We start from the raw sequence: 108,171 nt of genomic DNA, 5'->3' as shown, positions 1-108,171 counted from the left end.
TCCCTCACTCCACTCTAGCTGATGCCACACGGTCCTATCAGACAGAGTTAGCTTCCTGAAAGAAATCTGATTTAGGCTGGAGAAACTGTTGTGCACATGTGAAAAGTACAAAGTACAAAAGCTCATAGCAGTATTGTTTGTATTAGGAAAAAACTGGTTTAAAAAAAGTCAATAAGTATCCAACAGCGTCACACAGGAGAAATTGCAAAATATTCGAACAGGAGAATGCTATACAGCAGTGTAAATAAATAAACGCTGACACAGCGACAACCAACAAGGATGCATGTTAAAAACATTATGTTGTTGGGCTGTCTGGGTGGCTCAGTCAGTCAGTTAAACATCTGAGTTCAGTTCAGGTCATGATCTCGCAGATCGTGAGTTCAAGCCCCATGTCTGCCTCTGTGCTGACAGCTCAGAGCCTGGAGATTGCTTCAGGTTCTGTGTCTCCCTCTCTCTCTCTCTGCCCCTCCTCCCCCCTCTCAAGAAGTAAATATTAACAAAAAATATTTTTAAAAAAACATTATGTTGAGCAAGAAAAATCAAACACAAAGAAAAATTTAAGTATGACTCCATTTATAAAAAGTTCACAAACAGTTAAAATAAAATTTTATTTTCTGAGGATGTTTATAAAAGTCATGAAACAGTAAAGAAAAAGAAAGTGTTGAGGAAGAATCACAGACACAATGATTACTGTCTTTGGGGCTTGAACGGGATTATGACTGGGATAGAAAGAAGGGGGAGTGTTCACAAAGTTATATTTCTATACCAGGGTGAGGGGCACAGAAGTATTTGCTTTATAACTATGCTTTATACAGTATATTTGTTTTACTAGTTTTCTGACTGTGGCTTATGTTTTCTTAACTTATCAGGCAGAAAAAGAAAGAAATACAGTCACATTATTTTCTGGTTGAATATCCTCAATATTCCCATTGTCAAGAGGACAAGTTCTGTATTCCCAGCTATATGGAATCTCTTCCCAGTCCTGTTCCAGACACCTCTGTCCCCTCCATCCCTTGCACCCCAGTTTCCCACAGCGCTGCCCCCTACATTACCTGTACTGACTTATCACAGTGTTCCTCAGTTGTGTCTTTTCATTAGCTCTGCTTGCTACTTGGAATGCCGTTTCTCTGTTCTTCACCTGGCAAACAACTCTCCTCCTTTAATACTTCGTCCAATGTCATGTTTTCATTGAGGCTATCCTTAAGACCCCCAAGTGGAGCTAGTGGTTCTGTTTCCTTGCTCCACACTATTAAATAAATAAATAAGTCTGCAACAGTCCTTACGGTGCCTACTGCAGCAATCCTTTCCAGAATTCTGTCTCCCCTACTAATCTGGGAGCTCCCAGAGGGCCAGGGCCTCTTCGTATTCATCACTGTGTCACTGAGCAAAGTCAGTCATTGCCTGTCCAGCGCTCTTCTCACTCCTGAGGGAGCTCTCACCACATATTAGCTGCCTCTCTTACTTGGTTGTCTCCATTGATCATACAATTTTTGTGAGAATTGAAGTGAGATAGTGGAAAGAACCCAGCACAGTACTTAGGTCATTTTGGTTTTACAGTTAGATTTTATAAAAGATTTTTTTTAGCAGTGGTGACTCAGAAATGTGCTAGAGGGCGCTAGTTCACTGCCATAATAGGCTCTTAGGCTCTATGGGGTGTTAACGTTTGACTTGATCATCTAACAGAGAATCAAAGACAGTTTAGTAAACAAATTATCAGCTATCTTTATTCAGGGAAATAAATGAATACAGTTCAAAAATTTAAGTCTGCAACTTGCTTGAAATTATTTGGGGGAAGAACAATCCAACAGCTGGATTGATGGCATCATAAACTTGTTTTCATCCCTGTTTTGTTTATTCTCCCCAACCAAGGGATGGTCTGACTTACAGTTGGAAATGTCAAAGCAGGCAATGTTGGTTTTGGTGACGCCTTCACCTGCACCAAAGTGAAGAAATGCCAAGCAAGATGACTCCTTAACTGTGAAATGAAAGGATTGGGCTAGATCATCTGCAGAGTCCCTTTCAACTCTAACATTTTGTAATCCACAATTCTGGTTCTGGAAGGAAACAGGCATGATCTCCAGAAATTACAAACATTCAACCAAAAAGTGCCAAAATTCAATCAAAAGTGAAAAAACAAATAATTCTTTAAGTCTTCCAAAACAGGAAGATAAAACAAAACAAAACAAAAAACAGTTTCATTCTTTCCTTCCATTGAATGCTGGAGTTTAAAAAGCAATGTGAGTAACAAGTGATTGGCTGTCTCAAAGATGTATTGATTGTGAAGTATTTTCTAGCTTCTTTTATATCTCCACACCTGTTAATAATTATTTCAGACAAATATTTGTCTTTAAGAGAGGGAGATGAGGTAGACTTCTTTTATATAAAGTATTAGCCAGCCAATATAAGCCAGCATTATAGTTTTACAATGACTTCATTCATTTCAAACAACCTGAAAAACCCACAAACATTTATGAGTAAGAGCAAAATCCAGATAACAATATTAAGGGATGAATATGAAGAAATCAGTAAATAATTTGTTTTTATGTTTATGAAGCATTGCTACTTCATAAGAATCAAAGTGACTCACAGTTTGGGTGTTAAGATGAGACCAGAAACAAAAAGCAGAAGTCTGATTCTGCACTGATGATATATCTGATGCCCTGTGTAAGCTGTGCTGCAGAATCTTAAACTACGACAAATAGTTGTAATTTCTAGAATATGGGGTTGTCTTTTAGAGGACAAGCCAGGCTGGGATCCGAGAACGTAACGGGGTAAAAATACTGCTCTGGTGGGCAGCGAGGTGCAGGTTTAGAAGGGCATTCGTTACAGTGTTGCTGAAGCATGGGGAAAATCGAACTGTGGCAGAAGATGGGAAAGAGCCCAAGACTGAGCCAGAAGTCAAGAAGAGTAAGGCAGGAGCAAAGGAAAATGGAAAAAAGGCAGCAGGAGAGGGGGAGTGTATACGAGGACCCCCATCCCCACAGATGGGAAAACCTTGCCCAGTGGCAAATCGGACACGTTCAAGATCTGCACCTGGAATGTGGGTGGGCTTCAAGTCTGGATTAAGAAGAAAGGTTGAGACTGGGTAAAGGAAGAAGCCCCAGATATCCTTTGCCTCCACCAGACCAAATGTTCAGAGAACAAACTACCAGCTGAACTTCAAGAGCTGCCTGAGCTATCCCATCAGTACTGGTCAGCGGCGTGAGACAAGGAAGGTACGGTGGCGTGGTCCAGCCTGTCCAGTGCCCACTAAAAGTCTCCAAGGGCATCGGTGGAGGAGCATGATCAGGAAGGCTGAGTGACTGGCTGAATTGGACACCTCTGTGCTGGTAACAGCCTAGGTACCTAACCCAGGCAAGGTCTAATGCATCTGGAGTACGAGCCACGCAGGGGGGAAGCCTTTCACAACTTCCTGAAGGGCTTGGCTGCCCGTGAGCCCCTTGGGCTATGTGCGGCCTCACTGTGGCTCAGGAAGAAATGGACCTTTAAAACCCCAAGAGAAACAAAAAGAATGCTGGCTTCTCTCCACAAGAGCATCAAGACTTTGGGGGAATTGCTACAGGCCGTACCACTGACTGACAGTTGGGGGCACCTCTGGACCTACATGATGAATGCCTACCAAAATGTTGGTTGGCAATCTTGATTACATTTTTTGTTGTGTCACTGTTACCTTGCACTGTGTGACAGCACATTCTGTTCCACAATCCTGGGCTGTGACCAGTGTCCCATCACCCTATACCTAGCACTTTGACACCTTCCCTAAATTAAGCCTGGGAAGTAAGTTCCCCAAGCTAGCCTTAAAACTTAACACCCATCCCCAACTTCTTTAAAAACTGCTCTCTGAAGAGGGGTGCCTGCGTGGCTCAGTCGGTTAAGCACCGGGCTCTTGATTTCCACTCAGGTCATGATCTCCTAGTTTGTGAGTTTTAGCCCCATGTGGGGCTCTGTGCTGACAGTGGGGAGCCTGCTTGGGATTCTCTCTCGTGCACATGCTCTCTCTCTCTCTCTCTCTCTCTCTAAATAAACTTAAAAAAAAAAAAAAAAAAAAACCTGCTCTCTGGAGAAACCTGCACTGTATTTCCCTTCTAAAAATGTGAATCCTTCAACCAGGCTCTTAGAGATACTCAGGTTTCCTTTAAACCCAAAATTTCTCTCTATTTTGGTGGGTTTTTTCTCCTTCTCCTTCTCTTTTTCTCCTCCCCCTACTCCTCCTCCTTCTTCTTCTCCTCCTCCTCCTTCCCCTCCTCTCCCTTCTCCTTCTCCTCCTTCTCCTCCTCCTCCTCCTTCTTCTACTTCTCCTTCTTCTTCTTTTTGCATTAAACAAAAGCTACTGATGACTTCCTCTGAATTGTCCACTTGAAAATAAAGAGCCATAGTTTAAAAAAATAAGTAAATAAAATACGGGGGTGTCTTTTAGTCTTTTTTTTTTTAATGTTTATTTATTTTTGAGAGAGAGCAAGCAGTGGAGGGACAGAGAGAGGGGGAGACAGAGGATCCAAAATGGGCTCTGCGCTGACAGCAGAGAGCCCGGTGCGGGGGCTCAAACTCTAGAACCTGTGAGATCATGACCTGAGCTGAAGTCACTTAACCTACTGAGCCATCCAGGTGCCCCAAGTCTATCTTATTTTTTAAAGTCTACTTTGACAAAAAAAACAAAAACAAAAACAAAAACAAAAACAAAAAAAACCCTTTTGTTGCTGTTTTCAGTTTCACAAGATTAAAGGTAGAAACTGCAGTGACACTTTAGTAGTTTTCACATAATTATGCTCATAACTCAATTAATAGTTTAAATTGTTACAATGAGGCATTTTGAACATTTCAAGTATTAGAAGCAAATATTAAAATATTGTTTTACCTTTTTGATTTATTTTGAGAGAGAGAGACAGAGAGAGAGGGAGAGAGAGAGAGAGAGAGGGAGAGAATGAATCCCAAGCAGGCTCCTCACTGTCAGCACAGAGCCCCATATGGGGCCTGAACTCACGAACCGCACAAGATCATGACCTGAGCCAAAATCAAGAGTTGCCATTTAAATGATGAGCCACCCAGGTGCCCCAAAACATTGTTGTATTTTGAGGTTCATAAAATAGTCCATAATGATTTCTGTGCATCTCTAGTCCCATTTCTTAACTTTGCTGAGCCTAGCTTCCTAATTTATAAGATGGGGCTATAGCTTATATCTTCCTTACATCCTTACCGAAGTGGTGTGCAGATGTCTGCAAAATTCCTGCTCTACAGGTCTCAGTAAGATGGCTATTATTATCACTGCTCGCCCATATGCTTTAACATAGTAATGGTGTAAACATGGAGAGGACAGTGTTTTCATGAATTGTGGGCTCTTTATATCCTATTTAAAATTTTTTTTTTCAAATGATTATTTATTTGAGAGAGAGCGAGAGAGAGAGCAGAGGAGGGGCAGAGAGGGAGACACAGAATCCAAAGCGGGCTCCAGGCTCTGAGCTGTCAGCACAGAGCCCGACACGGGGCTCAAAACCACGAACCGTGAGATCATGACCTGAGCCGAAGGCGGACACTGAACCGACTGAGCCACCCAGGCGCCCCTCTTTATATCTTATTTTAAAAACAAGACTTATTTTACAGAATTATCAAATGCCCTTTCATTCCCTATTTCTTCCCCTGGCATCCAAATTATTTTTTTAAATAAAAAAATGACCTCTCCTAAGCAGTAAATTCACAAAGGTCCTCTCATCATCTATAAGACTTTTAAAACATCCACTAAGCAACACAGAAACTCTATTTAGAAGTAGAGAAAACATGCAGTAACTTATATGAGCTCCTCCGCTTGCCAGTTTTCTCCAGGAAGTCCGATGTTCTCCTAGGTGCCCTGGCGTGACTCTCCACGCGTGTAGGTGTGGCTGCAAAGCCAGCTGAATAATCAACCCTCCTGGCCACACTGCCTGCCCACATCCCCTGCACCCACACCACATTGTCCTGTGTTCTCTAGGAAGTCAGCTGTGCTGGCGTCGCCTTGCTTGCTGCATTGCACAATGTCGTGAACTCAAAAGGCATTCTCCTGGGCAATTCCTGAAGCTTAGCAACACTCTGTTGATTACTGGTGGTTTACAACATCCCACACAAATGGTGTGTTATTTTAAGTCATGCTTTGGCATCTGGGCTTTCTATCCCACTTGGGACCACCACATGTATTACAGCCATAGCGCAGCAGTTCACATCTGTCTTTCTCATGTGGCTTGTCCTGGAGATTGCATTTTAGAACCACCGCATAGCCCAGAGATTTCAACGCTGAAACAGCTCTAGGATCTAGCTGGAGCATCTCTCAGGGCCAAAGTTCACCGCGATGTGGGAGGTTAGTGACGTTAGCTCATTGTACCAGCTGGAGTTCTATATGTTAAGGTCTTCTGAGACTACATTCCATTCATGTATTCTGTCAGTCAGTTCGTCAGATATTGTTTGAATACCATGGATGTGCCAGGCACTGTGTAAGAATCATGTATATACAATGAGCAGGAGGGGCACCTGGGTGGCTCAGCTGGTTGAACATCTGCTTCTTGATTTCAGCTCAGGTCATGATCCCAGGGTCGTGGGATTGAGCCCTGTGTTGGGCTCCCTGCTCAGCATGGGGCCCACTTGAGATTCTTTCTCTCTCTCCTTCTCTCTCTCCCTCTGCCCCTCTCCCCTGCCCCTCCTCTCTCTCTCTCTTTCAAAATAAAAAATAAATAAAAATTAAAAAATAAAAAACACAATGAGCAGGAGACCTAATCGCTGCCCTCAAGGTTTGTAGTGTAGTGGGGAAGTCAGAGTAGTGATTTTTATGTTCTCTTTATGTCTTCTAAGTGTGAGGTACCCAAGGGCAATTTTCAGTAATAGTGATGTTTTCAGTTGTTATTTCAATTTATAGTTCAACTTTGATAAAAAGTTCTGTGAATTCATCTTTCAAAATAATCACATTTTCCTTCCTTCAGTCCTTTTTGTATAAGGAACAGAGCTTTAAATATATACAGTGCTCCAAGAATTCTCCTCAGAACTCGAATAAATGGCATGGATACGCTTTGTCACTAAAACAGATTCCTTAGAGAGTGGGGCGAGGGAACTAAGGAATCAAGATTATCTGCATAGGAAGGCAATAAATGAGAATTTCCTGTATTTTACCTGTGGTCTCTTACCCTGGACAAAATTAAAAAGTGGTAAACAACAAATGCTAAAAAGTGAAAAGGAGAAAAGACTGCTAGTATGTCCCCTTCACAGAGAAGGGTAATTCCAATATCCTGTTCTTACACTTTCTTTGAAAGGAAAAGAAGGTGCCTAAACCATTGGAAACTTTTTTTATTCAGAAAATAATTCCTAAATATATACTAAAATCACTTCTCCTTGTTTAATTTGGAAAGTGTGAGCTGACTGAAATGTTTTTAGAAGCTCTTGCCTTAAGAAAATCCACCTTGGGGCGCCTGGGTGGCTCAGTCGGTTAAGCAGCCGACTTTGGCTCAGGTCATGATCTCGCAGTCCGTGAGTTCGAGCCCCGCGTCGGGCTCTGTGATGACAGCTCAGAGCCTGGAGCCTGTTTCAGATTCTGTGTCTCCCTTTTTCTGACCCTCCCCCGTTCATGCTCTGTCTCTCTCTGTCTCAAAAATAAATAAACGTTAAAAAAAAAAATCCACCTTAAACCAAAGCTTCAAAAGCCCACCCCCAATCATTCGTGTTTCCTTTGGGGCTCACCATTAAAGTCACATGATCCTTCCATGACAAAGTTGCCCTATAACTTCCAGAGACAGCAGGAGGAGGAAGGGGCATCTCTAGTTTTCCCATTTAGAAGGTATTTCAACTGCCTACATTAATCAAAATGCCCATACAATTGGTACTATTTAAAAAATTAAGGGGAGAAATTAAAAAATTAAGGGGAGAGAAGGGGCATCTCCTCTACCCCACTGTCTAATGTTTTTAAATTTTTTTAATGTTTATTTATTTTTGAGAGAGAGAGAGAGAGAGAGCAAGCAGGGGAGGGGCAGAGAGAGGGAGACACCGAATCCAAAGCAGGCTCCAGGCTCTGAGCTGTCAGCACAGAGCCCGACGCGGGGCTCGAACTCACAAGCTGTGAGATCATGACCTGAGCCAAAGTTGGAAGCTTAACCGGCTGAGCCACCCAGGCACCCATCACTGTCTAATTTTTTAGTCTTGTTTTCCACTACCCTCCATCGTACACCCTCTACCCCAGCCACACCAATCTATGTGGAGTCACTGAAACAGGCAGGCTGAAAATAGAGGTGGCAGGAAGACTTGGACAATTTCCGAAGCTTATTAAGGGACAGTCAAGAGGATCGGAGCAGAGGTGTGCCAGGCAACTGTGCTCTTCTACAGTAAATGGGACGCAGAGACACATACATCCTGAGGGCCCCTGGATTTATCATCTTTTGACCTATCCTTCCACAAAATATATATCCCTTTGGTCACATGTATTGCCTGTGAGCTGGATCTTAAATATTCCCTCTCTAGACTTAAAGAGCGAATTATCTCCTACCTATGGAAGGACTGTGCAAAAAACTTCCTATCTCTTCCCTATTGGGTCCATCCCGTGTTGAAGCTAAAGCTGTCTTTCTAAAATGCAAATCTGTGAGGTGTCTGGGTGGCTCAGTCGGTTGAGTGTCCAACTTCAGCTCAGGTCATGATCTCACAGTCCATGGGTTCAAGCCCTGCATTGGGCTCTGTACTGACAGCTCAGAGCCTACAGCCTGCTTCTGATTCTGTCTCCTTCTTTCTCTGCCCCTCTCCTGCCCATGCTCTGTCTCTTTCTGTCTCTCAAAAAATAATAAATAAATGCTCAAAAAAATTAATGAAAATAAAATGCAAATCTGTCTATTTAAAAAGAAAATCTTTCAATGGTTCTCCATTGCTTGCAGTGATTTCCAACTAGAGGGAAAACTTCCACTAGAGTGAACGGATGGGAAATGGGGCATATGAGCACCACTTCAAGGATTTTTCAAAACCTCACACACACACACATGCATGGATGTGTGCTATCGTTACCTCCCTTCCTTCAAGTCCCCTTAGCCACCCTATCCACACATCCCACCTGGTGAAAATTACTGCCATGTTGGTTCAGTAATAGGCATTGTTTATATCCCTCAGTTATGCTGAAGCATAAGAAAGGTTGAGGAGCCCTCACTGCAGAATGAAGTCCAAATTCCTTAACATGCCATACAAAGTCCTCTTTACTTCTTTATTTTTTCAAAGTCCACTTTAATATTCTCCCGGCTTTCCATTCCAGTCTCATCTTCAACCACTCCCCATTTCATGCCCTATGAGCCAACCACATCAATCTGCGTCAATTCTTGAAGAAGTCTTGGTTTTTCATACATCTGTTTATGCTATTCCACTTACCAAGAATGCATTTCTCCCCTTACACAGCTAGGGATTTTCCATTTAACCTTCAAAAAGATATCAACAACTGAGGCGCCTGGGCAGCTTAGTCAGTTAAGCGTCTGACTCTTGATTTTGGCTCAGGTCGTGATCTCATGGTTCGTGGGATTAAGCCCCACGTCTGGCTCTGTGCTGACAGCATGGAGCCGGCTTGGGATTCTCTCTCTCTCCCTCTCTCTCTGACCCTCCCCCACTCTCTCTCTCTCTCTCAAAATAAATAAACTTAAAAAAAAAAAAAGGCACCAACAACTCTATCTACAGCCACAGCCTCTTCCTGGATTCTAGGACCATTTGGGTGTCTAGAAAATATACAAGCTCCTGGACTCACCTCTCCCTGGTTATTTCTCCTGCAGCTGGCCACATCTCCCACTGACTTCTCCCCCTCAAAATCCAAGGCTTTGCTACAATCCGTGAGGGAATGTATAATCAGATCTTGCTTCCCAATATTCTCCCCTTTCCCATTCTGCTCCAGCCACACTGGCCTCCTGTTCTTGAAACACATCAAACACATAGTGACCTCAGGGCCTTTGTAACTTCTGTTCCATCTGGAACACACTTCTCCTAGAAATCTTCCTTTCTTTCAAGTGTCTGCTCATATGTATCACACATGAAACCACTTTTTATAGAATAGTACCAGCTCACCATCACTTTACATCCCTTCCCATTATTCTCCATAATGCTTACCCTACTTGACATATTATATTTTTATTGTGGTTGTTACTTGCCTCTCCCACTCACCCACTCATATCAGAACATAAACTACCCAAGGACCAGGTTCTATTTTGTTGTTCTCTACCAAATTTCTAGCTCCTAAAACAGTACCTGGAACATAGTAGGTGCTCAGTAAAAGTGTGCTGTTGTCATTCTTATTTACCAACTCTCTTAAAAAGTGATATGGTGCTTCCAGTTAAACATACTGGGTTCAATATCAATTTATATCTGTTTCTTCCTGAGACTCCACTAAACTGACAGTAAAAGGATTTTAAAAATGAAAAGGAGAACGGGAGTGGGGACATCAATGGAGCCTACCCTGACCACCCTATTTAAAATTACACCCTTCCCTTCTCAGTCTCAATTACATCCTCCAGCACCTATCATCCTTTAATAGGCTATGTAATTCACTTATAAATTATGCTAATTTGTCAGACCCATCCCTAGAACGTAAGCAACAAGAAGGCAGAATCTTTGTTTCACTAATGTAATATTCTAAGTAATAGAACAGTGCCTTGCACTAAGTGGGTTCTCAAAAAAATAAATAAAAAATAAAAAATTATATATATATATATATATATATATATATATATATATATATATATTTGTAGAATGAATGAATGGAGAATGGAATAAGACTGTGGAAGCTGAGAGAAGATGGATGGATAGATGGTAATTAAAGAGGAGGCTGGAATCCAAGCAAGCAAGAGAATGGGGTTGTCAACAGAAATAAGCCAGTTTGCTCCGCAGCACTGCAAGGAGGCTCAGGAATTGGCAGGAGGCACCCCTGATCGGGGGTGGGGGGGTGGGGGGGAAATGCAGTTGGAAGTGGAAAATCCAACCACAGAGCAGGCAGAGGCACACTTGGACTCCAGCAGAAGATGAGGCTTTGCCTCTCCAGAGAGACTGAGAAGAGGGATTCTGAATTAAAGACACGACACAGCTGAGAGTGGAGATGCTGAGCTTAATCAGAGAATAAGTCAGACTTCTAGCTCCCTTCCTCCATGACCTTGAGAACACAGGCAGTTAGGTTTATTAAGCGCCTCCTTCCCCCAGCATCCCTCTGCTGAAGTAACCAGGGAGGAGAGTGGAGACTTTGCTGAAAATTGCTCTGTCGAGGAGAAAACTCAGTAACATTTGGGAAGTCATGGAGCTACGCCATCACAATTTTGAGGAAAAGTTATTTCCAACCTACAGTAGTTGTTGGCTAAGTGATTGATCAAAAGGAGAGAATAAAAATTTTTTTCAGATATGCAAAGGGGCAAGATATTTACCACTCACGTGTTCTTCCTCAGAAATCTCAGGGAGGAGGGGCAACTGGGTGGCTCAGTCAGTTAAGCATCAACTTCAGCTCAGGTCATGATCTTGTGGTCCTTGGGTTCGAGCCCCACACCAGGCTCTGTGCTGACAGCTCAGAGCCTGGACCCTGCTTCTGATTCTGTGTCTCCCTCTCTCTCTGTCCCATCCCCACTTATGCTCTGGCTTTTGCTCTATCTCTCAATTCTCAAAAATGAATGTTAAAAAAAGATATTAATGAAGAAAAAGGAAGCATGAAGTTCAAGCAGCAGAAGATCTACACAGAAAAAGGCACACAGAATCCTCAGAATGATGGAGAAAAGAGATCTGAGCACAACTAACATGTAAGGAGGGCTGGTCCCAAGAACACAAAGGGCTATCCGATTACATAGAGGTGACTGAACATTGAGGGAGGAGAGTCCCACTCCTATTGGAAAAACTGGGAGATGAAATGAAATTGCTTGACAACTAAGCAAATGGAAAAAAGAAATAGTCATTAACCTTGGGGAAACCAAAGTTCTACATGGAAAGAAGCAAGATAGTGCTCTACATGGCTAACCCGCAGGTCCTACTTATCATGGTGGTAAGTATGGAAATGCTGAATGGTGACTTAACCAAAAATTATGATAGCTCTGTTAGAAGGTTGGGGGTGAATGAAACAGGTGTGAAGAGAGAGGAGATGGACAAGGGAGCTAAATCCTCTTCTTCACTGGTAAGAAGTTTTAGACCTTATCATAAACAAGGACATAACGGACACAACAGCTAAGACAATCAGAAATTAGTTACTTCTGGAAAGCATGAACCTAGAGTGAAAAACGAGTGGGCAGGATGTGTTTAAAATTACATGCCTTTTGAGGCACCTGGATGGCTCAGCTGATTAAGAGTCTGCCTTTTTTTTTTTTTTTTAATTTTTAAAAAATGTTTATTTATTTAGGGAGAGAGAGAACACGTGTGGGGGAGGGGCAGAGACAGAAAGGAGAGATTCCCAAGCAGGCTCCTTACTGTCAGTGCAGAAGAGCCTGACACAGGGCTGGATCTCACGAACTGTAAGATCATGACTTGAGCTGAAATCAAGAGTCAGACGCTTAACCGATTGAGCCACCCAGGCTCCCCTAAGTGTCCAAGTCTTGATTTCAGCTCAGATCATGGTCTCATGATTCATGAGATCAAGCTCTGTGTTGGGCTCTACACTGACAGTTTGGAGCCTGCTTGGGATTCTTCCTCTCCATCTCTCCCTGCCCCTCCCCCTCTTGTGCTTTTCTGCACTCTCTCAAAATAAACATTTAAAAATAAATAAAAATGCAAGCCTCTTAGTACTATTTTACCTTTTTAATCATGTACGTTTATAACTTGGGGAAAAAATCTAAAACTGAAAAAGAAACCCCCAAAAACCTCTTTCCCCAAAAGAGAGGGAAACTATACAGCCCAGAAGAACAAGAAAGTCACAGTGCAACTTCGACCTTTGTTCTTCAAGTGGTGATGTGTCTGAACCTGTTAAAATAGAGGACCGAAAATTAACTATTTAGACTATGGAGTGGATTGCATGATTCCTTGCAGTCATTTCCTGAGAAATGTCAGCAGTTCATCTGTGTTACAGCATAAAGCAAATAGCTGAAACACTGCTGGGAAAGTATTTATCTTTGCCAGTAAGCTAAACAAGCTGCAGAAACTGACCTCTTCTCAATGTGATCCTAAAGACGGGAGAATCAAGCCAATGGACTTTGCCAACGGAAATGGAATGAGCGCAGGAATAAGCATGACAGGAAGTGAGAGAGAGGAAAGCCCCTTTGCTGAAGACTGTTTCCCCACCTGTAGAATTTAGAGGCACAATCAGATCATCTCAAGTCCCTTTTTTAGCACTAAAGTACAAGTGAGACCTTTGCATGCACCTCCCTAACCTCTTTCATTTCCTGAATTAACTAATTGTCTATGGCATAGATGACCATATGTCCTAGTGTTCCCAGAACAGTCTTGGTTTATATCTGTAGTTTGCTCTTCCTTTAACTCTCCAAAGTGCCTAGTTCAGATGATAAATTACATGGGCCTATTCCCCATCATCATATCCATTTTAATCTTGTTTATATTTCTAAGGAAAAACATGAATGTAGTTTTTAACTTACAAATACAACATTTCACAACTTGCTTTCTCTGAAAAATTTGGAGAAATCTCAAATTCCTTTGTGGGCAGTTTTGTAAACTATCAAGATTTTTTTTTTAACAGATTAAATCATAATGTAATTTTTTCTTTCAAAAAAGCATTCAGTGTGCATGATATTCTGTTAAAACTATCAAACTTAGGACATTTGCTACTTCTTTAAAATCATGACTAAATATTCGTGGAAGAATTAATTCAATATTCTAGGCAATACAATAAGTTTTAATCATTAAAACAGTTCCAGAACAAGGCCTGCCACCGACTTTATTAACAATTATAACAATGATCTCAAAAGAATGTTCTTAGTAGATACGTCTCATCCATCTTCATGGCTGTTTGTAAGCTAATCAGTTAACAACCAGGGAATATGCATGTCCCTTCCACTGCACAAAATGTGTATGCTATTAATTCCCAAACTTTTTTTAAGGTTAAGGCTAGAGTCCTGCCAATCCCCTGAAAAACAGCTTATATTATTCAGTGAACTTGAAATACTCCTTTCAGTGAGCAGCCCTGAAACAGATTCCATAATTGATTACTCTGTTACAAGGGAGATTTAACATTGCTTGGTTTTCTGGGACAAAGAGTTGCTTAGTTTTATTCAAATATGCACTATCCCTGATATAAAACATGTCTCACTATAAAGAGCTGTGATTTGTTTCAGCATTTTCTTTTTTACTTAACCACTTAAGACACTGCCTCTGGAAGTTTCTTTTAAGTGAAATATGAGGTCCAATTAGAAGGGGAAAAAAACCCAGTTAATGAATTTTGCTTCAAGGATGCATGATTACCATATTTTAAAAAATTGCTTAAAAAATGAGCTAATGTGTTAGACTGGGCCATGCTATGATGACTAATTCACTGTCTGCCCTAACCTAACGAAAACAAAAGGAGAGCTGAATCTGGCACTCACTTGTGCTTTTAATCGGTATTAGAAAGTATGCCTTGAGTTTTTGGATCTGAGATCAGGTTTGCTTGGTAGCCTCAAAGAGCAATTTTCCCTTTTTTTTTTCTTCCTAAATTTGCTTTTGATCATTTCAGACAATTCATCCTTTTGAATGAAAAACAGAAGAGAGGAATCTTGAATGAGGTTAAGTAAACGGAGAAACTGTCACATAAAGCAAGTTTAAATCCCAGTAACAGCATCCATGCAGGACAAACGGAAGCATTATTCTTTTGAAAACATTATTCTTTTAAACAGTGTGTAATGACATCCTCCCTAGAGACTTCTTCCATGAAAGAAGGAAAAATACTTCCTCAGAAGTCATTTTCTAGATTCCAAGTGTAATGAGTGAAGCACAGTTAAAAGTTAAAACCTGGGTTTACTTTACGTAAGAAGGTTCAAAATTGAACCGCAAAAAAGGTGATTCTAAGAGTTTCTCCATTTCCTTGTTTTCTGTTACTTACTGATATGTCCATGAACAAAAGGGACAAGTAAAAAGACTGCCATTACTATTTTAAACCTACAAATCAGTGCATGCGTTCTTACTGTAAACTTTGAGCTAAGCATATTTTCTGTTTTCAAGGAGGAAATCTGCAAGACTCAACTATGTGGAACGTCAGATAATTTACTCTTAACTTCCCTGGAAGTAGATAATTTTCTTACGCTGAAATATAAACTGTGGAATATGTTTCAAGTACTCTGTGCTCCTGTTACCACCTGAGAAATTAACTAAAATAACTATAGCAAGTTTATGTTTTTAAGTTTGGTATTTAAGTATCAGAAGTTGGCTTTTGTTCCAAATGTTTAAAATAGGATTAGACAACAAAAAAGGTACGTAGCAGAGAAAGTACTTCTTTCAATTCAAACACTACTTTATAAGTTTAAGTGATGCATGGTCCAAATAAACAGCTCTCTTCAAAGATTTCAAAACTGTTGCACACACATTTAATGTAATCCAACAATGAAGAAAGACACTATAGATAAATCATAATTATGATGTTTATTTAGCAAAATAAACTTAAAGTTTTCTATTAAAAAAACATAAGAATCATATCCAAACTTTAGCTTCCCCCATCTTCTTTGGTATTGAAATCAATGTTTGGTGTATAAAATATTTTATTCTGAAGTTGAGTCACTGGGTCTATAACAGTTTTCCATATAAGGAAAATAGAAAATTAAATTGCCTGTAACTGTCTTATTTATTGAACAACCAATGGATGCATTATGTGTGTGCAGAGACCAACATCAAGGAAACATTCATTCACTGATGTGTTTTCTACAGAAAAACATATTTCAATTTTTTAATAATCATCTGTCATCATTTTATTATGCTGTCCGAATAGTAATCCAATATGCAGATCCTGCTGTCACTTCACTGATGAACTACCCTCCAAGGAAGTGAACACTGCCATCCCAGGACTTAGCAATACTTATTTTTCAACATGATTCCACCATTAAAATTTTTCTGAATTTCTCATTATTGTGGGCTTCAGTCTTTGCCATAAAATAGTATCTGGAAACTGCTAAACATCATTAAATTAATATTAATAAAACCCAACTCTATCTAAATCTTTTTATCTCAAGAAAAAATATTACTTAAAATCAGACTTGTTGTTTCTTCTAAGGGTAGTATTATATGCATTGCTAAATTAGCCAAGCCAGTTACTTCCAGAAACACCATGGGACAACCAAGCTACTCTTCTTCCTCTGATAAACCTTTGCCTTTCCAATTCCGATTTCTCCATATCCCTGCTTTCTTGTATGAAAAAATCTTCCCCTTAATTTGTTAAAATGAATCTGAGATAAAAAGTCCAGTAACAAACTAGGGCAATTTTTATTTTATTTTTTTTTTTTGCATAGACTCTTGTCACCACACAACGATCTGACAACGCATGGCTTTAGCGCTAACACTGTGACTGGGAACAGGACGAGTACAACCACAGTAAAATACAGCTGTCTATGAGAAGGACTGCGTAAAGGCATCTTTGGCCATGCAGGCTCTGGGCCCTCTGGAAATAAGTCAGCTGCATTGCCAACATGACAAAGAAAATAGCGATGTTCAGGATCAGGAATAGTTTGGTGTACGAAGCGGAAGGGGCTCTGCTGCGAGTTGTCATCATCCGCGTCTGTCCAAACCGGCCTTTCATCAAGCCCCCGTTTTTGTGTTTCTCATACGTTACATCTGCAAAATCTAAAAGGTCTTTCATCTCTTCATCTTCATCTATGGGCAGTTCTTTCTGTGCTAGAATCTGAGCTTTCTGTCGAATCTTTTTTTCATTGACCTCAATCTGTGCAAAAATATCAGGGACCGCGTCCACAAATTTGTAGCGTTTGCCTGCCCTTCGGTTTTTCTTTGACTTGCTCTGCTGCTGCTGCTGCTGCGATATGGCAAAAATCCTATCAATGGCCTCCTCCGTCTGCCTCTTGTCTGAAAATCTCAGCAGGCGCTCAGCGGTCTTCCTAAAGCTAGCTGTGTTCCGGACTCGGGACAGGATCTGCTTCTCCAGCAGCTGGAACACTGGCTTAAAATGCTGCAGGTTCTGTTCCACAATAGCAGCGTAGTCCTTCACCTCGGGCACAGTGGTGCTCTTGCTGGCTGAACTCCGGTCGAACAGAATTTTCTGACGATCTGCAATGACCTGTGCAAAGGCAGACTGTCCCGTGGTCTCTCCTGTCCAAAGGTAAGTGGCGTAGGCATGCTGGCTGGTGGCTACGAACACATCCAGTTGCTGGGAGTCCCCGTGGATGCTGAAACTCTGAACATCTACAGACGGCCCTATAAAGAGGTAAGCGGTCCTGGTGATGGGACTCCGGAGGTGCATGGTGACATTCACGTAGTTTGTCCCGTTGTAGGGATAGCCCCGAGGGTATGTCACTGAAGCAAAGGTTGCTTTCTCACTGTAGCCGGTATCATCCATCCAGTACATTTTGTACAGACCATCCCGTTGCCTGATAAAAGCCCCGTGGACCCCATCTACCACTGTTTCCTCAAAGGGAACATCCACATTGTGGAAGAAGCTTGCAGCGGTCTCCAAGGGGCTGTCCTCTCCCAGGTGTATTTGGTCCACGAGGAGAAGGAGCTGTGGATGAAGGAGGATCAGATTCCTCTGCACGCTCCTCAGATTAAGCTGGGGGTTATAAGCTCCCACACCTTCCCCTCGGATGAAAACCACTCCATTTTTCTCCACTGCTGCAACCACTCTCCCCTGGCAGCTGGCGGCCAGGTCATGCTTGTATTTAGACCATTTTGATGAGCAGTCTTCCGTGACCTGACCCTCCCAGGGAGAAAAGCAGCTCTTTGACACAGCTGGGGAAAACATCAAAACATTGTTGAAGAAGGTGTACTTTGGCCCATAGAGAGCCTCAGTGATGAAAGGCACACCATTGGGAGCAAAAGTAAACGAGTTTTGATCAGGATGCTCGTGCCCGGCATTAAAATTTCTCCATCCTTTGATCCAATCTTTGTATTTGTTTCTGTGGACAATGTCATATATTGCACGGCCCCCCAGTTTTCCTGACTTGAAGGAAAGAAACGATCTATTGATTTCTGCAGGCAGGGCACTTCCGTAAGTCACAACACCCCAGTCTTCAAAATAATGCAACGTAGGGGTGCCAAAATCCGGAGGAGGAACAGATTTCAAGCTGGCATCATACCTGAAAGGATTCATTTTTAAACAATGAAATGGGTTTCTGGTGGAAGTTAAAATAACACATCAGGACTGTGATGCCACTTTGTGACGTGGCTCGAGGAAACAACACAACGCTCCCCAGAGGGCCGGCAGTGTATTCTGTATTCGGGACATTTCCGGAAACACCCGTGGATAAGCATGCACAGGGGAGCACCCTTGCTGAATGGGAGAGGAGTACTTCACACCGTGGGATCCTCGGGTTTGAGCCTGAAATGGCTGCTGCTGTTCATACTACAGGGACGTTCTTCACGTAACGATTTCAGAACTGCCATCCAAATGACCAGGGCTCACAGAATTAAGTTCCCATCTAAACGAGTCCAGGGGTGCCTATTCTAGAGAACCCCGTGTTAGGATCTAGACTCTAACAAGCCTCAAGTTGTTAGGAAGTACTGTTCTGTCATGGCTGATATTACTGAAAGTTTGGTAGAGTACTTTCACCCTCTAAAAAAATAGATTTAAATAGAATTGAATTTCACACACTAGATAAAATTTACTACCAATACCACACGTAAGAATGTAAGTGGATGACAGGCGCCTTGGTGGCGCAGCAGGTTAAGTATCTGACTCTGGATCTCAGCTCAGGTCATGATCTTGTGGTTCACGAGTTCGATCCCCACATCGGGCTCTGTGCTGATGGGGTGGAGCCTGCTTAGGATTCTGTCTTTCCTTCTCTCTGCCCCTCCTCCGCTTCTGTGTACTCTCTCTCAAAATAAATAAATAAACTTAAAAAAAAAAAAAACGAATGCAAGTGGATGAAATTCAAGAAACTATTAATACCAGGAGATTTATAATTGTGGCTACTAGTGCCTACCTGGACCCACAGGTTTTGTTTTAATCTGCAGATGATGTCATGCATTTTGGACAATAAATGGCCTCTCGTTTTTTTATTTATGACAATGCTTATTGTCAAATTTATACAATAATTAACATTAAACTTTCACAGTGATTAAGAACACAGGTTTGTGGCTCAGAGAGGTCCCCAAAGTAATCATAAACAAGACTGTTTGCTTTTGATGATTTGAGATAACATTTCTGACAGGTCTGGATGATTTACTGCTCGAGGGAAGAAAGGCAGGCCTAGATTATTAGCTCTTAGATACTTTTCTCTGAAATGAATCAATCACCAATGGTAGAGTTAAGGGTGTTTGGTTTTGGCCGTTTTGTCTCTTGTTCTAGAATCTCAGGCCATCAGGAATTGTGTCTCTTTTTAGGTCTAGTTAATAATGTTGACTTAATTATTGTGATTTAAAAAATCCAGATACAAGACAAACTGGTAATACTTCTCTGACTTTGGTCACTTTGCATATTCCTATAAATGGCAGAATTTGAACCAAGTGAGATTTAGCATTAATCTGACTCCTAGAGTCAGCTTTATAGGGCTCTCCTGGTCATATATTTAGGGTAAGTGAAATCACATCAAATTACTATTTTATCTGTGACAACAGTCTTTTAAAATGCTGGTTAAAGGATAACCAGTTTTAACTTTATTAATGTCTTTGTCGTCTCTTAATTTTTTAAATTAAAAAAAAAAATAATGAAGAGAAGTAGAGCAAACCACAGAAGCTTATCTTGGAGTTGAAAACACATTTCAATAGCTCGAAAAGACATCAAGGATTAATGATTAACCAGTTCCCTGTAATTTTTATTTTAACTTATTGGATGCCAACAATATACTTGGCAGAACTTTAAACAGGAGGCCCTGGCTTCTCTTTCTGGGCTTAAAAGATTAAGGCAAAAAAAATTACATGGTTCTTTTATTATCAAAGTGAAACTGTCAAATACTGTCAAACACTTTTAAATAGTTTTGAAAATTTAGTAACAGCTTTGCTATTAGAAGATTATAATGCTCCATTTACTAAAACAAAACATTTTACTACCTTTATTTATTTATTTCTTTGGTGTGATTGTCGGAGTAAATCCCAGTCTAAATTTTGTGCTTTTCTCTTTATATGATTTCAAAAATGATGGAAATCAAAACATGCACATCTATTAAATATGTGAGCCTAAGACATCTCCCAGTGTGAGAAAATCAAAAACCGCAAACAGTGATGAGATCTTACATGTAAGGAACTGTTTCTAAATGTTTCTAGCAGTGTCAAAGGCTGTGATATGAATTGAAGCTGCAAGGCGGGAGGGGGCATGGAGAAAGGGTTACAAAGTACTTTAGACAGTTGTTCTTTTTAATTGCAATAAACTAGCACCCTGTATCCCCAGGGCCCAATTCCCCCCTCCCGGCCCCCGTAGACAGCCCCACGTGTCATAGCACAATTCCCCCCCTCCCCGCCCCCCCTAGACCCACGTGTCATACCAGAGAAATTCTGTGTGAAGAGTGCACCAACGCTGGCCTTTGGATGGTGTTCCTGGACCTTCCACCACACGGTTCCTCCTGATTTGGTCAGCCAGCCAGTTACCACTGCCATTACGCATGACAAATTTATCCAGGAACACTAATTGGCTTTCTGGACCATAAAACCAGTTGTAATTGGAGTCTGCAATAGCCACAGTTCTTTGAAACCCTGGGGTAAGAGGTTTGACAGAATTAAGATAAATGTAAAACTGCATACTCCCATGAAGATCTAAACAATGATTTTTCAATCCTGGTTGCAAATTAGAATCAATTCTGTATCCCGGATTAAAAAACCAAAAACACAATGTCCAGGCTTTACTCCAGCCCAGTTAATCAGAATCCCTCTGAAGCCCTTCCACAAATCCTGTGTACAAGTTTGTGTCTGTTATGTGGCAGCTTATTATTGGTAACAGAAGTGCCATAGTTCCTAATGCGTACGTATACGGCCCCCTTCCTCATTTTCCAATGTCCATGCTACGTGTAATTATATTTGCGTAGACACACAGGCTATCTATCCTCTGGTGCATGGTGAGCTCCAGAACCTGGAATGAACATCAGCCCTCCTACCAACTCAACCCACGTTCTATGCCAAGATAATGACAGAAGGTGCTTCAATCTTGCATCCAATAAAGTGGAAGTGATAAGGTTTAAGGGAGAAACTCCATTTCTATAGGAAGAAAACAATTCCCATAGAAGAGCCTGCTAATACATACTGCTGGAAGTTAGAAAATGCAAAGATCATACAGAAATAGGTCAGCAAAACAAAAGCAGGTAAGACTGGATATGATCCAGGTGTTCCTGAAGAATGGGAGGCAACTCTGAGCCAGACAGGAATAATCGGTACTAGAACAGACATTGTAGAGGGAACAAAAAGAGAAATGCTGTTGAGAACAGACTGACTTTTAACACACAATCCCTTCTAAAAAGATGCCATGACTGTATTTACATAATTTACAGCTAGTGTTTTCACTTCTACCAGCTTTGTAGATGCTACTGCAAATAAGTCTTATGATAAAATGTGACTTCTGAATCTTCTATTAATCTGTGAATTCCCTGCAAGCAGATGATATGCTTTATTTCTCTTTGAATCCCCTGCCTTGTAAAATGCCTGGCATGTAGATGTTTAATAAAGATTTGCTGGATTAATTGGCACAAATACATTAATCTTTCTCTTAGAGGTATTTATACTGTCTTCCAGTTTAGGATGCAGTCAGGGACACAGCTCACAGCAGTGATGTGGCTGGCTGTTAGATCTCAGCTCAAATTACAAAGCAGTGAGACCTCTTCAAGATCCCTTGCTTTAGATGGCCTTTGTTTATCAAGATAAACTACAAAACAGACCTCTCCTCCATCTAAGAATATGCAGTGAAACAATAGGGTTCTGAATGTTAAGTCTCAACTAAACTTTAAGAATCTTAGGGTTCTTTTGCTCTGTAGTGTTTTCTAGATGACTAATCCAATAATGGAAGTACTATTCAGTTCATGTGTAAACAACCAGAGCAAAAGATTTAAAGACTGGATTATTTACTAGAGGTCTAGAATCACCATCTAAAAATTGCATTTCACTGGGGTAAAAAAAATCCCCATCCTGATGAAAATCTACATCCTAAACTTTTTCAAACATCTTAGTCTTGTTTAGAAATGAGAGTTATAAGGCTGTCCTAGAAATGAATGCGTTCTTGAATCAAATACATCTGTTTTTAGAGCCAGTTCTCTTAGAAGCCTAAGCTACATAGCAACACAGAATTTAGAAGTTTTATAGCAATTCATTTTTTTTTGACTTTTCAAATGTTTATTTATTTTTGAGTCACACAGAGAGAGAGAGAGAGACACAGCATGAGCAGGGGAAGGGCAGAAAGAGAGAGAGAGAGAGAACGAGAGAGAGACAGAATGCAAAGCAGGCTCTAGGCTCTGAGCTGTCAGCACAGAGTCCAACGTGAGGCTCGAACTCACAGACCGTGAGATCATGACCTGAGCCGAAGTCAGACCTGACTGAGTCACCCAGGTGCCCTTACAGCAATTCATTTTTTTATTTTTTATGTAATTTTTTTCAATAAACTGTTTAAAGAAAACACCAAAGCTCCAGCAAATACATAGGTGTAATCTTTCATTTTGAATATATATATATAGTTCGGAAATAAAAAACTAAAAACTAAAAAATGAAAGAGACTCAAGTTATGATCATTCGTCAAGGAAAATTACCATGTAATCATAAATGTTTATATTTTGTGAAGATTCATGAAAAGTAATTTGTATACGTACCCAAGTTTTACATCTACAAAAATAAAAGTACTATGGGGGCTATGAATTGTATCTGATCCATTATGCTCCAAGTTTTAGAGTATGTAAATCACAAATCCTCGCATTAATTCCCCGAATGTTCTGGTGATACATAACTCTTGAATTCTTTATTTTTTTGACAAAAAGTCTAACCTCAGTATGACTCAAACCTCACATTTCTTCTCCTCATCTAGCCCATTTTCATAATCAGAAACAAACATAATTGCTAATGCTTTCCCACTTTCCCACTTCTGATTCCTCACTGTACCTGGTAGGATAGTTCTATACATAAACGCAAAGTGTTGTTTCAGCCATGGGTGGCCAAAGTGGTTGATATCAAAGTGCCTCTGAACGAGAAACATATACTGGAAGAGGGATCGAGTGGTGTAGCTGCCATAGGCAACTCCTTCATAGAGGGAGCCATCCGTCACCTCTCGGAGCAGGACCAGAGACTTCTCCATGATGGTCAGAACTTGTTTGGTCCATAAGTATGCTTCTTGGAGATAACCTGAAGAATGAAAACACACGGATACAATCACTATGGCTCTAATAAAGCATAAACAAAATTTGGCAAAATGATAGCCAAATAAAACCCTCTGAGTCATCTGGCTAGTTTATATTACAAATGGCATTTTGCAAAACTCATTTATCAACATTACAAACAGCATTCTGCTAATCTAGGTTTGGGTCAGGTCCATGATGTGGGTTAAAAAGTTCTTGAATACAAGTCCCTTATTAAATGAAGATAAACCTTGAAATGAGTACTGCTGTTAAATAAACTGAAACCTCATCACATCTAAGATAACTTTATGTCTATATGTAAAGATCTTGTATATTGATTTAATTCAATTTTTCTAAATTAAAAAAAAAATTTTATTTGTTTTTGAGAGAGACAGAGCGTGAGCGGGGGAGGGGCAGAGAAAGAGGGAGACACAGAGTCCGAAGCAGGCTCCAGGCCCTGAGCTGTCAGCACAGAGCCTGACGTGGGGCTCGAACTCACTAAGTGAGAGATCATGACCTGAGTCGAAGTCGGACATTCAACGGACTGAGCCCCTCGGACACTCCTTCAAGTTTTTTAAAAACTACTACTTGAAAATATTTTTGAAGCTTAATACTTCATACAACTTGCACCATTATTTTATAGGATTTTTAATAAGCTGCAAATACGATAAAGCCTAAGCAGATAGTCTTCAGTTTGTCCTGTCATTAAAGACAGTTTCTCATTCTTCATGTGCTTTTAGATTCCAGAGGATCTCAAAAGGCAGCACAGCGGGGTAGAGAGACCATTGGAGTGACAATCTAATGGTAAAAATAATCAACTTGGAGTTCTGAACCTACCTAAAATGAGGTCCAAAATTTGGTTCAAGCACTCAAGCTGTCACATTTTTCAATTTCTGCAACTGAAAATTAAAGGCCTACAAACTTTATAAAATTCTTTTGACTCAAAAATGCTAGTTTTCTATAATTCTTGCAAGGCTAGCATTTTGGTAACAGTAACAACTCACATTTCTAAAACATTTATAATCTCCACAGCACTGAACACAATCTTACTTAATCCTTTTAACAATTCAATTAGGCATTGTTACTCCAAAATTACAGAAAGCTTGCCTTGTGCAAGACCTCTGACACATGACTAAAAGTGAACAGGACTTTGATCTGAACCTAGGTCTTTAGATTTCAGGTTTGTTTTGTTTGCTTATATTTAAAACATAGAACCAGTGAGGATAAAATTAAGCTCATTGCCTCCTGATGTGGATGGAGTTTTGTGGCTTTACCCCCACAGACATGTGTGTGATCACCAGTGCCAAACACTGCCACAGCTTACTACATGTGCTGGGGGTGAGGGCTTCCAGGGGCCCCGGGACCACAGACCCCAGCCTAAATCCAAGGTCCCAGGCTATGCAGGACCGGGCTCCCATCTCATGAGGGCAGCACTGTTCTCAGGCTCAGCTTTGCAGAGGTGACTGTTAATTGTACATTGACACCTCCTATCCAGCTCTACACCTGACATGCCAGTCTTCTGGAGAGTTTTCAGTTTCCATTCTCTAATCATTAGGGTTTAAAATTCCAGGGGTGTCCGGGTGGCTCAGTCAGTTGAGCATCCAACTTCGGCTCAGGTCATGATCTCACAGTTCGAGGACTGCTGGAGCCCCACATCAGGGGCAAAACACGACAGCACGGAGCCTGCTTCGGATTCTCTGTCTCCCTCTCTCTCTGCCCCTCCCCTGCTTGCGTGGTCTCTCTCAAAAATAAATACACATTAAAAAAATAAAAATTCCAGTCATCATCTTTTTCTTCTCCATATCTACCATCTCCAAGTGATGCTTAAAATCAGGCCTGCTAACTGATATCGCATTACCTAGCTTTTCCTTATTTTTTCCTTACAACAACCTTGTTCAGGAGACATGAGGCAATGTCTACCTTTGTAAACTTCAAATCTGTCAATATGAGGCACTGGGATTGTTATTGATGCTATGCTCTGTGTTTATCTACCATCCATATAGACCTTGCCTGGAATGTGCTTCATTATTTTCATTATCCATACACCCTGTCAATCTTTCAAAGTGCTATGAACCTTCTCTAACCCACCTAAAGAAGACTGTTTTCCTGAATTCAAACTTAATACACTCAATTGATATTTAACCATAGCTTCATGGTACCTCTTACTTTATTCTCTGTTGCTATTATAACTATTGCATAATCATTTAAACATTTCACATCTATCTTCTTTGCAACTGATGTGTAAACTGCTTATGTGTGAGCTTGCGGTCCCTGTGCACCGAGTTCGAATTCTCCCACTTTTGAGATTTTATGTGAGTCTGCTGAGAACTACCGATACACTAAGCTACCTAGTCAGTATCTACGAGGCTGGTCTGGAGAACGCGGGATTGTTGAAACAGCCTGTGAGGCAGCCCCTAAAGGTAGTGGGTATGCCAACAAACCCAGGACTGTAAGCCTGATTATTAACTGAGATGTGCAGGGCCAGAGATTTCACCTCTTCGTCTGTCCAATCGTCTCATAAATATGTACACTGCTGGGGCACCTGAAAGGCTCAGTCGGTTAAGCCTCCGACTTCGGCTCAAGTCACAATCTCACAGTTTGTGAGTTCAAGCCCCGCATCGGGCTCTCTACTATCAGCACAGAGCCCACTTCAGATCCTCTGTCCCCTTCTCCTCTGCCCCTCCCCAGCTGTCTCTCTCTCAAAAATAAATAAACTTAAAAAAGAAAAGTGTACACTGCCTATGTGGGGGTTCTGTAAGACTGTATCCCATAGTTCTGAGCAACCAGAACTGTAATCACAAAATAAATGCACAATGAAAACTCCTGCCAGGGGAGAACTACACATTTTGATCCAATCTGAACCAGTATTTTCGATGCCTGCATACTTTCTGGAACAATTTTATCTACCACAAAGAATGAAGAAGTAAGCTCTCTTCCTGCTACTAAAGAACTAAACATTTATATAAAGAAATAACACTATATTGGGCTAAAACCAAGGACCCGGGCTGAGACCTAGCTCATTTTGGGTTCCTTCCACCATTTCATGATGATGTCATTCCACAGGCATTGGGATTTATAAATACTTTGAAGGTTTGCATTTTAATCTTTCATTTTTTTAATTAATTAGTTAATTTATTTATTTATTTGCATTTTCGTCTTTTAAATCTTGTTTGTTTTTGTAAGAGTAGGGGACAAAGGGAGCTAGGATGAAACTCTACCCTCTTAAAGCTTTTCTTAAATTATTATAAATTGAATCTCTATTCCAAGAGAGGCAACAAAATGTAATGGAAAGAGAGTAAACTTTGAGTTTGGCCAGAACTAGGTCCAAATCCCAGCTACCTTATATGGCTAGTGCGATAATTAAATAAAACAGGGACAAGGATTAGCACGTGTCATATGCTTAGGTAATGTTAGTTTCTTTTCCTCTAAGACTAATTAAAAGTGATGGCTGGTTGGTAAGACAAGGGAGAAAGCTAGACTTGAGAAAATCTGATGTTGGATAATCTACAAAATGCATACTAAATCTCATGGGGAAGTAGTCAAGAGTTCTGTTAGATTTGCCTATTCCAAGTATATATTTAGTATCCTAATAATTCACTGTGATCTTAGGGCTGCTTTTCTTAAATACAGTCTTATTTAATCATTTGTAGACTTTCACAGGTGTTGTAATTAAGTCAGAATTATACAAGCAGAGAAAATGTAATATCAGCAATTACATAATACATTAATGCAAAGTAGCTATGTGATCCACAAAAGTCACTTCCAAATTTGAGCTAAATGATCTAGATTGGTTGTTTGAAGTCTTTAGAGAAAAAAAGTAGTGTTGTAATGATAGACATCTATTTGCAAAGAACAGTCATTTCAAATAATAAACCACCCACTTAGGTTTTAAAAAGATGAACATATGGGAAGGGAGAAAAATAAAAAGGGAGAGAGAGAAGGAAATCACAAGAGACTCTTAAAGACAGGGAACAAACTGAGGGTTGAAGGAGAGACGTATGTGGGAGACAGATAAGATGGGTGATGGGTATTATGGAAGACAGCACTGGGTGTTATGTTTAAGTGCTGAATCACTAGGTTCTACTCCTGAAACCAATATTATACTGCATGTTAACTAACTACAATTTAAATACAAATTTGAATGAATGAATGAATGAATGAATAAAACTAAAAACTCCATTTATCCAGGATGGCTGTCTTCACTGTCAAAATTCTCTGGGAAAATGAATTTTCACCACTGACGGTGTGCTGTAAGGATATGGCTTGGCACAATCAGAAGCCTTACTTAAATAACCTGCAGGCTAATATAACTAGCAGAAATGAGGAAAGAGATGTGTCTCAATTCTCTAAGGGATGTCCTAGGTATTACTTCATCTCATGAACTTAGTTGGGATCTGACCATGAACATATATACTAAGGCTAGATACAAAAATGCTCTGCTCTCAAGGCAACTGTGACTGATATTGGCTTGGGCATCCCCTCGATTGTGTCCACACGCACCTTGATTCATCAGAACTAGGCTTCCCGTGAGCAAGGCCATGCAGTTGGTGGGTTGGTGATTGTGGAGGTACTGAAATCCCCATCCTCTTCGGTATGAAGTTTCATACATATATCCCGAGACATTGGCAATCACTTCAAGAAACTTCTCCTGCTGTGTCTTACTCAAGTAGTTGTACAAGAAGTCATAGGCAGTGGCAAAACCAACCAGGGAGTGAGCAAGCGGGACTTCATCCCAAGGAGCGTCTTTCACCAGCCTGCAGAGGAAAATCAACCATGTGACTGAGTGCAAGGGTCTTATAGCGTTCATCCCACTTTTCGAGTATCTGTTTCTTAGAAGGAAAGGGCACCACTGAAGACACAATCCAAGAGGTTTAGTGCCTCACAATTAGCTTCCTTCCACCGTAGACACAAGCATAAGGCTCATCTCATGGGAAAATTACAGAACAAATGATTTTTTTTCTCTCAGATTTCTGGCAACATCAAGATGTTGAGAATTTTTACTTTTGACTTGTTACTTTCGACGAGAGGTAGAAGGATATGGTCAAAGAGATCTAAAGCATATAACATGTAGTGGCAGGGCAAAATTCTCAGGAGTACCCATTTCCCCTTTTTACCTGTGTAAGAGGTTCTCAGTTTTATTCTTAGGGCTTCCTTGCCAAACCAGTGGAACATGTACATCCCATCTTATTTCCCATAGGCAGGTCAAGGTGAAGGTATCACAGCCTATGAAATCTAGTTAAAGTGAGTGAAATGAACTGATTCTAACTCAGATTTCTACATCTTGTTCTTTCTCTTAAGATGAACTGCACTGCCTTTAGGTCCTTTGAGTAATAACTTCCAGAGAAATGTAAAAGCTGACCTGTGAAATATGAAACCGTCACTTTCTAGGAAGCCAACTTTCTGCTTAACTTGGTACATTATTCTGCAAGTGTTTTAATACTGTGTGGCCTGCATTACAGAGGAAGCTTTTTAAAAGGGATCTTTCACAATCACAATTCTACGGAACTATCCAGAAAGCCCAAACCATCTCAAGATGTATGTGACTAATCTCTAGGAGAAGGACACAAGTGAAGGAAGTGCTGTACGGTTGGAAGGTTGAAGAAAATTCTTGATTGGGGATTAAATGAAAGCTTAATATTTCTATGCCAGGAACCTCCTGACCTCTTGGCAATCTGGTGAAGCCTCAGCCTCTTAACGCTCTAAAATTCATAAGATAGATTACGTAGGGATATAAGGAAAACTATTACTTTGACATCTAACTATTAATACAGAGTTTTAAAAAATTGTGATCTCTGTGCTTCTTTATTACGGCACTAAAAACCAAGATTTAACAGTAGAGATAGGAACTACCATAATTTATAAGTCATGATGAGCATACACAAGAGTGTCTACAATACCTATAATGGGACACGAAAATATCTCTTTGCAACAAAGTTACAAGTTCTCCCAATATTACTATAGTGGTTACCTATGTACATCATTTGGAAGAAATGCTAAATTTCAGTCAGAGTCCGTGAAAACTAAGATGCAGTATTTCTCCCATGCAAGCCCCAGAGATCCCAGGACAAGGATACTTAAAAATGTTCTGAAAGGGGCACCTGAGCAGCTCCGTCAGCTGAGTGGCCAACTCTTGATTTCGGCTCAGGTCATGATCCCAAGATGATGGGTTCAAGCCCCACATCAGGCTCTGGGCTGACCACGGAGCCTGCTTAAGATTCTCTCTCTCTTCACACACACACAAATGTCCTGAGAGACCACTTCCTCTAGACTATAGCCTTCTTTTAGGAGTTTGTATGAAAGACATGATCTTAATGTTGCCTTCTATGGTCACCCTGCAGAATTCCAACTAACAGTATCTCATTTCCCTTTGTCACTTTTTCTGTCCTCTTTGCATTTGTGTATGTATATATGTATGTATGTGTGATTGCGTATGTACATGTACATGTATATGTATGTATACATATACATATGTACATGTATCGTCTACCAGGTGTTAAGTTCTACAAGTGCAGGGTTTTATTTTTGCCTCTGTTGTATTCACTATAGGATCCCTAACCCTACAACAGTGTCTGACACACCGCAGATACTCAGTAAACATTTTTGGAAAAAAAGGAAAAAAGAAGGAATAGGCCTATAAGACCAGGCCACACTGTTAACAGTGAATATGGGATCATCATGAAATCAGGCATCCGGAGAAATCTCTTGGCATTTGATAATTTCAGTGTTTAGTTAGCTGTGGTGATATAGCCTGGTGCTAAACTAACTAAGGTTGATGAGTTTTTTAATCGTTTGGTCACAGACAAAGCAACTAGCATGTACTGGTTGTAAACACACTATGAAGAGTATGAATGAACCCTCCACTTCCAGGGAAAACAACTTATCCTGCAAGCTCACTGTTAGGGAGTTAGGAACACAGTCTTCACTGACTCCTGGTGGTTGCTAAGCAAGCCAGGCAGAGAGTCCAGGCCATTTGTTTCCCAGCCCCTGTCTCTGCGCCATGTCACGATGCATCTATAAACGACAGCATACGTACCTGGCCATGGGAGAGCTGACATCAGTGAACCGCTACCATCGCCCTAATCCTGACACATCTGATTGACCAGGGAACTTATTTTCGTAGATCAAAGAACACTTATTATTATAATTCTCATCCTTCAGGAAGTATTATTATGCAATTTATGAAATTAGGCGAACTATGAAATCTCCAAGATGCCCCCATATACTTGCTTATTCCAGGCAGTTCCCAACTCAACAAAATGCTAGTATACTGACTTTGAAAAAAAGCTGATACCATCCGGCTCATCACTGTATCATTATGAAATCTGACCTGTAAGATTATATTTCTAAAAGGCTGTCTAAATACTTTACCAATACAATTTGACCCAGCCACAGATTCAAAGTGCAATGATGGGAGAGAGCATATTTTACTGTCATGGAAACCAAAGGAAATTTGCTTCTAGCACATGGATAGCAGCAAAGTAACTATCTGATTCAATGTGACTCTCACTACTGGTCAGTAAATCTACTGGAAAAGTTGGTTAAGTGGTGAATCATTAAAAAAAAAAAGATACAGGTATTAACTTATGAATTTTACTTCAGCTTAACATATCCGTATGTACATACATTCATTAATCTTTTGAAGGTGAGATAAAAGCCTTTTTTTTAAAAACTGTGAGTCTAAAGATTGGTTTCATTGTTCTTTCCTGCAAAGAACACACACAACACATCATCACAATTGCAAGCTTTAGTTTCTTTATAATATAGAAATTAAAGATATTAGTGAAGGAATGCAGAATCCTTCCAGATTTGTATATTTTTCCCTAACCTTTTACAAATCTCATCCACAGTAAATTATATGATAGCAATCTTTTACAGTAAGTCATTCCAAAGCATTTAAGTTAGTTTTAGAAACACTAAGTTTTTTCTTTTTGAACTCCTACTTACTCACATAATATTAAAATTGTATAACTACAAGTATTGATGGCATTGGCATAAAGTCATTTGAGAATACAACTGGTATTTGCAAAAACACTTCACTCTGCTGGTGGGAACAGAGATGAATGGACATAGCAGAGGACAGCTGACCAACCTTGACATTCAGCATTTTGTGAGAGTTGCTGCCAGATGACACAAGGAATGGAGGCTAATTTCACTGGCGAGTCAGTTAAGAGGAGGGTTAGAAAAATGTTTACTGTAGCCCTCTTGTTATAAACTATACCTTCTTCCCTTACGGGCCAATCTTAAAGTAAGGTCCATGGATCTCCAGGGCCTTAGAGACTCTTTGAGGGAATCCTCAAGTAAAAATTAGTTTCCTGATAATACAAATACGTTATATGCTGACATTTGCACTGATGGTGCCACAGCACTTACAGGTTAAAAACACTGGCACCTTAAGCAAGAGTCCAGCAGAGGTACCAAACTGCTCTAGCAATCCTTGCCTGATTCTGCATACTGTCATGAACTCTAAGCTACACACACAGACACACACACAAGCCAGTTTCACTTAAGAATATTCTTGATAAAGGGGGCACCTGGGCGGCTCAGTCAGTTAAGTGTTTGACTTAGGCTCAGGTCACGATCCCACAGTTTGCAAGTTTGAGCCCCGCTTTGGGCTCTGTGCTGACGGCTTGGAGCCTGCTTGGGATTCTCTGTCTCCCCCGCTTTCTGCCTCTCCCCTGCTTGTGCTCTCTCTCTCCCTCAAAAATAAATAAACATTAAAAAAAAATTTAAAAAAGAATATCCTTGATAAAGTGTGAAGATTATTAATTTTATCAAATCTCAAATCTTTGCGTATATCTCTTTTCCATATTCTGTGTGATGAAATGAAAACTATGTAAAAAGCACAGTGGACACCAAAGTGCAGTAACTATCACAATGAAAAGAAACTATGCATTAAGAGCTGAAGTAGCTCCTTTTTTTTTTTTTCCATGAAACATCATTTTTATGTGAGAAAATGACAAACTGACAAACTGCAATTATTTAGACTTAGGTATTTAAGTGGAAGTTTTCTTGAAGATGGAGAAGCCTGCCGGCTCAAAGAAAATTGAAAGCCTTTGCTGCCAATGACTAAATTTGAGCTTCCAAGAGAAAATAAGAATTTTAGAAAATGTGTATCTACTACCATGTGCTTAAGAGTTTACCAACACATAAAAGTTTTTCTGATGAGGTCAGTAATAACAAATGTGAATTATTTTTATACTGTGTAACTAAATACATCAACACTTGGAAGACTGGAATAACTCAGCAAGCAAACATTCAAAATACAAAAGGCAAGCTATTATAAAACCATGCACAGATGAAAGATCTACCAATGGATTATTCTACTAATTAAAAGATGGGAGCTCATTAACATGGCTTCAGATCCCGTACTTTTATGAATCAGAGTCCATTTAAAACCAACTTTTATGCAACGACTACTTGTCAAGTTCTAGTATAGAATCAAAGAATATCCATAATTTTCTGAAAAGATTCTTAAAAACTCTGTCCTTTTCAAGCACATATTGATATGAAGCGGTTGTATTTTCTTCATATATAGAAACCAAAACACCACACTGCGACAGACTGAATACAGTAGGCGTGCAAAATCTGCAAGAATGAGCAACAAAGATCTCTTGTGCTAAATGCTTTGTTTTAAAAACGTGCAAAATCTACCAATGGATTATTCTACTAATTAAAAGATGGGAGCTCATTAACATGGCTTCAGATCCCGTACTTTTATGAATCAGAGTCCATTTAAAACCAACTTTTATGCAACGACTACTTGTCAAGTTCTAGTATAGAATCAAAGAATATCCATAATTTTCTGAAAAGATTCTTAAAAACTCTGTCCTTTTCAAGCACATATTGATATGAAGCGGTTGTATTTTCTTCATATATAGAAACCAAAACACCACACTGCGACAGACTGAATACAGTAGGCGTGCAAAATCTGCAAGAATGAGCAACAAAGATCTCTTGTGCTAAATGCTTTGTTTTAAAAAAGTATAGTTATTTCTTCCTAAAAATATGTTAATGTTAATACAAAATGGACCTCTCACCCTAAAAGGAAAAAAAAATGAACCTTTAAAATGAATGCATACATGTTTTAAATATCTTTCAGCTTTAATTTTTAACATAGTAAATATCAATAGGTATAGTCTTCACAAAGCTCTTTGATGTTTTCATTAATTTTTAAGAGTGTAAAAGAGTTCTGACTCTAAAAAGTTTTTAAAAAGCTGCCTAGACCACTTTCAGAGATAAGTTTAAGAGAATTTATGTGAAACAGAAGGATATGAACACAAAAATGAACTATTAATGGCCTAGGTTGGGGGTATGGTGTTGGTGAGGAGAGGAATAGAGGTTATCAAAATGTGCTGCTTCCATGAATCAAGATGGCTACAAAAGGAAGAAAAGTGGCAAAAAAATCTTTCCAAAATGCAATAGCTTCATTGATCCAAATTTTTATAATAGTTTTATATGAACAGACTGCCTCCATTATCATAAACGCCTTTTGAACCATCTATTATGTACAGAGTACAGTGGGCATCCTTAGAAGTCATACTTAAAATTGGACAGTTTACTTGATAAAACGAGTAAAAAGAAGCTTAACAATAATATTGGCATCTATTTTTATTTGTATAGATTTATGATCAAATGACTGTATTTAAATTTTTTTCTTATAGCTCTAATAGATACATAGTCTTTCAAAATAACCATCTGTGAAAAGATTAACATTTAGTATTACAAGGTTTACAGAATACTCTACTTTTATGCTATTTCATTTACACAAACACTGTTAAGGTAAATGCTTGGAATAACAGAAGTTTGGTGTTTAAAATCTAAGAGGGGTCGGGGCGCCTGGGTGGCTCAGTCGGTTGAGCGTCCGACTTCGGCTCAGGTCACGATCTCGCGGTCCGTGAGTTCGAGCCCCGCATCGGGCTCTGGGCTGATGGCTCAGAGCCTGGAGCCTGCTTCCGATTCTGTGTCTCCCTCTCTCTCTGCCCCTCCCCCGTTCATGCTCTGTCTCTGTCTCAAAAATAAATAAACGTTAAAAAAAAAAATTTTAAATCTAAGAGGGGTCAAAAAATCACTGATATTTATTTAAATGAATTAATAGTATAGAGAAAATAAATACTAGAAACAATGGGACAACTCGTAACTCCCTTTACAATGTTATTATGGTTATTAGTCCTGTTTTCTAGCACATTTTACAGCCTAACAATTTTATGTCATACTTTTCCATATGTAACTATATCTTGAAGGTCATGATTTGATCCATGGTATAGGCAAATTTATACATTTTTATAAGCATGTTTAAATGAAGCTCTACTGCTTGTTTAGCTTTTACAAAAAGCAGAACTCAAAAACAATCCTTTTTCTCTGAGGTAACATTTAGTTTTATTAACCTATAAAATATTTAGTAAATTCATACAGAAGATTCATGTTAAAAAATCTGGCTTTAGGGGCTTTCGGGTGACTCAGTCGGTTAAGCATCCAACCTCAGCTCAGGTCACGATCTCACAGTTCACGAGTTCAAGCCCCATGTCAGGCTCTGTGCTGACCCCTCAGAGCCTGGAGCCTGCTTTAGATTCTTTGCCCCTCCCCCGCTCCTGCTCTGTCTGTCTGTCTGTCTCTCTCTCAAAAATAAACATTAAAAAAATGTTCTTTTTATGTTAACAAAATCTGGTTTTAGACACTTGATATTTATAGCAATATAAATTTAAGAAAAATGAAAGAAGCTTTAAAATAATTAGGAATTTAAATGTAGAACATAGCAATGAACACTTCAGAAATTATTCCCAAGGGTAAACTTTACAGGCTGGAGCAGTACCAACTTCACTTTTACCAGCTTCACGGCTGTTGTGTCTACTGTATATTAGCCACACCTCTGCCTACTGTGTGCCCTGGGTCACACCACCCAAATATGCCAAAATAAGGTCAATTCTACCTTAAGATGTAAATTGGTCTATTCACTCTAAAAGCACCCTCAAGACAGTAATCTGATAGAAAGTCATTCAATTTTCAATCAATTGCCTTTGTGTGCTTAGAAACAGCTTCCAATAAGTTAGGAGAGTCATGTAGTACCACTGTTTTTAAAACATGACTAATGGCAGCTGTGATTCATCTTTTTTCCTTCCGTAAGTTAAACATGAAAACTAACTATGAATGTTAAATGTCAGTAATACATTAAATATCGTAAGTTATTCCTATAAAATTAAGCCAAAGGAAGTGGATTTCTAAGCTGTGTGGCCTTGCCTGTGAAGCACATTGGGGCCTCGACAGTGACTTTCCAAGGAGAGCAGAATAAACCTGGAATTTAGAGAGACTTGATGTGGGGGCCTCTGAGTGGGTGGCCAGGTATCCAAGGGGCATATTCAGCTAAATTCTGGCCTGCCTTGGTGTCCATATTCTACGTGTTTGATCAGGTGGCTAAGAGTGGCATTTGCATCATCAAGCAAAATTCACTATTTATAACTGGGAGGAAACAGAGATGTTGTACTTCATATTAAGCGCATAGCATGTTCCAAGCCCTTTTGTACTTTATTTCATCTAATCTTCAAAACTCACATTAAGTATTACATGTCCATTTTATAAGCTGTAAAAGTAGTATTTAGAGACAGGAAAATTACATGCTTAAGATCACACAGTTAAGTTAAATGGTGGAGCCAAGAATGGCATCCAAGATCATCTGAATCTAGAATCATTTTACTTCTTTGTGAGGAAAAGCACAGTGCTTTCAAAGAAAGTCACCAAGTTTGCAATAAGAACCCGGCCAGAAGAAAGTGCTAGCGTTAACACACCTACCAAGAGCCAGGCAGAAGGGCACTTAGGCTGAAACGCATTACAGGGTTCCAAGTCCTGCCATTTTCATGACACTAAAGCAGATACAAGGTAAGAAATGTGGGGAAAAAAGGCAGACATTAGAAGAGATACCATGATTCTGTGTCCATATGGTTGCTCAACACCCACCCAAGGAACATGAGATACCAATCATGAAGAATGCCTGAAGCAACTCTTTCTCTCTCCACAGACATCCACTGAGCCTGGGGCTCCCAATATTCTACTCTAGGTACGGTTGGTGAAGGGGATAGTGGGCCTGAACTTGCATGCTCAGAATCTTTAGCCCCTTAAGCAGGACAGGGCTACAATAAACAGAAATGGTCAGTGAGCTTCCTTTTTAACATCTACTTTATTCCCTACTTGGTAAAAAGTATTGCTGGAAGGAATATATATACATTAAGAGATCTTCAGGAAAAATATCTTATCACCCCTAAAAAATAAAAGACATTTTCTCCCACTATCTGTATTTCTATATTCATTAAATTACTAGATTCAGTACAGCAAAACATTACCACTTAATTTCATTTTAAAGATGAGAATTCAGTATCCCAAATTTTAAAATCTAAAATACAAAAATTTAGTTTAGGTTGGCTTCACTCAAGCAGAATATTGAGGAATCACTTATGTGAAAGCAGAAATTAAAGAGAATATTCTTTTTTACTTAAAAAAATATTCTAAATAATGTGTAGAGAAAATTAATTAATTTGAATGTCAAAATATACTAAGCTAAATGAGTAGTGTTGTTAAATGGGAAAAGGCACTGCTATGCCATTATTCCAATGTTTAGTTCACTGACACAAGTCTTAACCAAACATCCAAGTGTGCCATCCAAGCATAATCTGTTTAAATAGAATCAAATAGCTTTTATGATTGTAATCCCTTTTAGCTGACCAGTGGGCTAGTGTCCAGCCTGGGCTAGTGTCCAGCCTGAAAAGATAAGGGGGAGAAACATGATAGGCAAGATGATTCGAATTTGATAACAAGACCTCTGTTTCATTGGAATGGCAGAGCTCAAAGGACCCTAGTCCTTACCTATCAAATTCTAATGAAAAACTATCAAAGAACCCATTATAATGGAAAAATTGGGAAGCCTACAAAGACTAGGAGAGAATAACACAGACTTGCCTATATTGTTCACAAAGTTTATTCGAATGATTTTTGCACATTTAAAAAAGTATCTTTGTACTTTATAAGTAGAAACACACTTATATGTTACATACACATTTATACGTTAACAATGTAAAATATGTTTCAAAGGGTTCAGCAGGACAGCTTATTGCGTCATTGCTTCAGTCAATGACTATGCAAGCATACAATGATCATGTAAGAAACAATACCTTAAAATTGTCAATTTGATTACAAAAATTAAGCATGCAAGAATAGCCAAGGAGGTCAATTAAAAGAACAATGATGGAGGGTAACTAGCTCTGCAGAGAAGAAAACATGCTCTAAAGCTTCACTAATCAAAACAGAGTGGTGCTGACATATGAACAGAAAGACACACAAATGAAGCAAAACAGAAATGTGGAAATTTGGCACATGATAAAGGTGGCATCAAAAATCAACAGGAAAAAGAAGTATCTTTAAACAAGTTTTTTGGAACAACTGGACAGTCATTTGAAAAAAGATAAAACTGAATCCAAACCTCATGGAATAAACAAAATAAACTCTAAATAAATTAGGCATCTAAATGTAAAATATGAAATCACAGTACTCTTAGAAGAAAAATGGATGAATTCCTTTGTGACCTAAGGAAGGAAAACCTTTCCAACCATGACTCAAAAACAGAAAGCACAGAAAAATAAAGTGATCGTTTTGGCCATATAAAACTTTAAAAAGAACTTTTGCATAGGGGAAAAAAATACCACAAGCAAAGTCAAACACAAATGACAAATTGGGAAAAAATACCTGCATCATATACCTTGAATACAACTACACTTATCCAAACATACAAAAAACTCTTAAAATTAAAAAAAAAAATCATGTCATTAGAAAAATGAACAGAAGACAAGACAGTTAACAAAAAAGAAAGGTAAATATATCTCCCCTCCCAAATTCTCATCTCATAATAAAAGAAATGTAAATGAAATCAACAATAAGGTAACATCCAGATTAGTAAAATATCAAACTATGACAAACACTCTAGTAAAAGCTGTAGAGAAATGAGGTCACTGTCAAAATGCTGTTAGAGGTGCAAAATAGTACAAATCCTATAGGATAGAGTTTAGCAATAATTTAACAAAATTATACAAACATTTTATCTTTTGACCTACTTCTATTACTTACAGAAATACAGCTCCACAAAGACAAAAGCACATATGTATAAGGTTGTTTTCTCAAGGATCATATGTAATAGGATTCTGATATGGCACATTGTGAACTATGTAAATGTTTCAAATATTTCAAATTAAATATATGTCAAATAAATACTAAAGTGAAATGAATGTTTGGGATTTGATTCAAAACGAAATGAACAAACAGGGCAATATGTTCCCCAAAAGAATGAGATAAATCTCTAGGAAGCAATCTTAATGAAATACAGATGAATGCTTGCCTGATAGAGAGTTTAAAATAATAGTCATAAAGATGTTTACCAAAGTCAGGAGGGCAATGTATGAAATAAGTAAACATTTCAACAAAAAGAAAATATTAAAAGTACCAAACGGAAATCACAGGGCTGAAAAATATAACAATGAAACTGAAAAATTTGATAGAAGGATTCATCACCAGACTAGCTCAAGTGGAAAAAAGGAACAGTAAACTTAGAGACAGGGTAGTGGAATTCATCCAGCCAGAGAAGAAAAAAAAGAAAAAAAGGAAAGATAGCTTAAGGGACTTAAAGGACACTATGAAGAGGACCAATAGAAACATTATAGGGGTATCAGAAAGAAAAAAGGGAGAAAGGGACAGAAGTTTATTCAAAGAAATAATGGCTAAATTGGGGGAGAAATGAACAGACATCCAGATACAGATAGCTCAAAGGGTTAAAAATGATGAATCTAAAGAGACCCACAAGATACATTTAAATTGTCAAAAATAAAAGATAAAGAAAGAATCATAAAGCAGCAATAGAAAAGTAAGTCGTTAACATACTTAGGAACCCCCCTAAGACTATGAGCAGATTTATCTGCAGAAACCTTTCAGGTCAGAAGGGAGTGGGATGACATAGTCAAAATGTTTTAATAATAATACTAACAACAACAACAACAACAACAACAAAGACCCTGCCAATCAAAAAATACTCTACCCAGCAAAGTCGTCCTTCAGAAATGAAGAGATAAAGCTGACTAAAACAAAAGCTGAAGGAGCTCATCACCACTAACCAGCCTTACAGGAAGTATTAAAGGGAATTCTTCAAGTTGAAACGAATGGATGCTAATTACTAACACGAAGACATAGGAAAGTATAAAACTCACAGGTAAAAATAAATGTACACCCAAATTCAGAATACTCTAATGTTGTAATGGTTGTGAGTAAATCACTTAGAACTTTAGTATAAATTTTAAAAGAACATAAAAAATAATTATATAATAATTTTTTAATAGATGCACAATATTTAAAAATGTAAATGGGGGTAAAGAAATGTAAATTTTGACATCAAAAACATAAAATGTGGTGGGGAAGAGTGTAAAAATGTAGAGCTTTTGAATGTGTTAAAAGTAAAGTTATCAGGGGTGCCTGGGTGGCTCAGTTAAGTGTCCTGACTTCAGCTCAGGTCATAATCTCACTGTTTCAAGTTTGAGCCCACGTCAGGCTCTGTGCTGATGCCTCAAATGGTAACAAGAGACAAAGAAGGTCGATACATAATGATAAAGGAGTCAACTCACCAAGACGATATAACACTTATAAGTATGCACCTAACGTAGAAACACCTAAACGTATAAAGCAAATATTAACAGATCATTAGCAATACAGTAATAGTAGGAAATTTCAATACCCCACTTTCAACAATGAATAGATCATCCAGACAAAAAAAAAATCAGTAAGGAAAATTGTACTTAAACTACACATTAGACCAGATGACTCCACATATGCATCTAGAAAACATTCCATCCAACAGTAACAGAATACACAGTCTTCTCAAGCCCATGTGGAACATTCTCCAGCATAGATCATATGTTAGGTCACAAAACAACTCTTAATAAATTTAAGAAAATTGAAATCATAGTAAGCATCTTTTCTTTTTTTAAATGTTTATTTTTGAAAGAGAGAGAGACAGAGTGTGCATGGGGGAGGGGTGGAGGGAGAGGGAGACACAGAATCCGAAGTGGGCTTCAGGCTCTGAGCTGTTAGCACAGAGCCCGACTCGGGGCTCGAACTCATGGACCACGAGATCATGACCTGAGCCCAAGTCAGATGCTTAAATGACTGAGCCACCCAGGAGCTGGACCAGTAAGCATCTTTTCCAACCACAATGGTATAAAACTGGAAATCAATTATAGATGGAAATTAAACAACATGCTCCTAAGTAACCAGTGAGTTAAAGATGAAAACAAAAGGAAAATAAAAAAACACCTTGAGACAAATAAAAATGGAAACAAACATACCAAAACATATTGGATACAGCAAAAACTGTTCTAAGAGGGAAGTTCACAGAGGTGCCTAGGTGGCTCAGTTGGTTAAGTGGCCAACTCTTTATTTTGGCTCAGGTCATGATCTCATGGTTCATGAGTTTGAGCCCCACATCAGGCTCTACGCTGACAGTTGTGGGCCTGCTTGGGATTCCCTCTCTCCCTGTTTCTCTGTTCCTCCCCCACTTATGCTCTCTCTTACTCTCTCTTAAAATAAATAAACTTAAAACATTTTTTAAATAAAAATATAAGAGGGAAGTTCACAGCGATAAAAGCCTACACTAAGAAAAAAGAAAGCTCCCCAATAAACAAGCTAACTTTACATCTCAAGGAATTAGAAAAAGAACAAATTAAGTCCAAAATTAATGGACAGATGGAAATAATGAAGATGAGGCAGGAATAAATAAAACAATAAAAAGACCATAGAAAAGATCAATGAAACTAAGAGCCGTTTTTTTTTTTTTTTGAAAAGATAAACAATATTGTCCAACCTTTAGACTAATAAAAAGCAAGGAAGACTCAAAATCAGAAATGAAAGATGTTACAACTGATGACACAAAAATACCAAGGCTCATAAGAAATTACTATGAACAGGGTGCCTGGGTGACTCAGTTGGTTAAACGTCAGACTTTGGCACTGGTCACGATCTCAGGGGTTCATGAGTTTGAGTCCCGCATTGGGCTCTGTGCTATACTGACAACTCTAAGCCTGGAGCCTATTCCAGATTCTGTGTGTGTCTCTGTCTCTCTCTGCCCCTCCCCCACCTTTGTCTCTCAAAAATAAACATTAAAGAATTTTTTTTTAAAGAAATCACTATGAACTATTATACACCAACAAATTAGATAACCTAAAGGAATAGACAAATTCCTAGAAATACACAACCTACCAAGACTGAACCATGAAGAAACAGAAAACCTGAACAGACCAACTAGTAGCAAGGAGATTTAATTAGTAATCAAAAAGCTCTCAGCAAAGAAAAGTCCAGGACTAGATAGTTTCACTGATGAATGCTTCCAAACATTTAAAGAATTGAAACCAATTCTGTTCCAATTCTTTCAAAAAAAATAAAAGAGAATGGAATACTTCCAAACTCATTTTATGAGGTCAGCGTTAGCCTGATACTAAGGGAAGACAAGAACGTTGTAAAAAAAAGAAAATTATAGTCCAATATCCCTGATGAACATAGATTCAAAAATCCTCAACAAAATATTGGCAAATTGAATTCAATGGCACATTAAAAAGATCATCACCATGACCAAGCAGGATTTATTTTAGGGATGTAGGGATGGCTCAATATGTAAAAATCAATAAATGTGATATACCACATTTACTAAAATGAAGGTAAAAATCATATGACCACTTCAACAGATGAAGAAAAAGCATTTGACTAAATTCAGTATCTTTTTATCATAAAAGTTCAACAAACTGGGTATAAAAGGAACATACCTAAACATAATAAGAGCCATATATGACAAGCCCACAGCTAACATTACACTCAACAGGGAAAAGTTAAAAGCTTTTCCTCTAAGATCAGGTACAAAACAATGATGCCGATTCTCACCATTTTTATTCAATGTAATGTCAGAAGTATTAGCCAGAGCAGGGGTGCCTGGGTGGCTCAGTCAGTTAAGCATCCAACTTCGGCTCAGGTCATGATCTGAGTTGGTGAGTTGGAGCCCCACATTGGGCTCTGTGCTGACTGTGCAGAGCCTGGAGCCAGCTTTGGATCTGTGTTTCCCTCTCTCAGCCCCTTACCCACTCACACTTTGTGTGTGTGTCTTTCTCTCTCAAAAATAAATAAACATTAAAAAAAATAAAAAAATAAAAAAAGAAGTACTAGCCAGAGCAATTAGGCAAACAAACAAAAAAAAAAAAAAACAAAAAAAAAGAAGAAAAAGAAAAAAAGAAAGAGTATCCAAATCAGAAGGAAGTAAAGCTGCCTCTATTTAAAGATGACATGATATTATATAAAGGATACTTTATAGGTATCCTTTAGGGATACTTAAGATTCCACCAAAAAAAAAAAAAAAAAACCCCAAAAAAGCAAAAAAACAAAAAACAAAAAACAAACAAACAAAACAAAACAACCAAACAAATCTGTTAGAACTAATAAGTGAATTAAAGTTGCAAGATACAAAATCAATTTATAAAAATCAGCTGTGTTTCTGTACACTAACAACTATCAGAAAGAGAAATTAAGAAAAACATCTCATTTATAATAGCATCAAAAAATTCTTAGGAATAAATTTAATCAGGTAAGTGATCTCAACACTGAAAATTATAAAACATTGATGAAAGAAATTAAAGAACATACAAATACATGGAGAACTATCCTATGCTCATGAATTGAAATAACTAATATTGTTTAAAATGTCCAAAACCACTCATAGGTTCAATGCAATCCCCATCAAAATTCCAAAGGCATTTTTCACAGAAATAGAAAAAAAAAAATCCTAAAATGCATAGGAAACCACAAAAGACTGAATAGACTAAGCAGTCTTGAGAAAGAACAACAAAGCTGGAGGCATCATCACACTTCCTGATTTCAAATAGTATTACAAAGCCACAGTAATCAGACAGTATTGTCCTGGCATAAAAACAGACATATAGACCAATGGAGAATAGAGAGCCCAGAAGTAAACCCATGCGTATACAGCAAATTAGTTTCTGACAGAAGAGACAAGAAGATACAATAGGGAAAGAATAGGGTTGAGAAAAATGGATAGCTTCAATGGATGGTGTTGAGAAAACTGGATAGCTTCACGCAAAGGAACTATACTGAATCTCTGTCTTATACTGTACACAAAAATCAACTCAAAATGGATCAAACTTGAACATAAGAACTAACACCATAAAACTACTAGGAAAAAAACAGCAAAAATGCTCTCTGATACCGGTCTTAGTAAGGCTATTTTGGATTTGACACCAAAAGCACAAGCACATAGGACATCAAAACTAAACGCTTCAGAAAAAAAAAAAAAAAAATAGCAAAGGAAACCATCAGCAAAATGAAAAGGCAACCTATGGGATTCAAGAAAATATTTGCAAAATACTTATCTGATAATGGGTTAATATCCAAGATATATAAGGAACTCACACAACTTAAAAAAATAATAATAATAACCCAATTAATAAATGGGCAGAGGAACTGAACAGACATTTTCCCAAACAATGTATAAAAACAGGCAACATGTAAATGAAAAGGTACTCAAATCATTAACCACCAGGAAAATGCAAATCAAAACCACCACGAGACATCACCTTACACCTATTACAATGGCTGTTATCAAAAAGACAAGAGAAAAACGCTGGTGAGGATGTGGAGAAAAGGGAATTTTCCTACACTGCTGGTGGGAATGTAAACTGGTACAGACACATGGAAAATGGAATAGAGTTTCCTCAAAAAATTAAAAACAGAAATACCCTATGATCTACCAATCCCACTTCTGGGTAAATATGCGAAGGAAACTAAATCAATATCTTGAAGAGATATCTGTACTCCCATGTTTATTGCAGCATTATTCACAATACCCAAGGTATGGAAGCAACCCATGTCCATCAGCAGAGGAATGGATAAAAAAAATTTGACACACACACACACACACACAAACACACACACACTCTCTCACACACAAGAATATTATTTTCAGCCATAAAAAGAAATTTATCATCTGTGACAAGATGGATGAACCTGGAGGACATTAAGTGAAATAATTCGCACAGAGAAAGACAAATACTACATAGTATAACTTATATGTAAAATCTTAAAAAAAAAAAAAAAAAGTCAAACTCACAGGAACAGGGTAGAATGATGGTTGCCAGGGTCTAGGGAGCAGGTGAAACAAGGAGAGACTAATAAACAGGTACAAATTTTCAGCTATAATATGAATAAGGTCTGAGGAATTAAAGTGTAACATAGTGACTATGGTTGACACAACTGTGTTGCATAATTGAAATTTGCTAAGAGCGTAGAACTCAAGTGTTCTCATTTTAAAAAAGGTAAATATGTGAGGTGATGGATGTGTTAATTAATTGGATGATGGGTATTTTTCCACAATATATACACATGTCAAATCATCATGTTGTACACCTTAAATACATTACAATTTTACTTTTCAATTATACCTCAATAAAGGTGAAAAAATTGAATATGAAATAAAGAATTTTAAGATAAATTAAAAGGTGACAGAATTTGTTACCAGCAAACTTGTGCTAAATGAAATGGTAAAAGATTTCCTTCAGGCTGATGGAAATGATAAATGAAAACCAGACTCTATTCAGAGGAATCAAGAATACCAAAAAGGATAACCATGGGGGCAAATATAAAAAGACATTTTTCTCTAATATTTATATTTATATATGTGTATGGATATTCATTCATTCTAAACTTTTAAGAAAGATGAGTGTCTCTTTGAAGAGAATATAAGTAACAATGTAATGTGAAGTCTGCAACAAATGTAGAAGCATAATATATTATAGGAGCAAAAAGGGGAGGGGAAATAAATAGAATTATACTGCTGTAATGTTTCTACATTTTTTTCTGATGTATAATTTGTATCTTGTAAATAATGTAATTCATAGCAAGCACTGGGGTAACTCAAAGTAGTATAGCTAAAAGCCAAAAGAAACAATAGAATGAAATACTAAAAAATGCCTTACATAAAAGAGGACAGGAGAGGAAAAACAGAGGAACAAAAACAGAAGGGATAAATAGAAAACAAATACCAAGTTAGTACACTTGAACCCAATCATCAATGATTACAGTATATGTAAACAGACAAATCCACCATGTAAAAAGATTGCCAGGCTGTATTTAAAAAAAGCAAAATGGAAACTTACAGATACAACAAACAGATTTTAAGCAAAGGATGAGAAAAGATAAACACTGAGAAAAAATGTGGGAATGGTTATATTAATGTCAATGTAGGCTTTGAGATAAGGAATATGACCAGAAATTAAAAAATATGTTTTATAATGAAAATGTGTTGATTCGCCATGAAAATATAACAATCCCACGTTTATGCACCCTATGAATTGGCCTTCAGAAATATATAAAGCAAAAACTGGCAAAACTAAAGAAAGAAAAAATAGATCTGCAATTGTGGTTGGAGATATTAATACTCTTCTCCTACAGATTGATAGAACAAGAAGGAAAAAACTAGTAAGGATATAAAAGATTTGAACAGCATTACCAACCAACTTAACTGACGTTTTTATTTTTTTTTTATTTTAAATAGGCTCCATGCCCAACATGGGGCTTGAAGTCAATACCCTGAGATTAAGAGTCACATGCTTACACTATCAACAATAGTCTAAGTATGGAAAGAGCCCAGATGTCCATTTACTGATGAACTGATACACACACACACACACACACGTATGTATGTATACATACATACATACATACGATGGACTACTACTCGGCAATCAAAAAGAATGAAATCTTACCATTTACAACAATGTGGATGAACTAGAGTATATTATGCTAAGCAAAATAAGTCAGTCAGAGAAGGACAAATATCATATGATTTCACTCATATGTAGAATTTAAGAAATAAAACAGGTGAACATAGGAGAAGGGAAGCAAAAATAAGACAAAATCAGAGGGAGACAAACCATAAGAGACTCTTTAATACAGAGAATAAACTGAGGGTTGCTGGAGGTGAGGTGAGGAGGGGATGGGCTAAATGGGTGATGGACATTAAGGAGGGCACTTGTTGACATGAGCATTGGGTGTTATATGTAAGTGATGAATCACTAAATTCTCCTCCTGAAGTCATTATTACACTATATGTTAACTAACTTGGATTTAAATTAAAAAATTAAGAAACTTTTTAAAAATGAAAAAGAGTCACATACTCTACCAACCAAGCCAGCTAGGTGCTCCTTAATTGACTTTTATAAAACACTACATCCAACAACTGTAGAAAGCACACACATTCTTTTTTTTTAATTTAATGAAGTTTTTTCATTTTAATTCCAGTATAGTTAACTGAAGTGTTATATTAGTTTCAGGTGTATAATATAGTGATTCAACAATTCTATACATTATTCAATGGTCATCATAACTGTACTCTTAATCCCTATCAACTATTTCACCCATCCCCCTGACCTACCTCCCCTCTGGTAACCTTCAGTTTACTCTCTATAGTTAAAATCTGTTTCTTGGTTTTTCTCTCTCTCTTTTCTTCTTTGCACATTAGTTTCTTAAATGCCACATATGAGTGAAATCATATGGTATTTGTCCTTCTCTCACTGACTTATTTCACTAGCATTATACTCTTGAGCTCCATCCATGTTGTTGCAAATGACAAGACCCCACTTTTCTTATGGCTGAATAATATTCTATTTCATACACACACACACACACACACACACACACACACACACCCCACATCCTCCCCAACCGCTCATCCATCATCCATCAATGGACACTTGGGCTGCTTCCATAATTTGATTATTGTAAATATGCTGCAATAAACATCAGGGTGCATGAATTAGTGCTTTTGAACTTTGGGGTGCGATTACTAGGTCATAGGATAGTTTTACTTTTAACTTTTTGAGGAACTTCCATGCTGTTTTCCAGAGTGGCTGCACCAGCTTGCATTCCCACCAACAGTACAGAATGGTTCCTTTTTTCTCCACATCTTCACCAACACTTGTTTTTTCTTGTATTTTTAATTTTAGTCATTCTGACAGATTGAGGTGGTATCTTATTGCTGTTTTGATTTGCATTTGCTGATGATGAGTGATGCCTAGCATCCTTTCATGTGTCTGTTGGCTATCTGGATGTCTTGTTTGGAGAAATGTTCATATCTTCTGCCCATTTTTTAATTGGATTATTTGGGGTGTTTTGGTGTTGAGTTGTGTAAGTCTGTTATATATTATGGATACTAACCCTTTATTGGATATGTCATTTGCAGTATCTTCTTCCATTCAGTAAATTGCCTTTCAGTTTTGTTGATTGTTTCCTTCAGCTGTGAAGAAGCTTTTTTATTTTGATGTGGTCCCAATTGTTTACTTTGACTTTTATTTCCCTGACCTCAGAAGACATATCTAGAAAACTGTTGCTACAGCCAGTGTCAGAGAAATTACTGCCTGTGCTCTCTTTTAGGATTTTTATGGTTTCATGTCTCACATTTTAGGTCCATGACCCATTTTGAATTTATTTTTGTGTATGGTGAAAGAAAGTGGTCCAGTTTCATTCTTTCACATGTTGCTGTCCAGTTTTCCCAGCACCATTTGTTGAAGAGACTGTCTTTTTCCCATTGGATATTCATTCCTCCTTTGTCAAAGATTAATGGACCATTTAACTGTAGGTTTATTTCTGGGTTTTCTGTTTTGTTCTATTGATCTGTGTGTCTAAGATCTGTGTGCCAGTATCACACTGTTTTGATGACCACAGCTTTGTAACATAACTTGAAGCCCAGAATTGTGGATTTCAAGCTTTGCTTGAATGCCTCCAGCTTTACTTTTCTTTCTCAAGACTGTTGTGGCTATTCGGGGTCTTCTGTGGCTGCATATAAATTTTAGGACTGTGTATTCTAGTTCTGTGAAAAATGCTATTGGTATTTTGATAGGGATTGCGTTAAATGTGTTAGACTGCTTTGCGTAGTATAGACATTTTAACAATATTTGTTCTTCCAACCCATGAGCATGGAATGTCTCTCCATTTCTTTGTGTTGTCAATTTCTTTCATTAATATTTTATAGTTTTCAGAGTGCAGACCTTTGACCTCTTTGGTTAAGTTTATTCCTAGGCATTTTATTACTTTTGGTGCAATTGTAAATGGGATTGTTTTCTTAATTTCTCTTTCTGCTGCTTCATTATTAATGTATAGAAATGCAACAGATTTCTGAACACTGATTTTGTATCCTGTGACTTTACTGAATTTATTTATCAGTTCTTGTAGTATTTTGAGCATACACATTCTTTTAAGGGTACATGGAGTATTCACCAAAACCTACCTAATGCCGGGCTATAAAAACAAGTCTCAATCAATATCAAAGGACTGAAATCATTTTAAGTATGCTTCTGCAACAAAGGCAATAAGAAGATAGCTAAAAGTTGAATGTATATAAAAATCAACCCACTTATTTTTTTTTAATTTTTTTTAACATTTTTATTTATTTTTGAGAGAGAGAGAGCAACGAGCGGGGAAGGGACAGAGAGAGAGGGAGACACAGAATCCAAAGCAGGCTCTAGGCTCCAAGCTGTCAGCACAGAGCCCGACACGGAGCTCGAACCCACAAACCGTGAGATCATGACCTGAGCCGAAGTCGGACACTCAACCGACTGAGCCACCCAGGCGCCCCCAAATCAACTCACTTCTAAATAACTCATGGGTCAAAGAACAAATCACAGACAATTATAAATTAGTGCAAAAACAAATGATAATGAGAATAGAATGTATCTGAATTTGGGGGATGCAGCTAATGCAGTCCTTAGAATAAATTTTATGACACTATAAAGTTTATATTAGGAAACAAAAAGGTATAAAATCAATGATCTAAGCTTCCACATTAAGAAGCTAAAAAGGAATTAAATCCAACATTAATAGTAGTAAACAAATAATAAAGACAAAAATCTATGAAATACAAGAGACAAGTAGTAAGAGAAAATCAACCAAGGGAAAATTGACTCTAGAAATACAAATAATTGTTGAATACAGGAAATGAATATGTAAGTAGATATAACTACATAATTCCTTAACTTCTATGCATTTATGAAAGTTTTCAAATTAAGTTCAGAAAAAAACAAAAATTTATAAATGTTGGCTCTGACAGTGGCTCATCATTTATAATAATTGTGTTTATCTTTATATATTTATTTTTCTTCTAAAATTCAATATGAATTTCATGACATACAAAATTAAAAATGTCATCTATTGCAAACATAACATGATACATAAAGCTTAAGTACTCTATGACCTAGATTAAAGATCTAAAGATTCTGACATCAAAGTTTCCAAAGGAAAGAGGTGGAACCAAATTGTTATCAACCTTATAGTACATGAAACTTCCTCCCCAACACAAACATAGAATGGATAATCAGCTGTTTAGAACTTGTGGTAGGCAGAACAATGGTCCCCTCAAAGATATCCACATCCTAACTCCCAGATGGTGTGATTAAATTAAGGGCTGTGGTGGCAGATTATCCTAGTTTATCAAGATGAACCAAATCCAATCACATGAGTCTTCAAAAACAAAGAACCTTTCCTGGCTGTGGTCATAGAGACATGTGACCAGAGAAAAAAATCAGAGAGATGCGATGTTGCTGGCTTAGAAGATGTAGGAAGGGAGCCAAGAGCAAAGGAATTTATGTGGCCTCTAGAAGCTAGATAAAGCTCATCCCAGAGCCTCCAAAAAGAAATGGAGTCCTACTAACACCTTAATTTTATCCCTGTGAGACCCAAGTCAGAATCTAACCTTATATCTTGTCTTGTGTAAGATAAGTCTGTATTGTTTCAGTCACTATATTTGTGATTTGTTTCAACCACAACAGGAAACTAATATAAAGCTCCACACATATGAATAGGCAGTCAATTCCCACCAGAGACTTAAGGAAATCCCATAATAGGAAAGAAGAGGCCCAGATTAACAAAATGATAAATGCAGCTAGAAAAAATTTTAAAACAAAAAGGAACTCTTGAAAATGAAAAGTAACAGAAAGACAAGCTTAATTAGAAAGGTTAAATGAAAGTTGAAGAAATATCAAGAAACAGAGATATGAGACAATGACATAGAAAACAGAAAAGAACACCAGAGGATTGGTCCTAGAGGTTGAATATCTCACCAAGAAGAGAAGCAAAAAAAAAAAAAGAAAGAAAGAAAGAGAGAGAGAGAAAGAAAAACAAAGAGGAAGAAATCAAACGTATCAAGAAAATTTCCTAGAACTACAATGCAGGAGTTTCTAGACTGAAAGAGTCCGTCAGGTGCAACAGGACAGGGATGCAAAGAGAACCATTCCAAACCAACACCCAGAATTTCATAACAGTGGTGACAGAAAAGACCCAAAAAAGCCTCAGAGAGAAAAAAAAGTTTCGTTCAAACCATCAAGAATCAGAGTGACATCAGATATCTCAGCAGCACACTAAAAGTTCGAAGACAATGGAACAACACCTTCGAAACTCAGGGAGACAATTTCCAGAGTATAATTCCATACCCAGCCAAGTTACATTCAAGCTGGAGGACAGAATAAACACATGCAGATATGTGAGGCTTCAAAATCTACCTCTCGTGAACACTTTCTCTGGAAACCAATGGAGAATTGCTCCACTAAATGAGGATATGTACCCCAAAAGAAGACAGCACAAGGAATCCAACACAAGATAGAAAAGGAGAACAAATCAACAGCTTTACAGCAGAGCCACATCATCACAAGTCAAAAGGCTCTGGCGGCTACTTCTTCAAGATCAATGGTTAAGAATACAGGCTTCTCCCACCTTTCCAAAGTCTGGATTATGCAACTTTACTTTTACGAAAGACCTACATTAGTACGCATTTTTTGCTAGTTGAAGGAAACTTCAAGATTTTCCCTTTGACAAAAAAAAGTGGAAAAGCGAAAATAGCATTCAGCACTTGTCTTGTAGCAAGCCATTAGAGGCAGCACACGCCCCAAGCAGCAAGAGTGGCACCACCAGGATCCTTCCCTGGGAACCACACTTAGTATCTCAGCATCCACATGCCAAAACTTGAACTGTGTCTGTGAGCATCTTTGCTTTATTTGGATGTCTTTTGCACATCATTAGCAAGATGTGCCCTAAGTTATCAGAACAGCCTAAGACAGGTTATTTTTTGGGTCTGGGAACACTAAAAAATATTTCCATATAAATTAATGGAACTGGTTCTTTGCTTTATGCCATTCCAGCATAAAGAATTCAGAATTTCATAAAGAATTTCAGATCCTTTTCTACCTGAACATGAGGTTACTCCCATTTATTTATAAACGTTTTTTTAAATTATGTTTATTTATTTTGGGGGGGGAGGGGCAGAGAGAGAGAGGGAGACACAGAGTCCAAAGCAGGCTCCAGGCTCTGAGCTGTCAGCACAGAGCCCGACGTGGGGCTCAAACCCACAATCTGTGAGATATGTCCTGAGCCAAAGTCAGATACTTAACCGACTGAGCCACCCAGGCGCTCCTAGTCCCATTTATTTTAAAGAGCAATCCCCTAATATTCTGGCAACACAACATGCAAAAAAGTAAAGAATTATTTGCAATAGAAAGTTTAAAAAGTAAAGGACACCTTAACAATGGCAAAAACTGTATTCAAATTGCTAAATCTTGTTGCCCTAATGGTAGGAAAATATCAAAACCAAAATGAGGCAGACTTTAAGGTGTTAGGATACATGAAAAGATATTTAACTTTCTCTTATGATTTCCTCAGTAAGGTTAATATTTACTCCAAATTCCCATTTTTTAATGCTTTGTCAAAATTTTTCTATTTTACAGTATGCCTTTTTAAAGGTTTTATAACAGTAAATGAGCTGTGGCTGATTTTATTCTGGGCACCAATTGGAAACAACGTGTTGCAGAATTTATTCCACTTAGTGCTGGAAACCTGAAATGTAATCATTAATCACAGATTTGCACTCTTTCCTAATGAATAAAAGATCCTTCCTAATATATTTTAGGAACAAGTACTCTAAACACTCAAAATAAGGAATAAAGAGGCCACCTCACAGAGTGAAACAGTCCCCTCACTGGTGATATTTACGAAGAAGGATATTAAGAAAGGGTTCTCTGAAAAGGAATCATGTTTATCAGAATGTTAGGGAGAGTTTTCAAATCTTAAATCAGAAGCTATTAACAGATTATGAAGTAAATATAATGGGCTATGACCAACACATTTTAGTAGAATTTAATGAAATGGAACAGAATAGAAAACTGTAGAGTGCGAAGCATGACTTAAATGCAAGGGCCAATTCGTGCAACTTTCACTTACATATTTACAAATGTAGAGTTAAAGGTACCTGTGTATTGAGTTGTGATGCCAACATTTTTTTCTTCCTATGCGTCACAATCAGAAAGGTTTGCAAAGGTCTCAGAGGATAAACTCCACACCAAACAAGCAGCTGGCCAGATGCATCCTGCAGGCAGAGAGGACCTGGGCCCAGGGCCTGCTTCAATGGGTGGAGCTTGGTTGAGACCCAGCCTGCCCAGAACACTTTCCAGCACAGAGCCAAGCCAACACTGGGAAATCCCATCGTGAGATCACCAGGAAGGAACCCAGAACACTAGACAAGTTCAGTCGGATTCAAAGTAGAGGGCAGAAGGTACCGTAGGATAAAGGCGGACAGAATACACCACACAGGCACAGGCAGTCAATTCAGGAATGAAAAATAATTTATCACTATGTTTTTCTGCATAGCAAAATGCTTTGTTTTTCCCCAAAGCAATTGTGTTTTGCTTTGAAGCCAATTACATTCAAGAGAGACAATGAAATAATGCCTATGAACAGCGGTCGGTACCAATGTTTATTTTATTTCATGTCCTCAAGACACAGTTTAAGCACTTCTTAAAAAGTAATCTGGCAGTAAAGTGGAAAAAGTCACTTTAAGATTTTTCTTTGTGAATCATAACAAATTTGGAAGATGTGCTAGCTCACATGTTGCCAGAAAACAAAATTAATGAATAAACTAAATTTCAATTGTGAGCCAAACTTGTAAACTATAGACAACATGCCATGAGCATTAAACACTCCCAAGTTTTAGATCTAGAGTTACATCATTTTGAAAATACAAGTTGACCCCACCCCAAATGTTGAAAGCAACCACATCCTCTCCATCTTCTGTGACCAGTGACAGGCCATAGTAGAAAAGTAAGAGGAAAAGATTCAAACTGGATTCAGTAATACTTCAAAATCTCTCCCAGGTCAACAAACTCTCTAAGGAAGGTAAAATAGTAAACTCCATCTTTTTCAAAATTATGGCCACAAGTTTAGGGCAGGAAGATATTCAAGTTAATATAAAGTTTTCAGAATATCTCTGGATTTATTCTTTTGTTTTGTTTTTAGTTATTTTCATTTCTTTTTGTGTATTTATTATCTTTTTCCTTTCCCCAGATTTTTTCTTCTAAGAGTGAATTTCCTGTAAATGAATCAACAGAAACGAACTCAAAATTGCTCACTCAATTGTTATAAGCCCAGTGGTTATCCACACTTCCTCAAGAATCTTTTCTTTTTCTTTCTTTAACTCAAAAGAAAAATTTTTTTAATGTTTATTTATTTTTGAGAGAGAGAGAGACAGAGTGTGAGCTGGGGAAGGAGCAGAGAGAGGGAGACACAGAATCTGAAGCAGGCTCCAGGCTCTGAGCTGTCCGCACAGAGCCTGACATGGGGCTCAAACCCATGAACCACGAGATCATGACCTGAGCCAAAATCAAACACTTAACCGACTGAGCCACCCAGGCGCCCCTCTTCCTTTAACTTTAGAACAAAGAGGCCAATCCGCTCCAATTGATGCTTTCCTCCTGCAGTGCCGCCTGTATGATGTTTCATTTTGGTTTCAGCTCCAAAAGAGCAACGTGAAGACACCCAAGTGGCTATAATTCTCCATTAGGGCCTTGCCTTTTCATTCTTCCAATTGTTATTCATTTATTTATTATGGTAGGCCTACTTTAATTACATCTGACCTTCTTTGAACTTTCCTTCTACATTTTTTCTATCATCAACAGAAACTGTATATTGTACTTGAAGCCCATTTTTCTCTTGGAAAAAATCTTTTTTTGTGGTGACATTTTTTTTAAGTCACAATACACTGACGATAAACAGGAAGTGGCTAAAAACATGCTTGAGAGGGGGCGCCTGGGTGGCTCAGTCGGTTGAGCGTCCGACTTCGGCTCAGGTCACGATCTCGCGGTCTGTGAGTTCGAGCCCCGCGTCGGGCTCTGGGCTGATGGCCCAGAGCCTGGAGCCTGCTTCCAATTCTGTGTCTCCCTCTCTCTCTGCCCCTCCCCCGTTCATGCTCTGTCTCTCTCTGTCTCAAAAATAAATAAACGTTAAAAAAAAAAATTAAAAAAAAAAAAAACAAACATGCTTGAGAGTGGCAAACTCGACTTCTCCTCTTGGGCTCACAGGTGCTTCATACTCAGTATATCTAGAACCAACCTTTTATTGGCATTCTCTAACAGTTCCAAATGTTGCAATATCACTGAAAGGTCTGGCCATTCTCTCAGCATCCCAGAAAGAAATTCCTCTGTCCTGTCTTCCCATACAGTTGTCAAGTCTTATACACTTGAATTCTTGAGATTTTCTGGAGCCCAGCATTGCTTTCCATTCTCAGAGCCCCTATTCCAGGCTCTCATCTGGATAAACACAAAAGGCCTAACTGGTCTTTCTGGTCTGACCTCTGCAAGCTAGTCTCCACATGTGGCCAGACTCTTCCTAAAACACATATTTGTCACATGGAGAAAACAGCAGCCCTTTTATGTCCCCTGATGAGAAAACAACCACCACCTACGCTTGTGTCACAGTGATCACAACAGTTGGCTCCAGCTCAGCACCCTGCCGTCAGTTTCAAGAAATACCCAGGGTGAAGGGACTCCTTGAGCATACAATCAGCAACATCCAGACTGCGGGAGGCTGCGTAGATCAAAGGGCCCAGGTTCTTCCACAGATAAATTGTAATAAAAGTAAAGAGATGGTGGAGAAACGGCACATAGAAAAAAGACGAAACCTTTAAAAAATGAGCAAGACTGAAGACTGAACTTGTACCTAGGGAGGCACAACTGAATGAAGTATAACAGAACACGAGGGCACGATGACTGAAGTCAGGGTAAGCTTTGTGGGGACAGCTATGACTTCTCAGCTGTGGAGGCAGGCACAGTGCTGCCTTCTCAGGATGGCAGGCAAAGTGCTATTTCTGGGTCTGTGCTGTGGTTACCAGGTAAATTTCCTTCAGTTACCTTATGAAACTACACACTTGTTCATATGGTATTCTCTTATTTTGCACTGAACAGGTTAAAACATGCACACACACAAATTGGACCATGTCACTGCCCTGTTAAAACCCTTCAATGGCCTCACAGTGCTTGTGAGGAAAAGTCCAAGCTCCTTCCTTCACATGGCAGAGGAGGCCTTGTAGCACCTGGCTTCCTACTCAAAGTCTCCACACATGCTAGTCTCCTCCCTACATGAAATTTTCAGTTCTTCAAAAGCATTGTGCTTTCTTATGTCATGGCCTCTGAACATCAGGGACTTCTGCTTGAAACAATCAAACACACTCTCTTTCCCCTTCACTTGGCTGATTCCTATTTGTCTGCCAGGCCCTAGTGCGAAAGTCTTCCCTGATGCTCTAATGTTGAGTTAAAGTACCTCTCTACCTACCCATTACACACTGTACTTTCCCAGTCACAGCATTTATCATCTGCATTCATATTTGTTCACTAGTGGCTATCTTCCATAGGTCAACAACAAGGCAAGATGTAGAACACGCCCTCAAATTTTCATATCGCCAATCCCTAGCACGATGCCTAGAACAGAATAAGTACACAGTACACATACATAAAATGAATATGTACATATATTTATTATAAATGAAAATTACCTTTGTTGGCATCAACTTACAAGAAAACAAAATATAAGCAAAGTAATAAAGGTAACAACCTTATGCTAGGTAATCTTTCATTAACTCATTTAATGCTCTACTATGACGTATTATATTTATCATCAATTCATAGGTGAGGAAACTGAACCATGAGAAGCCAACTAACATGCTACAGGTCACAGAATCCATAAATGGGATTAGAACACAGGCAGTCGGGCTCCCAGCCCTTGCTCTAATTCCAATAAATTATCACCTCCCACTGCCTAATATCACTACCAAACATTTAGAAGACTGAAGCGGGTGGCTTTAATGGGAAAACAGAAACAAAAACGAAATGCCTACTGAGGTTACCTGATAGGGAACACCCATGAATATTACATACATATTAAGATGCCAGATGCCAAAATTTGAGGACCTGGGGAGAAGAGAATACCAGGTTCGGGAGCACTTCAAAGAGCAGGTAATCTGACTCTCCTGGTAAACTATCCACTGAGATGTCAAATCCTGACATACCTTCTACTGGCCTTCAACTGGGCCAAGGAACAATACCTCTGTGATTACAGGCTGATGACACGCAGGCCTGAGGAGCTAAAGTGAGGCAGACAAATATGAGCATCCATGGTGTACAAGGTACCAAATCTGATGCAAAGATGTATACAGATCCAGGACTTCAGCTCTTGGTAAGCTCAGACTCTCAATAAAAATTCATTCATTCATTCCTTCAGTAGAATTTATTAGCATCTTGGTGACCATATTATAGCTCTCAGGACTCAAAAGTAAAACATGATGATGGTGCTGCCCTCATTAAGCCTATGTGCCAGTAGGATAGGCAAACAAATAAAGCAAGAATTACTGGACAGACAAAACATCCTATAAGAAGTCTGCATGGCTCCCTTGGCATATCTGAATCAGTGGAGAAGGTATGGGTAGAAGCTACAGCCCGGGATGTTTCTGGAGAAACACTGTGAGTGGGCTGCATCTTGAAGATATATATTCCTGATCAGAGAACCAAGTAGTAAACAACCCACTTACCATTGCAAACCCACAAGTCACATGAAAAGTAATAACTGTGGGATTTGAGAAGGATAACGGGCTAGAGAAAATGTTATGGAGAAAGGAGAAATTAAACTGGATTTTGAAGTCTGGGTAGGGTTGGAGGGGAAGGAGGAAGGAAAGGAACAGATACATCTTTCTGTAGGCAGAAAGACCAACTCAGAGCTGGTTTGTAAACTTACTGCCAGTAGACTAAGGGCAGAGTTGAAAATGCCGGTCCCGTATGATCCAAGTGGACCACGGGGGAGATGCACATCAATGCCTATCAGTGAAAAGCTTAAAACACTAAAATCACAAAATTCTAGGAAAAATAAGACCAAAAATCTGTAAGCTCTGGAGAGGGACATGTTTCATGATGACAATAGGCTGACCTTTTTTTTTTTTTGACACCTAAAGATATTTTTTCCTGAAAAGCTTACCCACATTCAACAATGACACAAACAACGATAGCAAAACGCAATCACAGAGTGGCAAGAGTGAACAACAGAATAAACGAGGGAGGAGAAAAATGGTGGAGGTAGAGACTAGCAGCGGCAGTGCAGAAGCCACAGGACAGGTGAAAATGTAAGACACTGAACTTACAGGAGGCCCAAGTATGTACAGTAATAAATACACACAAGATATCCACCAAGGGTATCTCTGAGCCTCTGTGCTGGTTAACCGAGGCAGAGGGCTTTGAAATGCATCTGTCCACATCATTGGCTGATATCAACAGAGACAAAGTGAGACAGATGAAGTAGACAGAAGAAACAGTGACGCCAGAAGACGTGAAAAAGTGAACGATCTTCTCTCTCCCATATTCCCTAACTCATCTGGGCATCAGTGTGCAACCATTTCACCCAAGACAAAAGCCAAGTACCATTTTTTAAAACGTCCCTTTCCTTCCCTTTTTAAATTTTAGTGTGTCTCAGAATCACATGGGGTTGGGGGTGGTTTGGCTGGCTCCAAGAGACGGTGATTCACGGAGTCTGTGTAGGGCCCAGGGATCTTTTTAAGAATACCTATATGTTACCTCATATCAGTCAGAATGGCTAGTGACAAAAAGACAAGAAATATTAAGTGTTGGTGAAGATATGGAGAAAAGAGAACCCTCATGCACTTTTGGTGAGAATGTAGTTTGCTACAGCCACTATGGTAACAGTATGGAGGTTCCTCAAAAAATGAAAAATAAAAATGCCATATGATCAAGTAATTCCACTTCTGGGTATTTACCCAAAGAAAACAAAAATACTTATTCAAAAAGATGCATGTACCCCATGTTTATTCCAGCATTATTTACAATAACCAAGATCGGGAAGCAACCTAAGTGTCCACTGATAGATAAATGGATAAAGAAGATGTGGTGTGTACAGAGACAGAATATTACTCAGCCATAAAAAGAATGAAATCTTGCCATTCTTGACAACATGGATGGGTGTAGAGGCTATTATGCTAAGTGAAATAAATCAGACAAAAAAAGACACATGAATAAACAAACACACATACACAAAACAAAAACAGACTCATAAATACAGAGAACTGGTAGGTACCAGAGGGGAAGAATGTGGGGGGGATGGGCAAAATAGGTAAAGGGGATTAAGAGGTACAAACTTCTAGAAATAAAATAGTCACAGGGATGAAAAGTACAGCACAGGGAATATAGTCAATAATATTATAATAACTTCATATGGTGACAGATGGTAACTATACTCCTTGTGGTGAACATTTTATAACATATAATTGTTGAGTTATTTGTTGTACAGCTAAAACTAATATAATATTGTATGTCAACTGTACTTCAATTAAAAAAAAACTTGGGGCACCCGAGTGGCTCAGTTGGTTAAGCAGCTGACTTCAGCTCAGGTCATGATCTCACAGTTTGTGGGTTCAGGCCCCACATCAGGCTCTGTGCTGACAGCCTGGAGCCTGCTTCAGATTCTGTGTCTCCCTCTCTCTCTGCCACTCCCCTGGTTGCTCTGTCTCTCAAAAATAAACAAATGTTAAAAAAAAAACCCTAATCTGTTTGTATATTTGTTATAAATGAATTGGACCTGTAGTATGATTTTTTGCAGATATGAAATAGACCATTGATTAATTTTTCATTTTTTAAGTAGGCTCTGTGTCCAATGTGATGCCCAAACTCATGACCCTAAGATTAAGAGGAAATAAAGACAATTTTTAACTCCCCCTGCCCAAAAAAAGGACATCTATAGAATTCTGATGAAAGAACTACATGGTGAGAAAGTATCTCGTATCCAATCAATCCCTGTGCAGCTTCTCTGTCCTAAGTGTCTTTTAAAATCATTCCTTCTTCTCTCCACCCTCACGGTCCTTTTTTTTTTTTTTTTTTTTTTTTGTTTGTTTATTTATTTTGCAAGAGAGGGTGGGGAGAGAGAAAGAGAGAGAGAGAGAGAGAGAGAGAGAGGAGAGAGAATCCCAAGCAGGCTCTGTGCTGTCAGCACAGAGCCCAACGCAGGGCTCGATCTTGCGAGCTGTGACGTCATGACCTGAGCTGAAATCAAGAGCCAGATGCTTAACCAACTGAGCCACCTAGGTGCCCCTCTCCACCCTCACTGTCTTAACTGTGGTCTTCATTTCCTTCCTGGACTAATATTATAAGCTTCTACCTATTTTCCCTCTTCCTGATACCTCCCCTCCAAGCCATCCCACACACAAAGCTTCTAAACCACAGGCTTATGTGGGATAAGCAGTGATCTGGAGGCCCCTGACAATGTCTCCTCCTGCTGTCCCAATGCAGCATATTGACACTGGAAAGGAAAAGGAAAGATGGATGAGGCAGACTGTGTTAAGCATGGCTAAAACATGTTCCCTCAATGGATATGGCAGGAGAGGAAAAAATAAAAAGCCACTCTGAAGATAACTAAGGTAAAATCAACTATTCACTTATAAGAGACTCCACGGGCATACTCACGTCATTATTACTCTCTAGGAGTTAGAAATATCTGTACAGCGTTAGTAAGAACCTAATGTTGGCAAGACCCCCCCTCCTTTTTTTTTAAGATTTACTTATTGTTGAGAGAGCATGGGGTGGGGAGGGGCAGAAAGAGGGAGACAGAGGATCCAAAACGGGCTCTGTACTGACAAGCTGACAGTAGAGAGCCTGACGTGGGGCTCGAACTCATGAACCGCGAGATCGTGACCTGAGCGGAAGTCGGACGCTCAACCGACTGAGCCACCCAGGTGCCTGAAGACCCTACATCTTAAGTAGTATTAAATTGATTGCTATTTTACCTAACAGAGAAAGCCAACTTTAAAAAAAAATGACTATGAAGCATCACTGGAACAGAATACAGACACATGAGCAGCGCTTGTCAATTAATGTTTTCCCTCCAGATAAGGGGCAAGAAATGCAAAAAATTCAAACATCATGCTTGGCAAGTTTTTCATATTAGAAAAATTTAAGCGTCCAGATTGTAAAGACCACATGGACCACTTGTGTTGCCCTGTTTGTATATATGGGGTGAGGAGCACTGACTTAGAGCTCTATCAAAAGATGAACAAGAATTCCTCTGGCCTTAAGCATGGCTCCCTCTGGGAACTCTAAAAGCCCATGTTACACTTAAAAAGGCAAAATGACACTAAAAGGGCAGGAGGGGTAGGAGAGAGAGTCACTCATCACCAATACGGACTCTGAGAGTCAAACAACAAGAAAACCAGAAAAATTAACTTGGGATTTCTGCTCACTTGTGTATGATCATAGCTGCTGTAGAACATCTAAATTTGTTGTTAGAAAGAAGCATTGTTAAAACTACTTTATCCTCACCAGTAGTTGAAATAATAGGTGGAGAACACTTTGCTTGTTGTGTATCGAACAATCATACCCCAAAGGAGATGCTCGGCTAACCCGCACACCCGATGTCACCTCTCAATTAGCCGTTCTTCACATGATTCCTCCCACCGTGGGTCACCTGACCTCAATCCTTACCCAATGTCTTCGTTTATTATTATACTGGCAACAACCCGCTTATTAAATAGCCTTCAAGAAGAGAATTCCCAGTGGCCAGGTTCCTAACATGTGTTTCTATACATTTTTAAGAATTTGATCATCGGGGAGCCTGGCTGGCTCAGTCAGGAAAGCATGCAACGCTTGGTCTCAGGGTCATGAGTTCAAGCCCCACAATGGGGGTAGAGTTTACTTAAAAAAAAAAAATAAATAAAATAAATGTAGGCTCTCTTTTATAAAACATCGATCATCAAAAGCCTCATAGTCATCAGTTTTAGCCTTCTATTTTCAAGGATCTGAAGTAGGGTAAAAGGGGATCACTTCTTTTAGATCACAGAATGAGAAGAACAGAGAAAAAGAGTGGCAAATCGAGAAGGGAAAGGGTAAAAGGAAGGAGAAACAGGAATGACAAAAAGGCAGGAGAACTGGGGGCTGGGTTTTCTGAGAGCCCAACATTTGTTTCCCAGGAATCCAATGGTTTCCAGGTGCATTCTGGGCTAAGCCTCCCAGTCTTCACCACTGTAAAGTCAGGAGAGGAAAACCTGATCTTTTTACTCACAGTGCTGTGGCTGCGCGTGTTGGGACCCAGCTACACCCTCCCCCTTCCTTTGATTCCCAGCCTTACCGAACAACTTAGAAAAGTAAAAAGTCTGCAAAACAGCTGTAGGGAACTGCACTCGGAGCCAGCAGGCCACACGGAGAAAGACAGGCACACACTTCATTTTGGAATGTACAGGAATAAGACTGATTGGTTCATTTCCATATGCCAGAGGCTTTCCTTTCTTTTTTCTTTTTTCCTCTCCTTCATTTTATTATTTTATTTTATTTTATTTTGCAAATACACTCTCGGATATCACTGTCCAGAAGTTGCGATTCATAGGCAAGGATTTAGTACTCAGTCTGTTGCAAATCAAAGTACAATTACTTCTCTGTCCCAAAGTTCAACTTTCTTTGTTTCCCTCACCAGTTCTGATTTCCTGTAGCTGACTGGCTCCAATGCAAGAATGAAGTAATTTCTTTCCTCTGTGATTTATTTTCTGACGATAAGTAAGCAAAAATACTATAAAGAAAGGAAGAAAGCATGATTCACAATGAATCCTTCTCAAAAACACAACTCCGGAGTGACAGAGCAGGTAAAACGGAGTAGTGTGTATCAAGAAACTTGAGAATCAAGCTGCATGTTCATATCTAAAGATAATAGACTTTTCAGTAAAGCTACAGGCCAGGTACATAATGCTAAAAGTTTTACGTGCATTATCTCATTTAATCTCGAGAACTATCTTGCACAGGAAGGCTCATCCACATTTTATAGATGAAGAAACTGAGGTTTCTACAGGGTAAAACACCTGCCAAAGGATGCATGGCGAATAAAATGGCAGGTTTTTAAACCTGTGGAAACCTCAGTTTCTTGCCAGCACTGTTTTGCCTCCAAAGACCACTATGCAAGGCCCGTTCCCCAGGGTGTACAATGCTTAGACAAAAAAGCCTGTTGCCTGGAAATGCACACAGGATCACTATATGCTATCAACTAGAGCTGAACAACAAATCCTTTTTGTTACAATCTTATCTTAAATCTCTTTTAAATGCATCCATCTCTTCATGTTATTAAGTAAAATAGGATCAACTTAACTGCGCATTTCTTAAGCAGTTAAGGATCTGTAGTGTTTTCCAATAATCACGAGTGAGTTTTTTTCTACTTCCTTTGTTTGTTTTTAGCTATAGATCCCTGCAAGAACTTCCTAAGGAGTGTAATGGTATCTACTGATCGCTAGCTTGAGTGAGATACACAATGTACAGGGAGCCTGCCCGATACATATACAAAATTCTACTGAAGGATTAAGCTAGACTAGGGGAAAAAAAAGTGGTCTGAGGCTGAACCATACGTCCCTGTATTTCAATGAACTTCACTTTGGAGATGCTTTATCCAGGGATGCTATGGTATATTCATTCACTGGACAGAAATCTACTTAATGCCATGCTACGAGCTGGAGGATACATGCGTGAGCCAAAGACACAACCCTGCCTTTAACATTAGTCTGGTCTGGCGTAAAAAACAGCACCATGCAAGCAACTCATCACACGTGCACTGTAAGGGTGTTCATGAGATCATTGGGAAGATTCTTCCCCAAAACCCCAGGAGACATTTCTGTCTGGCGCTTGGGTCAAAGGTAGTAGTTCTGTAAAATAACTGATCCGTTTTTGATATCATGGACACCCTACACTTCAGAACTAACGAAGCCTACTCTCTTTGCTGTCGTAAAACGCCAGGCCCACTTTGGCCCACCCATGGTCTGTGAGGGACAACATTTTACAACGGTCTCATTCTTAATTCAGCTGATATCCCCAAACTTTTTCTTTCCCTTTCTTTCTCAGCTACTTCTAATTTCAATCTTATATTTTGTATTTTGTTTCCTCAGTCTTGTGGGAGGAAAGGTATAGTAGAAATAAGTAAATGAAAATATACACATGAAAATTTTAGGAAAGTAGAGTAATATATGCTGACTCCCAAAACTCCAAAAATTGACTTTCTGGATATTTCTTTAAATCCTTACTAACAACTGCTTTTATTTTTTTCCTACCTTAAATTTTAAGCTTCTGGGAGGTGCGGGGGGTACTGATGGAGAATATTTATTTGAAGTCTAGCTGTGTTCTTTTTTTTTTAAAATGTTTATTTATTCATTTATTTTTGGGAGACAGAGACAGAGAACACAAGTGGGCAGAGAGAGAGAATACCAAGCAGACTCCATGCTGTCAGTGCAGAGTCCAGTATGTGGCTCAAATGTGGGGCTCGGACTCACAAACCGTGACGTCCTGACCTCAGCTGAGATCCAGAGTCAGATGAGTAACCAGCTGAGCCACCCAGGCACCCCCTGGCTGTGTTCTTTTTAACTATGTAAGGTCTGAAGGCAGAAAGCAACCATTTATAAATGAGAATACCCCCACAGGCCAATTGACATACACAGAACTTGCTCTAGTGACTAGGTGACACTATATGAAAATTGAATTATACAAAAAATGAATTTACTTTAAGTGAATCAAAATGCATTTCTATTGTTACCAGCTCTAGATTTAGGGTATCAGGTCATTAAGCTTTCTCCAAATGATTTCATATTAAGTTCTTTTTTTTTTTTTTTTTTTGAGGTAGGGCGGGGCAGTGAAAGAAGGAGAGAATCTCAAATAGGATCCACGCTCAGTGCAGAGTCGGATGCAAGGCTCGATTCCACAATCATGAGATCATGACCTGAGCAAAATCAAGAGTTGGATGCTTAACCGACTGAGCCACCCAGGCGTCCCAAGCTCTCATCAAGCTTTCATCTAATACAGAGCCAACTGCAGCCCAAATTCTAGCTCTCATTTGGAAGATGAGATCTACAGCTGAAAATGATTTGCCACTTTATATAGAGGTTAAAAATGACATCTTTTCAAATTTGCTTTTATTTTAAATTTTTTTTAAACATTTATTTATTTTTGAGAGACAGAGACAGAGCACGAGCAGGACAGGGGCAGGGAGAGAGGGAGACACAGAATTCGAAGCAGGCTCCAGGCTCTGAGCTGTAGCACAGAGTCTGATGCGGGGCTCAAACCCACAAACTATGAGATCATGACCTGAGCTGAAGTCAGACACTTAACCGACTGAGCCACCCAGGGGCCCCTAAATTTGATTTTTAGAACTAAGTTAAGAACAAGCTTAAATTACTCTGCTACTTTTACTACTATGAAGAAGTCAGAAGAACCAAGGAGAGTGTGAGAGAGAATGTGGCATCTCTGCAAAGGCACATACAGCACACAAACAGGACTCATCTTTCTGTGGAGCCCACGCATTGGGGTACTGGGAGACACACGCAAGTATGATGCTAAAAGAAGAAAGAAGTTTTGCACGCTCTTGTTTTTCAATCACTACCACCCTTGGGATCAATCTTTCAGACTCCCTTTGTACTTTATGGCATGCATTATATAAAATGGACACGTAACAGTTATATCAGTATAATTATATTAGTATTATATATTATATCAAATATATAATTATACATAATATTATATATCAGTATAATTAGATAGTATTTTCCTTTAACTTTTCTTTTACGATGGCTCCAAAGCCTTAAATAAGTGAATATAGAGATGTTACCTTTTAGCTCTTTACCTACAAAATACTCAACTGAAAAATAAACCACATTAAGAAACTTATATGCATGTACACCTCAGATGTACTTCTTCTTAATACCAGATAAAAGACACACCACCATTATGTTCCCCTAAGCCTTCTTCGCTGGCGTTACCTTCAGATTCTTATAGGCATAAGAAAAGGGCCCAGGGGAGCATCACTGAGCATTTTAATGGAACAAGGCCAAAAGGAAAACTTTGTGAATTAAACAGATGTTCTAGTTTAGAAAGTCACTTGAACAATGAGTAAAATCTCCAAATAAATTTCAAACACGGGGGCGCCTGGGTGGCTCAGTCAGTTAAGCGTCCAATCAGGTCATGATCTCACGGTTTGCGGGATCAAGCCCTTGTCAGTGTGTGAGCTGACAGTGCGGAGCCTGCTTGGGATTCTCTCTCTTCCTCTCTCTCTGCTCCTCCACTGCTTGTGCATACTCTCTGCCTCTCAAATTTAAATAAACATTAAACAAACAAACAAGAAAGGGCACCTGGGTGGTTCAGTCAGTTAAGTGTCAGCTCTTGACTTCAGCTCAGGTCACGATCTCACGGTTTGTGGGTTCAAGCCCCACATCAGGCTCTGTGCTAACAGTGCAGAGCCAGCTTGGGATTTTCTCTCTCTCCCTCTTTTTCTACCCTTCCCCATCTTGTGTGCTTTCTCTCTCTCTCTCTCGCTCTCTCAAAATAAATAAACTTTTTTTAAAAAGAAAAGAAAAACAGCTTTATAGGCAACAGTTTTTTTTCCTAAATAAAGTATTTAATGGGTGCCATTTTTAACCAATGGCACAATGTCAAATGAGTAATTATAACATTTGATAATATAATCTCATAGTTTAAATATCAAATAAATTTCACACATATTTTGTTTTCTTTCTTGGTGCCAGGAATAGAGTGAAATCAGTTAATTAAAATCAAAATCAGAAACTACTGCATACATGGCTCAATTTTGAAACAAACCAAAAAGAAAGGTTGTTTTCAACCTAAAATATTATAAGCTTCAAAATGATTGATTATACGCACCTAACAACGAATCTTAAAAAGTCAGCTCTGATATGGATTTAACACCAGGTCTTCCGTAATGTTTTTCATTAAGAAATTCCAGAAAACCCTTCAAACTCTATAAGCAAACAGCATTCTTGATGATACTGGCAGAAATTTAGGAAGAATTAAATTTCATTACCATATTGACTGAATTCAGGAAGCTTGCAAATGACCATTTTTCACCCCTGTGATGTGTGGGATATAACTCATCACAGCATTATATGTATTCACTGATTTTTTTCTAAGCATTTAAAAATGAGCTGTCTATAGCCCTATAAAAATGTAGCAGCCTCTGTAATTTTAAAAGGATATTTCATATAATTTGTATTTTTTTGGTGCAATTATACCATGAATATGCATTAAAACACAATTTAAGTATGCAAGTGATGAATCACAGGAATCTACCCCCAAAACCAAGAGCACATTGTATACACTGTATGTGAGCCAACCTCACAATAAATTATATTAAAAATAAATAAATAAAATAAAAATGTGGTAACAGCAAAAAAGAAAACAAAACAAAAAAAACACAAAAAAACAAAAAACACAGTTCAAGTAAGAATACCCACAGGATCCCTAATCAACTCATTGCCTATCTTTCTGACAGCAGGTAGACACATTCACTATAAACAAATAAAATAAATTTAAGCTAATCAACAAGGAAGTAGTAAGTTTGTTTTCAAATCTTGGAAATCTGAAGTAAATTATTATGTAATTAGAATTCCTCACATAATTACACAACACTGGTTTTCCTAATGTTGGTAGTTCTTGGATAAGTATAGTTTGGTAGCTATTGGATAAGATCTTGTTTATAAATTGCCAGTTAATCCTATCACATTCATTTTTAGCTCCTAATTGTCATAAAATGTAAAGAGATCTTAACTAGCTAAAATCTCTTGTTGGCAAAAGTCTTAACCACTTGGGGCTCAAGCAAAATCTGAAGCCAGATGACCATAATACATGCTTGTTAAACAGGGGGGAAAGAATTCTCAACAATCGAGATGATAGTATTTACTCAATTCAACAAATTATGTTTTCTTTGGCTAGGCTGTAGCTAAATATTTTCCTGCTAACTTTAAACATGAACGTCACTGGGTCTTCTGAAACTGTGGACCATTCATAAGCCGCTGACACCACAAATAACAAGCAACTCCTCCCCTCCACTCACATACACCTATGTGAAAATCTGGCCTCCGAAATCGCATCTGAGTGAATTCATTTCTTTAAATTACAGAGTTAATACAGTAAGAAGAAAAAGACAAAAATCTACCAACTAGGCTGAGCTGCCATCCTCTCCATGTAGTCTTTGGCCATGTCTCGAGCTTCAATGTTTTCAGGATACAGCACACAGAACATTGCCAAGGCGCCCAGGTTGTTGCCGTAAATTTCATTCCAGCGGGCGCTGTAGTCCTTGGGGTCCCAGGGAGGGAGGTACTCCAAGGGGCTGGACAGCATGGTGTGCACGGCCTCAGTAAGCCGGGCGGCAATGTGCTCATGGGAGCCCGCAGCCCTGAGCTGGAGCTCCGCCACCTCGTCCCTGGAGAAGAACAGCATCGGGTGGCTGTCGTAGTGGGCATTGGTGAAGGGAATCATGACTTCTGGGTTCTCGTCGGTGACGTAGGCTGACACAAAGCAAAACAAATATATGAAAAACACACTGGGAGCCCCCCGTGTGTGAGTCCTCATCGTGGCATCAGATCTCCAAGTCTCCAAGGCAGCCAAACCATCTTCGAAAGATCCTACATGAGGAAAAAGGAAGAAAAGGGTATGTCAACCAGGGGAACATGACCAATAGGAAACACAACCTTGCTTGCATTATGAGGTGTAAATATTTAAAAAATAAAGCTTATGAATTTAGATTTTTTAAAAGAATGCAACAAAAATCTGAACTAGGAAGAGACTTACTAAAACCTAATAATTTAGTCACGGGAATAAAAGGTACAATATAATAGGTAATACGGTCAATGATATTATGATAGCGTTGTATGGTGACAGATGGTAGCTACGTTTGTGGTGAGCACAGCATAATGTCCAAAACTGCCAAATCACTAAGTTGTTCACCTGAAACTAATGTAACACTGTGTCTCAACCATACTTAAATAAAAATAATCTAATTTTATTAATTAATCAATTAAACATGATACATCAGATATATATTCACTGAGGGAAACAGAACTTTGGACTTGGGGAAACCATGTAATATATTTGCTCAAGCAGGGAAGAAAAACTCTCCTTGGTATTTTTCTCATACTTTGTCATACAAAAAAAGTTTAGATTTTATGGTAGTTTTTAGACATTAATATGAAAACCACAGTAACCAAAAGCTGGTGGTGAAATGTTGTCTGGGAATCTGAATGGACATTAGGAAAGAAGAAAAATCCTGTCTTTCCTTCTTTCTTTTTTTAAGTAGGCCTCACCCCCAGTGTGGAGCCCAATGCAGGCCTTGAATTCACGACCCTGAGATCAAGACTTGAGCTCGGATCAAGAGCCGGATGCTTAACCCACTGAGCCACCCAGGCATCCTAATCCTGTCTTTCTTCATATAGGCTCCTTTACTCTGGCCTCTCCCAGCTTCCTAACAATCTGCATTCTAAAGCAGGGATTAGGATCAATACATCTGTAAGAATGTGAGCAGACAAAATATTACGAGTAAGGCTATATTCTCTTTGTGTCAGCAGAAGGTGGGGACGGAGAAGACAAAGCAGAGTAAACCGTCAGCCAAGCCCTTGCAATCCCTGGGCTGACATCAGCCAAGTATGCAGTGAAAGACCAGACAAGGAGCTGCTGGGACTAGAAACTGACAGGCCTTCACTCAGAAAATAAAACCCCAGAATCAAAAGGCTGAAAGAACATGTGTGCATTTTCCCCTTATTATTTGACACCGCTGCCCACTTTTTCATTTTGCACATGGGATTTTGGTATGTCATCCAGTAAGTCAGACATTGAAACCAAGCTCATATTTTCTTAACCACTTAACTTTCTTAAAAACCCTTTTTTCAGTGGCACAGGTTAAAAGAACGTCTTTCAAATACAAGAACATTTAAAAAAAGAGAGAGAAAAGAAAAAAGAAAACCTCAGCCTAGTCTATGTCCTACATCTGGGATAAAGCAGGCATAAAATCCCCCAGAGGAAAGTCAGGGAATTCTTAAAATTCTTTAGAGGGGAAAGGTTATAGAAAGCAGACCAGAAAAAGACAGTTTTATGTAAATAATGAACAGTAGTTTTCAATTATTAAAGAGAGAAACTGATGGAGAAAAATCAACCTCCCCAGCTGAACACAAACTATTTTTCCAAGGAAAAACTGCCTCATCAAATTCACAAGAAAGAAAACTAAAGATTTAACACACATTGGAGATCAATCCACATTCTCAACTTGCTGTATCTCCAAGAAAAAGGCAATATGACATCACTTATGGACGCTGCCATTAATTCTAATATTCTTTATATTTCTGAATGTGTTTTAGACTATATGTATGAAATTCAATGGCAGCAATTTTGCAAAGCATTTTAGATGCATTTCAAGAGTAGAACTTGTGATGAATTAAAAAAAAATTGGTATAGCCATGCTAAATAAAATATATAAAATAGAAATAACTCTTGGAATCTACTCATATTATGTCTAGCACCCAAAGCTTCACGGCGGCTGGCTAGACCCTTCAAGGTCAGAGGCCTGGCCAAAAGAAATAGTCCTCTGTGGTTATGTCTGAGGAGGGGTGTGGTCTCTGGCAACACAGAGACATGGCTGGGTCTGAAGTCATGCTTAGTCCCCACTGCCCCCACCTCCACTCCGAGGCTTATTTTTTGCTCTTTTTCATTGAATATCCGTGCAAACAATTAAAACAAGAGCCTGCGTATGTTAAATCCCCCAAAGTCTAAGGCTGGATGCAGTTACCAATGCAATTAACACTGTGAAGGTTTTAGGCACCCAGTGTGAAGATGGATTAGGAGTTTTTCCTTTGATGCTTAATTGAAGATCTTCTCTCAACTACTCATTTTTGAATGTGTAGCTCACGTTCTAGGTGTTTGTGAGGTGCTGGATTTTGGAGGGATGGCTAAGAACCCACTGGGAGACTAGAATTTGTCTTAGATCCTACACCAACATTCCCTAAACGTAGCTACAGGCAGATTGGTTTTATTCTCTTCCTCCTCCTGTTATCCATACTATCCTCCTACCCAGGTCCAGAGTTACTGAGGTAGTGGGGCGCTCCAGAGGATCCCTTACAATGTAGGACTCATGATGTGATCCCAGGCACTTCTGCCACATTGCGTCCAGTTACGTAGGTCATGGCTAAGTGTATTTAAACAAGAAGAGTTGCTCCTGAAGCACAGAACCTCATTAAGATGTTGTTTTGGGAATGATGCCATCTCAACATGCCAACTGTTATTGAAAGTTCCCTAGTTATTGCTTCAAATTCACATGCGGGTATGAGGGCAGAAAGGCTGTGAGCTACCTACCACACATTTAAGACATTAATTCTTGTTGGAATACCATGTGGACCAATGCAGAACCCACAGAAATTCCACAGAACAATCACAAAGACTGCCTGAAAAGAAAGGACCACAGCGTTCATCGTGTCACAGACTATGTTGCCTTCTTATTACATTGCACTCAACCACCCAGCCTTCGCAGCTCTCCCGGTGATTAAGGCCTTTGTTGACCTATCCAAAGAGTTCATTTCTTCTGTATTTGGCACATCCTTGTATCACATGGAACTATTCTGGCGGTTTATATGCTGTGCCTCACAGAAGGTGGGACCATAGCTTCCTCTTTGTATCACAGGGCTTAACACTGTACTTGACGAGGAAAAGGCAGCTCCTGATGCTGGCTGAACTGAATTAACCCTTGGGCTTAGGACTGGCAGAGTAGATATCATCACTAAAAATGAGAAAGGAGAAACCTTATTCCCCCTTATTTGAAGCCAAAGCAAGTTTAGAATTTTTCAGAAAAAAATTCTGCTAGGAAACTTATAGAGGAAACAAACTATTTACAAGGCCTAGAAACTCCTGCAGCCTAAAAATAATTTTGAAAGAAAGATAAAAAAGAAAGAAATTAAACCTAATTAAAGCCTAACCCAAACTACTGAGGCTGATAACCTAAAAGGAGACGTCTACCATCTTAAGTCTGTCTAGAAAATTCCATTGAAAAGCCCCTATTTCTAGTCTTTGGGTTTCCTCTTTAAACTTCTACCTTCTGGGGGGCACTTGGGTGGCTCAGGTGGTTAAGCTCTGACCTTAGCTCACGTCATGATCTCACAATTCGTGGGTTCGAGCCCCTCATCAGGCTCTGCATTGACAGCTTGGAGCCTGGAGCCTGCTTCAGATTCTGTGTCTCCTCACTCTCTCTGCCCCTTCCCCGACTTGTGTTCTCTGTCTCTCTTCTCTCTCTCTCTCAAAAATAAATACGTATTAAAAATTATTTTAATATATATATATTTAAACTTCTACCTTCAGCATTCTGTGTACCACTCTGTGAAGAGTTGGAATAACATGAAAGGAGCATTTCTGAAGATAATTTTAGGTAGACCACAGATGGACAGGTTTTATGCCAACTTATTTCAATGTATGTTAGGAAAAACTATAACTAGTACATCTAACCTGAAGTTTTAACAGCAGATATAAAATTCCTATTTACAACAAATTTAAGTTTAAAAGTTTATATTAAAAAAAAGTAAATAGATAAGGCAAAAATTGTTGAAGGTGATAGCTGAATGACTACTGGAAGATGTTGAAATGCTGAGTAAAACAATGGCCACTGAGTTTACCAGAATGGACAACTCGGGGGCATCTAGGGCGCTCAGTATGTTATGCATCCGACTTTGGCTCAGGTCATGATCTCACAGTTCCTGAATTCGAGCCCCGTGTTGGGCTGTGGGCTGACAGCTCAGAGCACACACACACACACACACACACGCATGCACGCACATGCACGCACGCACACACACACACACACACACACACTCATTCACACACAGACACACGCTGGACAAGTCTATACTTTCAGAGGTCTGTGGATGATCTCTCAAGCCATTCTCCCCCCAGTTCAGTGTGTTGCAGACACAGCAGAGCACTGTCAACTCCCTTCAATCTTCAGGCTGCATTTGGCCCAGCTCAGAGCATAGCATTTTCAATACGGCAAAATCACGAGCAACCCTTAGCAGGTGCCGCTAATATTTCAGTTTACCCATAGTTCCAATTCTCAGGATAATTCTGAATGACTCTCCTGAGCCTCATTTCCCCTAAAAGTCTTTCTCTTCTCCTATAACACACTAACTTTCCTTATCCAGCTTTTCTTCCCATTCTTTTGTCTCACTCAACACAGCTCGGAAAGCAAAACATTCCTAAATTTTGACCTAATCAATGACTATAATATACTGTAGTCATTTAAGAATTAACCTGTCACTACCAGATAATTGAGACAGCAATTTAATCATCTCCACCCTGCTTATATCAGTAGCAGTCTAAAGTTTGACATTATGCTTAGGCCAAGCCAAATAACACAACAGGTGTCTAAGAAGATGCCTGAATTCTAATTATTTTAAGTAGGTCCTCACAAAGCAACAATAAGCCTAAAATTATTTTGCTTTAATCCTGGTTCCAACAATCCACTGCAACTGTTATGGTTACTGACACACAGAGAAATTTTGTGTAAAATGCTTTTCACACATTTGATCTTTTACTTTATGATAACTTAATATTACAAACAGTATTTAGAGTTGGTGTCTACTGATACTCTAACAGTATCTTACAGGCAAAACTAGAACCCAATCTCTTAAATGCTAAGCCAACATTCTTTTCTTTAATGAAATTTTTAACAATATTCAGTGACATTAAAAGTTCCATTTTTGCCATCCTTACACAAAGCAAGCACAGAAAGAATATGCTGAGAAGAAAAAGAACTAGAAACTAGACTAGTAACATCGAGTTTCAAAAATGAAGGTTTCCAAATGGTCTGGGACAGTTTATAAATGAAACACATGATGATACAAAAGGTCTTTCAATTTCCTTGGCTTCAGAAAATGTAGAAAGTATAAGGACTGAAGACTGGGATTACCCTGTAGAAAGTAAAACATGTCCCAAATTAAGATGGATTAAAACCACTCTTACATTATGATTAACACCGGGCCTGGAGCTGGGCAGACATGAGTATAAACCCCTGCTCTGCTGTCTGCTAGTTTTGATCAACTGACTCCTGCTCTCAAAGTCTCCATTCTCTCATCCATCAATGATCCCAACTTCACAGAGTGATTAAATATTATGTGATGCACTTCACATAGAACCTGACATGAAGGAAGGGCTCTATAAATAATTTTTCTAATGTTTATTTATTTTTGAGGGTGGGGAGAGAGACAAGGAGACATAATCTGAAACAGGCTCCAGGCTCTGAGCTGTCAGCACAGAGCCTGACACAGGTCTCGAACCCGGGAACTGAGATCATGACCTGAGCCGAAGTCAGACGCTTAACCGACTGAGCCACCAGGCACCCCAGAGCTCTATAAATATTTTTAATAAAAGGGAAGAAGTTTGGGGCATGCAAGGTTATATTAATCCATCCATAAAAGTTTTTTTGAAAGAAAAAGGAGCAAAAGAAGGAGAATCACAGATATTAACTGACTGAGCAAGGTCGAGCGCTTGTTAGAAACTTAGCTGAAACTCAAACACAATGCTCCCGACTCTAACACATATTTCATTAGCTCGCTCAATACTCACTGGAAAAAAATGAATATAACCCTTGAGATTTTTAAGTACTGGGCAGGGGTTTGGCCCTCAAAGAAAAGAATAATGATTAAATAAATGATTATCTGAGTTTGACTGCCTCCCAAGGTCTGTAATTCTTGGTGTATAAAAGGTGACTGCTTCTTACTGTATTCTTTCAAAAGGGCCAGTATATAACAGGGACTAGAAAAGAAAATCTCTGGCTGGGGAGTGTTTCCTAGTAACAAATTTATATGACTGAAGGGATGCGTGAGTACTTGGGAGACATCTGTTGCCACTGCCTGAGTTGATAAGACCCTAACCTCAAGGGTCTGCTGTTGGCTCAGGCAATGTCATCAGTATTCCAGCTGATCATCCTGGGATGTGCTATCTGATGATAATAAAACTAAAACCCTTCTCTCCCAGGATATCAGTGCATTCATTCATAAGAAATACAACCATCAGTCAGATTGGGAGATATTTTCTGACTTCATCAGAAATGTACACAAGGAGTAAAATTATTAGATAATTGCTGGGGGAGAGGCCCTGGGATTGGGGTAACTCAACCAGTCAGGAGCATAATTTGCTTGAAAGGATGCTGTGTTGTCAGCATATATCACAGATGCCCTTGGGATATCATTAAGAACAAAAAGTTTTTAATTGAATCATTTAGGAAAGAAGAGCAAAATATACATGTCCCACAGCTCCTGCCACCAAGCCCATCAAGCTCAGCTCAAGAGTACTGGCTCCAGTTTGCTCAAGCCAATGGATGGGCCCAGCAGTCAGTTAGTTACGTGATTAGGACAAATACCTCCCACAGTAGAACTGGATGTGCCCATATCCATGAAGGGCTAAAGCAGTCCTGCTGACCAGACAACAGAACACTCTTCCTTGGAAAATGTATAGACACTGTAGAAGTCAGCAATTCTTTCTCGTGTGTTCTTCCACTGAAAACCAAGTTCCCTCATTTTTAGGCCTCTAATTGGGTTTTAGGCAACTCTGATGCCCTGAGAGCACTAACGTATTGTAACAGAGCCGCACATTTCCCTCTCTGATCTATTTTGGGATTTAACTCTCAGAGAAACCTATTTCCAAGTATTTGAGAAACAACTTGCTGTGGTCTCACACACACTACTCCACTGTTTCCATGGATTTTTTAACTAACGGAATGTACATATTTTTAAGGTTCTCCTTACTTGTCTATTTCAATTTTTATTAAATGCATAATTTGGATAATTTTTTGAAAAATAATTTTACCTCAATATCAAAATAAAACCTTATATGTCCTTCATAAATTTCTGTAGTGAAATAAATCTAACATTATTCTTACATACATCAAATCCTAAGAAAACATATGGTTTTGGTACTATACAATCATTCCCTAAAATTATACTCCCTGATGTGTAAAGCCTATAGACTCAGCCAAAAAAGAAAAATTTAAAAACCAAGGGCTCTTAATCAAATTGAAAGTTCCTTTTACTGAGGGCTTATTGTTTTCCTTATTTAGGATGAAATGAAATATATCTCCCCAAAAAGTCATTTCTAAACAAAAATCCACGATATGAAATTACAGCATATGGAACCCCTAAGAATTTACACGCACTACTGAGGGAGTAATTACAACCCTGAACCCACACAGCAAAACCACACCATGTATAATCATGGCACACATCACCTTCATGCTCAACACTGGAGGAACTTGAAGTTAGGTTTGTAAGTTAAGTGCAGCTCTGTGCAGTCCAACACTGTCCCCAGGAAAGTGTTTGTGAAGATAACACATTTCCTCACAATATAATCTGGACCTCACTTCTTTCTTAGGCCAACAATGATAACTATAACTTTCTTCTGTGAGAATGGTTAACCGAAATTATGTTTAAAATGAAGGCTCCAGATCCCATTCACCAGAGGGCTACTTGAGTAAGTAATTTAGTGGTTCTCAAACTGAAGGCATCATTTAGCAGTAGAGTTCTGTCTGCCTGGTGCACCTTACTACAAAACTAAGAACCATTAAGATCCAGCTTTCGGGGCACCTGGCTGGCTCAGTCGGTAGAGTACGTGACTCTCGATCTCAGAGTTGTGAGTTCAAGCCCCATGATGGGCATAGAGCTTACTTTAAAAAACAAATAAATGAAGGTATTACCTAAATAAGTAAGTGACTAAGTCAGATCCAGCTTTTGAGAGCATGGCTGTCTTACAGAAAATAGAAAGAAAGTAAAATCTGTACTTTCACGGAGGCAAAGTGAAAGCAGGGTAGAGGTGTGGTGGAGGATCTACAAATCACTTGGGAGAACACTAAAGTAGCTAATTTTGCTTACAAAGAGGAAATGAAATGGTTATACTTTTTTAAAAGTTGTACTTATTTAAGTAATCTCTGCATCCATTGTGGGGCTCAAACTCATGACCCTGAGACCAAGAGTTGCATGCTCCTCTGACTGAGCCAGCCAGGAGTCCCCAAATGGTTCTACTTTCTAAGCTATAAGTCAGTTGTAGTTTATCTAGCAGTCTAACAACTGGACATCTTCTAATTGGTACCTCTTCATTACAATTTTGATTTTCTTTAAAAAAATTTTTTTTAACGTTCATTTAATTTTGAGAGAGAGAGAGAGAGAGAGCGAGCAGAAGAGGGGCAGAGAGAGAGGGAGACACAGAATCCGAAGCAGGCTCCAGGCTCTGAGCTGTCAGCACAGAGCCCAACGCAGGGCTTGAACTCATGAACCATGAGATCATGACCTGAGCCCAAGTTGGACACTTAACCAACTGAGCTACCCAGACACCCCTTGATTGATTTTAATGATGGTATTGGAATGCCATGTCCTACAGTATTTTCAGAACTTTTTACTCTGATACTATTTTCAGAATAATATAATGCTGAGTATAATTAACTGTATTTCTTTTTGGTATTCCAAAACTTTTAAGAAGTAGTAACTTATGAACATGAAGTTTTCCAATGCACTTTTTTCCACAACTGGAATATCCATGTAGGGGCTGAGAATTACTTGTAAACATTAATTAATTAACTCAGTTATGTATTGAGCAGCTATTAAATCAAAGAACCATCCTAGGCATGGGGTAAAAACTAAACAAGACGGGTGCCCAGGTGGCTCAGTTGGTTGAGTCACTGACTCTTGATTTGGGTTGGGGTCACGATTCCCGCGTTGTGGGATCAATCCCCACACCAGGCTCTGCACTGAGTGTGGAGTCTGCTTAACATTCTCTCTCTTTCAGGGCACCTACGTGGCTCAGTCGGTTGAGCTGTGAGTTCAAGCCCTGCATCAGGCTCACTGTTGTCAGTGCAGACCCCACTTCAGATCCTCTGTCCCCCTCTCTCACTGTCCCTCCCCTGCTTGTGCTCTCTCTCTCTCTCAAAAATAAACATTAAAAAAAGATTCTCTCTCCCTCCTCTGCCCCTCTCCCCGCTGCTCACATACTCTCTCTTTCCAAAAAAAAAACCAAAAAACAAAAAACAAACCAAAAAAATGTAAACAAGAAAAACTATGCTCTTCACTTAATAACTATAGGATAAAAATCTAAGAAAATGATGTTTCTGAGTTGTGTTTTTTTAACTTCAGAGCTTATATTACTCTGACAATAAAGATGAATAGAATTCTCCCTTAGTCCAACATAATTTATTTAACTGATTATTGACTATACCTGGTCCAAAAAGAAAATTAAAAATCTTTTTTTTTTCCAAAATTTTTCTCAACAGTAAGTAATCAAAGCTTTCCTGGAAGGGTATGAAAAACCACCTATGGCCTTCCCAGCAACAGCTTTAACCATGAAAACACTCTTCTGGCATTACTAGCTAAAAATATAAAGCATAGAAAGGAAGATAAAGATACCGAAGCCCATGGCTGAATGCAACTGCTTATAGCTTCAAATAACAATTAAACTAAACCATAAATACTCATGAAAACTAAAATACAATTTTTCTTCTTGCCATAGATTGATGACGGCAGACTGGTGAGGTGGCTAAGAGGGGTATCAGAGTGGCCTTGGTTTACTGCTCTGTGACTCTGGACAAGTCAACTATAACTATCTAAAAACCTAGTCCCTTATTTCAAATGAAGATAAAAATAGTATTTGTGTCATATAACAGTTGGGAGATTAAATAACACCTATAAAGCATTTACCACTTTCTGGTAAGAGTTCCCCCAAAATACTTGTCCATCACCATTCACCTCAGAACATGATTAGTGGCTGAGCACCTGGGTGGCTCAGTCATTAAGCATTTGACTGGCTCAGATGATGATCTCACAGTTCGTGAGTTCAAGTCCCACACCGGGTGTGCTCGAGCCCTGCTTAGGGTGAGCTTGAGCCCCGTTTCAGGTGAGCCCCACTACTCTCTCTCTCCTCCTCCCTCTCTCTTTCTGCCCTCCTGGTATATTCTCTTTCTCTCTCTCTCTCAATCTGGCTTTCGCTCACTTGCACCTTCTCTCTCTCTCTCTCAAAAAAAAAAAGGAAAGAACATGATTGGTGGCTGTGGGCACAAGTTGGAACCAGACTTCCAAGGTCTGAATGAATCCCAGCACCACCACAGCCCTAGCTATGCCCCTGTTTTCTCTTCTGTAAACTGGATAATACCTTCCCCATAGGGTTTCTGTGACCTTTAAGTAGCTGATTTACTTAAAACATTAAAAGGGTGTCTAGGATTTAGGAGGTGTTCTGTAAGTGCTAGCAGTCATCATCTTCTTATCGATGAGACTGCCAAGGTCAGTCCAACTGAGAGAGAGCAAGGGGGCCATGACAGCAGGAGGAAACGCTCACAGAACTAACACACGAAGAATGTTATTTTTAAAATAGGTACAATGCATTGTGTGTTCAGAATCTTGCAGAGTCATCAGGAGCCTAAAAATATCAAAATATTTTGACAAACATAAAGTATGTGAAGCCAAGAGGTTTCTCCTTCCTGCTCAACTGCACATTTACAATTTTTAGGCGACATATTCCAAGTAACTGAACACATCTGAGAAGAAAAGAAATCTTCAAATCTAACACAATTTCTTCATCAACCAATATTTATATAGAGAGATAAAGCTTACAGATATACCATAATGACACATGTGTTTACAGTCAGAAAAACACCCTAAACATAGAAACCCCAGTCTTGATGAAATTTAAAAGATGAAAAGAATCACTTCTAAACCTAAATACAACTTCAAAAATCTGATGTTTGATTGAAATACATTTTCTACTTCCCTTAAATGGCAATATGCATTAACTTTCAGTTGATAATGTAATTCCTTGAATTTGTGGATAAAACTACCTTTAATTCTGTGACCAACGCTCCCCTTTGATTTTTAGGTATGTGACTTCCTTTCTTACCATTTGTGATGGTTAATTTTATATGTCAACTTGACTGGCCATTTCTGGATCGTCTGTGATGGGGTTTCCACAAAAGTTAGCATTTGAGTAGACCAAGTAAACGAGACTGTTCTCTTTGATGTGGCTGAGCCTCGGTCAATCCACTGAGGGTCTGAACCGAACAAAAAGGTAGAGGAAGGGAGAATTCATTCTCATTCGTGTGCACACTCGCTCTCCTGCTCTCTTGTCTGCCCGCCTGCCTGAGCTGGGCCATCAGCCTTCTCCTGTCCCTGGACTGGGGTTGCACAACCAGCCTTCCTCGGCTCCAGCTTGCAGACAGCAGTTCATGGAACTTCTCCAGAGTTGAATGAACCAATTCCTCTGCCTCGACATTAACTTCAGGGCTACCTTCTTCCTTTCCACCTCTTCCCTGATCTTAGTCAATACCACATGTACCTGCAGGTTCATTCTTCTAGTAAACTTCTGTATCTGCAAACTTCTGTGGAATGAGTCATGACATCAATTATAGATTCTCAGGCTAAGTACCACAAAACACATTTAACCTCTCATGTGTAATCTACTTAGTTTCACTCATTTATGAATTTAGCTAAGACTGTATATTTTGGGTATGTCCTTATATCATTCTCCTCCAAGATCAGGTCCTAGAGGTTTACCCTCTAATGATAATGACTCTAAGAAACACTAATACCATGTTCAAAGCCCTACCACACTATGCAGGAATGGGTTAACTCAATAGGCCTGTTGCTCAAACCCTACAAAATTTCTAAGAAAGGCCTGTCTTCAGGATTGGCCCTTGTCTGGCTCATAGGAGATGAGCTCTGAGCCTTTGTAATATTTTGCCTGATAAAAAGCCTTTGTATACCTGAGGCCTCAGGCCATCTAGTACCAGCATGACCAGATGGTTTGTACTAACAATGTGACTTATGACAAACTCCTATCTTTGCTCTGAGGGGCTAGAGTCTGAAGAGCCGAAGTCAGCCAAGCCGGTGCTGCACGTCTACATGACTGGACCCCAAGCTGGGGTGAGCTTCCCTGGCTGGCAACACTTTGCACCTGTTGTCCCATACTGTTGCCAGAGTACAACTCCACTGAGAGAGGACACCTGGAAGCCTGTGCCTGGTGTCTCCTGGACTTTGCCCCATGTACCATGTCCCTTTGCTGATTTTAATCTGTATCTTTGGCTTTGTTAAACCATATTCATGATTAAAACAGCTTCTTGTGAGTACTTTCTAGTGGATCACTGGGCCCAATGGTGGTCAGCGGGAAGCCCCCACCCAACCTTCTTTTTAGTCCTATCATCTAAATTCCCATTAGAATCATGAAAGTCTTGCCACACACTTTGCCCCATTAGAAAATGTGGTGATACTCTTCACCAAATCTTCTTTTTCACTCAACTTTTGCTGATTTTTTCTCCCCAGGAAAATGATTCTGTCTCTGTCCAAGGATGTTGCAGTTGAAGCACAGGACACAGCAGAATATACAGTGTTGTACTTACAGACCGCCTGAAAGCTTTAGGTAGTATCTAAAAAAAGAAATACACAGGGGCGCCTGGGTGGCTCAGTCAGTTGAACATCGGACTTCGGTTCAGGTCATGATCTTGCGGTTCGTGAGTTCGAACCCCGCATCAGGCTCTGTGCTAATAGCTCAGAGCCTGGAGCCCGCTTTGGATTCTGTCTCCCACTCTCTCAGGCCCTACCCTGTTCACACTGTCTGTCTCTCTCTCTCCAAAATAAATATTTAAAAATATTAAAAAAAAAAAAAAACAACAAAAAACGAAATACACAGAAGTTAGGCAAAAAGCTTAAAAGAATTCCATGGGAAAGTAATTTGCTGGCATCAAATCCATAATTCCAGCATAATCAAAATTAAAATTTCATTTACTGGATACGTATATACATTCATGAATATGTCTACTGAGTATATACTGCAGAGTGATGTTTTTCTCGCTATATTTAAAGTTCTTTTTCATTCCTTACTTATATTCAAGCACTCTTCAATTTTTCCAACCTTCAAATACTCACCAATGACAAAATTTAATTTTTTCTTTTTACTGCCTTTCACATTCTCAACCATTTTTATATGTACTTTTTTTGATTCTCATTTTTGTCTCACAGATCATAGTTCTTTGGCACCAAAATCCCTGAGTACTTTCCAAATGTCCTCTCATGAATCATAATCAAAACTCAGAATACCACAGACTTGGTCTGTGAAACAATGATACATACATGTAATTAACCCAAAGATGCAGGCACTGTCTTCTCAGGACTTGCCCATCTCAGTTATTGGCAACCAATCCTGCCAGCAATTCAGGCCCAAACTCCCGCTCCTTCCCTTACCTACTCTGTCTCTATGTTTAAACCATCAGCCAATTTTGTTGACTCCATCCTCAAAATATACCTAGAATCCAGACACTTTCGCCACTGCCATAATGCCTAAGCCACACCATGTCTTGCCTGAATCACTGCAAAAGCTTCCAAACTAGTCTGCCTGACTTCACCCTTACCTCCCAATGGCCATTCTTAACACAGGAGCCAGAGCCATCCTTGTTCGATCACAATTCAGATTATGTCACTGCTCCATTTAAAACCCTCCAACGGCTTCCCCATCATTCAGAGTAAGAACCAAAGTGCTTACAATTGCTCTCAAGATACAACATGGCCTGGCCCCATTGCCTCTCTGCCTTCACAACCTACAGCTCTTTCTCTCTTTCCCCATTCTAGCCATGTGGCATCCTTGCTCTTCTGGTACACATGGAACACGCTCCCTCCTCAGCATCTGTGTGCTTGTTCTTTCTGCTTAGAACGCTACCCCCAGATATCTACATGGCTTGCTCTCTCACCTCCTTTAAGTTTTTGTTCAATGTCACCTTCTCAGTGAGGTTCGCCGTGTTCATTTTATTTAAGTCAATCATCACCATCCCCTAACTCCCTTCCGGGTTTTATTTTTTCTTTATAGCACTAATAATCTTCTAATCTACCATATAATTTACTTATTTCTTTTATGTGCCTAGCTCCTCCCTCTAGAATTAAGCTCCAGGGGATCACTTTGCTTCCTGCTATATCCCTAACACCTAGAAGAGTGCCCAGCTCTTAAGAAACATGCAAAGATCATTTACTGAATTTACTGAACTAACGTGTCAAGATGTAAACCTTTAAAAACTGAGGGATAATTATGTATATAATCATATAACTATACAAACATAACTACATATAGAGAAGTGATAAAATTCTTTGTGTACCAAGACAAACCCTTTGGAGGTAAAATGTACTACAACCTTGACCCTTTCAAGGTTACGCAGGGCAATGATCACGGTTTACTGACAGCTGGCACCATAGCTGCTGCCTTCTCAACCCTCCCTTGAGCACAAAGCTCACACTATAAGTGAGAGGTACTGCTGTGCCCCTAAGTCTTGCCACGTCCTTGTTAAGGTGCCTGGCCCACCTCAGATCTCACTCCTCACCCAGAGGATATCATTTGGTTTCCCAACAGTCCATGGATGGTTTGCATGGGTTTTTCTCAGAGCCTTTTTCTAAACGCCACCTCAAAACTTTCAGCCCATTTTACATGGGGTTAGACATTCCACCACTTTTCCCATCCACTCCTGCCCAGACCGGGCAGGCCTCTCCTTCCACTGGCTAGTTGTCTTGGTGCTAAGACTTTCACTGAGGTTGTTCTGTTTTGAAATTTAGAGTGATTCCCTTCATGTCCCTCCTTTTAACTATATTCCCAAAGATTATTATTATTATTATTTAATGGTTTGGTCTAAGGGCTTTATTAGTGCTATTTACAAATAAAAAAAATTTCCTATACTGCTGACGTTTCTTTTATCTGGAGAATTTAAAAGAATAAAGATGCTTTCTAATGAATTATTATTTCTTGTACACTTATACCACTCCTGTTATTTTGTGCTAAATATCTTATTATGGTGAGTTTCTATAGATATATAAAGTGTTACTGCTAGGAAACAATCTTTAAGGAAAAGAAAAGCTTTACTAAACTGCTGGAGACTCTGATAACTGGGCAGAAAAGAATAAGCACTGGCCACTGATCCACAGGCCAAAAAAAAAAAGTGTCCTGCCAGAAATACCCCAAGTCAGAGCCTATAATATGGCCAGATATTTAACGTTTGTGTCTGTACGTCCAAGGTCATGCATGCTTAACTGGATATCTTGGTGAATATACAGTTGACTTGACTGTCTACATTTCATACTATCTTTAGCATCTGGGAATCTGGCCCCATTCTCCACATCTCCTAATCTACGCATATGCCTCTCATATCTGCCCAACCATTTCACCCAATCTTGCTCACAGCCAGGTCCCACCTAGCTGTTTCTTTTGGTCAAACCTGATGGCATTCTCTTCGTTGAGCTGGATGCTGGAGAAAACTCCTTTTGTACTAATCTCATTTTGTAAACTTTCTTCTCAGGTCTAGTCCTAAATGAATGTGGAGGCTAGATGACCACTTGTCAGGCAATTCCTGAGTTAAATGAGGCAGGGGAGGGGGACCAGGTGTTCATTCTACCTCAATCCCAACTATAAACCTGAGGCATCAACTTCTATCTTACTTCTGCATATCTACCCACTCACTCATCTCCAGTCGACTCTTTAGTAAAATCCTTGCTGTTGATACTGTGGATTTTTGCCCCTTTCCAAAAGTATTCACTTCTTCCTTTATCACCTATACTTTGGGACAGTGATATATCTTTCAAATTTATAGGGAAGACTGAAATTATCTAGTGCAAGTATAATGTCCCTAAATTTATCTCTAATCCCCAAATGCAAAGAAGTCACAGAGACTGCCATGCTGAGAAGAAGAAAGAAATGCAAAAGATCCTTTCAGAAGACAGGGACATATTGATATCCCAAGGCTCTTTGTGACATGTGCATCACTGTGACTATTCAGGGAATGGTGCAGGTCTAAGGCAAAGAGGAGACAGAAGAGTCAATGAAAGCCTGTTGTTTCTCATATAGACCTACAGATTCTTCCCCTTTCCCACAATCCTTTTGGCACACCATGGTCACCGTATGGTAGACTCAAAAGATCTGACTTGGAATCTGTTATGAGTTGAACCATGTCTTCTAAACGTTCACTAAGTAAAAGTCCTAATCCCCAGTACCTCAGAATGTGACCTTATTTGGAAACAGGGTTGTTGCAGATACAATTAAGATAAGGTCATACTGGAGTAGAATGGGCTCCTAATGCAATATGACTGGTATTTTTAAAAAAATAGGAAATTTGGAGACAGAGAGACACACAGGGAGAATGCCACATGACGATGAAGGTAGAGATAGGAGTGAAGTATTGCCAAGTCTAGGAACACCAAAGATTGACAGGAACCACCAGAAGCTAGCAGAAAGCCGTGGAATAGAGAGGCTCTTCCATGGCCTTCGCAGGAACCAAACGGATCAACACCTTGATTCTGGACTTCTAGCCTCTAGAATTGTGAGACGATAAATTTCTGTTGTGAAAGCCACTCAGAAGCACTTTGTTACAGCACCTCTACCAAACTAACATACAGTCCTAGCCCCACAATTCTCTCATCTCTAAAGTAGAGGTCGTATTTCTTATATCTGAACCAGAGGCTGCTATAAACAATAAATATATATAGCGCTTACCAAATGCCAGGAACCATGTTAAGTATTTCACATGGCTTAACTCATTTAATCTCACCACAGCCCATAATGTAGATACTAATATCATCCTCTTTTTACAGATGAGGAAACTGAGGCATAGGTGGTTGAGTACGTTACCCAAGGTCACATAGAAAGCGAAGGAGCTGAGAGAGAAACCCACAGTCTGACCATACTACCTACAAAACAAGCATCTTTGTAAACTACAAAATTCCTTATAAATTAAAGAATCACCATTATACCACTTTCCTACTCAAGAGCCTCTATTCCAACAACAAAACAAACAAATTTCTCATGCAAGAGCTTCCATAACCTAACACTTACCTACCTTCATTTTATCACTCATTTCTTCCCTATACAAATTCTCTCTTCACACTTACCTGCTCTTCCTTGAGTACAACTCACATTTTGTTCTTTATTCCCACTATCACTCTCTTTCATGGGGCTCCCCCTCTGTGCTGCTCCACACCCGACCTCTTTTCTTTTTCAAAGAACACAAGGTTCTTGATGAAGCCTTCCCTGGCAACTCCATCCATAAGTGGTCTCCCCTGTGGCCTCATACCTGCATTGTTCAATATTCTTTGAGAAATCAGAAATAATGCCAGCCAAGAAGATGCTTACACCATCTTAGAAGATGGCAAAAGAAATAAAATTTTTACACACACCACTAAAATAAAAAGGAGGATGTATGCAAGAGAATGACAAACTACTACTGAGATTTAGAGAAGTTAGCACATCTGGCTAGGGTGGAGAAAGAAGGATGTACTGAGAAGGGGGTACCTGAATTGGACCTAAAAAGGTGTCAATAAAAATGTCTATAGCTTTATATGTGTTTACTAATGTATGCATTTAGTACTAATTGGTCCTTTCCTATAGTGTCATGTACCACTGACTACATGCAATACGACCTTCAAGAAGTACTTGTGGAAAACAATGAAAGAGTAGGTGCAGAATGAAGAAAGGAAAGAGAATGTTATAGGAGAAGTGAACTCCCACGCTTCTCCCATATTCTCCCCAACCTTCTCCTTTCTCAGCCACTCCCTTTCTCTGCTGACTCCTCTTCCAGTGCTGTGGTTCAGCTGCCCTGTTTATGATGCTTTCTCCCTTCCCCTTTTTGGCATAAAGTCCCCTGAGGCCCAATTCATTCTCTGCTCCTAGATGCGTATTCTCTGCCCGTGTAATCCTACAGCTCTCTCCTTCCTGCAATTCTACTGCATCCATTCGGCCCTTTCAGCACTTAGTTGTTCTCATAAAGTTTCATACTTGATTATCCTTCTCCAACCAGATTTTATAGCTCCCCAAGGCTGGAAACCCATGTCATATTTATTTTGTATGTTTCCCCTCTTTGCCTCCACACAGACGTCCCTTCAAACACAGAAGTACCTGGCAAATACTTGCTGAATGACTAAACCCTTTCAGTATTTCTATCGCTAAAGTATAATGCTCTTTCATCTAACTCTCCAGGTTCAAAAGTACACTGGAAGAAGTTATATATCAAAGCATTCATTCCCAAGTAACACAGACTTATCTCTTCTAAAACTTGCAATCACTGAACCAAACTTCAGTGGCTTCGCCAACAAAAAAAAACGGTGTAGGCACACAAAGAAGGATCTGTTATATAACCACCCTGATGCTGCCAGCTCAATTCAGCTTCTTTAGGCACAGGATTTATCATTTTATGGCAATTTAGTAGTATAAATACTATACACATTGCTTCCCCAAGAAAGAGATACTGAGTGGACAAACTTAACCTGAAACTTGGAAGATGAAATCCAACAAGTAGAAGTGAAATTGAATTTGTAAAGTTCCCACGTTCCTACAGCAGATACTCAAAATACTATTAGTTAATTTGAATCTTATATGGAATAATTCTATACAAGTCACAGTAAGTCTAAAAATGTTAACGGTGAAAATCCTAGAACTCAAACATAGCACATGGTTATTAACATGTGATGAATCCAATCTGAACAATGCTGATTTTCTCAGAGGAAACAGAGGTGCTTAAAATTTCACACCAGTGTTTAAAAACATTTTTTAATGTTTATTTATTTTTGAGAGAGAGAGAGACAGACAGACAGAGTGCCAGCGGGGGAGGGGCAGAGAGAGAGAGGGGAGACACAGATTCTGAAGCAGGCTCCAGGCTCTGAGCTGTCAGCACAGAACCGAACACGGGGCTCAAACTCAACCAACGTGAGATCATGACCTGAGGCGAAGTAGGACACTTAACTGACTAAGCCACCCAGGCACCCCTAAATTTCACACTAATGTTTAAGAAAGGACAAATTGGGAGTATTGCATAAAAGCAACAGATTGATTCTTATTTTGCTCTCTACTTCTACGGGGTTTCTCAGTAGAATCAATAGGCTCTAACTTGTGGAAGACTTAAAAGTAAAGATAAAGGAGGGAGAGAAGAAATTAACCTTACCACCAAAGGGGCCAGCAAAAAGACACTTGCACCTAAGATAACTCTGCAGGTTTTTCAGTGCTTCCAAGAATCAGAGTTTTCTTCGAAAAGGGTCATGGTGAAAACATTTCAAAACTGCTTTAAAACCATGGGCTGTAAAAGTAAGTTGAAACACTTAATTCCAATTGCCTAAGACACTGACTTTGCTGGGCTTCACTTCTTGCCCAGTGACCCAATAATGGCTGAGAGTGCTTTTTCCAACACCTAACGTTGCATCCAAATGAACCTGCTTTTAAGATAATTACATCTTAAGTACTAATTTTAATATCGAGAAAAAACAGAACCACCGGCCTGACACCACAGAATCAATTCTCTTGGAGATTCTATCTTCCTAAAGAAAAATGAAGTTCACATTCTGTTTTTATAAATACCATTATTATTTTTAACCATAAATACTGTAATAAGAAGTCTGGTAAATGAGAAAAGTTTCCAGACTCTTTCTGACATAGGCAACCTCTGTATTTTGACCAAATAACTGATGAATGCCCCATATGTTCCTGTGGCCACTACTGACAGTCTAGTTATACTATAAAAAATGGAGCAGAAAAACAGAAAAGATATTACTGAAAATCCCAAATGGAATACTAGAGTCTGATGCCAAAATCTTTTAAGGTTTTCTAGATTAAAAAAGAAGTGTGGGGAAAACTGACCTGTTTGGGGGAGAACAGATTAAGCAGAGAGAAGAGGAATTTTCAGATATTATAATGTGTACCTGAAAAAGGCTGCGGGACTCTTACACATGATCAACATTTAGCCAGTGAGCAAATACTTTGTTCTAACAAACAAAAATGCTAAGTAGAAACTATGAAGGCAACTTGTGTTTCAAACACAAAAACTGACCATTTCTTCTATATTCCTATACTTAAATCCTTTTTAATTCCTATGATTTTCATATCCAGATGAGCCAAACTCATAAATTTAGAACCTGAGAAGACAAAAGCTAATATCCCTCCAGGACAGCCTCACTTAAATCTTTCTAAACACAGAAAAACTCAAAGGCCTCCTTCAGAAAGCCATTCTAAAGGTTAAAACATTCAGAAAAACTTCCCTGTATTTAGCATAAATCCCTCTTGATGCTTGCTGTAAGTCGATTTCCTCTATTTTTTCTTCAGGGAAGATGGAAAACAGCTGTTCAACATTCCCTTTCAGGCTACTTTTTCCTTCCGGCCAGGCCCATTCCCCCCCAGGGAGAAGTGTAAACACTGCAGGTGATTCCAAAATGCAGCTGGCCCCCAGGCTGCATGGTTGGTGAGTCTGGCCCCTTTTGTACCTCCTGGAATGATATCATTAAACAGCAAAGGCCCCAAGAAAAGTTCTTCACTAGAATTTGTGGAATTCTAGAAATCCATTACTTACAGTCTATTCTCAGTAGACTCTAACAATAAAAGTGCTGTTCAAGAAGAAAGAATTACAGTCAGAACTGTGAAGAAGGTAAGCAGTATTGTCCCGCAGCCAGGCTGTCTTCACTACTGCTCTACCGGTTGTGTCAGGGTGCTGAGTGTACCTTGGCAGGGGACACTTTTAAAGTACTTGGTGATTTTTATCATGCAATTCTTGAGTTTCTTGCCACTGACGCAACTTTCTGGATGCAAGCTAACTTTAGCAATGCAATAACCCTTTCCATACTTCAATCTAAGGGAGTACCCTAATTTTTTAAAATTTAATTTAAGGAAGCTCCACATCCAACGTGGGGCTTGAACTCACAGCCCTCAGATCAGAAGTCACACTCTCTACCGACTGAGCCAGCCAGGCGCCTAAGGGAGTATCCTAAATCAAAGTGTCAATCTGTAGTCTGTTACTTTTGTAAATCAGTAATTCCTGCTAGATTCACAACATAATCTGGAGATTACTATGTTTTACACTAAAATTTATATAACCAACCTAATGTTTTTACCTCCCACTTCATGAATTGCTAACAAATACCCCCATTTTTCTTGCAATAGCCATTAGACTCCCAACAGTAAAGCCAGTATATGGCCTGTGTACTTCATCAATAAAAATATTATAGACCCACAAGCTTGGTAAGCCCATTTCCTTTACAAATTCCTTTTAAGAGTTATGAAATGCTGATTCAACTTTGTTGTGGTATAACATCTGCATGCATTAAGTGCCTTTTGCTTAGTAGCTAAGTTTGTTACACATGAGAAAAATGCAGAAGCATTGATTTAATCAACAAATACAAATTTACAACGCTAAGCCATCTGCGTATGCAATGAATATTTCAAATAGAAAGATTTCAATGACAGCAATTTAACTGATTGCGGACCTATTCAATTTCTATTAAAAGAGCAATGTGTACCATTTTAAACACACACAGGGAATCCTACTAGGTTTATCTTGCTACTTTTTTCACATTAACTGGGGGAAAGAGAGGCACTATTAATTCCTTAAATAATATGAAAAAACTTTGGTGGGGTTGGGGGGCACCTGGGTGGCTCAGTCTGATGTCTGCTCAGGTCATGATCTCACAGTTCATGGGTTTGAGCTCCACATCAGGCTCTCTGCTGTCAGCACGGAGCCTGCTTCAGATCCTCTGTCCCCTCCATCGCTCTCTGCCCCTCCCCTACTGGTTCTCTCTCTCTTTCTTTCTTTCAAAAGAAATAATAAACTTAAAAAAAAATTTTTTTGGCATGCAGACATATACGTTCAGTTGCAAACTCTCTCTGACCCTGTCTAGTACAAAGCAGATGGACACAAATAACCTACAGTGGATACGTCATGTATATGTTAATTAACTGTATATATGCCTTCTATTTTTTAAAAACAGGACCATACTTACCTGATGGTTATAACCATTCCCAAATATAAAATGTCAAACAAACTACACTTATTATCAGTATGTTTATAGTTCTACATATTACTGAAGAGGCAAATTCTGTTCTTTCAGGAATTGTTTACTAACATTTGATGACACCAAGTTCATGCTTACAGAATCTCTCAAAGGAGTTGAAACAACTAGAAGGAAATCCAGTGGTAATCTTAACACACATTAAAACTCACAGTGTTATTCTGAATTAAGAACTGAACAAACTATTTTATTCAAGAAATAAACAGATGGCTTCAACTCTCTTTTCTTCTCTTGCCAGATTAAAATCATTCCCTTTTCTCCTTTGTGATCTCCACCAGGCTCTGCGAACACTCTGCCTCCTGCAGGTTTATACTCTTCTGGGCGTCTGAAAGAGGATCTGGATTCCACACCCTCAACAGGCTGGAGCTTGCCTTGAGAGGCAGGAGCAAGCCACGCCATGGGTAAAGCACCCAAAGACCTGAAGTCAGCTAATGAGGACTGAGCGGTGAGCCTAGGGCTCTGCAGGAATTCGAGAATTAGAAGAGAATTCCATTCCCACAATGGAATCCTTACAAAGCCCAGAGTGGAAGTGGAGGGAGCTGTAGGAAGGGGATCTGTAAAAAGCCAGTGTACAGAAGTCTGGAAAGCGCATAAGCATTTGACAGGAGCTGACAGTCCCTGGACAGTAGTGAGTAGTAAAGGAGATAATAAACTAGATCTGTAGGAAAATGAAATGTAAGAGTCTTTAATAACATGCACTTGGAGTCATAAAGGAGCAAAGCAGAATTAAATGCGCAACATAGTTTCCTCTCATATTTAAGGTAGACCACTAATTACTTGTAAAATGATTGACAAGTCTCTTACCCTCACAGTACTTCCATTTCCACACCCCTAAAATGAGGATAAGACACCTGCTCTATATCACTCCCCATTTCCACTACGCTAAAATATGAACATATAAGATTTGAAAAAAATTTTAAAGTACTAAGCGATTTTTAAATGCAAGTATTAGTATAGCCATATGATCTATCAGGGAGTCTTCCGTTCCTTCAATTGTCTACACACATATGAATTTGTAAGCAAGAATTTATTAATCCTAATGGCCCCTCTTGACCTAATATATTCCACTAGTTTGAATCTTTTCTGTAACACTTCTCCACTGCAAGCTAACCAAACCAATCTTCTATACGAGACCAGAAGTTCCTAAACACTAAGTTTAGATGGGCCAGAATATGGGACTGAGTTTATTCGGTAACAGATTTTCTTCAAAGAACAATTACTTCAATTAAAGATATTATCCACTTAATGCAGAGTTTAATTTTTAAAAGGGAATTTCCTCTTAGAATTGGGCATTAGAGTTGGCAAGACTTTTTGAAATTCATCCATTTCCAATTATTGCTGTCACCAAATGGACGCATGGATCAGTGCCTCAGGAATCTGGGATTTTTAATCTCTATTTCCTATTCTGCCACTACTAACTCACCAAATGAATTGCATGGGGGAAATAATTTCTCTTTATGGTACTCTGGGCTTCTACACTTGCCTAATTGCTGTGTTGGGCACTGATTCTAGGTTTAGAGAATTTTATTGTGTCATCCAAACATCTGCTGGTAATTTGGTGACCCCCAGTTAGGGGAAGATAATGTAATTCCAAGATGAGAAAACCCTAAGGCATCAGTAACAAGAACTGTTCTGTCCTCTGTTTGCACACACTCCTTCAGAAGGCTGATGCCCATCGAACCTCATCACGTGCCCTACCCAATCCTTCAGAATAGTAAAGGTCCAGCCCCTTTCAGTACATGAAATACCAATATCCACCATGATGATGTTCTTCACCTCCTCAGAGACCTGCCACAAACACATCCCAGGACAATAACAGTATTTCTCTGTTTCACTGGGGAGGAAGGGTTGAAAAAGAGTAAGAATACCAATTATATTTTAGACTCAAACATGCTAATGGTTAAGTAATACTTCATATATGCTGCAATGATGAAATGCTAGTCTTTTACTAGTTCTTTACCCCCTTTGAAAACATTGATTACTGATATACTGAAATGCAAATTTAAATATTTTATCCTTTATTCCTTTCCAATCATTGCTGTAATTGTAATACTGAATGGGAATAATGTAATATCATTCACACAACACAGTGTGATCCAAAGCAGTACAAATAAATACCAAAATAATCCACTAAAGAGTACATTAAGATATATATAAATATTTTATTATGTAATTGCAGAATGCATTTTCACCTATGATACAAAACACTTTTTCAGAAATTAAATAATCTTTAAAAAAAAAAAGCACAGCAGGGGAGGGTGCCTCGGTGGCTCAGTTAGCTGAGTGTCTGACTCTTGATTTTGGCTCAGGTCATGATCCCAGGGTCATGGGATCAAGACCCACATCAGGCTCAGTGCTGAATGTGGTGCCTGCTTGGGATTCTTCCTCTCCTTCACTCAAGGGCAAGCATACACACACACACTCTCTCTCTCTCTCTCTCTCATTCTCTAATTAAAATAAATGACAGACAAACAAAAACAAGTACTGGAGGAGGAAGGACATCTGTAAAGTTAAGAACTTCATGGATGACCACCATGTCCCCTCCAGGCAGCACTGCAAGATACTGAGTAGCCAGACCACAAATCTCATTGAAAACCTGTATTTGCTAATCTGTGGACTAATTTTATAAATACTAAAGTAGTTGCTCACATAAATGTTAGTCACTATAATGGTCCTGACCTCATGTGGCCAACCCAGCTGACTTCTCACCAGGTGTCTGCCCACACTAGGCCCCTAACCTCAGAGGGAGGAACATTAAACAGCTTTCACCCAGCAGAACCAGCAAAATCCTAATAATCCTCAGGGTGGCAAAGGCCTATACTGTGTTTGTTGCAAATTTCCCTTTTTGTCCAAATTCCTTTTTTTTTTTTTTTTTGGAGAACTCCCTTTTATTTGATGACTGTACTATCAATAGTTATTAATCTGAATGTAAAAATGTACTTTGCAGGCCACTGTTTTTATTTAATTAACCAAAAATTGATGAAACTGATACTGACATGAAATGCCCATCAATGGACAATGAAACTTCCCAAGCTCAAACTCTCAGATGCTTTTTATTTATGTTTTCTCCCTTCCCACGTTGGAAGCTTCAGGAGGATTAGGGCAGTTTCTTATACAACTCTATATATCCCCTCAATTACCAGCAGTGTCTTGCACTTTTTGCTGTACTCACACAAAGGGGTCACTAGATGCTGGAGGCATTAAATTTCATCTTTTCTCCATTTATACTAAAACACATCTAACCTACACACTTCATAAAAGGACTTGTGCCTGTATGGTGAACTTGAAAGAAAAAAGTTAACACATGACAGACAAATGGTCAGATAATCCTGTATTTTATTCTTTCATGAGCATTGCATTTTTGTGATCCCATTTTGGGAGTACTGTCTGAACATTCTACCAAATATTGCACATATAGCATTTCAGAGGTTATCACTTACTAAGACATTTAAAAAAAAAAAAAAATGAAGAGGACTTCCGAAAAATTAAATGCTGTCAAAATTCTAAGTGAGAACGTCCATTCTCAAATTTAATGTATCATTAACTTAGCCATGACTAACAACAACAAATTTAAGAACTTCATTACACGAAGATCCCTAGAAATTAAAAGTGTCACTTCCTGACCTAAGGAATTCCAGGTAAAGTAGGCTCACCTTCTGCTTTTAAGCAGTGGATTTGGTTTCAACCTTTAATGCCAGCCGGCCAGCCTAAGCGGAGGCTGCTGCCTCAAATGAGCGATGAAAACGAGAAAGTTCTCGGGTCACAAACTTAGCTCGGATTCCAGCCGCGACAGATCTCGAGCCCATGTGGCATTGCTTACAGAGCTTCCCAGCCTGTGAGTCAGGCGTCCCACCACCACCACCACCACCAGGAGCTGCCTGCGAGTGAGGTTTACCCACAATTTCTCCCGGTTCGGGGGAGCCAAGCGGCGCTGGAATCCAGCATCTGGGGGGGGGGGGGGCGGGGGGCGCTCGGGACAGGCTCCCCGGGCTTCCACAGCCGCACAGAGAGGCTACCCGCGCCGGGGTCCGCACACACGACAATCACCAACCCCTCCCCAACTAGCAGGGCACGCAGGGAAAGCAGGGCGCGAGGCTGTGCCACCCAGCTGGCCGAAGAAGCTGGAGCCCCGTGGGCTGGCCGGGCAATCGCGGCGCCGAGGCACCGAAAGCGATCTCGGGGTCCTCACCGTGCGCCGACTCTGCGCTGGGCGCTCAAGGGCTGGGAAGGGGCTAAGAGCTGCCCGGACGCGGGAAGCCCACGGCGCCGGCTCCACGCCTCGCGCGCCCTCCAGCAGCCCAGCCGCGCAGGGCCCGGGCGCGCAGCCCGCGCCGCTCCGCGCGGGGCAGGGGACGTGGCTTTCCGCCTCCCGCCGGCACCCTACGACCCGCCCGAGACCCCGGAAGAAAGATGAGCCGCGCGGGGCCCAGAACGGCGACCGCCGCCGCCCCTCCGCTTACCGCTCCCCGCCGCGGCTTCGTCCTCCCGGGCGTCGCCTCCCCAGCCTCGGCCCCGGCTCCGCGGCCCCCTCACACCACGGCGCCCGGGCCCCCCGGCGCCCTCTGAGCCGAGCCCTCAGCGCGCCCGCAGCGCCTGGGGTGCCGGTGGGCGCCGCGCCACGGGATGCGCCGCTTCAGCCTCGGGCGGCGCTACTGCGAGCCGAGCGGGCGGGTGGGTGAGGGGTGTGGGCGAAGGAGGAGGAGGAGGGCGGGACGCGGCGGGCGCTGAGACTCGGCTAGAGGGAGGAAACCGCAACGTCACCAGAACCCGGGGAGGCGAGATGGGGAGGGGGAAACGGGGACCCCCTTCCCCGCCGGACCCCGACCTCCGGCCCGCCCTCCTTCTTCTCCGCTCCTCCTCTCCTGGGACTCGCGGCTCGGCGCTGAGTTCGGCCTTCCCCTCCACTGGGGCCCCAACTCCAGGCACCCCTGCCTTGCCGGGCCTCTTTGGCTCCAACTTGCTCTCGTTTCTAAGTGACCCACACGTTTCGGGTTCGACTCTGGAATCGCCCCGAACAGAAAGATACTTTTGGAGGCCCAGAGGGGAGGAGCTGATGCTTCCGTCCAGCCCGGGGAAGGAAATCGAGGAAAACGCGGAGAACCTTGCTTACCCGGGCTGTTGCCCACTCCCTCCCCTTCTCCACAACAGTTACTCCTCCTTTCCTCCAGCATTTGGTTTTACTCTCAGGAGTAAGGGAGGAAATCACCTACTTAGACGCAGTTCTCCCCTTTAACTGCACTAACGATCTTAAGATCACTAAAGCCGAAAGCACTGAACCCCGCAAACTGAACGGATTTTAATCATCAAAGGTAAAGGGGTCAGGGACAGAGCAGTTGTATGCAGTTTTTACCTTATCGCCCAGGCCCGCATGGCGGGGAGAGGGAGGGAGTAGGAAGGAGAGGACAGAGATCTCTTATCCAACAGTTTTTCAGGTGGAGGATTTATAACCTTAGTAGTAGTAGTCGTCGTCGTCGTCGTCGTCACAATCCCCCTTGGAGAAGTTTCCACTCTTTTCTTAAAGCAGCCACTGAGCGCAGCCTGGTCTAACCTGGCTCCAGGGAGGTGTTCTAAATGACCTAAGGCCTAACTTGCTTCCCTCCGTATTAGCGTGTAATCAAACCTACCAGAGCCAGGCTGTACAAAAGTGACAGATGTTTACCCATTCATTAGAATTGGAGATGTTTTACCTGAGAGCAGTGTCTTTTCTTCGTTCACTTCCAAGTGCTTTGTTTGAGCTCTAAAGGGCCACCTCCATTTCCCCTGTCCTCACAGGTTCTCAAGACCTTCAGAAAAGTTTCCACCAGGCCACATTAGGAAAAAAAAGTGGATGTCTCCTCTTATGCTTCTCTTTTTCAGAAAATGCATATGAAGAGAGATTACTTACCAATAGGTCAAGAGGAAGTGGTTTTATTAAATTTTTAAATGTTCACACAGGTAAACCACTGTTTTGCATAAACTTCCAAAAGGTTTAAAGGTGACCTGTGGGGCTGAGGAGAAAGGACTTTCTAATTTACATCTGGCTGTAATCTGGTTTAAATGCTTATCTTGCAGTTTCCTACCAGAGGATTTAGAAAACTGACTGCAGAGCTTCAGTTTCCTCATCTGTAATGTAGAGATACAATCCCTCCATTGAACCGTTATACCGAGGATACAATAAAAATAGCTAATATTTGAGAGTTACGACATGCCAGACACTGTGCTAAGGGATTTAAATGTATTAATTCAATTATTAGGATTAATTGTGAAAGTGCCTAGCTGTAAAAGGTAATCCAGAAGTTAATCTCCACTGATCTTCTCAAACTTGGGAGACACTTTAGAAAAAGCATCTGGTTTGATTTATTTAATTTCTCAACAAAGTAGTCATCTAGTTCAGTGTGTTTCCGACCTAGATCATTAAATTAGCAGAGGGGCTTTGATAAAAATACTTTTTTAATGAGGGCTCCATACCAAACCAATAAATCAGAATCTCTAGGGGTAGTATCTAAGCATAGGCATTTAAAAATCTCTTCCCAGGTAATCATAATGTGCAACCAGGATTTAGAACTCTTCAAAAGTGTCAGTACCCGTTGTCATTTGCTCCCCTCTTCACCCCCAGTTTTGCCTTCAATTGATTGGAATCTGTTTCTGGATAACATCTACTCTTGCAAAGCCTACCCCACACCCCCCACCCCATACAACAGGCCTCAAAGATCTGCCATTCTGGTGTTTTCCAGGAAGCATCTGGCACATCAGTTCCACAGAAGAGTGCTTCAGTGTGCCTGGGTACCTACCAACTCCATCAGCTCTTCCTCATCCTTTCTGAAAAGCTCTTGGAAGGCAGTTTTTTTGTCATCGTCCCTCTCAAAATGTGACCCCAACAATAAATGCAAGGTTTCATCCCAAATAACACACAGTAAAAAAATGGTTAATGGCTTTGTTCTAATTACGGTATTTCCTCAAGTAAATCCTGTGGGCTCATATGGCAGCAGTATTACCCTGATGACTCCTATATTACAATCCACTAAAATTCTGAAGCAGTCGTCTTTTTCACAACTGCCCAGAAACACACCTCTCTGACCTATACTCATTATTGCTGGTGTTCATCACTTAACATGTGATTGATTCCATTAAGTTCGATTGTGCTAAGTCAGGCCTCTTCTTCTAGCTTGTTGACATGTTGAATATCACTGATGTAATTGAGTAATTCTACCTTCCAATTTTGTCTTCTGCAAATTCGGTCTGTGTGCCGTGTCATCATTCAAGTCCTCATTCCCAGGCACTTTCCACTGCCAACTGACACTGAATCAGCACGCTGTTGATGAATATTCTCATCAATGGAGAATCCATGTGTTAATTATATTTTCTTTTGTCGTCCCAGAGCAGCAGCTAACGTGCATGTGTGTGTGGTGTCTTTGTGGAAATTAGTAAAAGTTACCCACCCTTACCCAGGCCAACAGATTAGGAAAAAGCAATTTCCACCACCCAGATACAGCTTAAACAACAGATGTGTTTTGTCTATTAGATGTCCTTGCTCTACTGGTGTAGCAATATTGTCAAAAAAAGGAAACAACTACTTAGTGAATTCTTGTTAACTTCTGGATTTCTTCCTTTTCTAAGTGCCCAGATACCATTTAAGAATTGGTTTATTAATTTTGTTCAAGATCTGTAAAAAGCCCCTTGTCTTGGCTTCAGGAATCTCGCGGCTTCTTTTTTGAAAATTGGAACTCTACTTCTCCATCTCCAGTCCTTTACTGTTCATCTCTCTCTGTGCTGATTTGAGATGAAAGTGATTATTTACAAACTCTTGGCTGAGATGTAATTTTTGGAGACGAGAAGTTAAGCTTTATAGAACTAGGTTATTTCCTCACAGATTCTTCACCTAAGTTTTCAAGCTCTTCCAATGTTCATTTCACTCTTTCGGTTAAAGGATTATTTTTTTCATGATAAAGAAGAAAAAAGGAATGAGTTCTGTTTGTCATCTATCTCGAGTAGGTGCATTCCTTCTATGTTCTTTTTGTCTGAACAAAACAAAAAATATATATAAACAAAATAAACTATATATATTTTTCTCCTTAGTTTATTTTTGGCTCTAGCCTAATGGACCCCAATTTTATGGGGCTGTTAAAAGTACATGGCTTATGTTCTCTTGTTTAATTCATTAAACTGAAATTTGCCCTTTAGGTTTTACTAACCAGCCAGCTGGTCCGTGACTGTACCATTGCCTCAGTCCTTGAAATGCTTCTTTTTTTCCTCCCTGAGGCCAAATTAATCTATTTGTAAAACTGCCTTATCCTACACCTAAAAGATTCATCCTTGAGTCACTGAAAAGGTATGATCATTTTGGTTTGCTCCAGCCTGACTGCACTTGAGGTATACTTAGTGATAGTCTTCAGTTCCCCATTTCTGAGCATTCAGTCCTGGCCAAGACACCCACCAGATGTTTTCTCCAACCCCCCATACTCAGGCCTGCAGTCTCCCTGACTTGTCCAGTGCCAACCTGCCCCTCTCCATTACCTAGACTGTTCTCTTGCTACTGCTTCACCTCTAGATGACTCAAGCTTCCTGAACTTAGTTTTCATCAGTAAAACAAAACATTTACCTATGTTATTAATCATAACTGAGTGGCACCTTCTCCATCCTCAGTCACAATTTAAGGCTTTTATATATAATTCTTCTTCAGGTACGTATCTCCTGGCTTCACAATCTTCTAATAGATGAAGTATGCCAGCCACTTCCATATGTATCTCATTTTACCCTCACAGGCATTGATGTCAGCATTACTATGCCCATTTGAGTGGAAACAGGCTCAGAAAGTGGAAGTGAATTTCCCAAGCTATAAATGGCTCAGACCACATAGGATTAAGTTTTCTGGTGTCAAATACAGGCTCTTTCCACTAAATCCTTTGACCTGTACTAACTTCATATCTAAAACCCCACTTACGGTTTGAATGTCCTCAGGTGAAAGTTTTTCTCCATTCTCAACCGACTTTTGAAATAGATGATTTTTATATCACTGATTTGTTTTAAACCACCCACAGTGTTCCATACACCTACTAAGTTACAGCACTGTTCTCTGAAATTAAACAAATGATTATTGATACTTGCCACATGAATGACTGAAATTAAGTTTATTTTTTTGAGTCATGAAAAGAACCAAAAGTAGTTTAAGTATTTAATATTTTTCTTAAGCATGGCTTTTGAGAACTACAAAGAATGTTTAGAGTTTAGAAAGTTTAGAAAATGGATGTTTATTGAGGCTTGATTTAATTTGGTGATTCCTTATAGCAGGAGCTTGGACAGTATTTAACCTTCTTCTTTTTACCAAACTCTGGCTTCTTCTAGAAAAGTGCAGTTAAGGAAGAATTGCCTTAAGAAGGTTCTATTTATTTCTAAGTACTATTGTTGGAAATGTAGCCTGGGGAAGTAATACTTGATTTCAGTATTGGCTGAACTAGTTTAGTTGTTTTCAGATTGTTTCAAGTTTCTGCTTGAATAATAATAAATTGAAATTAAAAATAAATTGAAAAATAATAAAATACAATGAAACATTTAACAGCTAGGCTATTCAGGACTTTGTCTTCTGCCAATGAGATTAACTGTATTAAGCAAAGAAAATCTTGGCTGTTTTGCATTTATAGTATCTTTCAGATGATCTTTTGGGTAATAGGAATAATTGCCAGTTTGCTGATGTTAAACCTAAATATGTAATCCAACGACATTTTCTATACCTTTTTTCTAACCTAACTCCAAAGAACAGATTGTTTCCTCTAGTTCTAGTTTTTATCATTTTTATAAATAATGCCATTTTGGAGTGGCCATTTTTGCTCTTCGTGGCCACATGGAAAAATACTGGTGTTTTTAAAACATGCTAAAACAGCAAAATTTAAAAACCCAACTAAAGTCTAACAGAGAACCAGCATTTCTTAGAAGCACTAATCATCTATGCAAGAAAGAGGAACACTTGGAATAATCATATGTCAACCCTTTCATTTTCCAAAGAAACTGAGGTTAGCATAGGTGGTGATTGCCAGTTCCTGCTAATTACCGGTAGAGATGGGAAAAGAAGTCAGGCCTCCTGGTTCCTGGTTACGTGTTCTTTTTCCCACTTCTCTCTGCTGCATCATTGGCCAAGAAAATGTAACTAACTTCTCCTTTCGAGGTTCTTGTATTCTACATGAGCTGTGGCAATTTATTTAAAATTTTGAATTTGCATTCTTTCTATTAACAAAATGTGGATGCACAAGGAAAAATAAGCTTTATTTTTGGAGAAAATCAAATGTCTACTCAAATATAAATATAAATGGATGGCACCCTTTGTTTAAGCATTGTTAAACTAGATGCTGTATGTTACATTTCCCACTGACAAGTGGGTGAAATATGCTCATCACCACCTACTTAACAATTGCTATCTAACCAAGTTCCTGGCCTTGAGGTGAGATCCTCAATAAAGTTTAACCTCAGTAAAGTTTTACCTCAATAAAGTTTGAGTCATTTATCCTCATTACCTCACTATACCTGGAATTTTTAAGGCATTCAAAAGTTTTAACAAACTTTCATGTTTTTATTGCATGAATCAATTGTCTACATTTCCTGCTATTATACAAGAAGGATAATGCTAGATGGCAATGTTTCTATTCATAGTGGGCAGATTACCACTACAGTGTGAAGATCAGCCACATGTATGTACATCTATACACATATGTGTATACATAATGCACACACACACATTTTATGATCAGTCATTAAGCATGTGTCAACAAATAGCAACTATTATGGAACACAGAACACAGAATACAACATTCTTGGATTGTACTGCAACAAAAAAGCCACTTAAAGTGAATCTGCCTGAATTAAACAAATTAAAGTTGTTTGGGGGAAATGAATGGGTCAATGCTGGAAATGGAGAGTGTTAAGTTCTAGGACTAAATCTTTCACAATCCAGCATGTGACCCCAGAAGAATTTTTTTCTCCTCCTATAAATCTGGAAAATTCAGCAATAGCATACATGATAACTAGGGCAAACCGCTTAACCTCTTTGAGTCTCGGTGTCCTTAGCTGTAAGTTAAAGCAATTGGCCTTGATCAGTGGTTCTCAGTCCTGTTTATATATCAGAACCACCCAGGAAACATTAAAAAATAATAACGTCCTGCACTACCCTCAGACAAATTGAAACAGAATTCCTGAGGGATGTGGCTTAGGCTAGTAGTACTCAAAATGTGGTCTAAGGACCACCAGCATCAGCATTACTTGATATATTAGTCAGTTTGGGCTGCCACAACAAAATGCCATAAACTGTGTGTCTTAAACAAGAGAAGTTTATTTCTCACAGTTTGTGGAGGCTAGAAAGTCCAAGATCAAGGTGCTGGCAAGTTCAGTTTCTGAGGGAGCTCTCTTTCGGTTTTCTCACATGTGTCCTCATGTGGCCTTTCCTTGGGGCATGCATGTATAGAAAGAGCTCTTTCTCTCTTCTTCTAAGGCCAATACTCCTATGGGATTATGACCCCACCTTTATGACCTCATATAAAGGTAATTTTCAAAGGTAATTCAGGTTAATTTATTTTTCTTTATATTTTTTTCTTTATTATTTGTATTATATTACAGTATTGTAATCATTTTAATATGAATATTTTTGGGTTGGAATTAATTTTTGGAATTAATCATCTGAGTTTCCATTATTTCTTATGGGGAAATTCGCTTTGATATAAGTGCTTTAGATTACAAGCATGTTTCTGGAACAAGTTATGCACACAAACCAAGGTTTTACTGTATTTAGAAAATCTCAAAAAGGTCACTCAACCATATAAATAAAGGAACTATGAGTATTTCTTAGTATTAAAACTTATGTTCTGAGTTATATAATTTTAAATTCTCTTTTGATACGAGGACATAAATGGCTAAAACTGTAGATGCCACTTCCCTCACAAACTTATAATAATAGTTGTATACAAATGAAGTTTTAAAATATCTCAAATCACCAGAGGTATGACCAGTGAATTCAATTATGTCAGCACAAAAGTTAGCACATAAAAGTAGAAAACACAACCCCTTGATATTTTTTCTTTTCTCTTCCAGGCACATGAAACAGTTAAAAACTCAACAGTTAAAAACTTCAAACTCATCAGAGAGAGACAAGTAACCAACGAATGAAAACTAAAAATCTCCATAATAGTCCTAGGGTTTAATAGGAGAGTTATTAAGAATAGTATTTGAGGGACACCTGGGTGGCTCAGTCAGTTAAGCATCTGACTTCAGCTCAGGTCATGATCTCACAGTTTGTGAGTTTAAGATTCGCATTGGGTTCCATGCTGACAGCTTAGAGCCTAGAGCCTGCTTCAGATTCTGTCTCTGTCTCTCTGCTCCTTCCCCACTCGTGCTCTCTCTCTCTCTCTCTCTCAAAAATAAATAAAGATTAAAAAAAATATTTGAGTAGTTGGCTTAATTAGAATTCTGTTCTGATAAGGCTAAGGTGGGAACATTTCCTTTTTTTTTTAATGTTTATTTATTTTGAGAGAGAATACACATGGCGGGGGGAGGGGTGGGGCACAGAGAGAGAATCCCAAGCAGAATCCACACTTTCACTAACCATGAGATCATGACCTGAGCCAAAATCAAGAGTCAGACACTTAACCCAGACACTTAAACGACTGAGCCACTCAGGAACCCTGATGGCAACCTTTTCACACATATGAATATGTTAAATATCCATACTGGTGGTCACAAAGCAACTGGAGAGTTAACATCAAACTGATCCATCTACTCTGAAATCCATACTCTGTTGGAAGGGGGCTAATGGTGTCACCTCTGTTTACAAGTCCTTCAAACACTAGCTTTCAAAGATTTTCTGCATCTTTAAATAAGTAAACATTACCAGGGAAATTATAAGTAAAATGCTAGAGTACATGTCGAAATGTAACTCTTTCCAAATGCAGATACAGGATAATATTCCTTCTCTATAAGCAAGTTTTTTAAGTAAAACATAATTTGGTAGCGAGTTGTTTGAAAACAATGCTGCCACATGAATTCTGCTTTTATTGGATGTTGCTAAGAATGAACATGGCCTCACAATTTAACCTAAGAGATCTTGCTTCACAAGTCAAAGATATCATTTTATGAGGAAAGCAAACTATATTAACACTTAGAACCACAGACAAGCTGAGATTAACCAATGCTTAAGAGAACAGGAAATATTATGGAATTTTGATTTGTAATAATATTGCAAAACTACCAGCCGTTTCCACTTAACTACATGACCTGTTATATATACTGTATTGAAATGAAAGATCTGTATCACAGTTTCTATTTTGAGTGTGAAAGAATAGTACTAACTTTTACATGTCCCTGACCTATCAGATGTCATTCTCTGAAAGCTAAGAAGGTTCTGAATGCCACTAATATGAAAACAGTATTTACTACATATAGGAAACAAAACCTATGACTATAGTAGCCAAACTAAAATTATAAATAGGAAGATATATTTAAATTTGATCATGATGGCTTACAACTACTGAAATCCACAAACTGATAACAATGGTTATTTTTAAATTTTTTAACGTTTATTTTTAAGAAACAGAGAGACACAGAGCATGAGCATGGGAGGGGCAGAGAGAAGGTGAGACACAGAATCCGAAGCAGGCTCCAGGCTCTGAGCTGTCAGCACAGAGCCCGACTTGGGGCTCAAACTCACAAACTGTGAGATCATGACCTGAGCCGGAGTCGGCTGCTCAACCGACTGAGCCACCCAGGTGCCCCAACAATGGTTATTTTCAAATTGTATTTTACTACTAGGAAGCTGAGCAAAATATACTGTTCATATTCAGTGAGGAAATTGTTAAAATACCATTCTAAACATAAAATTTTGTTTTTATTGCAAGAAGCATCGTCAGAACTGTATGTATTTTCTTAGTTCAGAAATCCATAAGCAAGTCTTATTTGCCAGCTTTACCAGAAACTGAAGCAGAATATGCCTGTGTCTTTCTTTTCCCAATAAGCAGAATAAATGTAATGAAGGATAAGTCAGAAAATGTAAGTAATTTTTGGCCTCCATATTTGTAGGTGATTTTTGTTGCTTTGATATTGAGATGGCAAATGATAGCTCAATTATTCTGGATCAACAATTTAAAAAGTACCATATTCTATATCCTGAGTGGGTGAGTGAAGTGTCAGAACTGTATAGGGAAGCAATATTTCTCATGATACCTTCTCCTTCTGCTTTTACATATTAGAAAGTTTTCACTTTAAATTTTTGTTAATGGTTTGGTAGTCCTGCTCAGAAGTATAAACAAGTCTCATTGGCTACTGATCTCCAAGCACATGCTTGAGGTATGATACATGAAAGACAGTATCGGCACAGGTGCCCAAACTTTTCTACAACATTTTTCATTTAATGCACCGTTGACAGTCTGTTCCCATCAAGGCAAGCCTTTTGAGGAGCTGACATTCTATTTGCCTCTTCTGCTGGATGGCATCGGTGGGGAGGAACATCAGCCAGGTTTGGCCCAGAGAACTTGGAGCCATCCAGGCAAAGGCCTCTGATAATTCATCAAAATGTCTAGAAGACTTAGTAATACCTCCTCTTTGTATGTCTCTACCCATAGCTTTAAAAGGCAAAAAACCAATATAGGAGTTGTGGGAGGAAGAGATTGTGAAAGAAGGATGTCATCGCACCAGCAAACTTACAGGAAGTCTTCCCCTATTCAGTCTATCAAGAAATCCTAAGATTGTCTAATAATCTAAGGATTAGGATCCTTAGGATTTTAGGATTGTCTAAATCCTAAATCTAATAATCTATTTCTGATAGTTCCCCTGAGGCGGATTTTCTTCATGATTTTTAAAAATTTATTTAATTATTTGGAGAGAGAGAGGGAGAGAGAGAGAGAGAGAGAGAGAGGGAGAGAGAGAATCCCAAGTGGGCTCCCTATTGTCAGCACAGACCCGGATGTAGGGCTCGAACTCACAAACTGGGAGATCATGACCTGAGCCAAAACCAAGAGTCGGACGCTTAATTGACAGAGCCACCCAAGCACTCCTCTTCAAGTTTTTTGTTTGTTTGTTTGTTTGTTTGTTTGTTTGTTTGTTTGTTTTGGAGAGTGTGAGCAGGAGAGGGACAGAGAGTGGGGGACAGAGGATCTGAAGTGGGCTCTGTGCTGACAGGCTGACAGCAGCAAGCCGGATGTGGGGCTCCAACTCCTGAACTGGGAGATCAAGACCTGAGTCAGAGTCTGGCACTCAACCAACTGAGCTACACAGGTGCCCCAAGCTTTTTTAAAGCTAAAAACTAATACAGATATACAGATGATAGACAGTAGATGATAGACAGATGATAAAGATATATACATAGATATATATAAAACAAAGGTCTAGAAACCAACATTTATATTTTTTTATTTTAGTGTATTTCATTTAAAAACAGATTCTGGTTGACAAATAGATTTCAAGACCAACTAAATAGATTGCAACTTGTAGCTTAAAAACACTGCACTGGGCGTATCCTGTATGTGAAGAAAATATCTTTCATGTTTACTTTTAGAGTTTAAGGGTACAGGCCTCTAAGAAATATGAAACTGAAACAAAGTCTTCTGAATTCTTTCCAACTCTAGTAAATCTGGCCATTAAACACATAGGAAGATACCTTGATGCTTTACCCAAACAAGAAGACAAATTTGCTTAAAAACAAATACCGTGTGGCATTTAGAAGCCTACTCATACTGGCTGGAAGAGAAGGAAACAGTGGTAAATAGGTAAGGTTTAAAGGGCCTTTATGATTTTCCCAAGGGCCACATAGATCTAACAGGAAGATTATGTGTTTGTGAAGCACACCAATAAATTGTGCAAGAGTTAGAGCTGTAAGTCACCTGGGGTTCCCTACAGCCTAGAAATCATTCAATTCATCAAATGAGAAGTTCATCAAATGACAAGATCCACCTGGATGATCATGAGTCATCAGTTCTTGCCACTGGGAAAGATACTTCCAAAGACACCCCATCCCAGACTGTACCCCCATATTCCCTCACTACCTCATCTCCGGTTTTTAGTAACTAAAGAAAAGCTCTTCCCCTTGACAAAGCTAGAGACTTAAAAACTCTTCTCACCTCCTCCATTTATAAATAATTGTATGGTAGTATGGTGATGATATTGTGATCTCTAAACATGTCATCTATTGATTATTATTTTCATTCTTTTCATTGAGTAAATATGTTTATGGCCAGAAAGAATCAGCAGCAGTAAAAGACTCCTGTAAGCGATGAGAGAAAGAGGGTCATGATCAGAAAGTTTTGCTACATTCGATACAGACAGGACTTTGGAGTCAGGCAAGGAAGACTCTCCTGCCTTCTGCCAGAGGCAAGAATTCAACTAGACAGTAAAAGTACTGAAACTAGAAATTTTTTTGTGACCTAGGCCTGAGAAATCCTGAAACCAGATTTATTCACATATTCTTATTTATGTGGGGCATTTTAATTTATCAGTGACTTGGGTTGATTATTCTATAAATTCTATACTTGACAGCTAAGCTTAAATCTAAGGAATCCAGAAGGATATACATCAAAATGCAAAGACCTCCGCCAGGTATTTCTTTTCATCTTCACTCACTTTGACACACATAAATGGATTTTCATACATTTTGGACTCATACATACATGGATCTCAACAGACTTGGAATCATCCAGGGAAGTAGATCCCTGGAATGTACCATTGAGAACAGCAAATATTCCTATGGGGGTCGGGGAGGAGGATTCTAGAAATATTTTGGATGCTACCAATAATATTATTTTCTTAAAATTCTCAAATTTTTTATTAAAGGATGAGAGAAAAGGAAAAAATAGTTTTTGCCTTTTAGAAAAAGTCTTATACAAGCAAGTCTCTGCTGATGCCATGTAAAAAACAACTTGTTTTTATGTCTAAAGGGCAAGAGCCAGGGAGTGGCTCACCACCCATCAGCACTTGACCCTTCTGAAGAACGAACTAGCACCGGAGAAGGAAAGAGAAGAAACACTGTGTTGTGGATGCCAGAGAAAACCAGGATGTAATAGACATTGGGGGGAAAACATTATTAAGGAATTTCTAAAGTTCACACTTCTTAATTAGCTAGACAGTTTTTGTTTGTTTGTTAGTTTTTTGAGCCATACTTTGGAAAAATACCAAGACCTCACTAAAACCACAGTTCCGTGTAGAGTCAAAACTAGAAATTAATGTGAGATGGTGAAAAGAGGAGATAGTAACTTAAGGCCAAAATGTGACTCTTTAGTAATGAATTTTGGAAGCACTACCTATGCAGACAGCAGCCCATGAGCAGAGACTGCAATAGAGGCTATGGATGGTGAAACTTTCTATGCACCAGACTTACAGGAACCCTGAAACACTCAGTATAGCTACTGCAGCCAAACACAAGCAGCAGGGGAGAGAGAAGTTAGCACTGGACAGGGATCCAGGTATATGGGATTCAGGAACATCCTGGCTCTGCCATCAATTCAGGTGACCTAAATAAGTCACTTCAAAAAAAATAAATAAAATAAGTCACTTCACCCACCTGGGTGCCAGTATCCTCATTTATGAAACGAAAGGGTTGTATCATCTACAAGAGTCCTTGAACTTTAGAATTTTATGACTCAAAATTCCTGAGCCATGGGACAAATGACTTCCAGATCAGAACTATCCAGCAGAAATATAATGCAAGCCACATACGTAATTTTAAAAGTTTAGTAGCTACATTAAAATATGCAAAGTGGGGGGGGGGGGGTGGCTCAGTCAGTTAAGCGTCCAACCTGGGCTCACGTCATGATCTCACACTTCATGGGTTTGAGC

The 108,171-nt window shown here is 39.3% G+C and overlaps 1 protein-coding gene, 1 long non-coding RNA gene and 1 pseudogene across 7 annotated transcripts; 2 read left to right on the top strand and 1 right to left on the bottom strand.

The window, feature by feature from the left end:
- The first annotated feature begins 2,507 nt into the window (after nt 1-2,507).
- On the top strand, nt 2,508-3,769 carry LOC122220744 (annotated as a pseudogene).
- Nucleotides 3,770-16,307: 12,538 nt separating this feature from the next.
- Nucleotides 16,308-95,841, bottom strand: DSE (dermatan sulfate epimerase). 6 transcript variants are annotated; one of them, XM_042939661.1, is made up of 6 exons: nt 95,744-95,841; nt 67,707-68,175; nt 27,810-28,063; nt 23,077-23,316; nt 20,490-20,697; nt 16,308-18,146 (listed from the first exon to the last, which is right to left on the bottom strand). In XM_042939661.1, exons 2-6 carry the CDS (start codon nt 68,120-68,122, stop codon nt 16,397-16,399), a joined length of 2,868 nt encoding a protein of 955 aa, XP_042795595.1. In that variant the 5' UTR covers nt 68,123-68,175; nt 95,744-95,841; the 3' UTR covers nt 16,308-16,396. The 6 variants fall into 6 exon arrangements, with proteins under 6 accessions (XP_042795595.1, XP_042795594.1, XP_042795593.1 ...); XM_042939660.1 differs by lacking the exon at nt 95,744-95,841 and adding an exon at nt 94,854-95,061; XM_042939659.1 differs by lacking the exon at nt 95,744-95,841 and adding an exon at nt 74,940-75,067.
- LOC122220309 lies at nt 95,075-107,891 on the top strand. The gene is made up of 4 exons (XR_006202793.1): nt 95,075-95,702; nt 105,969-106,109; nt 106,876-106,935; nt 107,274-107,891. It is a non-coding gene; the product is annotated as an uncharacterized LOC122220309 (long non-coding RNA).
- The last annotated feature ends 280 nt before the right edge of the window (nt 107,892-108,171 follow it).

Source organism: Panthera leo, chromosome B2 (genome assembly GCF_018350215.1).
Source record: "Panthera leo isolate Ple1 chromosome B2, P.leo_Ple1_pat1.1, whole genome shotgun sequence".
Taxonomy (NCBI): domain Eukaryota; kingdom Metazoa; phylum Chordata; class Mammalia; order Carnivora; family Felidae; genus Panthera; species Panthera leo.
This window is presented reverse-complemented; position numbering and strand designations above follow the sequence as displayed.

Bases quoted from the DNA above. Each gene is read 5' to 3' on its own strand.
- DSE (XM_042939659.1), bottom strand. From the start codon at position 74,973: ATGGATATGGGCACATCCAGTTCTACTGTGGGAG. The intron at 68,176-74,939 runs GTATTTGTCCTA...TTCCTCATGTAG, and splicing joins ATCCAGTTCTACTGTGGGAG to GATCTTTCGAAGATGGTTTG. The intron at 20,698-23,076 runs GTACAGTGAGGA...CTCTTACCCCAG, and splicing joins GTATAGAACTATCCTACCAG to GGTTTCAAAGAACTGTGGCT.